Source organism: Topomyia yanbarensis, chromosome 2 (genome assembly GCF_030247195.1).
Source record: "Topomyia yanbarensis strain Yona2022 chromosome 2, ASM3024719v1, whole genome shotgun sequence".
NCBI lineage: Eukaryota > Metazoa > Arthropoda > Insecta > Diptera > Culicidae > Topomyia > Topomyia yanbarensis.
In genome coordinates this window covers 459,800,366-459,911,261 of record NC_080671.1, presented here as the reverse complement: position 1 = coordinate 459,911,261, position 110,896 = coordinate 459,800,366, and the positions used below count along the sequence as shown (strand labels likewise).

At 42.3% G+C, this 110,896-nt stretch overlaps 7 protein-coding genes across 8 annotated transcripts; 3 read left to right on the top strand and 4 right to left on the bottom strand.

Annotated features, from left to right (window-relative positions):
* Window positions 1–6,303: 6,303 nt before the first annotated feature.
* On the bottom strand, window positions 6,304–34,294 carry LOC131685968 (transcriptional regulator ATRX homolog). Of its 2 annotated transcripts, none has more exons than XM_058970010.1 (15): window positions 33,883–34,294; window positions 21,891–23,066; window positions 21,419–21,726; window positions 20,768–21,364; window positions 20,411–20,712; window positions 20,080–20,351; window positions 19,862–20,014; window positions 8,251–8,509; window positions 8,032–8,188; window positions 7,745–7,972; window positions 7,518–7,689; window positions 7,057–7,453; window positions 6,816–6,991; window positions 6,526–6,741; window positions 6,304–6,465 (listed from the first exon to the last, which is right to left on the bottom strand). In XM_058970010.1, exons 2-15 carry the CDS (start codon window positions 22,989–22,991, stop codon window positions 6,370–6,372), a joined length of 4,434 nt encoding a protein of 1,477 aa, XP_058825993.1. In that variant the 5' UTR covers window positions 22,992–23,066; window positions 33,883–34,294; the 3' UTR covers window positions 6,304–6,369. The 2 variants fall into 2 exon arrangements, with proteins under 2 accessions (XP_058825993.1, XP_058825992.1); XM_058970009.1 differs by having other exon boundaries at window positions 21,419–21,729; window positions 33,883–34,293.
* Window positions 34,295–40,873: 6,579 nt separating this feature from the next.
* On the top strand, window positions 40,874–43,082 carry LOC131685966 (probable methylcrotonoyl-CoA carboxylase beta chain, mitochondrial). The gene is made up of 3 exons (XM_058970008.1): window positions 40,874–41,124; window positions 41,208–42,011; window positions 42,071–43,082. Exons 1-3 carry the CDS (start codon window positions 40,987–40,989, stop codon window positions 42,875–42,877), a joined length of 1,749 nt encoding a protein of 582 aa, XP_058825991.1. The 5' UTR covers window positions 40,874–40,986; the 3' UTR covers window positions 42,878–43,082.
* A 5,309-nt stretch (window positions 43,083–48,391) lies between these two features.
* Window positions 48,392–55,516, bottom strand: LOC131685965 (large ribosomal subunit protein bL20m). Its single transcript, XM_058970007.1, has 4 exons — window positions 55,312–55,516; window positions 54,889–55,097; window positions 54,745–54,833; window positions 48,392–48,449 (listed from the first exon to the last, which is right to left on the bottom strand). Exons 1-4 carry the CDS (start codon window positions 55,396–55,398, stop codon window positions 48,430–48,432), a joined length of 405 nt encoding a protein of 134 aa, XP_058825990.1. The 5' UTR covers window positions 55,399–55,516; the 3' UTR covers window positions 48,392–48,429.
* Window positions 55,517–55,613: 97 nt separating this feature from the next.
* LOC131685964 (tRNA (cytosine(34)-C(5))-methyltransferase) lies at window positions 55,614–58,106 on the top strand. The gene is made up of 5 exons (XM_058970006.1): window positions 55,614–55,783; window positions 55,845–57,264; window positions 57,329–57,673; window positions 57,735–57,887; window positions 57,954–58,106. The coding sequence occupies exons 1-5, from the start codon at window positions 55,712–55,714 to the stop codon at window positions 58,004–58,006; spliced, it is 2,043 nt and encodes a 680-aa protein (XP_058825989.1). The 5' UTR covers window positions 55,614–55,711; the 3' UTR covers window positions 58,007–58,106.
* A 4,857-nt stretch (window positions 58,107–62,963) lies between these two features.
* LOC131685963 (DNA topoisomerase 2-binding protein 1) lies at window positions 62,964–68,071 on the bottom strand. Its single transcript, XM_058970005.1, has 6 exons — window positions 67,839–68,071; window positions 66,705–67,781; window positions 65,625–66,648; window positions 64,134–65,564; window positions 63,748–64,070; window positions 62,964–63,684 (listed from the first exon to the last, which is right to left on the bottom strand). The coding sequence occupies exons 1-6, from the start codon at window positions 67,941–67,943 to the stop codon at window positions 63,265–63,267; spliced, it is 4,380 nt and encodes a 1,459-aa protein (XP_058825988.1). The 5' UTR covers window positions 67,944–68,071; the 3' UTR covers window positions 62,964–63,264.
* Window positions 68,072–76,205: 8,134 nt separating this feature from the next.
* Window positions 76,206–78,455, top strand: LOC131685962 (T-complex protein 1 subunit gamma). The gene is made up of 3 exons (XM_058970004.1): window positions 76,206–76,342; window positions 76,405–76,466; window positions 76,535–78,455. Exons 1-3 carry the CDS (start codon window positions 76,309–76,311, stop codon window positions 78,077–78,079), a joined length of 1,641 nt encoding a protein of 546 aa, XP_058825987.1. The 5' UTR covers window positions 76,206–76,308; the 3' UTR covers window positions 78,080–78,455.
* A 27,758-nt stretch (window positions 78,456–106,213) lies between these two features.
* LOC131685961 (E3 ubiquitin-protein ligase Iruka) lies at window positions 106,214–108,705 on the bottom strand. Its single transcript, XM_058970003.1, has 5 exons — window positions 108,217–108,705; window positions 108,025–108,156; window positions 107,424–107,960; window positions 107,223–107,367; window positions 106,214–107,156 (listed from the first exon to the last, which is right to left on the bottom strand). Exons 1-5 carry the CDS (start codon window positions 108,301–108,303, stop codon window positions 106,810–106,812), a joined length of 1,248 nt encoding a protein of 415 aa, XP_058825986.1. The 5' UTR covers window positions 108,304–108,705; the 3' UTR covers window positions 106,214–106,809.
* Between the last annotated feature and the right edge of the window lie 2,191 nt (window positions 108,706–110,896).

The following is a 110,896-nucleotide window of genomic DNA, read 5'->3' as shown; positions in this document are numbered from 1 at the left end:
GACGCAATTTCCGACGCCCTAGAGCAAGACTCACCATACACCCCCGACCAGTGAATGAATCGCCCTTGCAGCCGAAAATAATACACCTCGAACTAGTGGCAAGCCTTCTCCTCGACCCATACATTGGTGTAATTCAGAGGTCAAAGCGTTTATCAGAGATCGCTGCACGGCCCTAAGAACTCTGAAAAGGACACCTTTAAATCACCCACTGAGAGAACAGAGAGCAATAAATTTCCGTATCGCCAGAAACGCAGCTAGAAAGTCCATCAAAGAAGCAAAAGAGAAGAGCTGGAACGCCTTTCTCAAAGGCATCTCACCCGAATCGACTACATCCGAATTGTGGAGGAGATTCAATGCTCTCAGTGGCACTATGACTGACCCGCAGGAAATTGCTGGCGAACTCGGTAGACACTTCTGCACTATGTCTGCCGACACTGCTCTCCCGCCAATCTTCCTGGTACGACTACAGAAACGAGGTAGAACACAGATGAGGTCGGGTACCCCTTACTGCGACACGCTCCACCCGCCGGAAAAAGAGTTTTACTGGAATGTCTGAACCGTATCTGGGATGGCCAACCTATTCCATCATCTTGGAAAATGGCCTTGATAATTCCTATACCTAAAGGAGGGGGAGGACCCCGAACCCTGAACGACTTCCGCCCCATAAGCCTACTTCCTTGCCTCGGGAAGGTTATGAAACTGATGGTCAATAAACGCTTTATGACCTTCTTGGAGGAGAATCACCCCCTAGACCAGCGCCAGTTTGCCTTCCGCAAAGGAGCGGGGACCAGATCCCATCTTGGTGCTTTTGGAGAGATACTTCGTCAAGCTCTAGCCAACGACCAACACGCAGACATCGCTATTTTAGATATCGCCAAATTATACAACACGGTTAGCCGAGAGGAAGTTATTAGACAGCTGGCCAACTGGGGAGTTACCGGAAACTTAGGTAGCTTTATAAAGGACTATCTCCACGATCGCACATTCCGTGCAGGAATCGGTGGTCAGCAATCTAGAATCTTCACTGAAGAAAACAGGGTCCCCCAAGGATCCGTGCTTGCTGTTTTACTGTTTTTGGTCAGCATGAACTCGCTCTTCGCCACCCTCCCAGAGGGTGTCCATATTTTTGTCTACGCCGATGATATCATTATCGTAGCAGTAGGGAAGTCAACGACCCGAGTGAGAATAAAGCTGCAGGCTGCAGTGAACGCTGTTAGTCGGTGGACCGAAACAGTGGGGTTTAACCTGGCAGCTGCTAAGCGCTCCATCACCCACTGCTGTAATTCGCATCACGTTGCCACTAGTCGACCAGTCAAACTAAATGGCACTCTGATTCCCTTCCGTCGGGAACCGAAGGTCCTCGGCATCACACTGGATCGGCGCCTCACATTCATGCCGCATTTTCGATCTCTCAAACGAGATAGCGAAAGCAGGAAACGGTTAATCCGGACCATCAGTTACCGGCATCCGACCTGGAATAGGAAGACCGCCCTCAGCGTTGAAGGGGCTCTGATTCATAGCAAGATCTACTATGGACTCGAGATTACAAGCCACAACTGGGACGGTTTCATGACTGTATTGGCTCCTCTGTACAACAGCACGATACAATTTGCTTCCAATCTACTCCCAAGCACATCAGCGGAAGCCGCTTGTGTCGAGGCCGGTCTGCTCCCCTTCCGGTGGGTAGCTGCCAACATTATGTTCCGATGTGGCCTAAGATATCTGGAGAGGACATCGGGCAACGACTGCACCTTACTACAGTCCGCCCAAAACATATTTCGCGAGTATACCGGTACGGAACTTCCCCAACTTGCACGTCTTCATAGAATCCGGGACCGCTCCTGGTATGAAAGCTGCAACCTTCGACAAGGTTCCACCTTAAAGTAATGACTGGGTGTCAGTATTGCTATAAAAGTTACGAAAAAACATTGTCGTTAAAAGTAAAATACACGTAAGAAAAAGATATTTTTATATAAAAATAATGGCACAATTAAATTAATTGGTCGGTGTTAAGTCAGACCGGACTAAGCGACAAAATATTGATTTCGAGAAAAACGAGTTTAAAGTTTGAATCGCAGCATCCTTTACATTATGATTGGAAATTAATTTTTGCCATAATTCTTGTATATTGTTACATATTTCAACTCTGGCAAAAGTCGAATGTAGCTGACGATATTCTTTATCCAGTGCCATCATTATCTCGTTTTTTGATGTTTTGCGACTTGGTCCGGTCTGACTTAACACCGACCAATTACGAGTCCCAACGATTGTATGTCGTTTACCGGAATACCATTTCCCGAAAAACCATTTCCCGGAATGTCATTTCCCGGAAAACCATTTCCCGGAATGTACTATTCCCCGGAATATCATTTCCCGGAATGTCCCATTTCCCGTAATATCGTTTCCCAGAATATACCATTTCCCGGAATGTACCATTTCCCGGAATACCATTTCCCGGAACGTACTTTTTCTCGGCAATTTGTTTTACTATTTTTTATTGATGGTCCCGAAATTACTCCCTCCCCTGATTCTTCCAATACTCCTCGCAAAAAAAATATACAGAAACTTCAAATGGACCATGGGTGATCTACTTTCGGCCCAACTCGAAATCATTGAACTTTTTTGGAAGTCACGGGAGCTGACTGCTCACTACCCAACCGTAACACAGAAAACACGTGTTCGAGCTCGACCAAGCAAACCAGATTGCTTGCTGCGAACGTCTAACGAAACTATTTAGGGTATACGTACCTGCTATGACAGTGGAGATCGACGGGGTCGTCACCGAACCGGATTAAGGACCCCTTACTTCAACATGTAAAGATACTGAAATGCATGCAACTGTATTCAGCAAAAACCTGTTTTAATCCTCCTAGTGGTGCAATTGTGACTTTCTCATTTCTCCGAACTATGATTCCATGGCTAGTTATGGGTTGGCAAACCTGTATTATCGTGCAACATGTCCCCATTCACCTCTGATACAGAACTCCTATCCCTTACCTCCCCGCGGTGCCAACCGGGGTGCAATCCACCTTATGCCGTTGTCGCTTAAACTCGTGACTGGGTAGGGTTCTATTCCCAGCCTATTCCCCACTGTCAGTTCATCCACTTCGACAGGTTGACGGATTAGAGCCTGTCTGAGTTTCGTTTCGAGCAGGAGTGGCATTAGTAAAGATCGGCTGGGATCTGCGGTCGTATGCTGGCAGGGAAGGAAGAAAAAACGACGCTCGCGTAAAATTGCTAGTGTATCCGTCACGCAGAGTGAATCTTTCGGTACAGTTAATGGTTATTTTAGGCAGCTCAAAATTATTTCTTGCATGTTAATATTTTTTTCTCTTTTGCTAGTTTTCCTACCGCATATATATATTTGAAAAAAGAAATCATTTAAGGCATTTTCTCGTTACTTTCCGTGACGGTTTCAGTAACAAATCCAGATCAATAACAAAATTGCACCCAAGGGCGGTCGCACGAGTTAAGTATAAATTAGCAACAACACCCCCATTATAAATAAGAAGCAAACACTCGGCCTCGTTGGCCTTTTTTATCCTTTCCGCTGTTGTTCCCTTTCGTGTCAAGCTGCTCGTTACGAATGCACCAAGGTAACCTAATTTTGTGACTACTTTCAACTCGAATGGCCCGAATTTTCTCATGGAGTCTGGTTCGACGTTGTTAATGTCGTAGGGATTTCTGTAGAGGACGCAGGTTTTACTCGTGTTTATTTCTAGACCAACCGAGGCCAGCAGTGGAATTAATAGACCATTTATCCTTTCAACGTCTTCATCCGTGTCACATACGACCAGTGGATCATCCGCATAGGCCAGAATGCACGGTATAATGATGTGTCCATAGTGTTCCAGGTTGATTTCCGGCATCAGTTCCCGCAGCGTTATAAGCACGTGGTGTAGCAGTAAAATAAACGATCTCGGGCTCAGTGGACATCCTTGATTAATTCCCCTAGCCTTGTTATTTACTGGAGTTCTTTCACTGAACCATTGGAGCGATGTTCTTTCCGCAATGTACGCAGTGTTGATACGATTAACTAATCCCGGTGACACTCCCATGTCTATCAGAATCGCCTGTTAGTTTTGAAACGTCCGCTCTATCAAACGCCTGTTTTAGGTCAATCGATACCAGTATTGAATGTTTACCCTTCCTCCATCTTTCGTCTAATATCCTGCGTAGCGTGAAGATTTGATCGCATGCGCCTCTTCTGCTTTGGAACGCCATTTGGTAGGATAACATTGGCGAGATTTGTTGATCGAGTCGGTTTAGCAGCATTCTAGTGTAGATTTTATAGGCATGTGGGTTTTGTTTTTTGGCTATTGGGGCTAGATTGGAATACCTGTCGTAACAAGGTAACTAGCTCATCTATCAAGGCGTCTGACCCGTACTTTAGAAGTTCTATAGCTATACCATCTAGACCCGGAGCAGTGTTGTTTTTCATTTTCCTTACAATGTATTCAATCTCCTCTCTTGTTTGATCTGATCCGCTCTCATCCGGGGATTCTTCGAGTAACTGAACGATTTCCAAATTTCCTTCATTTTTGCATTCCACTGCTGAATGTTTAGGTACTTTCTCCGCCGTGTATCCTTTCTCCTCCTGTGACTATTGGTAAAACGGAATGTCATTGTCATTCGATCCAGCGAGTTATCATTTTCAGTTAGTTTTAAGAAATTTTCGACTTTCTCCTGAAAATGTTGATTTTCTGCCTCTTCTTTAGCTTTCCATGTCAGTTTCCGTTCTGTCTTCCTTTCTCCATCGCTCCTGTTTGCCAATAACCGTTGTCTTGCCAAAAAGTAACGCTTAGAGGCTGCGGCTCTCCTTGGCGTTTGTTTATCTAGTTCGTTTCGATATTTTTTGCGGCTTTTCTCATCAACCCTTAACGGACCAGTTTCCAATCGCACTCTTTTATTCGTTGTTTTCTTGTGAAGTTTTTCGTTTTAAAGTCGGTAGTTTGTTTTTTGCTCTTTTTAAATAGCATACTACCACTTTATGATCGCTCTGAGTCTGTGGATGGAAGAAGCATTTCACTTCAGGGAAGCTGAAATCGTCCATTTTGTGCATCAAGATATGATCTATTTGCGAATGGGATCTTCTATTCGACCAGGTGAAGTTAGCTGAACGTGAGTTGCTCAAAGTGACATAATCTTTTAGTTTTAACCCGTGGAGCAGATTCTTCAGCTTAATGCCATTGTCATTGGACATATCGTGGTGTAAGTTTTTACCGATCCACTGCCGCTCTTTCTCCACTAGATCATTACGACCCAATCGTGCATTAAGGTCGCCCAAAATCATTACTCTCTCCCTTATGTTGTGTGGTAACTTGATTATGAAGTGGTCCAGTGCGTCGAATTCTCCGTTCGTTCCTACTTCTGTGCTACGGATATACGCCGATATGATCAAAAATGGTTTTAAGAAGACATCACATTTGTATGCGCAGGCATTGGCACTTAACCTCTTGAAGCAGTCTCCCTTGAATATGGCCTTGCGAATCAATATCGCTGTTCGTCCGCCCATACGATCCCGTTCTTCAAATTCGTTTACATTGAGCCAATGACAGTTTGCCGTGTCCAACGTGCAGTTTGCTAGCCTCGTCTCCTGCAATGCCACAATCGTGTATTCCGCTTTCGCAAAGAAATCATCTAGCCTTTCTTGTTTTTCCCGATCGGAACATCCTCTAACATTCCAGCTCGCTAGTATAAAGCAATCCCAGTCTTTGGTACTGCCTGCGACTTCCAATGATGGAAAGATTGATCGTGTGCTTATTTGAGATGCATTGATCGGATTCCGGGTCTGCCATTCCGCCAGCATAGGTATATTCTTCCTTTTTGTTCAAGTTATTCTGTGTTCTGAGATTCAGACGTTGCACCACTGAGTCATTATGATTTCTCTCAGCGTGTCTCGATCCTCTTCCACATACACGGTACGCTATTCTTACCGTTTTATTATCTTGTCATTTTCGTTATATACGTTCACTCTACAGTTGTAAATCGCTGCTACTGCCGCTATGGTTTCCTCACTGGCACTATTTGAGTATGTAAATAAGAATTCAGGCCAGACGTCAGGGTATTTCTTAGCATCAATCCGCTACCAGATGCACGCGTCGTTGGGCTACCAGAAAGCGGGGTCTACCGCAATCCTAGATCCATAATCTACCAATTCCTCAGCATAAAAATTTGTAGATTAAACTCACCGACAAGCCCACGGAACTGTCATCCGTATCTTCAATTACAATAAAACCATTCCCTTCAAGCTCGATGATCCCGATTCTTATGGAAATACACACATTGAAAAAAAAGCTGAAATTTAAATTGGGACTCTGAGCCGAGCGTATATTAATTTTCTAGAATAAGTTATGCCTGTTGAAATTCCTAATCTAGTTCAACTATCTCCACTGGGTTATCCATAAATCGTTTTTGTGCTTCGCTGATAATGGTACCTCGATTGATACCACTGCCGCCGGGTTCCTGTATGAAATGCATGAAAGCATTAAAACACCCATTGAAGAAAACAAATGCAAAACTTACCGCGAGCTGCGCATATTGCAGCTGCTCTTGCTCACGCAGGTATCTCACCTGTGCCATATCGTAGACGGGAGCATTTCCACCCATCATGACTTGCCTCGGCATTTGCTGCTGCATCTGGGGCTGCGGTTGCATCATCATTTGATTATACATACCCATCGCAGGCGCGAAGGATGGTGCCTCAAGCTGGTAGTACAACTCTAAAAGGCTTTTGTACATCTACAAGAGAACGAATGTTAAATAGACGATTTCTCCGTAAAAGACTAACGCGCGAAGCTGTTCAATTGTTATACCGACAAATCACCATCTTTCATCTGCCGGCAAAGCTCCTGCATTAAGAATGGAATCATCGCACCAATGTTCACATCATTGAAGGTTGGATTATCCTGACGGGCCTTCATGTTGAGTAGTTTAAGCAGGACGTCATTCCTAAAGCCGAATATATTACTCGAAGTCACAGGACCATTTGCTGAAATGATACATTATTGAATTAAATTGGTTTGCATGTAGAAAATTTCCCCATTTGCAATTCACCTCGCATTCCCATGCCCATACCCATACTGAGTCCGCCAAACGCACTAGTACCGTAGTTTATCACCGGAGGCCGATTCTTCTCCTGTTCAAATTCTTCCCAAGCAGCCTTACGTTCCTCCTCATTCAGCGTTTCTTCCTCTTTGTTCTCGAGCAAAGAATCATGCTCGTGATATTTGTAGAGAAGTGTGTCAAACTTTTTCAGCAACTCAGCAAATAACCGATCCTTAGGCAAATTCGGCATCGGTCGAGGCTCTTGCGGGTCGATATTATCGTACCGGTACAGCTCCTGCAGATCATTTTCCTTGTAGTGCCGATCGATCTGCTGCTCGTCGATCACACGTTTTGAGATCGCTTGCTTGGTCACCTGTCGCTCGTAGATCTTCTCCTCCATCGTACCCTGGAATAGTGACACAGACCGGTAATGTTAAACAATCTAAGACTGGTTGGTTTTAATGTTTTACCATGGCTAGGAATCGATAAACGTAGCACGGTTTGTTCTGACCGAATCGATAGACACGGAATATACTTTGAATATCGTGCGAAGGATTCCAAGAGACATCAAAGATTATAACACGATTAGCTGCTACCAGATTAATACCCAGACCACCGGCACGGGTGGAAATAAGGAACAAACTGTCGAGTAAAAATATTAATTTATTAACTCATTCGAAAATAACAAAATTCTTACCGAGCTCTTGGATTTTTTTCATCATTGAATATCTTACACGCTGAATTGCGATTTTCGATGGTTGTAGATCCATCTAATCGGAAATAGTCCAATCCCAGAGTCCACGAACCTCGGAACTTGTCCAGTATAGCGTCCCGTTCGTCTTCATCCTTTTGCGTGTTATCATCCACCAGAGCGAGGAAATGTTCAATCACATCCAATGAATAGAGAGATTGCGAGAAAACGAGCCTTATGTAAAAGAAAAAAACATGTATTATATCGCCGCGAGAAATAGTGACAGTACGTACAATTTATCTCCAATATTTTCACACTCCCGCAGAATTTCAAATAGCACCTGCAGTTTGCCCGAATGCTCCAAATTGTCTAGCTCTTCCTCTGGACACATGGACATCCACCATTCTGTGGGATTGTCGACTTTTTCTTCTACCTCTTCGACGGAGTCACCTGGAAGAATACAACATTTACGTCAGAAACTGTTAATAAATAATAAAAATTAGGGTAACCACCTTCTGCATCAGGATTGTTCCTTGTGCGTCGCATCGATGCAGCTGCTGCTGCCGTGGCATCCGAATTAGCACTGTTTTTATCGTTTTTCTTATTTTTCTTACTCTTCTTCTTCTTATGACTGGCATCACTGCCACTTCCATCGCTATCGGATTCCGACGATGACGTTTCCGATGGAGTGGTTTCCGCCTCGCTATCCCCGTCATCGAGGAAATCTTTGATGGAACCTTCCGATTCTTCGGCTTCTGATTCCATATCACGCTGAAACGAAAACAGTTGAAAAAAGCGTTATTTAATAAATGCTAAGGTGACTATCACTTCTGTAGAAGGACTACTGGTTACTGGTAGATAAAATGACGAATTGAAATTATTTCATGAAGAGATAACAGAGCATCAGCGTTCAGTAGGGAATCAACAGCCTCTTGCTCCTAGTTTTGCCAGCAACGACCCGTACCATCGCCATTTTCAGGATCACAAGAATCAAATTGCTTTTCGAAGTCGATTTCGCTTCTACCACCCAGGATGTGGGACTGGTGAACAGATACGCAGTAGTTTACTAAGATTTCGGTGAACCGTCGACCTGATCACAACGGATGCAGAGGAGCTACTACCTTTTGAATCAGATGGCATACTCGGCTGATACTTAGCCCATTCCCCGCGTAAATTTGTAAATCAGTCAAACATTGTATTGTTATTATTATTATTGTTATTTATCAGTGTACAATCGGGCTGTCTTAAGGCCATGCAGAATAGAGCCACAAGGTGACAGCTAAAATGGCCGCCGTCGTTTCTGCTTCTTCTTTTTATTTCATCGTCAAAATCAGAACATTGCATTGGCGCGCAAGACAAAATCTTTTGTAACTTGAATGTCTTATATCAGATTGCTTAGAAATTGTATCACTGTATGCAGGCATGTTAGCACAAGCTGATGAATAGATTCTCTTCACGGAATTTTGATTCGTTTGGGAAATTTGTACCTTTTTATTTTTCAAAACAAATGAAACACGTGGTGCAAAAATCAGTCAGCTGATTGCTGAACGATACACTTGTGTGCGTGCCATCTCATATCGGTATAGTACTTTCTAACCGCACACAGATGCTGCACGTAACCCGAACATAGCCGAACATAACCGAACCTTTGTTGTGATTTTGGCATCGCTTCACCTTAATAATCTATTCCTGCAACCTATATGCATTACCTGTACACCTACCGTCTCACCGTTGCACCTGTTGGTATGTACAGCGATATATGATATGATCGCATACCCGGTTTCCCAGGAGCGTTTTGGTGGCTCAAAAACTTTCCTTCCATGTTGCTCAGAGAAACATTGCTTTTATATACAACCATACATACAGGCATAGGTATGTATGTAGGAATGTATTCCTACATACATACCTATGGGGCGATTGTACGTCGATTCCCGGTTTACCATTTCCCGGAAAACCATTTTCCGGAATGTCATTTCCCAGAAAACCATTTCCCGGAATGTACCATTTCCCAGAAAACCATTTCCCGGAATGTACCATCTCCCAGAATATCATTTCCCGGTATGTACCATTTCCCGGAATACTATTTCCCGGAATGTACTATTTCCCGGAATACCATTACCCGGAATGTACTTTTTCTCGGTAATTATTTATACTATTGAAATCTAAAGTAAACATGTAATTTGAACTTTAAGAACAAATCCAGAGCTATGTTGACTTACATATATGGTATTCTATAGCATTCAAAATCTTATCATTTTATAGAAGCAATATCATGAACAATCCACTAGAGATTTTGAGCCGAGTTTACAGAAACAGCCCAACGAATCGTGTGTTTTTTACCTTCCAAGATGTTTGTGGACCTGCATACACGTGGCCTGGTTACATAGAGAGAATTCTGGTTTCTAAAAACTTTAATTATCACGAGCGTTTACAATTAACCACTGTTTTTCGTGAATGGTCTTCGAGATCCAGAGGAATGGGTTAAATTTATCGTCGAAATCAAAGGATTTCATTTTCGCCGTTACAGAAGAGTAATCTTGGATTTGTTCAATTATTTTAACAAGGAATCCGTGAAAAAGAAATATTTTTTCTTTTGTAGGAGTCATTCCATTTACGTATATTTAGATGGAACACTGAGAGAGCTACCAACTTTTAAACTAAACTAACCTATTCTCCTCTATTCTTTATTTCACATTATTCCGCGACAAATAAAATTTACAATCAAGATATGATAAGCTTTATAGATATTGATTGACTGTGCTGGAATAAAACATGATGACATTCTTCTACATTCCAAGTTTTTGTTTGGTTCGCTTGACACCTTATCTTTGCTCTCTGATCATATTAATAAAAAAACAAGCTCTCATACACCAATAAAGTACCAGAAAACAGATTATGCTTAAAAAGGGCAAAGTCTCAAATCAGATTGTTATGAAATAATAATTTCCAAAAAAAAGTACTCAAATTTTAAAGAAGACAAATTCAAAAATATTTTTCATGATTTGCTCATCTCCAAAAGAAGGCGAATAAGCTCATAGAATAACAATTATAATTCAAAAAGTTTTAACCCCATAGAAAATCCTCCCGATTTTCCCACCGACTAAATCGGCTTGCGTCGGCACAATCGGCCGACTATGCCACCAATTAATCGGTCGATTGTTGCACCGACTCTTATGGGGGTTTAACATGAACGTCAGCCGACTCAACAACCGATTAAATATGACAGACGAAATCTGTTGAAATCGGTCTATTTCAACCAATTAAATCGATCGATTAGTTGATAGTTTAAAACTGGAACCAGATTCACACAGATTAAATCTGGCGATTAATATGGTGACGAAAATTGTCCACTGACGAAACCCAACTGGCTCGTTTAATTAATCTGTCGACCTCGATGCACCCGTTTTCGTCGGTCGACTGTGAAATTTATGAACTGTCAACTTTTCTATGGGGAAGGTATGTTAGGACCACTAATACTTAAATGCAATAAAACACCAAGAATATTTTGAAAGAGTACTTAAAAGAATGTGAAACTACATAGAAATAGAAAGTACATATAAATCAAAAACATGCCAAAAATAACGACAAGGAAGCATGCATGTATAAGAAAGAAAAACCGCAGATTTTTTAGATGCATAATCCATAAAAATCCCAAAATAAATATATCTGAAGCATTGTTTATATGTTATTCAAACTTACCATTAATATCAATAAAATTCCAAACATATTTCCAAACTACTTTTTATGTTCTAAAGTAGAGAGAATTTCGTAGTTTGTTTGACATTTGTTGCGTAGCAAGTGTAATCAAAATGAGTGGTGGCAAGGTACGCAAGGTTTAATTTATTTTCCGGGAAATGGTATTCCGCGAAATGGTTTTCCGGGAAATGGAACATTCTGGGAAATGGTTTTTCCGGGAAATGGTACATTCCGAGAAATGGTTTTCTGGGAAATGGTACATTCCGGGAAATGGTTTTCCGGGAAATAGTACATTCTGGGATATGGTTTTCCGGAATATGGTATACCGGGAAATGGTATTCCGCGAAATGACGTACAACCCTATGGGGCAGCACTCCGCTAGCGAATGACGGATCTCAATAGTAGCATGTCTGTAATAATATACGTACATGGAACTATTGAGAACCAGAGCTACAGGTCCAAAGCCCTGGTAAAGGAGGATGGTGATGATGATCTGCGCCGCGGTCATCACGTAAAGCAAAATAGGTCATAACCCCAATTCCAAGGCGTGAAGCGACACGTGCCGAGGGATGAGTGATCGAGGGGGTGAAAAAGATGCTCGATCGTTGACGGAGCCTGTGGGGTACCTGGACAACCCCCACAGTAAGCGTCCCTTACCACGTTACTGCGGAGCTCTGGCTTGGCGGACCTTTCCTTCTCGTGCAACTCGTGGGAATCAACATGAATGAAGTGAATAAAAATAAAAATAACAAACAAACGGAGGTGCCGAACCCCTTTGCTAGAGGTGGTTTGGCGAGGTCTCCCCCCGTGGGGAGAGTAGTGGAGCGACGAGTGCTGTATCCGATAGCACCGGTGACCCCCAGCAGTGGTAGAAAATAGCCCTACCAACGCGCTGGACGGGCCGCTATCCGCGATGCGCAAAGTGGTGGAGCAGCTCGATGCAATAATCGAGTTCACTAGCGCGAAACAAAATATTAGCAAGGAGCTGAAACAGAGCCTGCTGATGCTCCGGAAGGCTGCTCGTGTCGCAAGACAGGAACAGCAGGCTTACGCCAAGAGGGTAGAATGTCGGAAGAAGTCCGACAGAGGAACCCAGACAGTGGCCTCCAAGAGGGAGGGAAGAGAGAAGGCCGACATAGGTACCCAGACAGGGGCCTCCCCTTCCCCTTCTACGGAGCAGCCATGTCGCTCGAAGCGGCGGCTGAGTTCCCCTCGAAGGACAAAGGCAAGGGCAAGCGCAAGACGGCGTCGAACGCTAAGCGCCCTAGGAGGTCACCAGGTGAGGGTGAAAAAACCAACACCACACGGCGTGTAACCGTCACGGCCAAACGCCGTTTGGTCGAGGTAAACCGGAACGAGAACGCCCCCGCTGGGCAGAGAGAAGGTACCAGCAACTCAGTGCAACCGGGGCAGGGGGGCGTAAACCCCTGGACGCTAGTTACCAAGAAGAAGCCGGCACCGACACCGGATGTACCGCGGCCCGCGAAAAAGGCCAAGGACAGAGGCGAGGCCTTGTTGTTAAAAACCGACAAGGACAAATACGCCGACGTCCTAAAGTCGATGAGGGCGGCCGAAAGCCTCTCGGCCCTCGGGCAAGACGTGCGCAGCGTGAGACGCACCAACACAGGAGAAATGCTTCTGGTGCTGAAGTGAGGCGCATAATATAGTGCGGTGTATAAGGCCTTGGCCCAAGAGGTCCTGGGTTAAGGCGCCCAGGTCAGGTCGTTAGGGGCGGAAATGACTCTCCAGTGCAAGCATCTGGACGAGTTCACGACCGCAGACGATGTCGTCGCAGCCGTTAAGGAGCAATACGACGTGACAATCGAGCGGGCCTTTGTGCGTTTTAGAGGTGGACCCTCCGGCACCCAAGTAGCCTACCTCAGGCTACTGAAGGCGGATGCCAAAAAGGTTACCGTGAAAGGTAAACTGAAGATCGGTTGGTCGGTATGCCCAATTAGCATACCCCAGCCGCCTTCACTGGATAGGTGCTATCGGTGCCTTGAGTCCGGCCATAAATCTTACGAGTGTAAGGGCACAGACAGGAGCAAACTATGTCGTCGCTGCGGCGAGGAGGGGCATAAGGAGCGGGGTTGCACTAAGGCGCACAAGTGCCTTACCTGCACCGCTAAGAAGCAAGCCCGTAATCATGCTATGGGCGGACCTTCGTGTCCCTTCGGTGAGGCAAATAAGAAGAAGCCGTGAACGTCACACAGCTAAATCTTAACCATTGTGCAGCAGCCGAACAGCTGCTGTGGCAGTCGATCTCGGAGTCGAGGACAGATGTCGCCCTCCTATCAGACCCGTACAACATCCCTGCCGGCAACGGCAATTGGGTGTCGGACGGGTCTGGAATGGTGGCAATCTGTACAACAGGACGGTTCCCGGTTCAAGAGGTAGTACACCCCTCCGCCGAGGGTGTGGCAATTGCCAAGATCAATGGTGTGTTCTATTGCAGCTGCTACGCTCCACGAAGGTGGCCAATAGAACAGTTCAACCAGATGATCGACAGGCTCTCGTCAGACCTAGTGGGCCGGAAACCGGTAGTCATAACGGGAGACTTTAACGCTTGGGCAGTGAAGTGGGGCAGCCGCTGTACAAATAGCAGGGGTCAAGCGCTAATGGAGGCGCTTGCGAAACTCGATACTGTGGTAGCCAATAAGTGCTCCGCTAGCACATTCCGTAGAAATGGAGTGGAGGCATGGATTGACGTAACATTTGCCAGCCCGAGTCTGGTTCCAGGCATGGAATGGAGGGTAGACGAAGGCTACACCCATAGCGATCATTTAGCAATCCACTTTAGGATCAACTATGGTGTGCAGCATCCGAGGGCGGGAGCATCCGAGACAGTGCGGGCACGGCCGAAATGGTGGCTCCAGTGACGAATGAAGAACTACTCGCAGTGGCTAAATCCCTAGCAATGAACAAAGCTCCAGGGCCGGATGGAGTTCCAAACAACGCTCTGAAGACAGCGATCATAGCGAACCCGAACATGTTCAGGCTAGCTATGCAGAGATGCCTTGACGAGTGCCGTTTCCCCGATAGATGGAAAAGGCAGAAATTGTTGCCGCTTTCCTGCTGTTGCCGAAGCCCGGGAAGCCGCCAGGCGACCCATCGGCGTACAGACCAATCTGTCTGATCGACACGACTGGCAAACTGCTTGAGAGGATCATCCTCAACATGCTAACCCCGTACGCGGAAGGTACGGACGGCCTGTCAAGCAACCAGTTTGGCTTTCGGAAGGGTAAGTCCACAGTGGACGCTCTCAACTCAGTGATTAATACTGCCGAGATAGCGATCCAACGGAAAAGGCGAGGTATTCGATACTGTGCGTTAGTGACACTTGACGTGAAGAACGCATTCAACAGCGCAAGCTGGGATGCCATCGCGCTCTCGTTACACCGGCTTAGCCTACCAGTGGGTCTGTACCGAATACTGGAAAGTTACTTCCAGAACCGCGTACTGCTATACGAGACCGATGCCGGTCAGAAAAGGGTTCCGATTACCGCCGGAGTCCCACAGGCCTCGATCCTAGGCCCGGTGCTATGGAACCTCATGTATGACGGGGTTCTAAGACTGAAGTTCCCTCCTGGGGTCAAGATCGTCGGCTTTGCTGACGACGTAACCTTGGAGGTCTACGGGGAGTCAATCCCTGAGGTAAAACTAACCGCAGAACACGTGATCAACACGGTGGAGGAATGGATGAGCGCTGGAGGAATGGATGACTGAGGAGCCTGGAGCTCGCTCACCATAAGACGGAGGTAGTTATCGTCAACAACCGCAAGTCGGCACAACATGCAGTTATCCATGTGGGAGAAGTCGCGATCACTTCACAGCGAAGTCTGAAGTCTCTCGGAGTCATTATAGACGACAAGCTGACCTTCGGCAGCCATGTCGACTATACATGCAAGAGAGCGTCGACTGCTGTTGCGGCTCTATCGAGAATGATGTCCAAAGGTGTGCGCCAGTAGACGTAGGTTACTGGCAGGCGTTGCCGTATCTATCCACAGGTACGGCGGCCCGTCATGGTCAAGAGCACTGAGGGTAACCAGTTACCTACAGAAACTGGAGAGCACCTACCGCGTGATGTGCCTCAGAGTGATATCTGCCTACCGCACGGTATCACACGATGCATCCTGCGTGATAGCGAGCATGATACCAGTCTGGCTGGTCATTCGGGAAGATGAGGAGTGTTTCGAGCTACGTGGAAATAGAGGAGCCCGCGAGCGCACCAGGGTGACCTCGGTCGCCAGATGGCAGCGTGAGTGGGATAACTCCTCGAAAGATAGGTGGACCCACCGGCTGATACCTAACATATCGAGCTGGGTGGGAAGACCCCATGGGGAAGTTCACTTCCACCTGACACAATTCCTGTCAGGCCATGGCTGTTTCCGACAGTACCTCCACAGGTTCGCGCACGCGGAGGTCCCAGCCTGCCCGGACTGCCCAGATATAGACGAAACTGCCGAACACATACTGTTCGTATGTCCTCGGTTCGACGTCGAAAGAAGAGCAATGCTTGACGTCTGTGGTTGGGACACAACCCCTGATACCCTTATTCAGCGGATGTGTCAATCGGTGGAGAAGTGGAACGCAGTCTCGACTGCAACCACCCAGATTGCCTGTAGGCTACAGGGAATTTGGGGCACCGAGCAACAGATGACGGGCACGGCTAACTAGTGATTGGTTAGTTGGAGCGAAAAAGGCCGAGCGCAGAAAAGTGAGTGAATGGTCTGTTCATGCTGAGGCAGGTTTGGCGCAGCGACTGGCAACCGCGTAAGGGGTAAACCCAGCCACCCCGAAGCAAGGCAGAAGAGCGAGTGTATAGGCGTATAAGTGGACTGCCTCATGCCAAGATGGGAGGGTCGTAGCGTAGTATGTTGGGACTCAGCTATCGATGCCTCGTGGCGTGGCAGAGGGGTGAAAGGGTGAGCATCCAAGCCAGTCTCACACGGTATGTTAAGGGTGAGCACAAAAGTCAGCCTCACATGACATGATAGAGGCTAGCACAAAAGTAAGCCTAGCAAGGAATGAAAAAGGTGAGCACACAAGTCAGCCTCGCATGGTATGTCAGAAGTGAGGCCTAGGAAAAATGTCCCACATGGGATGCCAGGGGGAGTGACAGGGGTATAATAGAGTGGCACGATCGAGAGTGAACCAAGTGATAGGGTGAGCATCCAAGTCAGCCTCACATGGTATGTTAGAGGCTAGCACAAAAGTAAGCCTAGCAAGGAATGAAAAAGGTGAGCACAAAAGTCAGCCTCATGTGGAGTGTTAGAGAGTGAATCAAGGTGCGATAGAGAGAGCACCCAAGTAAGCCTCATACAGGCCGTATGAACGCGTGAGCGAGAGTGAATGAATACATCAAGTACAGCCACCCCCCCAGAAGTAATACCGAGAGGTAGTTCCTGGGGGGAACGATGGCGGAGCCCAATGGAGTTTATTCGGTATTAATGGCCGCGTCACCATTCGAGCCCGACACGCCCCCAGTACACCCCGTGTGGTACCTTGGACACCTACCAATAGCACGTGTACTGGGTTAGGACGTAAACGTCTTCTCCATTGTAAAAAAACCTATGGGGCAGCAGGGACAGTAGTTCAGGACAGAAGCTCAGGGGATTGAAAGTAAGGTTAACCAAATACACGCATTTGATAGTACCATATTACTAAAGCATCGAGCCTTTATCGTTGGTTGCAAGGGGTGAAATTTTCTCTTTCGTGAACAAACAGGAATGATATGCCTACTATGGAAGAAAAAGATGAACAATAAACTGCCTGTCGACAATTTCAAACTCCTATTGGCGATTCTCGCAATGGATTCGTCCGCCTGCAGTGCTCCGAGCCGGTAACCACTTTGAATCAGCTGAAATGCCAGGGATTCTGCGACAGAATCATGCATCTATCGTGTTCAACGCTCACTTATCCAAAATTGGACATGATTAACGACTCAGCGAATATATTCTGGCTTTGCGACAGCTGTGTGAATTTGATGAAATCCTCCGCAGTGAATGCAGCTTTTACAGCATTGAGCGAAGCGTTCCGTTTGCTGATCGACACACATGAAACAGCCCTTGAATCATTAAAGGCTGAAATGGAGAAAACCAGAAAATCAGTGGAATCCGCAACGACATTGCCTGCAACTCCCATATCATGGCCCGTTCCAAAAAGATCTGGAGCCAAACGTGCTCGCAAGACGGAGGATGATAAATTTCTTTCTAAATCCGATGTCCCCAGTCTAACGTGCGGCAAGAAAAAGGGTGTGATCGGTTAAATTACAACAGCCACGTCGATTATGTATGTGCATTGGCAGGGTTCATGCCGAACAACAGAGGAACAAATTGCTGTGCTGAACCGGACGAAGTTGACAAGCACGTTTCGGCTAATGGCTGTTCGTATCGCGAGCGTGTACAGAACGATATCGTCAGATGCCGAGGACGTGAAAAGGTAGCAACCTTCTGAAGAATACACGAAATGCAAGGACTGGTCAGAGCGGAGTTGGCTAAGTGGTAGCAAGAGCGGGACAACGCAAAGAAAGGAAGATGGACCCACTGACTCATCCTAAATGTGTCGGCGTGGGTGCATAAGACGCATGGCAAGGTAAACTTCCATTTGCCGCGATTTTTGTCCAACACCGTATGCTTCCGGAAGTACCTGCATCAGTTTGGACATGCTTCGTTAACCCATTGTCCGGGTATGCCTGGTTGGACATGTGACAATATCATCGAAGAGATGTGCCACGAAGAATATATCTGGGATGCTGTCAACAGGGTGCTTACGAGTATACTATCCGAGCTGCAGAGGAAGTGGCGAAGGGGCTAACAAAGTAGCACCGACAGCTAGAATTCCGCCATGGAACCACAAAATGGTTTTCGGGAAGAATTTCCGCCGTCAGGGAACTCCGTTAGTATAGACTAGGTCCACTGCCAACGACTAGTTGAGTAGTATGAACCGGACGTCAAGTTTCATCGAAATCGCCAGACAGACATCGACACCCTGTCGGGTTGCTCGTGAGTAGGCTAGCTCCATCACCAGGGGTTGGAGCGAGTAGATCGCGTCGAATAGCTAGCAGTGAATCGTTGGGGCGCCAGTGGATCGGAAGCTACGCTTCACCCGCAATCACTAGACAGACCCGCTGGCTGACCCGTTGAGTTGGCTAGGTCCGGCGCCGCGGGCTATCCGACTATATCGTGACAAAAATTAGATCTAATTGTCTCATGAAACATACATCGTTACCGAGAGAAATTCCGCTGCCAGGGAATTCTTAGTCGGAGTAGGGTAGTTTACCCGCCAGATAATATTCGAGTAGATCTCGATAAAGCTGGGAGCTAAACTGCCGTGATCCGCATAACAGTCCCATTTGCTATGGGTTTTCTATGCAGGTGGGCCTGTTATGCGTATCACGGCAGTAATTGGCTCAAGGAAGCGAATACCGGTGTCGGGAGAAATTCCTCCTTCGGGAACTCTCAGTCGGAGTAGGGTGAGTTCACCGCCGGGGCCTATCCGAGCAGAAGGCCGGGGGCTGAATGACTCGCGGCAACAGGAGCGTGCTCACTAGGACGAGAGCTAAATGGCGACGTAATAGATGGAGACAAGAAGATAGAATCGAGAGTTAAATTAAAGCTCAAAGGTCGAGCCATTTCATGGACCAAGTGAGGTTCCGAGATAAAACAAAAGAAAGAGGTGCGACGAAAGTACAACAATCCACCAAGGTCATAAGACACGATAAGGCAGACGGAGAGGCACTACGAGTTACCCAGGGGCTCCACACAAACTTCGAAAACTCGAGAAATCTGAAACCTGGGAAATCTGGAAATCAGAATACAAACTAAGGTCGGAAGAGAAAGGCACCGGAAAATAATGAAAACTCCAGACTAAAAACTTTGGTTTCATGATCTAAACCTTAGCAGGGAAGAAAGATTAATTATGTGGTCGCATCCGTACACGTCACACAAACACTAAAGACAGATAATACAAGCGGGGTTGGAAAACCAACGACAATTGTGACCTATGCGACGAAAAAGAGGATCTGCAACACCTAGTCTACTACTGTACCAAATATAACAACGAAAGGTCTGAGTATACGGTTTGGAATATCGCAAGTCTATTACAAGAATCCAAAAAGAAAATGACAAGGCGAATCTGAAATCAAAATTAAGATATAACGCCTAAACGACCACGCAACCTCCAGCAATCCATACCCAAGGACAAGACAACCCTGGGCTGAGATGAGCTGTGAGCGGTGTTAGCCGTCCATATAACACCGCAAAGAAAGAGGGAAGTTGAGTTTGACCAGTTTTTAACGTAACACCCCTTAGTATCCTTCCAATCGGTCCTGTTCCATACCATATGTAAGTTTTCGCGCTCAGTTCTCAATATCGAATCCCCTACGTTTTCAATATTCTAACTAATCGAGTAGAATGTGTAGCTTACCTTCTTCTTTTGCATGTACTCGTAACGATCACTGTTGTACCGAAGTACCCTCGGGTGCGTCCAGATTCGCTGAAGATTCTGAAAATCTGCAAACAACATCGAAGACCGTTTGCAGTCTTCGCCCTGCCGCCGTGCCAGATTTTCCATGTAATGCTGCATCAGAGAGAACGTGTTATTCAGGCAAGCTTAAAATAATCAATTTCGAAGGGATCCATTACCTTGTACAAAGTAGTCTGCAGAGGCGTAAGCTTGATCGAAACCACAAACTCCAGCTTGTGGGGCAAAAATGGTGCCAGCACCGAATAGTCCCTCCGTTGAACGCATCCATCCAAAAGCTTGTGGAGTACGTGGGCTCGCCTTCGCATCAGCTGAATGTCGTAAGGGGTGGAATCCGTGTATTGACCGTTCGTTATGGGATTGACGAACCGATTCATGTACTCATTGTACGTACCGAGTAGTTTCGGTTTCACAAATTGCACCATGCAATAATCTGATGAAGATAGACGAAGGTAACATTAACAATCTAACATATTATAGGTGGGTACTTACACTCTTTCATATTATTCTGAATCGGTGTACCGGTTAGTACAATTCGTCGCAAAGTGTTGATTCGATTGACGGCTTTGGACAATGAAGTTTTTTCATTCTTCAACAGATGACCCTCGTCGCATATGATCATCTCCGGGCCCGGACTGATCAGCGATGTTTGTAATGATTCCCGTACCTTTTTCTTGATCCGACCCGTGGTTTGATTGGAGAGGTTCCTAAACATATCATAGCCGAGAATCATCACGCCTCCCTCGTTGTGCCATTCCATCAGTTGATTGGCACGGATAATGTTGTTTTTGTATCTGTAAGCAAAACCGATGTTACGAGATAGCAAAGCAAAGCTGTTTCGCTACTCACTTTGAGATTTCGTAAACTTCTACAGCGGTTCCTTTCTTGACGTGCTTCATCCAAATTCGGAACTCGTTTACCCAATTCAGGACAGTGGACAGCGGGCACACGACTAAAACACGTTCCACGCCAGTTGTTTCCGAGTTCGAAAGCAGGGTATGAACAAGAGTTACAACCTGCAAAGTTTTACCGAGACCCATGCAGTGGGCCAAAATGCAACCGGATCCTTTGCTATTCCGTGCACGTTCCAAGCTTTCGAAGCAAGCGTCAAACATAAACTTTATACCGTTTGCTTGGTGAGGTTTGAGCTTTTTCACCAGTAACTTGTCCACTTCCAGCAGTGGTTCCTTGGTCTCCTCGTCAAAGTCCAACACCAATTGGGTAAGCTCTTTCACTTCCTCTGGTTTCTCATCGTATACCTGGTTGTACAGTTTCTGCCTCTCGGCGATACGCTGCTTGCGTTCCCTTTCCTCTTGTTCAGCCTCTTTCGTCGTTTGCTCGAGAGCAGACTTCTTCAACACCTTGCGAATGTTTTTGCGTCCTTTATTGGGAGATTCGTCCTCGTCGTCAGTGTCGGAATTTTTCTTGATCCGCTTACGACGTTTTCTGAGAGAAAATAGTGATTAGATAGAATCAAACAAAATCATTCTGTTTACTTACTTGTCCTTTCCACTACCATCATCCGAAGAGGAGGATGAATTCCGCTTGATACGAGAACGTTTCTTCTTCGGTTGTGGTTCCTCTTCCTCAAAGTCGTCCGAATCATCCTTTTTATCACTATTACCACCGCCACCATCGTCGTCATCAGACGAATCCTTTGCCACCTTAGCCTTCCGGTTTGCAAGCCGCTGTTGTCTGCTGTTGGTAGCTTTAGTCTTCGGACTAGCATCGAAGTCGTCGTCGCTATTTTCATCGTCATCGCTCTCACTGAGTTGACGTTTCGCACGAGTAGGTCGCTTGGACATAGTCTTCTGTGGATGATAAACAGTGAAGCAAAAAAAACACAAAGGCGTGCTTCCACTCATAAAAAAATGCTCCCAAAACATCCGACCAGGAATTGTATGCACAAAAAAACAATTCCTGGTCGGAAAATAATTAAAAAAATAATAACGATGAAAAAAACGACTTTTACATTTTTGGGAATGTTGTCTGATTTTGAAATGATACTGGCGATCGGTTCATCCGAATCGCTTTCACTTGACACCAGAGTTTTACTGTTGTTACTCTTTTTGTTACGATCATTCGCCTTCGACTTGCTTGCTTCTGCCCCTTTCGCGCGCCCTCTATTACCCAAAACCCCGAAAAAGTTCGAATTCGATTTGTATTCAACAATTTCCCGATTCCTCCGATCCAGAATCGTCTCGATGTTATGTTCCTTCATCAACGATTTGAGATCAGATGGTAACTTGTTGACCTTAACATATACTTCCTTGCATCCATGTGGAATCTTCTTCGAAGGAAGCTGCTTATCTTTAGTCACAGGCTTTTTCTTCGTTTTGGCAACTGGTTCATCGTCGTCAATGTCTTCGAGCAGTACTTTAGCAACAACTGCCTTCGCTTGACGGGTAGGCTTTCGTTTGATTTTTATAATCTCGTCCTCGCTGTCATCGCTGGAGATATGCTGAACTGATGAATTCTGACTCTTGGATTTCTTAGCCGACGGCTGATTTTCTTCATCACTATCACTTATTTCGATTACGCTCGTATCCTTCGAACGTTTGGTGGGTTTCTCTGTCTGTCTCTGTTGATTAGTAGGTTTGGCCAATTCGCTGCTCAACAGACTTGGTCGCATCAGCTTTTCAATAGATACCAACCGAAGCATTTTCTTGGGCTCGGGAGGTTTCTCCGAAGCTTTTTCCGTGGCGGCATCATCCTCATCGCCAGTACCCTTGTCACCGTTCTGTGCTTCAGTTTTCACGATACCATTAGTTGCGGGTACATCTTTGCTGCTCGGTTCATCGGGCTTCGCACTGTCAGAATCATTTTTGTCCGTTTTCGAACTTATAGCAGCTTTGTCATTGGATGGTTCTTCCGGTTTCGTACTGCTAGAGTCATCTTGCTTTGTTTTGGAACGAGTTTCAGTTTCTTCACTACACGGTTCCTCGGGCTTCGTACTGGGAGAATCATCGCTGCCCGATTGATCTTTGTCCGTTTTCGAAGGGGATTTATCATCCACCTCGGAGGAAGACGAAGAAGAAGAAGGTGGTGGTCGAGTTGTCCTTTTTGTTCTCATCGTGACCAGCTTAATCTAAAACATCCCAAAATTAATAAGGAAAAAGCAAAACCTGGGAAGGCCAGAGTGAAGAATCTGAAATCAAAAGAGAAAAAAAGTTAGACTAGTTTCAAAATGCTTAAATCGTCAGAATGAGGAATGCTTTCCTAATGCTCTTTGTGGATTTTTAGGGTCTTGGGCATGGATGAAGCGTTAGAAAGACAGGCAGTTTATGACATATGTGGCTTCCAGCAAGGTGCGAAAGAACCATTGGGTTGATTATACTAGACTGTGAATGTATCGTTTTCGTTGCTCTTTTCTTATGTTTCAAATTCCTTGCCAAATCAACACTATTCATCAAATATGCTAACGAGAATATTGAAAGAACATGCAAATCAAACCTATACAAGTTTGCTGAATGCTTACTGAACATCAACGAAGCTGTCTCTTAGACTTCAAGAGGAACAAATATAAAGGGTGTTTTTTCGGGAACACGTCGTTTGGTGTAAGTTCATTTGGCATAAGTTCGTTTGGCATAATGTTCATTTGACATAACAGCAAGTGACACTTGCTATCGGTTGGCATAATGTTCATTTCGCATAGTAGTCATTTGAGATAATGTTCATTTGGCATAATGGTTGTTTGGCATAATTGTGGATACGTGTGTAATACACTGTGTATATTACCATTCGGCATGGCATTTGTGTGTAATAATAATAGAGCTCTATAAAATTCATCCGAATCTCATTCGCCCGAAAGTCATTTACCCGAATGACATTCGACCGAAAACCATTTACCCGAATATCATTAACCTAAACCGCATTCACTCAAACATAGTATAAAATCAAATACAACCGAAGGTAACCCTATGCATACAATTTACTTTTATTACAATTCCAATAAAGATTCCACAATGCACCGTCATAGAGTCGGGGAATTGAACACATCATTATCATCGTCATCATCATCATCATGGTCTGTTGGCATTTCCCGGTTGCTGTCGACTGAGAGCAAAAGACCATCGGCTCCGTTGGCTCTACAACAACTTTTGCTCGTGGCATCGACATCAACAGCACTTTGCCAGACATATAACCGTTGATTCCTTCTTTCAAATATGAGCAGTTCTATGAATCTGCATACCAAATAAGTTCGCAAGCTGATCTGCTCGTTTGTCCGGTTTACGTAAACACGTAGCCCTTGGCTTTGTCGCATAACCGAGACCAAGGATCCCAAGCGGCGCTAAGTCACTGAAGATTCGCCGAGTAAGGTGGCCGCTGACCCGCAGTCCACTGTGATTCACTCATTTGCTCGGATTACTCAAACATAGAGGCTTCAATCAGGAATTAGGAATCAGAATATATTGGCTAAAAAGGCACGTTCCCCGTATGTAGTCGGAGATTTGTGCCTTGCCGTGTGTTTTCATCATTTCCTGAGCGGAAGGAAAGGACAAGGAGGTGTAGGGAAATAGAATTGGAGGGGTGGAAAAAAAAAACAGCACAAAAACATCAGGTAAGTTAAACTCACAAGTAGTTCAACTTGCCTGCGAATAAGCCTAAAGCTCTTTACCACATTGGATAAGAAACTTTAGTATGTCTCTGAGTTTCAGTCGTCCAAACATGGTTTCGTCTATATAAGGACGGCCGAAGACTCGAAATCGCAATTGCGCTACCGCTGGACAGTTGCATATCAGATGATATGAGGTTCCGTAGTCGGATTCACAAAGATCACATGAAAAAGACTCAGCGCGCTGAATAGTTGCCATGTGATAATTGAGTTGGCAGTGGCCGGTTAAAGCCCTGGTCAGCATGCCGCTGTGGAGCTTCGAAAAATGTAGGAGATTTTTCGAAATCACTGGGCACGGTTGTTCTAGAAACGCCTTTGTTTGGCGACACGTTTGTAGATTTCTCCAATAATTGCGATGCTCGGACGAAGCCCAGGACCGTATTTTTCACTTATCCAACTTGTCGAAATTGGCAGCGCGGGCTCAGGACCAACGAAGTCAATCGCTGAACCTGCCCTGGCCTATTCGTCAGCGCATTCATTTCCTGTAATACCGTAATGTCCGGGCACCCAGACAAGGTAGATAGTGTTGACAATGCTTAGTTCTTCGATTTGGGTTCGGCACGCGATCACTAGCTTGGACCGGGATTTGTCTGAGCTAAGGGCCTTGATTGCAGCCTGGCTATCGGAGCAGAAGTTTATAACTCTGCCGAACAAACTCAGTTGAAGGGCCGATTGTACCCCGCACATAATCGGAAAGATTTCTGCTTGGAATACAGTACAGTATCTACCTAGTGAGTGAGATTGTTCCAATCTCATTTCACGACATTAGACACCAGCACCAGCACGTCCCTCCATCAGAGAACCGTCAGTGTAACAGACCACTTGCGTTTGTTGTTGTCTTTCCATAAAGCCAGACAACCACTCCTCTCGAAAGGGAATCTTCACATGGAATGTCCTGTAAGGAAAACTACAAGTGAGTGTAATATCGCAGGGAGCAAGAATATCTTCACCCCATGTAACCATTTGTGACCACAATCGTGCATGCAAGATCAACATGGTTACTGTTCCAAAGCCCAGAAACCTGCAGTCTGTATGCACATTATAGTGCTTCATGTTTGAGGTGTATGTGTAATGGTTTGATATTTAGAAGTGCCTCAAGAGCAGCAGTCGGGTCGTGGTGAAAGCACCAGTCAACGCCATGAGCGCCATTCTTTGCAGATGGTTTAGCTTTGACTGGACTGTCACCACCTCTCCCCTCTGCCACCACACAAGGCATCCGTATGACAGTATTGGACGTACAATTGTCGTGCAAAATCCAATAGATTTATTTAGGTTTGAGGCCCCAGGTCTTTCCAAAAGTTCGTCCGCACTGCCCGAAGGCCATGCACGCTTTCTTCACTCTGAACTCAATGTGAGCAGACCAATTCAGCTTGGAATCCAATATGACGAACCCCGGTTGTTATTCGCTTCTTCGTGAAAAGAACCATTGAAGTTTTGCTTGGGTTAACTGATAGTTTAACTTGTCGACACCACTGTTCGACAGCTCTTAATACCTGTTGCATTAAGTCAAAGATTGTTCCGATGCAAAATCCAGTAATTAGTATTCGGTAATCGTCAGCAAAACCCGTAGGTTGGAAATCCAAGTTCATTGAGTTTCTTCAACAAGCCGTCGGCTACCAAGTTCCATAACAAAGGTGACAGAACGCCGCCCTGAGGACAACCGCAAATACGCAACTTCCGTATCTCAGCCTGCCGCAGTGACGAGCAAAGTATGCGGTTACTAAGCATTGCGTTTATCCAACCCGAGATACGTGCAGATATCCCATGACCACGCGTCGCTTCCAGAATAGACTGGAAGGACACATTGTCAAAAGCACCCTCAATATCTAGGAATACACCCAAGCTAGATTGCCACACTGATATGCATGTTGCATTTTGTGCAGTGGATATTCAACTAAACTAACGTTCCTGATGTGATGATCGATTATCCGTTCCAAATCTTTCAGAAGAAAAGAACTTAAGCTGATAGGCCTAAAACTCTTGGCTTCTTCATAGCTTGAGCGCCCCCCCCTTGGGAATAAATCTAACAGTTATTTCTCGCCATGCTTTCGGAATATATCCGGTAGCAAGACTGGAAAGCAAAATCTTTTTCAAGACATGTTTAAGAATATCAAATCCCTTTTGCAGTAGCACGGGAAGTATTCCATCTTTTCTGGGTGATTTGTATGGAGCAAAGCTGTCAACTGCCCACTTGACCGATTCAGTGGAAACCAATGTGCGTGCTAACGCCCACGAGTCCGAATCACCAGAATGAGATCTGTGGACATTGTTCAACTCCGGATCGATACAGCTTGAGCTTGAGCTTGTGCGACCACCCCTGGCTGCTACTCCGTTATCGATCGGGACTAGCTGAAGTTGCACAGGGAATCAGTAGATAATTATGCTTGAGATTAGCGAAACATCTTTCAATGTGTAACTCCTGGTAATCCTAAAGTGTTTCTGATCAATACCGGCGCCGGCCAGGCCCGAACGTAGATCGCGGAAGGAAAGAGAAGGAATTGTTAGTCCGATACTTGCTTTTGCTAGAGGCCGTATATACTACTGCGCGCTCCACAAGTATCACGGGAGGAGGATATTTTTGTTAGTAGAGTATATAAGTTGGATATACTTCTTCTTTACCGACGCCAGAGAGGTGATTCCACTACCTGGACTAGAATATCGATCCACCAATTTCATGGACCGGGGACCAACGGCTTCACTTCCCTTCCGAAGGAAGACGTGACCACAGATTTTTTCACCTCAGAAAAATCTCAACGACCTCGGCTGGAATTGAACCCAGGCCAACCTGAATGAGTGGCGGTCACGCTTACCACTCAACCACCGGCGCCGTCAATTGTTCAACTCCGGATCGATACAACCTGGAAAGTGTGTGTGTCGAAGAGACAATCAAGAACATCTTTTTCGTCCATCACATAAACACCATCTCTGGTTTTTTAAGGAGTTTATCTGAAAATCATTCGATTTGGAGAGAATTTTATTTAACCTGCTAGCCTTGTTCAGACTAGAGACATTAGTGCATAGGTTTTGCCAGCCAGCCCGTTCTGCAGATCTAAGACATTTCTTATATGCACTACGAGCTGACCTGAAAGCCCTGGAGTCATCAGACTGACGCCGGTTCCAAGCTCTTCTCATATCTTTCTTCATTCTTTCAAGTTCAGCCCTCCATCAAGGTGTTCCCCTAGTAGATTTAACAGTACGAAGTGGACAAGCTTCTTTGTAGGATGCTAATATGAATGAGTTTGTCGTATCCACGACGCCATCTAAGTCGTCTAGTTGACTAATTGGTAGAAAATATCCATGAAATTTATAGTCGCCAAGTTTTACAAAAAGAGGTCCCAGTTTGTAGATTTAGGATTACGATATGTTAGCACACTGGAGGTGACAAAATGATCGAAAAATATATATTTATGATCGGATAGAGACGGTTCAGTTTCATTTGGAACCTGCCAATTTCCCAGCTCATGCAAAATTCTATCAGAGCAAAGTGTTATGTCTAACACCTCCTCCCTCCCATACCTCGCAAAAGTTGGTCGGTTTTCAACATTCAGAACCTGCCAATTTCCCAGCTCATGCAAAATTCTATCAGAGCAAAGTGTTATGTCTAACACCTCCTCCCTCCCATACCTCGCAAAAGTTGGTCGGTTTTCAACATTCAGAATATGGAGATTTGTACTACTTATGTACTCCATCAGTTCAAAGCCTCTCAGCACAAGAGTTTAGAAGTTTCTGTGGTGAAATATATGGAAAATCAGAAATTAAAAATCAAATTCCAATAAAAAATTCCACAGTAATTCTGCATACCTCAAAACTTACGGTGGCGTAGCTTATTTTATAACGAACAGCTTTGTTGAAGAATGCATATTGATTGGAGATTCCCCGACAAAGTTATTTAATTTTGAAGACAAATGGATTTTTTTGAAATTTCCTATTCTAAGCATGTGCGAGAAAGAGAGGCAACACATAACTTTATATGAGAATATCTTTTTACTGCAAAATAGGATCAATTGGCAGTCTTCGGCAATGTTGATCCTTACACCTTAAGCTATATGTTTACAGATTTTGGGATGCACAAGATGATAGTCATTTTTCACTGAATTTGTTGTTTCTATTGCCAATTTTTCATATATTTCCACATACAAACTTGAAAACTCTTGTGAGTAAACTAGAGTTATCGGAAAAAGCTTATATTTGACAATTGGTATGTGAAGCCAATTACCGTTTGATTTAACAGTGTTCCGAAAAAAGTCAAAATTGTTGCCGGTCTAATACGTATTCATTACATTATGGACCAGGCAAACCCTTAATTTTTCTATTATTATTATCCTGAGTAGCTATACCAGTGAAGGTATTTTAGGATTTCGCAAAAAGAATCTCTGCCAATAAAGGCGTAAGAAATATTTATCCACTATTCCCCATAAAGTTTGCTCGAACCGAATGTCCGCCTGGTTCGACTCGAATAGACCACACCGACCCGAAAGGGTTGCTTATCATTTCTGAGAGCTGGTGTGCTTGGTCGAGTTTAATAATCATAAGAACAAGTCCTGAATAGTTAACTATCTCTTAGGTGCCAGTCCCGCACTCCTTTCCTGAACTAGCCTTATACCCACGATCAAAAGAGTCGACAACTAGTAGGATCCACATGTCCCCCACCCAAGCGAATTGATCAACTTGCAAGTAGGAGCACATATCTACCAACCAGCCAAGAAGACTTCCGGATCAATGAGAATGGACCATGCCAGTCGAAGGCCACAGGCCCAGCGCCATCTCGTACAGTGTCGTTGTCATTGTCATTTCCCAGCCCACACCCTGGCAGACGTTCATCCGCCCATCTAGACTCTGTCAAGATGAGAACCTACAAAGCCTAACTGTTCGTATGTGCTAGTCCGTATAGATTTTGGATTGCTGAAACGAAACAAGAAAAGCAAAATAATTGTGATTAGTATCGTAGTTCCTGTTCCTTATCTGTTTGGGCTATTGGCTTTCCGTTTCCTTGGCCGTCACGTCCTCTTGCAACGAGTTGCATATATTGTATTGTAGCAAGAGAAACAAATGAAAAGACAAAAAAAAATGAAAATAAATGGACGTCTGCTATCTTTGCCTAAATTGATGTTGCTTCTCAGTTTTGCACGACCCAGGGAGAACTAGGCCTTGGCTCCAAAGCTCTGTCGCCGATGTTACGTGATATTCGTTATGGAATATTCTTTGTTTGGGGTCCATTCATAAATAATGCTGCTCGTTCGTTTTTATCCCTGATCCGCTGATACGTCTAAAATTCATTTTTAGTTTTTTATCTCGTTACGTGACGCTCTTCCCCTATTGACAAAATCCGATATCAGTTATAAATGGTCCCCTGGTGATATATTTAGAGCAGACAATCCAACGAAAAATAGTATTGACAGGATTTTAGTGCGCTCTTGGCGCCTTGTGTCACATCTTCATGTTTGTTATACATACTAAGAATACCAAAGCATGTGATGTGATGACCGGAAGATTAGAGAAGCAACTCCTCCCCTTCCCCCCATTGTCCAACTAAAAAGGATCTTACTGTAAAAATCCCATGTCAAAATCTCCTTGACAATCAAACTGAAAATAATCAGAGATGTGAACAGAAGCATTTACACTACTAACGTCTCCTTTGGATAGTTTTGGACGTCTGTCCGTCGGTCCAATTAACGAATCAACAGGTGGCTCCTCGCAAGCAAGCCAGTAATCCATTCGCTTACCCGATTTACTCAAACATACGGATTGATTCCTTCTTTCAAACATGAGCAGTTCATTGAAGCTTCATGCCAAATGACTCTTGCACGCAAACTTGTGATCTTTACATCTGCCCAGTTTACACTTGAAGAATTGCCCCAACTTCAGAGCAGGACTATCCTGTTCAGCATAAAGTCTTTTGGCACAACATAAAACATTATATGGTAATTGGCCATTTGACCTAATAGTCGTGTAGCATAAGCACAGACAAGCAGGCATAACACTGTGATTAATTCCTTAAAAATATCGATCCGCCAAACACCATACACGGTTGTAATCACTCATTCACAAATTAGTTAACCCTCAGACCCAGGAACTTTTTTTACTAATGGTCTATCCCGTATACTTGCGCATATATCAGTGGCGCCATATATGGATTATAATCGTAAATGCAATCACTGTCCCAACTAAAAATATATTCAAAATGACCGCTACCATTGGCGAAGAATTGTTGTCGAGTATTATATCTATTAGTCTGTGGTATAAGTACCATTTGGCTTAAGGTATGAAAATATTCTCGACTGTATTTAGTGCCACGTGTTCGAGTAACCCGAGCAATCGGGTACATCGTACATTTGCGTATAAAACATTTCCAATGCAAAAAAAAAAGATAAATGCTATAAAAACACCAAACCGTTTGTCCAAATGAGCATTCATTTCGAATTTAATATAGATTCAAGGAAAGTTCAAAAGAAGGAATCAACACCTATGTTTGAACATGCCGGTCAGACGAAAATATCACAAATTTGCGTGCAAGTTATTTGGCATACAAAATTACAAAAACGGCTCATGATTGAAAGAAGGAATGATCGACTAAACCGGTTATCCGAGTAGATAACAGTTTTGCTTGCGAGGGGCGGCCACATTCGCCGGCTAGTACTCAGCAGCTTTACACCGCATCAGTTCCTTGAATTAGGTAATGCGCAAACCATAGGTTTCACCATAAAAAATTAAATTAAAAGCATTTACTTTTCTGGGGAATGGGGCATTCTGGGGTATGACTTTCTGGGAAATGGAGCATTCTGGATAATGGCTTTCTGGTGAATGGTAACGTTCTGGGCAATATCTTTCTGGGGAATGGTACATTTTGGGGGATGGAATTCTGGCGATTGGCTTTCTGGGAAATGGCTTTCTGAAGAATGGTATACAACCATGCAACTCCTCTTTCTGCACCAACATTGTACTGGTAAGTAAAGTATCTGCCATTTCCTGCGTGAGGGAGCTCAGAAGTGATACGAGATTTCTAGCAGACGTTGAATATATTCTTGTTAAATCAATCGACTTCATTTACAACGCATCTTTTTTCTGCATCTTTTTAACCATTGGGAGCTGCGTACAGCAGTCGATCCACATTTTCATTTGCTCACCTGGTAAAATATCATTCCACATCAATTTCAGCAACCACTAATGCTGCATCAGCCCTTTCGCTGCCCTGCCGTTTGTACCTGGATAATTGCACAGATCGGAAAGGACCAATAGCAGAATCTCCAAAGTTGGCTTGCGTTTCCTGGTTGGAACGATCTCAGTGTTGGAACAGAACTTGTGAACTCCAAATCCACCACGCCACAGCCGCTCGGACAACTGTCTTTATATTTCCATCACTTTTCGTCAGTGTCGTCCGGTGATAAAATCATCGATGCAGCTGTTCTCTTCGATCACCTTCACTGCAATAGGCCGTTTTTATGTTTCGTCCTTTACCAGCTGCATACAAGAGCGTGTAGCCAGATAGGGGTCACTGGCACAACGGTATGTAATAGGTGTCAGCTCGAAAGTTCCTTTATGTCATTCATTGAATTGACCCAAAGGATCCGTTGATATTTACGGTCGTCCTTGTGTAACATCTTCGGTATATCTTCATGATCAGGTCTCGTTGCATTGTCGGCCCTACACCTAGAGCATTGTTCAACTAGAGATCAGACGTGGTCATCACCGAAGCCTCAAGAACTACGCAAACTTACATAGCTGTGCTCGGCTCTTTGTATACAGCGTGGTGAGGTAAAAAATAGCAGTCGTCGGGTTTATCGAAGACTTCGACCATATGACCAAGAGCCTGATATTCTGCCATAAAATCGGTATAGCCAGTCTGCTTCATTTTGTTTGCAAATTATCGTAGTAGTCGATTTATTCGACTTGAGCGATTTTCAATGAGTCACCAAACAGGCCCTTGTTACCCTTGAAAAGTTCTTCCCCGATGGTCATTGAGATTTGATTAGGAACATGAAACAATGAATCAGTCAAGGCAGCACTATCGGGAATTAGCTAAGGACGGGTAATTGTTGGAATCACCAAAATATCTATAAATTGAAAAAATTAATGCGTGAGCGAATCCTTGTGCAAAGATTGTTTTAGACAATTGAAGCATAAGACCTGCCCGATTTACCTTGGCATATCGGCTGCCGACGATAAGTTCTATGCTATATTTCACCCTAAGGAGGAAAATTTGGTAAAAACCAAAAGTTGTTAAGTTGTTTGAATTGGTCACACTTCTAGATGAGATGGTCACTATTACAGCATTACACCATTAAGCAGTGCTTCGTAATGCTCAATGTTTCCCCTCCTGTACAGCCGGTCATTTTCTGTAAAATTCGAACTTGTTCGTGTAAGTACGAAGGCAGCTTGTCCAGTCGTTCGGTGGTCACTCAAAAAAATTCACGGTTCTTTGGAGCATCGACATTCTTAGCGCATCTGTCGATTAGGATGCGTAATTCATTACTATTTCAGTCATCATATTTGGCAGGCTCAGCAATACGTTGATATGCGTATCGAGTATAAGTCGTTCGTCTTCGTATGCATTCTGTAGCACTTTCGAGACGGCCTAATAGTCATTATTATTAATGACATCCTGATCGATCTCACCAGCAGCACTTGTAACTAAGGCGTTCTCTAATGGTGCAACTTGATAGTCGGAAACTCATTCGGTTACCTGCTCATGATGGTCTGGAACATGCACCTTAAGGAGTACCAGTTTTTCAAGCTGCAATCGAAGGTTGGCATTGGAGCACGCAGTTGAGGTGTCCCATTCCACGCGAGAGACAAACGAAAAGAGTATGATTGTTCAAACAAACATTTTTAGCTCTGGAGATGGAAGGCGATAGCTCTATTGTACATCCAATGACCCATTACAACAATACCATGTACATTAGCAACAATACCATGTACATTAGCACAGAATGTTTTAAGTTGTCGCATTGTAACTTAAACAATAAGCCGTTGATAATCACACCATCTATCAAACAGGTATGTTCCTACAACACTAAAGATTAAAGCATTCCTTTGAAAGAAAAGGTTTCAAGTAGTAGGAAGTGGATGTAAAAAGTAACGCTGAATACGAAAACATTATTCTTAATATTTTATCTTAGTTCTCTCTCCAGAAATATATTTTCATGAGCGTTAAAATGTTCCATTGATTTAAACTAAATTGCACTCGTAGGTACTTATAAATTATGAACGATAGATGTTTCAAAGTGCAAACATAGATGTTTTAAAGAGCAAACAGGAAAGAAATTTGATGCATCTTACTGCAATAACCATGGAAAATCACAAGCGGGAGGAGCTTACACATAGGATACATGAGATGCTATTTAGTGCTTACCTGAAAACGACAATCCCAATTTCCGCTCGCTAAATCACAGGATAAAACACTCTTACTGTTTCACCGGAGGGATTCTCTCGGCCAGGTTAAAACCGCGATTACGGTCGATATGGACACCCGCGCTTCCGGACCGTAGGCACAAATCACCATACACAAGTATATCGACACACAAGAAAAGCTCTTTTTCCTCCTGCTGTTCCGAGGGAGCAGGAATGCACTTGGCGTATCGAATTCCCGCTGGATCACGGCACTTGCAGACAGTTTCAGTGCTGGCTGCTTGTAATGGCGGAGATTCCGTTTTTTTGTTCGCTAGCCCCTATACCTAGTGATATTAATTTCAATTTCGATTGAAAGCAGAAAGAAGCAAGTCTGGCGAAAGTTTTTCTAAATACAAATTGACAGCTTGAAAAAAGCGGCGTTCGGAGGGTGACAGTGCTGCCGGATCTGTTGCTGATGAGGTTGAGAATAATAAAAAATTCAAGTCCAATGGATTAAGTGAGGGCGTTCATTCTCCGTGATGTACAATTATGGATTTTTCTAGCGTTTTTATTTGTATCTAAAATTTAAATTAAAGAAGAAATAACTAAGAGAAAAGTAGCGTTGAGATCAAATTTAATAATGTTATTATTAAAAAAATCTTCAGAGATGGCTGCCCGGAAAAGGAGAGGCTTTTGAAGTGTTCGTGTTTTATTCGATTACAGTGGCGTGACGATCGTACCGCTGTGATTGAAAATGTACACTCATAAAAATTTATGATTGAAACTACCAACCCTCAAAGATTATGTCAAATACATATATGTAATATAATTTCTATTTGATTATGTTTTAAGAATATTGTGAATCTTATATAACATTCACATGGCCACTTTTCAACCATTCGCCACCACACTGAAAAAACTTAACACGTTAACATAATGTGGAAATCTATTGAATTATTTCAATCCACAATCACATGAAATGCACACGGTTGCCCCTTGAATATCCCTTCGAGTGTGGGAAATATGGTTTTAAAATGAAATTCATGCGAACATGGTGTGAAAAGCACATCAACATCATAAGAAATACCATCGACTAAAATTTCCAAATGAATTACACGTGAATATCACATTTTTTTACTTATAGATTTCATTGGCAGAAGAATCTGTGAAATCAATTGTTTTACATGTAGAAATGCACTACATGTTTTTCATGCGAAAATCATGTGTGTAGTTCATACTTTACGACTCAATAGAATGGCAATGAACATTCATTGGAGAAATATGTTGTATTCACGTGGAATTTGTTTGAATTTAATTTGAAACACCACATGAAATGCTTTTTAATGGATTTTCATGTGAAATTCAAAGGGAAATCATTTCTTTTACTTTTTAACATGAGAGCGCACATGAAAGTGATGTTTAATTGCATATGGTTTTATCGTGTCGATTATTTTCAGTGTAGAGCCCTCTACACGCAAAAGTAAAACAACCGACAGAATAAGTTCTTTTAACTTAAATTTAGGTACTTTTGAGTTGACCGTCACTTTCGCACTTATTAGTGTTGTCTAAAACAAAACGAGAAATTCGACTCAGTCGAGGTCTTCCGTGCAGTAAGTTACTTTTGAGTTGGTTGGGGTATACTCAAAAATACCATTCAACTTAAATTTAAGTAAATTATACTCAAGGTTTTTGCCGCAGTTAAATGGAAACTACCTTCAACACGGTTTACCTAATTTTACCTTCCTGCACGATACCACGAGATTGAGTCAAAAGTACTCAATTTTAGGTAGTTTTTCGGTGGCGTGTAGGCAGAGTCTGAACAAATGAAAATCAGGTGAAATTGCAACCAGTGCCCACAACATATTATTTTGATGAAAGTTTGGCAATGCTTGAAAATGTTCAAACACTCAAGTGTACCCGTGAAAATTAAAAGGAGTTCTGACCACCCCTACATTTTTCTTATCTATATCTTTTTGAAAACTTTTAATGTTAAAGTTTAGTACATTTTCTCTTCTCTCATTCACAGTAGAACCCCCTCAACCTTTCCCTGTAACCACAAAATGGCACTGCTTCACGAGTCTACGATGCATACCACCCTTTGGTAACCACACACATAGAAAAAATCGTTTAAATTTTCGTCTCCTGACCATGACATATACGAGTATCAAAAATGACGTAGTTTTACGTTTGATTTTAACTTTACTAGTCGTTGAATTTAGCGAGTCGCGTAATTTTACTCCACATATTGCGTTTGTTTAAAATATTGAAGGGGGTAATTTTATGGCACTGCATATGGAAAGTGCATATTTCATATAGAATTAAACAGAACACATTTCGTATTTCGTCATTTCGTAAATTACGGTTTGTTAGATTGTGGCTAGTTTGGAATCACGTCAACGATTAAAATTCAGATTTTTTGGTGTGCATCCCAGAACATCATGACATACCTCACAGGCAGATGCTGTAGAGTACCTCATGACAGCATCATAGTGCCAAAATTAATCCAAAATATTGACCCTCCCGTCTCCCCTGCGATTACAGGCTGGAAACCACTACAATAAAGTGTGCATATATCCGTCACAATGATCAACCAGCCAACGACAATGCCAATTATACAATATGTATTCCTGCTTTTTCGCTTATTAACATAAGAGAGGAGCAAGCCGCCCTACGGCTTTCCCTTCCCCTACTAACACATGCCATGCACTTAAAAATGAATAATCGGCCTCGTTAATCAACCGCATTTGGGCCTAAATAAACAATTTTAAAAAAGAGAGATTTTGATCATCACCAAATATTTTGCGACTTCCACTTATAAAAATTCAACCTTCTAAATCGGAACATCGGAAAGGTAGAAAGCCAATGGTGTGTTCTATTGTAGCTGCTACACTCCACCAAGGTGGCCCATAGAACAGTTCAACCAGATGATCGACAGGCCCTCGACCGACCTAGTGGGCCGGAAACCGATAGTCATAGCGGGAGACTTCAACGCTTGGGCAGTAGAGTGGGGCAGCCGCTGTACAAATAGAAGCGACAAAGCGCTACTGGAGGCGCTTGCGAAACTCGACGCTGTGTTATCCAATAATGGCTCCGCTAGCACATTACGTAGAAACGGGGTGGAGGCAATTAGCAATTCGCTTTAGGATCAACTATGGTGTGCAGCATCGAAGGGCGGGTTATCACTGTCAGGTACGCGGGTGGAAGTCCAATCACTTCGACATCGAAGCCAACACCGACAGTCTAAGCGGAGATGCGCTGGTAACCGTCCTATCACGCGCGTGCGACGCCACTATGCCGAGGAAAATCCTGTCAATAAACGGCAGACGCCCGGTATACTGGTGGAGTACCGAGATTGCAGCCCTACGATCAGCCTGCCTCAGAGCTAGACGTAGGATGCAAAGAGCCCGCACCGAGGATGCAAGAGAGAACCGCCGTGAAGTGTTTCGAGCTGCGAAATTGGCCCTTAACAAGGCCATTAAAAGCAGCAAGAGAGCGTGTTTCGACAACCTGTGTGATAGTGCCAACGCGAATCCGTGGGGGTGACGCCTACAGAATCGTAATGGCCAAGACCAAAGGGGGATCTCCACTAGGGCATTGCAAAAAAAATTTTTTTTTGTATTCTCAAAGGCCCCCCCTCTCATATTGTGACAAATGTCAAAGTAAGCTCAGATGCCAAATTTCACATCATTTGGACAATTCTAGACCCCCGCCCACATCGCTTGAAATTTTTGAAATTGGTGCTATGGGAAAATGTAAAGGAAAAATATATTAAATGCAATAACTTTTGAAGTAGCAATCAGAAAATTACAGTTTATACCTCTTTTTAAAGGAAATTACCTTAGTATTGGAATGGAGCTATTCCTGTTTCTATAAAAATACGGGAAAGTGGGGTACTGGATTATTTTGACCCCAAAATCCCCTATTTTTTGAATTTTTCTGCTCCGTTGTGCAAACCATACATATTTTGCATTTTTTCTAATGTGAAAAAAATTCAGAAATCGAATGGAACCTTTTAGACCTTTGTCCGAATACGCGAAGTTGGGTTTATAGGGCCTTTTGTCATTTATATTAAATTTTATCATTTTCTTGTGCATATATTTCTATTATTCTTCATTCAATTTTTATAAATTGTACCTTGTTCAACGTGGAAAATCTTTAGGAACAAAATAAAAATAGATTCGTTACCGGTAAAATTCAGAAACATCAAATTATCTGACATATAGTCTCGATTTTACATTTTTATCATAAAATCGCACATATTAACTCCATTTAACAACAAAATTCTTTTTTAATTTACTATTTATAGTGAAAAACGCGCTTAGAAATCACATGAGAAAAGTTTCATACCTGGAAAAATAGGTGAAGTTGATGTATTAAACGTCTAAAAGGTTCCGTTCGATTTTTGAGATTTTTTCACATTAGAAAAACTGCAAAATATGTATGGTTTGCACCACGGAGCAGAAAAATTTAAAAAATTGGGGATTTTGGGGCCAAAATGACCCATTACCCCACCATCCCGTATTTTTCTAGGAACAGGAATATTTCTATTCTAATACCAAGGTTATTTCCTTTAAAAAAAGGTATAAATTGTAATTTTCTGATTGCTACTTCAAAAGTTATAGCATTTAATATATTTTTCCTCCATATTTTCCCATAGCACCAATTTCAAAAATTTCAAGCGAAGTGGGCGGGGGTCTAGAATTGTCCAAATGATGTGAAATTTGGCATCTGAGCTTACTTTGACATTTGTCACAATATGAGAGGGGGGCCTTTAAGAATTCAAAAAAAAAAATTTTTGCGATGCCCTATTGCTGACTATACGTGCAAGAGAGCTTCGACTGCTGCTGCGGCATTATCGAGGATGATGTCCAACAGCTCAAAGGCTACTACAGAAGAATCAAATGGGCCAAATAAAAAAGCACAAAATAATCCTCTATCGCTGTTTCATAGCGACTAATCATTTTTGTTTCTTTTAGCCAGCAAAACAATGGCCATTCTTGGTTGATGTATTTTCACTAATTAGAATGTACAAATTGTCTAAATCTGTACTGAATTTTAATGAATTTTCATTTCCTTGTGCGGTATATACAAACTCTTCCATTTCATAACAATAACAGTCGAAAATGTACACCGAGAAAATTCGTTATATTGAATATATTGATTTCACACATATTTTTTTGCAACTTGTAGTAGCACATAAAAAATTTCTGTCACACGCATAGATATCATGTGAAAACTAATGAAATTATAATAGTATGCCACATAGAAATTTGTTTCATAGCAGATATCACGTAATTTTTCTGTTTGCTTCTTGTTTATTCTGCTGTAAATTTTATGCATTGGACGTTTTCGATCTTGAATGTATAAAAATCACAGCAGAATAAACGAGACTGAATTGAAGAAAGGCAAACTCTGCATTTTATTAATTCGAAGTTCAACTACAAGCAGGCCATATTTTTCTGCGTGTACCAAAAGTGCGGACCAAAGACTTTTACTAGAGAGACTTTCGATAACTTGACAGATATATACCGAAAGCAAAACAAACATGTTCCGATGCGAAAACAATGGGAACACCACACAGAAAACTTGCATTGCCTAGCAGTAGGTAATTTTAAATCTGTGCATCCTACTTCCTCCAATGAAAAACGAAAGAGAGGGAGTCCAAATTTACCCAAAAATAATGAGATATTCCCCAAAGTCGACTAAACTTCATCCCATTAATTTTGACTAAAAAAATCATTCCCTCTCGCTTGTTTTCCGGCGGTGAAATAAGGACAGCAAATTAAAATTACCTACTGGTAGGTAATGGATTTTAAGTGTGCAGCGACGATCCTTATCTAGTGTTTTGTATCTACTTTTTGTTACTCACTGATAAAATCAAGTACCCATTAATGCGTAGAAAACTACTCATTTTCAATAAAAGTGGAATAACCCATTAACTGGGTAAAGCGTTTGTACCCATAAATAAGTACAGACCTTGTACGTCAACCTGGGTATGTTTCACCCATTATTTTTCGCAGAACTGTTACAGCAAAATGCGTAAAAAATACCCATTCATGAAATTCGCGCCAGAATCAAAAATACTGTCAATAGAATTATTTCTGAATTAAAAAAAAACAAAATAACATTCATTTCACATTATTGTTTCCTCATAAAAGTATAGGAATCTAGATAGAAATCCTATTCTAAAACTACTTAACATAATAAAACCGCCAACTGGATATATTTTTGATGGCTGGATCTTTTGGCTGCTCTAAAAATGCCGAACTGGCGCATATTTTCAACATCCTCAGTAGTCTAAACAGACGTTGTTTTCGGAGCATTGCCGAAATGTTCCGTTTCCGCCACGGGCTCCGATGCAGGGCGATAATTTGCAGGTTCCACTACGATCCTTAGTTTGCAGGTTAACTCGCTTGAAATAATGCTTAAGGATTTTTCACCCATTATCAAGATCAATATACCCATTGACATTGCCTCATCGAGTAGTTGTGAAATGGATAAAAAGTAGTCATTGTTAGAAACAAAAAATACCCATTTTTTTGACAGCTCGAATAACTTCCGAAAATGGGCAATTTGAATACATAAAATGGGTAAAGTTTTTTTTACCGTGCTGTACATTTCTATTCGGGCAAGCTTTATGTCGTTTTCGATTGAGAACCAAGAAACTAACCCAGGTTAGTTGCTTCAAACGAACGTTTTTAATGAAACTGAGTTGGGTTCTCGCCAAACAGCAATGGTGTGAGCGAACCCGAAATATATTTCAGGTTGGAACCCAACCCGGTTTTCAGTTCAGTGGCGCATAACCTAGGTTGGAAACTGGCTTCAAACAAACGGTTTGACAGCAGTTAGGTCCGAAACTGAGTTAGTTTCTACTTCAAGCGAAAACGACATTAGATGTGTCGGACTCACCATCGCGCCACCTATGTGTCGACACATACCCGAATCTTTCAATTGGCTTTAGACAGCTGTCACGTCTGAAGCGGACTGCTCCGTGCGCTGCGCAATGACTGATAAGAAGATACGCAAGTACACAAAAACAAAACGTGCTGCGCTGCTGCGAGTGAAAGTTACTCGATATATTTCTGGAGGCTCGTGTTTATGTAATCAGTCGGTTTTGGCGATTAATATGCTTTCGAAATCACGCTTTCTTGTGGCCAACTTGAGCCCATTCCGGCAGCTGCTACAACAGCGATGCAGGGCCCTACACATTTCCGAGGCAAACGTGCTAACTTCGGAAGTTAATCGACAATCCGCAGAGTACAAGGTGAGTTTTTATCTGAATTAATGCAGGCTTAGTACTGCTTGGCAACAATTAGATAATTTAAAGATACATTACTACTTACGTAGGAAAATCACTCCCAAATGAGTGAGCTGGTTAAAGAGCTGAAATCTATCACCGAAAACGTACTGAATGGAGGAGGGCCGGATGCAATCAAACGACACACCAGCAAAGGTAAATTGCTGGTCAGGGATCGTATCAACAGGCTGATTGATCCGGGTTCACCTTTTCTGGAGTTGAGCACGTTGGCCGCGTATGATATGTACGGAAAGGACGTGGTCAATTCTGCTGGAATCGTTACCGGTGTCGGTCGGGTACAAGGCGTAGACTGTGTTATCGTGGCTAACGATGCCACCGTCAAAGGCGGTTCGTATTACCCTGTCACGGTGAAAAAACATCTACGTGCTCAGGAGATAGCTCAAGAGAACAATCTACCGTGTATTTATCTTGTTGATTCCGGTGGTGCCAACCTGCCACGACAAGCCGAAGTGTTTCCAGACAAAAACCACTTTGGACGCATTTTTTACAATCAGGCAAACATGTCGGCGTTGAACATTCCACAGATTGCCGTTGTGATGGGATCGTGTACTGCCGGCGGAGCTTATGTTCCAGCAATGTCCGATGAAAGCATTATCGTTAAAAAACAGGGAACCATTTTTCTGGCTGGTCCGCCACTAGTAAAAGCAGCTACGGGTGAGGTTGTATCTGCTGAAGAGCTGGGAGGTGCCGACATGCACTGCCGGACGTCCGGTGTGACTGACCATTATGCCGTAGATGACGAACATGCACTTTATCTAGCACGCCAGATCGTACAAAATTTGAACCGACAAAGTGAGTTTGATGAAAGTGCTGGATATTCCTCGAAGGCGATGGTAAGATTAAAAATAATTTTCGGATGATCGAATAATTTAAAATTGTATTATTTCGTCAGATGAATCACGACGGTCTCAGTTTCCTATCGGAACCAGAGCCTCCCCGGTACGATGCGGAGGAGCTGTACGGGATTGTAGGAGCAAACCTGACGAAATCGTTTGATGTGCGGGAGGTGATAGCTCGTATATTCGATGGTAGCCGTTTTACTGAATTCAAGAAATTTTACGGTGAAACGGTGGTTTGTGGCTATGCAAGATTATACGGTCAGCTGGTTGGGGTGATTGGCAACAATGGTGTCTTGTTTTCGGAGAGTGCCCTTAAGGGATCTCACTTTATTCAGCTTTGTGCGCAGAAGAAGATTCCTTTGATATTCTTACAGAACATTACCGGATTTATGGTTGGTCGTGACGCAGAGGCTGGTGGAATTGCAAAGAATGGAGCAAAAATGGTGACAGCGGTTGCTTGTGCCAACGTTCCGAAGTTGACCTTGATCATCGGTGGATCGTACGGTGCCGGTAATTACGGAATGTGCGGTCGTGCATATTCTCCACGCTTTTTGTATATGTGGCCGAACAGTCGTATCTCGGTGATGGGTGGTTCACAAGCGGCCGGTGTTTTGGCGCAAATCACCGAGGAACAGTACAAGCGATCCGGGAAAGAATGGACCGAAGCCACTGGCGATAAGATAAAAGCTCCCATTATCAAGCAGTTTGAAGCGGAAGGGTCGCCCTATTATAGCACCGCTCGGTTGTGGGATGACGGTATCATCGATCCAGTCGATACCAGGAAGGTGCTGGGTTTAAGCTTGCAAGCTGCACTCAATAAACCGATCCAGGAGAGCAAGTTCGGCATTTTCCGCATGTAATTGATCCGATAGGGGCATTTCCGTCTTCCAATCGCAAGAACTAAAGTGCATTTAATAAACGTTTACAGGTTTTATATCAGGTGATGTCTCATAGAGCGAACATATTATGTATGTATTTGTTAAATTGTAATACAGAATTTGCATTTAGTGCTTGGCACACATTTTGTAATAAGAAGAATAAAGTTTACACAATTTTTAATTGGAAGAATGATCAGCTATTTTTCGGTTTTCCTTATAGTACATTTTTGGTGTAGATCCGGTCTAATCGACATTTCTGCCCTAGGCTAAAAATGCATGCCCCCCTTAACCAAATTCAAACTAGGAGGAATTAGCGCAAAGGCGCCATTTAAACGCCTTTTTCAACATTTATGAAAAAGAATCACTTAGTATCATTGTTATTATTATTGATTTTAATGCATTCTTGCCATACCATTAAACTCAATTTTTGACCAAGAGCACTTTTTATGGATTTGAGAGGCTGGTTACTCACTTTTGAGTTATTTTCATTAAGCGTGCGGAGTTACTTTTCGGTTTTCGCCACGACATTTGTTCGAATAGATCCTACACTCTAGTTTGCCCAGAAACATTCAATTGGACGCAGTCGGGGCACATTCTTGGGGACTACTGGGAAATTCAAACGCTCCATCTCCTTCAGTGACCGCGTCGCGTAATGTGCCGTTGCAGATCCGGCTAGAACACGATCTTGTCCTTCGAGTGGTGAATGAAGGCCGCAAACTTTCAACGGGTACTTCATACAGTAACGGATGTTCAATAAAAAATGAGAATAATTTCAATACCTTTCAGTAATTAAAGAGCGTATTTTTTTCTCTCCAAGAGAATTGCTCTCTGGACTCCATAGAAATGGATGGTATGTTTGCTTGGGTGCTGTCAGTTCATTTGAAGATGGCGTCGAATCAGCAAGCACTCCGCGAGCGTGTTGTACGGTTTTACGAAACGCATGGTCATCGTGGAAAAAAAGTTTACGGTAAACCACTTTGGAGACGAAAACGTGCCCGTGAGTACAGTTTACCGGATCCTGGCATCTCTGAGCGTGGAGCGGCAGGCCGGTAGCGGCCGTCCGGCGAAGATAATGATGAAGAAGGTTGCGTTGGAAAAGCTGTTCGACAACAAGGACGGAACGAGTTTGCGAGACGCCGGTCGAAAATATCACTGCTCCCATACCTCGATTCACCGAACCCTCAAGATGGAGGACATCATCTATCGGAAGAAGACTCGGTTCCCCGAGTACACGGACGAGCAGATAGCGATCGTAAAATCGCAGTGCCGGTGGGTGACGAAGAACTACCGCGGGACGTCGTTCGTGCTGGACGACGAATGTTACTTTCCGCTATCGAAGACCAGGAAATGACAGCTACTATTCAAGCGACAAGTCGGCCACATCCCTCGAAGTAAAATATAAGTTTAAGCATAAATTTTAAGAAAAAAAGTAATGCTGTACATCGTCATATCGAATAGGGATTTCAAAGTCGTGGTTCATGCCGAGCAGTCTGGCCATCAATCAACAAGTGTAACAGGAGGAGTGTCTAGAGAAAATTCTTCTGCCGTTCTTGAAGGAGCATCATGCGGATGGTAAGTACGTCTTCTGGCCGGAAGCCGCTGGAGTATCCTGAGCAGAAAAAGATACCCGACCAACTTGCCACAGTGCCATCCCCTTTAAGATTTCTTTGGCTCCCTCAGTGCTTTAGTGTATAAAAAAATGATTGGCGGGCTAAGGATACGAAGCAGTTGATCATCAGGATCCGGAAAATGGATGTCAGTGCCGTCCAGCACTCTAGTAAGAGCATAGCGACTAAGTTGAGTCGTACGGGCCCCTTCTCCAATATTCATTGACGTTTTTTTGAAGAATAAACATTACGTTTTTAATAAAAAATACTGAATCCGTTGAATTTTTTTTTTTTTTTGCGCTTCCGACACGGCCGACCTCGACTTTCGCTTTCTCAAGTTCGCCAAATACTTCTTGGCCGTCAGTCCGATTGCACCGACTAACCGTCTCAAACTAGGGAAGGATTTCCCCACCTTGGCTTCCGTTTTCGCTTCAGCGCTTGCTGCACGCCACAAAACCGTCAGGCGGCCAGAACCAGGAGCGACAGCATCTTGTGAGTGCTCCGGCCGACACAAACTTTTCCACGATGACGAACTTTTACGCGTGTAGAACGAGCAGGCGTTAATTACAAACAATCGAACGTAGTTGCTTTACTTCTTTCGCTATGGCTAACGACGCTGAATCCCTCTGGACTCGACACATCAATCGTTTGTTTACCTGTCAGTGTCATTCCAATCGAGCACGAAACCTGTCAATGGCCCCGGTTCCAGACGGACTTGAAGCGATTTTCTTCCGATTGAGAGCTTTTGACAGGTCTCGCGCTCGATTGGAATTACACTTGCTGATAAAAAATAAGAATAAGATAGAGATGGCGAGTCTTTATCCATAGGAATTCAGCGTCTTTAGCCATGGCTGCCGAAACCGAATTCATAGATCTGTCAAATTGTTTAGACTATATCCATAAATGAAGTAGCATTTTTTGAGTGATTTTTAACATCCCGCTCCCATCGTAGCATTTCGTCACAAACCTCTGAATACCCCCTGGTAATTATGTAGCTTGACGGGAAACCTCTCCCTTGTCTCCGTGAAAAATAAAAAAATGTTAGTGGGGAGTGGGCGTAGCGTATTGGTAAATCGATTGCCTTGTACGCAGCGCACCTGGGTTCGAGTCCCGACCCCGCACATAGGGTTAGAAATTTTTCCTAAGAGATTTTTCTAACCCGAAGAGGCGAATGACCTAAAGGTTAAAACCTCTATAATTGAAATAAAAAAAATGTTAGATGAAACGATTGTCGTGACATCAGGTCAACTTCAATTCCCCTTTAAAAAAGCTACGTAGCATGACATGAGCCCACCGCCCTGTCGTCACACATTGTCATTGTCATTTCTCAGCCCACACCCTGGCAGACGTTCATCCGCCCATCTAGACTCTGTCAAGATGAGGACCTACAAAGCCTAACTGTTCGTATGTGCTAGTCCGTATAGCACACCAGTTTCTTCCACAAGCAGGCGCCGGTTGTTAACCAGTCCCACAAGTTTCAGATACATTACATAGAGGATAGTTGGAGACAGAAAATGAAGAGATAGTAAAGAGATTTTGGTTTGCTGAAACGAGACAAGAAAAGCAAAATAATTGTGATTAGTTTTTTTTTTTTTTATCGGGCAGATGGGACTGCAGCTTAACGTAACGTCAAGTTCTCTATTTTGTCTGGTCCAATGTATCCTGCTCCTAACAACGCGTGCTAAGTCGTCAGTGATGCAATTAAAACTTCGCACTGATTCCGCTTCTATTTTCTTCCTGATCTCCTCATGGGTCCCCTAGGTCAGAAGCGGATCAATCGACTGTTAAGTAAATTAGAGATCGCAGTCAGCCGTGATGTCCGCGAATTTCATACATACATACAATCTATTTGGCGCAAGTTCAGAGCGTGTAACGTCGTGTCATCTAGTCTGTCATCCTATGGAAAATAATCCTACCATCGCCTTGGGGTCAACGTCATATTGGCAAATTTCGCATTGAATCCGCTTCTGTCTCTTCCTAATCTCCTTTTTGTCTGCTAGGGCCGAAGCAGATCAATCGACTATTAATTGAAACGGTAAACATACTAGCAGTATTAGTCCTTACTCGCGAATACTTTTCCTTCAACTGTGCTGTTTCTTCTCTATCTTATAAAATAACTCGATTATCCCTGTTCTAGTCAATATACATATTCATTACATTATGGACCAGGCAAAATCATAATTTTTCTATTATTATTATCCTGAGTAGCTATACCAGTGAAGGTATTTTAGGATTTCGCAAAAGAATCTCTGCCAATAAAGGCATAAGAAATATTTATCCACTATTAACCATAAAGTTTGCTCGAACCGAATGTCCGCCTGGTTCGACTCGAATAGACCACACCGACCCGAAAGGGTTGCTTATCATTTCTGAGAGTCGGTGTGCTTGGTCGAGTTTAGTAATCATAAGAACAAGTCCTGAATAATTAACTATCTCTTAGGTGCCAGTCCTGCACTCCTTTCCTGAACTAGCCTCATACTCACGATCAAAAGAGTCGACAACTAGTAGGATCCACATGTCCCCCACCCAAGCGAATTGATCAACTTGCAAGTAGGAGGACATATCTACCAACCAGCCAAAAAGACTTCCGAATCAATGAGAATGGACCATGCCAGTCGAAGGCCACAGGCCCAGCGCCACCTCGTACAGTGTCATTGTCATTTCTCAAGATGAGAACCTACAAAGCCTAACTGTTCGTATGTGCTAGTCCGTATAGATTTTGGTTTGCTGAAACGAAACAAGAAAAGCAAAACAATTGTGATTAGTATCGTAGCTATAATAAATAAATAAACGATTTCTCCTCTGTTGTCGGTTTCCCTGTTCGCAGTGCTCCCTCCTGTTCCTGATCTGTTTGGGCCACTGGCTTTCCGTTTCGTTGGCCGTCCCGCTCTCCCGCACACATCGTAGCAGGAAACAAAAAAAAAAAAAATAAAACAATGAAAATAAATGGAAGTGTGTTATCTGTGCCTAAATTGATGTTGCTTCTCAGTTTTGCACGACCCAGGGGGGACTTGGCCTTGATCCCAATGCTCTGTCACCGATGTTACGTGATATTCGTTATGGAATATTCTTTGTTTGGGAGCCATTCATAAACAATGTTGTACTTTTTTTTTATCCCTGATCCGCTGATACGTCTAAAATTCATTTTTAGTTTTTTTTTATCTCGTTACGTGACGCTCTTCCCTATTGTCAATATCCAACATCATTTATGAATGATCCCCTGGTGATATATTTAGAGCAGACAATCCAATGAGAAATAGGATTGACAGGATTTTAGTGCGCTCTTGGGCACCTTGTGTCACATCTTCATGTTTGTTATACATATTAAGTATACCAAAGCATGCGATGTGATGACCGGAAGATTAGAGAAGCAACTCCTCCCCTTCCCCCCCCCCCCTTTAAAAAAGCTACGTAGCATGACATGAGCCCACCCTCCTGTCGTCACACATTATCACAAAATGCAAAACTCCCCCCTTCCCCATATAATGATACGCCATTTATGAATGAGCCCTTACTTATATTTATTAACGATTCACCGATGTACCATGTGGCAGTACAATCGCATAAAAAGGTCGGTGTACTGTGTCTCTTCACGCAACCCTCGCAACACGTCTCGGACGAGACACTCGGTAATGACCTTTACTGGAATCGACAGGTCTAGTAAATATTGGGCGCTTGCTGGTGAACATCAATAGGGAGTGTGATAATAGCGCATATTTTCGGAAAAAATGCATTTCTGGCTCAGGCAGCGGAGGTCGAAGCGACCTCCAAGAAAGCCCGTCGGTTGGTCTCCTACAACACAGGCATACTGTTGTTGAACAAATCCATGATTATCCGATTTTTGACGAACAACAAATTTTTTCTTTCGCAATAATGGAATTCTCAGAAATGATTGTTTTAACTACTCTTTAATGACATGTTATTTAATTATTTATTTGATGAGGCATCTGAAAAAAGAGAAAAAAGTTCTAATGGATTATTTTGGATTAACTTTAAAAAATATTCTTATATGTTTAATTAACTTTATTTTGCAGCACAAGAACTGCTTACTAGCCTTTAACAAAAAGGAATAATGGTATTCATGAAAATTGAAAGAAAATGAAACAAAGACATTGGACACAAAAAATCAATAGTGGTCTTAAAATCGAAATCCCCCACTCGCAACTGAACAAGACACTGGGCATCGTTTATGACATAAAAAACTCCCGTTCCTCCAAAGGAGAAATAACCCTATTCAACTGAACCATCATATAACTCCTGGTACCAAAGAGCCTTCTGAACAAAATCAATTAACTGCTATTCAAGACCAGCTTACCCTACCTTCACCATCGAGTCTCAACCGTCAACAGCGAACACCAAACGCAGAAGTGTTAGGAAAAACTACAAGGGGCAGCCCTATGGGGTTGCACGAGCTGTAGACGTAGGACTATACTACTTAATGTAAAAGATTTATTTTCTTAGTACATTTATAGTAATAATAAATCAAATATATTTCTTACGTTTGGTTTAATCACAACCAATCAACATCGAATAAACTGTGACCGAACTAATATCTGGAGCTAAATGTTTATAGCATAAGATAAGCTTGTAAAAACATTTCGATTGTGTGTGGTAAAAAACCCGGACCAGTGAAGAAAAATCTAATTTTAGACAATATAATAACATTTCATGTATAGACCAAGCATTCTAGTTATATTTTGCCATCATTGTAACTTTCCTAAAGTACGCATATAAATATAGCGAATGCAGTGGTCTTAATCATATATCGAAACTATAATTATACAAGAATCGAAAATAATTTTATATAGGAACTTTTTTGCAGGGATGCATTTTTGCAACGGTTTTCGAGTGGTAGTGTATTCATTCTAGATTCATTCAGAAACAGGCATTTTAGTATGATCTATTAGCAGAATCAAAATAGGATAGGCTGAGTGAAAATGAATTACGTGAAGTGGAAATAAATCAATGAATTGAACGAACATAAATAATTAACTTTTGTAGTGCAATTTAGAATCAAATTAGATCTACCTACCTACAGATTCGCCTCAAACATTAAACTCGAGCGCACAAAGCAAAATGAATCAACGCTGATGATGATGGGTAGAGCGAAAGAGACAACTAATACCACGACACTATGTTAACCGTGTTTGCAAATGGAGCTCGCATGTACAAACTATTTTGTGTACGAATAATTATACATAAAAGTGTGCTAGAAACGAGCACAACACAAAAGATAGCATAGTGTTTGAATGGACAAGCTCAGTCGCATTCTCTGGGTACCTCCACAGGCAGTGTAACGGACTTCTAACTCAGCTACACTGGCTGTGAAAACGCACAGCGCGGTGATCTGCTTCGCCTGCCGATCAACAGGCAAGTGAGCTGGCTAGGCGAAATCCGTCCGTTTAAATAGTCGATGATGACGTCATTCATAGAAGCGTAGCGCGCTAGGTACACAACTCTGGACTAGGGAAGCGCTATCTTCTGTGTGTAAATGCGCGATATTTTGACTAGGTTGCTCATTATTTAAATTTTTAATGCCATGATATCAAAAATCTTTGGGTTTATCTGTTGGAATCTATTCTTAGAAGTTTTTCGGGGCGATATGCGCAAAAAATTTGAAAATTTATCGTGAGATGGCTGAATTATATGCGTTTAAAATTAAACCACTTTTCGTTACGTACCATTTTTGTAAAATTTGCAACGTGCACCCCTATATCGAAAACAAAAACGTAGTCCTACGTCAAAAACCTCTTCCCTTGCTCTAGCCCTGACAGCGAATGTACCGGACTCCACCGAAGAGCCTTAGGCAACTGCGGGCTGGAAAAGTCGTACGACTCCGAATCCATTCTAGGTTGTCATCGGCACAGCCTCTCCAATATCTCGACAACTAGCAACCCTGCCGCAGGACAATCCATACTTGCAATTCAGTGAAACATTAAGGCTCAAGTTACCTCAAGGCTTGGTAGTATGCGTAAGAAAAATTGTGTTCAGCTTTGCCACCAGATTATCCATTTAAACCTTTTCAAAACTCTAAAAGAAGAATATCAGTCGATTTATTAGATCATCACGATTCAATTCATGCAAAATACCTGCTGGAAAAACCATCGGCTTAGCTGGATGGTGCTTTTGAAAAAGTGGCTGTGATTTTTTATCACACTACCACACCGAGCTGGGGCACGCAACACAACTGCGCAATGAAAAAACCACAGCCACTTTTTCAAAAGCACCATCCAGCTAAGCCGATGGTTTTTCCAGCAGGTATTTTGCACGAATTGAATCGTGATGATCTAATAAATCGACTGATATTCTTCTTTTTGAGATTTAAAAAGGTTTAAATGGATAATCCGGTGGCAACGCTGAACACAAATTTTCCTACGCACACTACCAAGCGTTCAATTCTAACACATGCTTAAAAAAGGTAACTTGAACCTTAATGGTCTTAAGAACAACCTCGGAGATCCACAGCATATAATTGCCCGCACAGAGCCACTCCGCCTCTTCATCCAAGAAACACGCCTATGCACCGGTGTCGACCCCTTTCCATGATTCGGAAATAGATACAAGTGGGAGATGGCGGGAGACCAAAATAACGATCAATTCATTGGTTTGGGGATAAAGGTGGAGCTGCTATCACAAGATACCTCCCCTTGATCGCGGTCAAAAACGAATCTCAACCCCCAACATCGTCTGTCTCTACATCAGGAAGCAACTCATCAACCTGATCAAACAGATACCCGCCCCGTTCATCGTCATGGGGGACCTCAATGCTCATAGCACGGCATGGGGTTCGGACAATTGCTGCCACCGGGACAACGAGATTATTCGATTCATGCAAGAAATCGATGGAGTTTTACTAAACGATGGCAGCACTACATTTATCGACGTCATTTTCGCCTCCAGTTCTATCGTTGGGACATGAGGCTGGTCCAAGGCCAACAACATCGCTGGGAGCGACCATTTCCCCATTAAAATACACATAAACCAACCTTCCCCCACCCAGCACTACCCGGCGCAGATACTAGCTGTACAACAACAGCGACTAGGACGCCTACGACGTCTCAATACAAAATCTACTCAACCGAGACTGCACATACTCGCCGATCAAACTGTCGGGCACACCGACTCGCACACCGGTGGAACCCGGAAGTCGCCGCCGCCATCAAAGCGCGTCGAAAAGCCCTTTGCCCAACTATCCCCATCGGAACCAAAGGCTGGACAACTTCAGGACGTTGATGAATGCCGCATGAAAAAAGAATCCTAATAGCCAAGAAAAATAGATTGACCAATTTCATTGACGGCTTCCACCCGGGCTCCTCAACCGCCGAACCCTTCTCAGAGGAATCACAGACAAACAGACGTAACACGAGATGAATTTTCATCGCCCACAGAAAAAACGGTCGATTTGAATTATGAAAAATGCGCCACCTCGCCGAGCGTGGCGCTTGTGAAGCGATTCTGACACATAGCCATAATGCGTCACTTCGTTACCGCAAGCACCCGAAAACCAAGATGAAGGGTAAGAAAGGTGGGAGAATTCGTCACTATTGAATGCATTAGTTTTATCACATCAAATTGAACGTGGCGTCCGCGAAAACTATTTTGGTGTTGCCTAATTTCCCGTAACAATAAATGGTTGAGTTGGATCTAAAAAATCAGACGTAGCTCTGCATTCTTTAAATTTGTCAATTGTAATTATTATGCTATGGAAATTAAGTACGAGACATAGGCGATTCTTCTCTTTCGCTCTTCAAATTTAACAACTGCAACAATCCTCCTACCTTTCATCTACTATCTTGCAGTTGACAAGCGGTGTGGGCATTGTTGCCAGGACTTCGGTTGAAAAATATTATTTCCCATGGTTGCCAGAATCACATTTTGTGCAATGTGTTCAACAGATGTCGCTAGTATAACGTGGGCGATGATTTTTTTAGAATTTTCTTCGAGCTGTTACGTCTGTTTGTCTGTGGAGGAATGTTGTACCCATCCCCAAAAATGCCAGAGCACCCGTTCCCCTAGCGACTTCCGACCAATCACCTTGCTGCCACGCACCGCGATAACTCTGGAAAGGATGATCAATGGACTGGTTCAATTTTTGACTTTTAGCTCCACCAGGCTTTATTGATTACTTTTATGACCCTTAGTAATTGTGCAAATTTTGGTACCGATCGGTTGTGTCTACGGACCCTCCAAAAATTTCAAAGTTTATATGGAAATTAGTATGGAAAATCGGTTAAGATTCAAAATAAATTCTTAAAACAATCACCTCATCAATCAGTTCATGAGAACACTATATATTTCTAAAGGTATTCTTCAACTGAACACATTCGTGGAACATTTTAAGTTTGTGAAAATTCGCTGAGAAAAGTTATCAACTAAAGAAGCACCATGACATCAAAACAAGTGGATTTTATTATTAATCATAGCAACCCTGTTTTAATAGCTTCATTGTTATACAAGTGTAAACTAGGCTTACCACCAACCGCTCCCGTATGGCAGATGCAGTTATTCATTGACCAACCGGCGACTGACCACGTGGCTGGAGATCCCAAAATTCTCAGCTCTCGACAATGCGCCATCCGAAAGGGCTAGGCTCCCTCGGAGAAGTGCTGGGCAACACCTTCACGCCGACATCGCCGTCCTCGATGTGGTAAAAGCCGACAACACAGTGTGGCGCGAAGGCGTACTTCAACACCACAAACTATCTCACCAACAGCCGCTTCCGGGTCTGCATAGGCGGTACATTATCCCAGAAGTTCTGCGAGACGAAGCACCGCGAGATTCAGTAATACCCGTGATATTATTCCTTGTTAGGATGAACACGCTTTTCACTGCGCTACCCAGAGGCGTCTACATATTCGTCTACGCGGACGACATCATTCTGATGACCCTGGGAGGAACGATCCCACGGACCCGGATATCACTCGATGTGGCCATTAATGTGATTGGCCTATGGGCACCCAACTCCAGCTTCGACGTCTCTGCCGAAAATGCGCTATCACACACTGCTCCGGCACCCACCACCTAGCAAACTCCCATCCAATCCGTCTCCATGACATTTACGCGCTTTTAACATAGGAACCAGTCGTCCTCGGAATCACCATCGAAAGAAAACTAGCGATGACGCCCCACTTCCAACGTCTTAGAAAGGACTATGAAAGCGGCACTATCTGCTCCCGCCAAAACAATAGCAGAATAGCACTGAATGTCGGGCGATCTCTAGTACACAGTAAAATCTTCTGTGGGATCTAACTGGCGTGCCGAAACCTAGAACTCTCCAATATTCTGGGGCCATTATACTACGGAGCGGTGAGAATAGCCTCCGGGCTACTACCAAGCAGCCTACGTGGGGGCCGGAATATTACCCTACACTTCGGAAGCAGCTAGAATAGCTTTCAAACGGGCACTGAACCTCCTCGAGAAGACTTCGGGCACGAATGCCCCCTACTTAAGTTCGCAGCCAACATACATCAGTAATTCGTCAACAATCCTCTCCCAACCATCGATCGGCGTGTGAGAGCACAAGCGTGGCACGAGTACGGACCGAACATTGACGATAGTTTCACCCACACATTAAAGGTCAAGGCTTTCGAGACCCCCTTGTCAAGCTATGCTTGGTCCCTGGCAACAAATATCAAAGGAAACACGGACGCCGACCATCTAGCGGCAGACGAGCCCGAAACCAAATTCCCAGACGAGACCCCAGCCTCCGACATTCACAGGGGCTACCACGGATACCACTGATTCATCCACCACTGTCAGAGATCCCAAGGCCACACAGAAAATATCAAGAAATCAATCATCAGTTGGACGGACTGGGACAACCAAAAGGAGCAAAAGATACTCTCCCGATTCTGAATGGGGCACGCCAGGGTGACCCACGCACACCCCATCTTCAGCGTCCCAATAACAGAATGCAAATCCTGCAACACCCGCCTCTTCGTCGAGCACCTCCTCTGTAACTCCCGGGAGCTCTTTCAAACCAGGGTTCACCAGTACGTTTAAACGTGACTTTAGCGTTAAGCTAGGGTGAAGAAATCGGCACTTAATGTGCAAATTGATTGAACTGTTTGGATTTTTTGTGTCTAATTAGTGCTAATTTGGGTACTAGTTTAGATACATCGTCTAACTAGATACCAAGTCGGTGCTACTTACTGACGAGATGAATTCGAAACCAAAATGGTCAAACTAAACAAAAATGGGTTCATGTCCGCCAAAGTTTGCAGCAGAGATCCTATCACTTACCTCCATCCCCTTCTGGAACCGTCTGACTAATGAGGGCAAGTGCTTCGAAAGTTCTCGGTTCCCAAATGGCCAGATCTGCCAGGACTTTCCTACAAAAACGTATTAATTAAAATAATTGTTGTGCACGAACACTCGCCAGGTTACCGATTTAATAAGACGTCATTTCGGTATAGTCCCTCCTGGAAGATCGGATACTGCATGCCATGCTGTTCACAACCGGCGTTTATGCGTTGCGTCCACAGTTCTCGCATATCCTGTTTTTTCAACTTTCTCCCCTTGGTTGCGTACGCGAGGGCTCTATGCACGCTTCGGATGGTTATCGAGTAGCAGTTCCGTGGTCGCCCAATGTAATGCTTAAATGGACAATTTTACTTGAAGTCCCTTACACGTTCAATACTTTTGTCAATACACAGTATTGACGATAGTGCTTCAATACGTCAATCCCACCTTCCACCATTACACTTCAATACTTTTGTCGATATTCTCGAATATTGACAAAAATGCTGATCGTGTAAGGGCACCTGATTTCAGCTGTTGGTTACGATTCTGCTGGAAGTTGAAACTTACCGCAGCTAGCTTGAAGATTTTTCGTTTTCTCCAAAACTCATCCGGTCCCCGGGCTCGCACTAGGTTGATCACGGTCGTGAACACCATTTAGATCGATATTTCCGGAGTTCTTCCGGATAAACGACTAATCAAAAAACTACAATCGAACGCGGTTCCGAATATTTTAACAAAAACACTGATCCATTCGATTATGTCACATGTATCCCAGGTGGCAATATTCGATGATATTGGTTTCCTATCCCTGCGGTGTACTAAAAAATTAATGCTGTCATATGCATTTAAAATGCATTATTCGCTGATCAATTTGTGTTTATGTTTCACTGCGTGGTGGAAATAGCGATATAGCGTGGAAAAGCGAACTTTTTTCCTGTTCATTGCGATAGCTAATATTACTCGAATTATGGGAAAGAAACGTGGTTACTCCAATAAGCAGAATCCGTTCGCTAAGAAGAAACGGGAGTTAAAAGAGAAGGTAAATATAACAACGACCCGAATCAGGTTATGTGCTAACATTATTTCCCCGGTTGATACAGGATCAATCAGAACCAGTACGAAGAGACAAGCCGTATGAAGGTATAATACGCGAAAATGCAAGTTTCGAAGTTTACTACAAACATCAGAATATTTGCATTGCGGAGCAATGGGATAAATTCATGGACCAGCTGCGCTCCAATTTACCCACCACATTCCGGATAACTGGTTCGAAGAATCAAGCACACGCCCTGCTGAAAATTATCAAGGATCAGTTCTTTACCGAATACTATCGAGCAGCCGCTGAGTTGAAAGAAACTGGTGAGCAGATACAGGAACCAATATGCTTATCGTGGTACCCAAATGAGTTCGCATGGCAGCTAGAACTTTCAAGAAAAGATATTCGACGATCGGAGCCTCTGTACAAATTGCACAATTTCCTAATAGCCGAAACCAGTTCCGGTAACATTAGCCGGCAAGAGGCTGTATCGATGATCCCTCCTCTGGTGCTGGGAGTAGAACCACATCACAAAGTTCTGGATATGTGCGCTGCGCCTGGCTCAAAAACTGCCCAACTGATCGAGGCCCTGCACGCTGGTGGTGAGAACCTGCCGACAGGTTTTGTCCTGGCCAACGATATCGACAACAACCGTTGTTACATGTTGGTCCATCAAGCGAAACGGTTAAGTTCGCCGTGCTGTTTGGTAACAAACGCCGACAGTTCTCAGTTTCCCGAACTGAAGCTGAAGAACGCAGCGGGCGAACTGGAGACGCTCCGGTATGATCGGATACTGTGTGACGTTCCCTGTTCGGGTGATGGGACTCTGCGCAAGAATGCGGACATTTGGACAAAGTGGAACTTGGGACAAGCGAATAATCTTCACGGGTTACAGTATCGTATCGTGAAACGTGGTGCTGAGTTGTTGGAGGTAGGCGGGAAGTTAGTATATTCTACTTGCTCCCTGAATCCCATTGAAAACGAAGCAGTTTTACACCACCTGTTACTGGAGGCTGGAGATTCTTTAGAGATTGTCGAAGCGAGTCATTTGTTGCCATCGCTGAAGCACAATCCGGGTTTAACCTATTGGGAACCGGCCACTTCCAAGGATTTGCGATTCTTTAAATCATACGAAGAAGTGCCTGAAATATACCGTTCAACGCTACGTCCGTATATGTTCCCTCCTACTCCAGACGAGGTGGAGAAGTTCAATCTAACGCGGTGCATTCGAGTTTTACCCCATCAGCAGAACACGGGAGGATTTTTCATCGCACTGCTTGAGAAGAAGAAGAAACTTCCTTGGGAATCGGATCAACAGATAACGGCAGAGGCACCAGTTGAGCCGTCTAGTGTGCAATCGGCAGAACAGCCGCCGAAAAAGAAACAGAAATATAACAGAGGTTTTAAGGAGGACCCATTTGTGTTTTTCGATGGAACTGAGGAAATATACGAGTCGATAAAGAAATTTTTCCAGCTTTCGGATGGTAAGATGAATTGTTTTTGTAGCCAAATAGAAGACGGAAGATGTTAATCCTTTTCCCATCGCAGATTTCAATCCAATTAACCTGCTAACGCGCTGCCGAGAAGGTAAGAAGAAAAACGTCTACTTCTGCGCAGATATTCTGCGTAATATAGTCAGCACAAACGAGGAACGGATTAAATTCATCAATCTTGGGGTGAAGACGTTCGTTCGGTGTGACAATCGGAACCGATTGTGCGATTTTCGGTTGGCCCAGGAAGGTCTCGGAAGTATAATCAGCTTCATTGGGAAGGACAGACGACTGTCCATCGGGAAGAACGACCTGATCAAGCTGTTGTCCAATAGTGACCCGACGAAACCACCGGTGCTAGATGCGTTAAGCGAAACCATTCAGAAGGAGGTTGAAAATCTAGGTAAACTGAATAGTTGAGAACGCGCATTTTGTTCACAATTTTAAATTTGAGCTTATTTCAGAACCAGGTAGCTGTGTGCTGCAGTACAAAGCGGAGGATGGTTTGAAGATGAACCTGGTCGGGTGGCGTGGTGCCAAAAGTCTGCGGGCGTACGTTGATCAACACGACACGGTCCACATGCTGCGGTTGTTGGGAGCGGACGTGTCCAAATACGGTAACTATGAAATACGGAATGGCAGAGAGTGGACAAAAAAACTAAGATAGTGTATTCTATTTTCAGAGAAAAATAAGTTTGAGGAACGAAAGGAAGCTGTCGTGGATCAGCCAGCTTAACGATTCCGTTCTATACATTTTGGAGATCGCCCAACCTATTTAATGTTGATGTTCTTTATACAATATTAGTTTCTAGATTCAAAAAATATTTTAAAAATCATTCGGAATACTGTTTAATATGGGTGCGGGCTATCTGGAATAAACTGGTGGGTGAATGGACATTAATGAGTCTAGCAGGAGTCAATCAAGGTTGTCCAACTTATTGACTCCGAGACAGAAGACCTAAACCAAGTGACAGTAGGAAAACACTAGAATTGCACTACGATAGTCCGGGATTGTTGTTAGGGAGGTACCGCTGAGAATCGTTAGTTTTATAAGAATGTCACCAAACTTGTTATTTGTAAATCGAAATGTAAATGTAATTGGGTCATATGGTCTATATTTGAAACGCTTACAACAGCGTATTCAACTTCATCATACCGTCTACCTTCTCATTTCCTAACAGTAGAAGTAGTTTCACTGCTACTAGCAGGAAACAAAAATTGGATTCGGGCGACTGATGGAGTATGTACATAAATAGTACAAATCAACATATTCTGAATGTAGGAAACCGACCAACTTTTGCGAGGTCTGGAAGAAAGGAGGTGTTAGACATAACGCTTAGCTCAGAAAGAGTTTCGCATGCGCTGGAACATTGACCGGTTACAAATGAAACTGTACTGTATTTATCCGATCGTAAATGTTTTTCGATCATCTTGATGTCACCCTCAATGTAAATCCTAAATCTACAAACTGGGACCTCTTTTTGGAAAACTTGGCGACTACATTTTATGGAAATTATATATTCCAACAATTAATCAACTAGGCGACATGGACGACGTCGTGGGTACGATAAACTCATTCATAGTAGCATCCTGCGAAGATGCTTCTCCATTTCGTACTGTTAAATCGACTAAGGGAACCTGAGCTTGAAAGAATAATAAGAAAGATCTGCAGTGCGGGTTGGCTGGCAATACCTATGCACTAAGGTATAGTCTGAATGCGAGGCTAACAGGTTCAATACATTTTTTTCAAAATCGAAAGATTTTCAAATGAACTTTTTAAAAACCAGATATGATGTTTACGTGACGGACGAAAAAACTGTTCTCAATTGATTCTTCGACGCGCACTTTCCAGGTTGTATCGATCTGGAGCTGAACAATGCTCACAAATCTCATTCTGGTGATTCGGATTCGTGGCCGTTAGCACACTACGTCTTGCTCCCGAAAGCATGGCGAGAAATAACCTTTAGATTTATTCATAAAGGACCCTCCCCCTCAAGCTATATAAAGAAGCCATGAGTTTTAGGCCTATCAGCTTAATTTTTTTTTTCTAAAATCCAAGCAGTCTAGGTTGGGTGCATTCGTAGATATTGAGGGTGCTTCTGACAATGTGTCCTTCCAGTCTATTCTGGAAGCGACGCGCAGTCATGTATCTCGCGTTGGATAAACGCAATGCTTAGTAACCGCATTCTTTGCTCGTCTCTGCGACAGGCTGAGATACGGAAGTTGAGTATGTTATTTTGGTATGCTGTACGAAATATCATTGGTACACCGGCAGTATTGGCAAAAAAAGATTTTTGGCATTTAATTCGAACTTTGAACAGCTATAACTTGTTTTAGAGACATTCTAACACCATACATCCTTCGGCAAAGCTGTTCAGCATATCCTATACTATACTTCTATCTACTTGTTGGCATACTTCAGGAAGAATTGTAGTCTGTAGAATTGAAAATGCAAAAAGTAGGTTTTCACATACTATTTTCAAACGCAATGCGCTAACCCGGTTCAAAACCAATCGGCCCCAAAATTTGCAGTTATTTGGGACCCCAAATAGAACCAAAAAAGTGCTGTACTGAAAAAAACGATCATTCTGCCCTACCCCAATATGCAAGTGTGTACGAACACGTGCGTTCCTGTCTCTGTTTCCTCCTGTTGTTGCTTTGGTGTCAATAGCGGCGATTTATTCGGTTGGGGCAAAGGCTGGCGTTATACCAAATTGTATTGTGGTTTTGATTGTTTTTTTTTCTGGTAACCAAAACTACGCGTTTACCTTAAAATCTTCTTAGGTGCGCACACAAGAATCGCCAAGCCAATTGGGTTACACTATCAATTGCTATTCTGTTGGGGATGGGAAACTGATTATAGAACTTGGTAAAACTTTTAAGGCCGAATTTGATTACCACGCTGAACACATCACGGCGCAAAAAATGACGAACCACTCTTGCCTCTTCAACTGATTAGTTCAAAGTGGTTTATTGGGCTTTGGAAATCCTCAGATTAACCGCGGTTTGAAGACCTTCGTTAGCGGATCTGACGTATTTTCCACGCAGTGGATGATAGCGACATTCTCGAATTCGCATTAACAGTCCCGAGTTTCCCCAGCTACATAACAGCATCTCATTTCAACGGGTGGCTTCAATTGTGCCAGCCTGTCGCTTACCAGTCATCAGAGTGAAACAGACTTCACCGAAGGGTGCAAAGGGTTCGTAAACTCTTGATAAGGTCGATAACCTCTTTTGGTAGCCAAATTAAACTGCCATCTAACTCAAGTGGATTATAGCTAGTCCATTTTAAATGAGACTCTCGCGCTACTGTACCAACTAATTTTATGAACGTGGTAAATATGATTAACGAACAATTAAATATTAATTAGATTAAACGAAACAAAATTAACTAATAATTACAGAACTATTTACATTTATATATTTACAACAATCATTACTTCCTTCCGCTTAGGAAATGATGAGAAGACACAGCAAGGCACAAATCCCTGACTACATACATGGAACGTGCCATTTGAGCCAATATAAAATAACAAACTGAGTCAGGAAAGTTGATGTTCATTAGAAAATCCAACGTCTCATTATTGACAATGGTGAGAGAAACCTCGCCTTTTTTCCCTTTCCATAGGCCACTTGTGCGATCCTTTGATAAGGTTTTTTGAAGACGAACTGCCTCTGGAAAGTTTCCGATGTTTTCACAAATAGTTTAGTTTTTTAGCTTTTCTCAACTCACCTCAGCGTTGTATTTGGTTGGCAGCCCTGTGGTCTGACCAGTTACCAATAATTTTTGGTTTATAGAACGGGTAGATTTTATGTTGATTTACCGAATTATCCGGATCTGCTGGAAATTGGATCTTACTCTTCATTCTTTTCAACTGTCCCAGGTGTGAGTGGAATACACACCAGTTTCTTTTCCTCATTTCCCTGTATTTTCGCACTGTGAGTTTATTGGCTTCAAATTGCGAACATTATGTGTCTCTGGTTTGACAGCCTAGGTTCGCGTTGGCACTCTATCTTTTCCTTTATTTTTTTGCTGCAAAACGTGAGGTCCAGCACTTCACTTCTAACTGCGTTCATAAATGTAGGTACAACTCCTTTGTTACATACATCGACATCATTTGACGAAAGGTAAACTAGTATAGGTACTCACCTCTGGTATTTATATTAATTATTTCGTTGAATGTTTTTTTAATATTTGGAAATAATTTTATTGCTCCGTTTATCAGAACTGCAGCCCTTGGAGTTGGCCGCCTTTAGAATATACTAATTTGTGAGCTGAGGAATTTAAACCAAAGATTTTGTATTTATTTGCCCGCGGCTCCTGTATAAGAGCGATGTCTCGGTGCTCTTAGGTGAATCTCGGGGCAAACACGCTTGTGGCACCGTTTGCGTGATGAAGGTTTACTTGTATGCAGCGAATGTTTTGGTGTTTTTCGTCCGTCGATTTTTGGGACCAATACTTCGTTATTTTGCCGACAGTTAGTCGCAGGCTGTATGCTACTCGATGTTTCAGTGGGCTTCTTCGGCCCAGTATTGGCTTCGGCTATTGCCGTTTGCGCACCTTCGCCTACAAGAGGTTTTTCGATACTCTCCTTACGTATCAGCTCGTGAACTGCATACGGTGTTGGAAAAGAATACTTTGCTGTGATGCACGAACGCAATATTCTTTGTATGTAAACAATTTGCCATTCACAGTACGGCACTTCACAGTACTGTCATACGGAACGTGCTATAAAAAGTTCTGAAACGTCATCTGTCAGAACGTCATGTGACAAAAGCTTCACGTGGGCAACTTAAGCTTTGGCATATAGAGGTCGCGTATGGAAGTGTGTTGTTTACTAGAGCACTCTAGTTAGAGTGTGGCCAAGAAGCCATGACGTATCCAAACGAACATGGAATTTGACGTATACACAATAGAAATACGTCAAATTTCATGTTCGTTTGGATACACGGTTAAATAAAACAACCTGCAGAATAAGTTCTTTTAACTTACTTTTGAGTTGTGCGTCGCTTTCGCACTTATTAGTGTTGTCAAAAACAAAAAGAGAGATTCGACTCAGCCGAGGTCTTCCGTGGAGGAAGGTACTTTTGAGTTGTTTGGGGTGAACTCAAAATTAGGTAAATTCAACTTAAATTTGAGTATAAAAAACCTATGAATGAGTTGTAATTTTTGCCGTGGTTAAATGGAAACTACCTTCAACACGGTTTACCTAATTTTAAGTTCCCCCACGATACCACGAGATTGAGTCAAAGGAACTCAATTTTAGGTAGTTTTTCGTTTCCGTGTACGTCATGGCCTCTTGGCCACACTCTAACTAGAGTGCTCTATTGTTTACTATAGGCATAGGGGACGACAGTCAACAGGGGACTATTATCTACCGATATTGTACTACGTCAGCATCATACAACATGAACATGACGAACTAGAACCAAATAAAGTTATCCCCTTCACCTTTACCTACAGAATTTTCTGACGGTAATAACAGACTGGAGATTATCAATTCCGCTGAAGCCTTATCTACCGCCAACAACGATCCTCCGGCGTTCTGTGCAGAAATTGTCGTTCTGATTCTGCACCATGCGGAGTATATTTCCCTAGGACCTGCCGATACTGTCGGGAAGAACGCTGAAAAGTGCAAAATGAATGAAAGCTCTACTCATGCTTAGAGTGATAATAAAGTAGAAAACTGTGATACGTGGGAAAGGTTTATTAGACAATTCACAATTGTTTGGACTGCATCGTTAGGAACTGCAGAATATTTCAACACGCGGCTTAGTTGCACTATCGGCAGTAATAGGAGACTTTTCGACATTTGCCTCTCGGAATCAGGCTCTAATCAGGAATCAATCTTCAATTAGGAGCTTGATTTGTAGTCTAACAATGTCCTGAAATTTGTAATTTTTTAATTATCATCGCGCAAACCTCATCAAAACATGTATGTAATCGATCCGTAACTAACATTAACAAAACCAAAGAAAAACAATCCCATCAATTCAAATCTCCAACCGATACTTGGCCGGTTCCGGGAGCGTCTCCGATGTGAGATATGCATTGAGATACATAATAGACATAACGACGATACCGGCTTCGGCCAGTGCCTTGTGATCGCGTGCGTTGATCTTAACCTTTTTGTCCACGAAGCAATGCGTTGCGGTCATTGCCTGCTGCGAGTTGACGAACGGTGGCTCCACATTGATAACGAGCCCACCACCAGACTGCAACAGCCGAACAAACTGTTCCTTTTTCGGTGCCAGCAGCAGTACACGAAAGCCGGTGAACACCCCGTCGTGTTTGCCGGCTTCGCGGGCAATCTTCTGGCGCCAGTTGTACGCCGCTTTGGAGACCAGCTTTTCCTGTTGTTCCAACAGGGGCAGATCGGTTGCCTTCGGGTTACCCCATTCATACGGTTCTTCCTGTAAAATGGGGAAAGTTTAAGTTCTAGGATTCAATTAGGAGAAAAAATATATGAAATTTACGTTTAAAAAGTAGCCGGCCTTGCAGCTATCGTGTAGATATTTTGTACACAGCAACCACTTGCCAGCAGCGATTCCGGACAAAATCTTCTCTCCTCTGTTTGGTTTACCACAGACGATGTGCGTACAGGCTGGATCGTATTCCGTCGGTTTGGTCGACAATTCCCCACCCAACTGCTTGACCATCTCCATCAATTCCGGTCGCTGTTGGTCGTTCACACCGGATATAACAATCACGGGTGTACCCTTATAGCTCATGCGGTTAGGTTCAACATAATCCGTCGGATCACGCCAGCCAACGCCGACAGCGTCTTCGGAAACCACTTCTGCAAATGTGGAAGCATTCGTTAGAATATTTGTACAATTTTTGTTTTTTAAACCAAAACTACCAGAATCAAACCTTTGCAGTTCCGAATATTGAGGTTCCTTAAGTTCTTCATGTAGTTTTTTCGTTGTTTTTTTCGCTGCATTTCTGTTCGTACTGATCAGGTCACTTAACCGTTTCAGATTATCGGAATCGGTGACTTTCAATAGTTTTGCAGCCGGTCCAGCATCAGACCGCTTCCCATCTTCTATTTCCTCGTCTTCGTCCTCATGGCGGGATCTCTTCTCACTAACAGTGCTTTCATTGTTTCGTTCCTCATTGTTCCCTACAATGTCCTTAAACACTTCCTTACTTCTGCTAGGTGCACCTTTGGAAGTGCTAGGCTGACACTCGGCGGCCGGATCTTTCTGTGTTTCCGTTTCATCGGTTTTATTTTCATCATCCTGAGGATAGGGCTGAAACTGCGTCGATGCGTACTTGGACTCGATATAATCGACGTATTCATCGCCTAGATTCTCCCGCCAGAAGCGCCGTTTGATTTCGCTCAATGGAGTACTCTTGCGGCGCTCCTTTTGCTCCCGTGGCCGATAGTACTGGTCCCACACCTGAAGTTTGCGTTTGTGGTATAGATGATTTTCCGGGCTGGCATCCGGACGAAAGCCGTACGGTGTGACCGGTTTGGTCATACACTCCGGCAGCGTTGGTGTTTTGATGTGTCCATCTTGTCCGGTACTGGGAGTGGCCAGCAGTTCGTTCTTTCGTCTCGTACGAGGAGTAATATTTTTCTCTTTCTCCTCCGCTTCCTTCAGTACTTTGTACAATGTCTCACGCACTGGTGTGTCAAATTCCATTACCCGTTGCGTCACGCTAAGCTGTTCGTATTCGGTCGGACCTGCAGATGAGACCGGTGTAGCAGGAGAATTCGAACTTGCCAGTGTAGAGAGACGGCGATGTTTCAGCACAAGCGGAGATTCCACTGGGTGGCCCACCGGATCGAAAGGTTTCCGCTGGTCGCGCTGTGACTGAAGCAGATCGTCGTACTGATCGAGCTCCTGTGAGTATACCTGTCGTTCCTGGTCTGTGATTTTCCACAGTTCCGAGGTGGACAATCGTTTGAACCCGTACTCAACTTCATTGGGGTTTTTCGATTTCTGCACGGAAATGTACTTATAGCTTTCTGGGTTGTTCTGTTCTTTGGGAAGTTCAGTGGACTTGCGCTGTTGGACGGTGGAAGCGATTTTTGCTGACGATTCGGCTGCTGCTGGCGCAGGGGGTAAGAACACTGAATCGATGTCCACGTCGTCGGTAGATGTTGTAGGCAGGCAGGCATTTTTAGAGAACGTTGGCAAATCGGACAAGCGACCACTAACCTCGGGAACTTCGGTGATGTTCTTAGGAGAGCAAATTGATTTTCCTACCAGATAAGGTTGCTCATTTACACGACGTTTGTGTTTCAGGCACTCGCGTAACCATTCGGCACTTAACACGGCAAGATCTAAAAAAGGTTCAATGTTTTATAGATGTCCCAACGTTACATTTAACACGCATGACTTACCCCATTTGATAGCAGCCTCATACTTGGCCCCAGCCGGTTCCTTGCAAACCACAATCGGTGAAGACTTCCGCACCAGACGATCCTCAACATTTGCACCGAGAATCCCACCCAAAGCAATCAGATAGTTTCGCTCCGCCCCGGAATATGTACTGATAACAAGAACCTCACCTTCCAACGGTTTTGGATCGTGTTCACCGTAGAAAATTGGTTCAAAGTAGTACTCCATGGGATGGCAGATACCGTCCTGTATGGTCGTCTCCAACCAAATACAGTTAACCGTTTCTTTACCCTTCACGGTGAAATCAATCTCCCCGATGCTGTTCGTCGGAAGTACAATGTAATCCGCCACATCGGTGTAAGTTTCGTCCACAATCGTCCCGCCGCAGTTCTCACAGTCCGAAACTATCTGCATGGCATCTTCTTCGGAAAATCCGTACACGAACAGCGTTTTACCGCACATAAACTCCGAGTATTGCGAATCTAGATCGGAACTCTGCGATTCTGAATCACCTGTCGGCGGTGCAACCGCCGCATTGGGAGTTTTCTTCGGTTCCACCGCTGGCAGCTGAACGGAAGTATTTTTCTGCATATACTGCTGCAGAACATCGTCTTCTACGCGACTAACCCTACTCGGTTCCGGTTTTTGCTCGTCCAACCTAAACTTGGGAGGAGCGTCCGGCCGCTTGAAGGTACTATTCATCGTCTCCAAGTTTTTCTTACTAGCCGGAGAGGGAGGTTCTGGAACTTGACCTACAACAGCATCCTTCAAATTTGGTCGAAAAATATACTTTTCATCCTCCGGCGCGGGTGCCTTCAGTTCAAGGGAACGAAGTAACCAATCCAGTGTCAAAACGTGCGGATCAATTCGCTGCTCACGGATTTCCTTAAAATCTGCCGCCACCTGATCACCTACGATAACGTGACTTACATGTTCACTAATCTCATCGTACCGAATAGCACCGCCACTGTTGAGGATTTTATTCAGTTTCTCCTTCTCGTCCCCGGTAAACCCACTCAAGTAAATCTGCAAAAAGAAAAATAATTCAATATCGTAGATGTAGATTCTACTAGAGCTCTCACATTACACCCATCCAAAAAGGGACCAGCCTTTTTGGCGTGTTGTAAATTTATTTTGTCCAACACATCGCGATACTTTTGATTCTGACCTTCCCCCGATGTCGTCGTCGTTGACGACGGTCTGGACGGTTTGGAAGCAACGTGCGCCAGCGAAGCCATACTCATCACGCTCTCGTTGATGGTCATGTTGCGACTATTCTGGTGACTGATCATCGACAGTTGCGTACAGTCCGGATTAAAATCTCTGCTCGAAAGCAACCCCGGATCATCCTTTGTCGGCGTCGAAGATTTAATGCTGCGAACTTCATACCTTGAAACGGGCAAGGCGTATCCTTTCTCCACACTGTCCACAATCCATGCGGGCGTCAAACATTCCTTTTTGCAGCGCACTGCACCCTGAAACTTTGCCGAACCAACGCAATCCCGCTCCAGAATCAAAATATCCGTTAACTCCGATTTAAACGCCCCAATGTACTTCCCTCCATTTTCCTCAATCAACTGCTTAATTTGATTGCGCTTTTGCGTGGTCAACCCAGTAGACGTGATGGTCAGTGAGTAGAACACCGGAAGCGCATGTTTGGCAAAAACTGGATCAGTCGCCTTTATCATCAACCGCTGGCTCTGGTCCCAGACATCAGTCACCCAATCCGGATGCATTATTTTTATCTTAATCTCGGCTGCCTTTTCGTACTTGATCGATTTAACTGTCGATGCCACCAGATGCGTACAGCTGCTGTTCAAAACATCCCAATAGTATCCGCCCATTTGAAAAACCAACTGGCTCAGTCGACTTTTTTCATCGGGTTTCAATCCGGACATACAAACGACGAGACTCCGCATGGCCGTTGTTTTCACCGGTAGCTTTCCCACCGGGATCTTTTCGTTATCCTGAAAACAGCTGATCAGACATCGGGGTCCAATTAAAACAGCATTCGACTGTCGGATGTGTTCGAATGCTGCCCCGGAGAACTCCTCAAACACGTACACCTGATCTTTCGACAGTTCGTCCGACCGATAACCGAGACAGTCGCTTTCGTTCAACCAACTGATAAGAGTTTCTCTAATCTGATCACGGGCGGTCTAGAAAATAACAGCTTTCAAAGTATAATCGTGGTTTTTAATATTGATTTCACTTACTGCGTACGCCATTTGCATATCCTTGGTAGCTTCGACGATTTCTTTTCCATCTTTCAGCACAAAGTTTAGATTTACAAATCGTTGTTCGGAGATTGAAGTGCTCATCCTTTTATCGGCAAGAAGCAATAAACCTTTGGGCTTTATTTACTATATTTTAAGGATTTTTAAACACTCGAATATGATTATCATTCCGCGAAAAAGAGAGCTAACGAACGACAGAAAAACCGGCAAGTATTTTAGTACGTCTTTTGATTTTTTTATTTGTACTAAATTAATCGATCCTTTTGTGAATAGATCGATATTGCTTGGCATATTCAAACCGAAGCGATACATACACTGAGAAAAAAGTTATGGTATGTATGACCCGACTTTTCTGGTTGATTTAACTATTCAACAAAATAGTAGTAATGACCATGAGATCGATGATACTAAACTTCTGTATCGTCTGTAATACTAGAAAAAATGATTACTGCTTGACTATGCTTCTAGTATTTATGATGTTTCGAATATAGTTACTCCAACAATATTTACCATCTCAAAAATAACAATGGAATAGTATAAATCACCTTATGAACTATTTCAACGTCAGTTTTGAGATGACAATTTTTATTGACGTGACTATGTAATAGTGAAAATGAAAATACGAAAATGCTAGATGTAACCAGTATTAATGTCATGATTACTTTTCGTTTGATTGTTCTCTTTACAATATTGTAATAAGTCACAAAGACAAATTATATAATAGTTATGGGAATGCAAATGTTATAACAACTAAATACATTGTTCATGTGAACATGACTCTTGTCGGAAACACCATTGGTATATAGTGTTTTTCAGCCCACTATGCTTTGTAGTACTACTAACTATGCATCTTGTCAATATTTGCGTTTTCATTTTCGTATTTCTACATGACGCCGCCATTACAGCGAAAAGATTCATGCGTGACGTACGTGCGCAGTGTGGGTAATATTAGATTTTTCACGGACTAATTTGATCAATATTGCATCAGGTAAGTAAATACTTCAAAATCCTTTTTATAGAGAAATCGGGATGTTTCAAAATGTTTTTTGTTTAGATGTTCTGTAGATTTAGGGTTATGCCCGAGAAAGATGAAGCTGAGGGTCATAATTTCTGATTTACTTGAGGACCCTCAATACTTGATTGGTAATAAATAGTTGGTACTTGGATGTGTATACACCATTTAGTTTTATTCGAAGTGAGTGATAGTGGACTAAAACCTGCGACTCACAAGGCAGAACAAAACGCTGACCCTCATATACACATTCATTAAATTGGCAACATGTAATTGACCGGGTAACGATTCAAATATTGTATCATTAAGTTAAGAGAAAATATATCAAAAAATGAAAAGGAAATGATGTAAAGATATTAAATTCATAAATTTTCCGAAATTCGTTCTAATTATATAATCCTTCGGCTCTCTTTAGGCTGCGTCATTTTCAATTCAACCAGATGGTCCATTTTAAAATAACCAGTCAGCAAATGTGAAAATCACGATATTTTAGTTATTACAAACAGTCCCAGGTTAGAATGACTAGATTTATTGTTATTTCAAGCACCCGCATACAATGGTGATTCAAACAATGTCAAGTTCAGTTTTACTACGATGGTTCAACTCTTCTGGTTTTGTTTTTACAAACATTTCCAGGTAAACATTACTATGCATATTGGTTATTCGTTATACTTACAATGGAGTGTTCAATAGTACTATTATCGTACAGATCACCTGTATAGTACACTTGAGCATGTATATAGTTAAAGTCAGCTAATGCTGTACTCGGCTAATAATTACTATACCCGCAAAGTCGAATTTACGTCCTCATATGGTAACTGTTACCATACTATTTTTCTTAGTGTAGGTAGCGCTCAAAGTCCCTACGAACAAAATTTGCATTTAAGGGGCCGTACACTAATTATGTAAGGCTTTTTTAGAGCTTTTCAACCTCCCCCTCACCCCCCCCCCCCCCCCCAGATAAGAGTTCGTAAGATTTTGGTGAACTCCCCCTCCCCCTACATAAGATCTTATCATGATTATCGTAATTAAAAAATTAAATTGTTAATTCATCAAATAATAAAATAGCGAAAACGATATGTATAGAATTATTACAAGAAAACTCATGGCAAAATTTAACTGTAATCATCTGCAGAATTTTAATTGCAAGCCAATCTCGCCCAGTAGAAAGAATAACTGTTGTCAGATATTCAATAACTCCAATTTGGCCCGCATGATCTGCTTTACTATATTCCACTTCCTTTGAATCTATTTTCTTGTGATGTAGAATTTAAAAGAGTTTATAACCTCTTCTGGCATGAATTTATTCTGAGTTCCAGCTGTGACGCTTATCGTACGCATAGTTCCAAGGATGCAAAATGCCTACCTTTCTGCGGCTGTAATTTTTCTGCCTACATTCTCATTTCTCTCTCGATGCTGCTGTCATTTGCTAGTGCAGGACGCCCAGCGCTGTACGGCTGCCTGTATGCAAAGCAGTAACATGACAAAAAACTACTGTCCCCAGTACAGCTACCAGACGCGAGCGGTACAGTTTCTCTTTCCTTATTTTACATTTTTTAATATTTTCAATCTTTTTAATCTTTTTATTCAAAAATGACGACAATGAATGCCAATCATTTACGCCACGGCCGGCATCAACGCTTTCGTGTGCGGGCCTCTCCCTTTAACTATGGAGAGAAAAATGTACAAAGCGAGAGAACAAACTTTACTACGCCACACTCTCACCGAGCAGTCGGAGTACAGCAGCAAAACAAAAATGTATTCTACTGCTGTACGGGAAAATGTACTCGGCTTGGCTACCGTTCTGGCAAGAGCTGTAGTGATGCGTCGCTGTAGCGGGCTGTACGGCTTGTGCAAATGTAAATATACCGAAAAAAATGTAGTTTATCGGTACCGTTGGCATCCCTGGTTCCGAGTTAACCATCTTCGAATTTTCTTGAATTAAAATACAGTTCACACTCTAGAAATATCCTACACTCAAGATCTTTGACAATCGTATGTTGGAACATTTTCCAGATACCTTGCGGGTTTGAATCGAACGTTTGAAAAGAACAAAATCGGTCTAACAACGCGAAGGGTATCAACATTTCTTAACTTGTAAGGCATATTGTGACTCCAGTTCCCGAGCAGAACAATGTACAACCAAGAGCCAAAAAATTACTTATTACTTTTCTTATTAAAAATTACTTATTACTTTTCTTATTAAAAAGAATATTTTCCTTATGGATTTAATTTTTTAAACTTGCTTTATGATATTACGTAAGAAAGGACAAACCCTCCCTCCCCCTCAGATAAGAACTTGTAAGATATTTTTAAACTCCCCCTCCCCCTATATGCCCTTACGTAATTAGTGTATGGCCCCTAATGCAATTTGCGAATGCGATTTAAGGGCAATTTCAATACATAGACAAATTTGCTGGCGGCTGAAATGGACTTTGTTGTTTTTGTGGTTGGCTACCATGACGCTTCATGTTTGGCTTTAGCTTAAAATTATTTTTTAAGCAATTCGCGTGTTCTCGCTAGTACTTTGTTTGTCTAGTGCAGCGGTTTTCAACCTTTTTAGTACCACGGACCCCTTAGAAATCACCCTGGGTTGCTGCGAACCCCCACGGATAAACAGCGATTTTGTATCAATATGTTATTTTCAGTTTGTTAGGAAACAAGATTTGAAATTTCAATATGCGCTCGAAAAATATATTTTTCTTCGCGGAGCCCAGCAGCGACCCTACGGCCCCCTAGGGGTCCGTGGACCCCAGGTTGAGAATCACTGGTCTAGTGCATTTCATTTGGCCAACGAATATAGGAAATCGTGGAATTGTTTTTATCACATTCACCCGAATGTCATTCGCCCGAAAGCCATTCACCCGAATAACGTTCGCCCGAATAACATTCGCCCGAAAGCTATTTACCTGAACGAACCACTTACACGTTGTCGTTAACCAAAATGGACCGTTTACCCGAATGCCATAAACCCGAATAGACCACTTGCCCGAATGTCATTAACCCGAATACCGCATTCGCTGAAGCATAATATAAAATCAAATACATCCTGCTTATAAGATCATTTACTATTGTTTCAATTCCAACAAAAGAAAAAAAAATACTACACAATACTAGTGTCCAACAAGCAAGCAGGTGTCTATGGGCATCCCTTATTAAAAAGAATTATATACGAACTTTAATCCAACGATTCCACATATTGTTTGGATTATACTCTGAATAGGTCGTTATGCTCTTGGATCACAAGGGCATGTTCAGGAGCGTTTTATTTTGTATAGGAGTTTCAAAGTAGAACTGGAACTGAAACATTCACATCCCCAGCAGAGCGTTTTGTTTTATAATTTCGAACAGTTTTGTTTCAAAATTTAAAACTGTTATACGACTCCATTCTATTTGTTGCTGATTTTAAAACACGTTTAGAACTGTATTTTAGATACATGCAAATCGACAGACACTTAGACCCGATAGACTGGGGAAAAATAAATTTGAATGCAGTAACGCAGAAGGAATGGCGAGACATGAATTTTAAACTGAATAGAACATTCGCTAAAACTGCTGCAGGGGACAGCAAGTTCTAGTTTTAAAATTTTCAGTTTTATATAATAGAACTGTCAAAATTATGAATCTAGAACTGAAACACTCCTGAACATGCTCTAAGATGTTTATTAGGGATACTCTCAGCTTTCGTTGCTTTGGTCAGTTCCTAAAACGTCGGATATTGAATCGATTTTTCGGGGTTATGCAAACGAAGAAATGCATACCGCACTGTTTTACTCATATCAATGCCATTCAAAATCAAACATCACCATCCGCCTATCTTTATCATACTCTATATCAGCGGTATTCAACCTTTTTTGTACCACGGACCCCTTAGAAATTACCTTGAGTTGCGGACCCCCTCGGATAAACATCGATTTTGTATGTTATCAATATGTTATTTTCAGTTTGTTAGGAAACAAGACTTGAAATTTCAATATGCACTCGGAAAATATATTCGCGGACCCCAGCAACGACTCCACGGCCCCCTAAGGGTCCATGGACCCCAGGTTGAGAATCACTGCTCTATATCAATACCGCCATTGCAGGTTCAGAAACCACGTGGGATCAGAAAACTATTAGCGACATCATCATCATCTCCGTCGTTTAAACCACTGCCAGCTAAATCTCAAAAGGAGTTTAATGCCCAGAAAAGTTTTGAGCATATCTTCGTCATAATCATTGAATTGCTATGATTTCCCGATTACTGTCGGTTGAAAGCAAAATAGTCGCTTGCCAGAAACATTGATTCCTTCTTTTAAACATGAGCATGTTCTTTCAATTTGTATACCAAATAGTCCTCGCAAGCAAACTCGTTTGCCCGGTTTACTCATACTTCGGAGTTGATTTCTGCTTTCAAACATGAGCAGTTATTTGAATCAGTGTACCAAACAACTTGTAAGCAAACTAGTAATCCACTCGGTTGCCCGGTTTACTCAAAAATAAGGGTTGTCCTTTTTTTAATTTGAATATAGGAACAGTTATTGAAATCTATATACCAAATAGCTCTCGCAAGTAAACAAGTGATCCACTTGTTTGTGTGGTTGACTGAAACTTAGCGATTGATTCCTTCTTTCAAATACGAGCAGTTCTTTTAATGTGTATACCGAATAGCCCTCACAAGTAACCTGTTGATCCACTCGTTTGCCCGGCTTACTCTAAGTTGGGGCACAGACTAACAGACATAACACTCGAAAATAATGCTTCGCCCACTTTAACGGTCATTTTAAATATATTTGTAGTTGGGACTGTGGCCGCTTTTGAAATTATGGCGCCACTGACATATGAACAAGCATATGGGGGATAGACCACTAGCGAAAAATTGTTCCCAAGTCTGAGGGGTAACCCACCAGCAAATGAGTGTTTGGGACTGTGAATAAAAGGTGGAGCTAGCGTACTGGAAAAATTGCCGGATCGATATTTTTTAAGGAAATTCCCTCATAGTGTTATGTCTGTTAGTCTGTGGTTGGGGGTTGTTTTCTTCTTTCAAACATTTCTATGAGTCTAATGAAAGCGAAATGAATGCACATTGTGACAAGCTTTTTTCGTACTATAAACCCATTGAGCCTTATTCGAAACAACCGTTATGCCAAATGTCTTTCAAAGCATAGAACATACAGTTAGGTCACAGATAATAGACATTTAGGCTCGATTTGAATCGTGTGTAAATACCCGCTACTGAAATTCCGAATAAATCAGACGTCTGAAGCACGTTTGGCAAACGTTTGTAGATGGCGCAGTGATCGATACAATGCAGTTAGAGTGCAGCTGTCAAACACGTGTAGCAAACAGTTGCGCAGATGGCAATAGTTAAATACAGATTTCCAACGTTTATCAATTTGAAAGTTTACACAGGTTTTTGAAGAAATTTTGTTATAGCCTAAACGTTTGTTATCTGTTATTTGATCAATGGTCTTATTCCAAATTACCAACATCCCTATAATTTCTTATACCAAACTGATTATATGTTTAGTAAACAATCAGTAAACATGCACAACGCCATATTATTTAACATCGGCGACGTCGCTATGTTCCACCACAGGAATGTAATGATTTGGATCACATCGATGAACCTTACAGCACAGATAACAGACGTTTAGGCTAGAACAAAATTTCTGTGCTTACAGTAAAACATTGGACGGAGGACCTTTTTTAAAAGTCAAAATTGACTCTGATTATGGTATTTGTCGTGAATTTCCTTTATTCCCCACAGTATTATTCTGATTTTAACATCGACAGACGGTAATAGAAAGGTTGCTGTGATAAACGTTGCTAGAAGATTTTGGCCCGGTGCTGCTCTTAACGGATGCATCGAAACCAAAGTTTTTTTTCGGAAAACTAAAACAATTTGGTCATCAGACAAAATATTCGAAAGCTCACCGAATAAAACTCATTTGCAAACAAGTTGTTGTCTTGACCTTTTGCCTCATAAAGATGTTCCAATAACATTCGAAGAATTGCGAAAAAGTTATTCTCTACGATTTTTTGGATTGCATTAGTGAAAATTATATTTTCAATAGGGATCTTTAGGGGTGTGCGGGTTAAGGCATATTCTGATGCAGATTAGTACCGTGAGTTAATATCTCAGTCCTTTTTCAATTTTTTGGCCCGAAACTATTGAAAAAAACATTTTTTAGTTTGTTTCCTTTTAGGACAATAACACATCCAAACCCATGCGACTTGCACGACCCTATAGGTTGCCTTATCAGATCTACCATAGTTTGCAGATGAAACTTGAGATGGCAGGTTGCTAGCGGATTGACAAAGTACCAGATCATGCTGTGTGGGGTGCTGTCCCGGTTAACAATGAGGCGAACGTGATATTTGCAGATGCGTCATTTAGTAGGACAACTGTCAGTTTGCTGGTTGAGTTTAATTTGGTTTTTTTAAATTTAAAAATCATAAAAGAATAATTAAGGTTTAAGAATGATATGAGTGTACTCGTAAGGACAACCGCTACCAATACATATGAAAAACTGGCACAATTTTTCCAAATTAAAGATCCCTATAGGAAGAAAGCTAACCAAAAAATTTCTTTCCTCCCGCTATGTGGTCAGTTTTCGAAAATGTGTCGAAAAAGATTCCTAGGACCTCCAATAATGTGAAATGCCGAATTTCATCTTAATAAATTCAATTTTTCAATTTACAATTCGATGTTTTTCGGTTATATGGAATTCTAGCGAATGTTTTTCGGGTGATCGTGGCATTCGGGTGAATGACATTCGGGTTTATGTGACGTTCGGGCAAATCTCATTCGGGTAAATGGCTTTCGGGCGCATGTCATTCGGGTAGAATCTGGTGTGCAATACTAATTTCACCATTGATTCTTCCAATAGTTTGGCGGTGATTACTTAGTATGCTGATTAGTTTGTGTTATAATGAAACCGAAAATGAGTATTGTTTATAATTTTCACATTAGGCTATTAAGGATGATTAACGGGCGCGTTCCGGGGGCGATGTAAGGGCGTGGATGGGCGGCCAAAAAATGACGGCGGCAAATCGCTCAAATGTTGTATTTGAGATAGCTTCCTATATGCCCTCAATTTGCCGGCACCTATTCAAAAAGGGCAATTTGCTGACTAACGGGGGACTATTTGCTAACTTGGATGCGCTATTTTGCCTTCAATTTACCGGGAAATCAACTCAGAAATCATCAAAGATTCCAAGCAGACATTTTCTGCTGACTTCAACATTATTTATTTAATTGACGTGTAGGTAGCGCTCCACCTACTAAATTATTTTTTTCCTGTTAATTTGACCGAAGTGCGCGAACTCCGACAGTCAGTACCAACGTAAAATGTCATAGCTGTCAAACCCCACAGCAGTCTTGTTTTTCGTGCTCTCGTGTTTCTTGTGTGAAAATTTCTAGCGTGATCTGCTGTTCTGCAAATTTATTCCAAAATGTACGGCCCTCAGCAGCCTATTCTCGTTCTAAGTAAGTACTTTCGAAAACTATTTTATAGAAACAAGCAATGCACGTTTTGTGATAAATTTTAGGTCAGAACACAAAGCGAGACAGCGGTCGAAAGGTGCAGCTGGAGAACATCAATGCCGGCAAGGTGAGTCAGAAGAGCGTACGCCTCCGCACTTAGAGGTTAATTTATTACATTTTTCTTATTTCCAATAGACCATCGCCGATCTGATTCGTACCTGCTTGGGACCACAGGCCATGTTGAAGATGCTTATGGATCCGATGGGCGGCATTGTCATGACTAATGACGGAAATGCAATCCTACGGGAAATTACTGTTCAACATCCGGCTGCAAAGAGTATGATTGAAATAGCCAGAACACAAGACGAAGAGGTAGGAGATGGAACTACCTCGGTTATTGTGTTGGCCGGAGAAATGCTTGCGGTTGCTGAACAATTCCTCCAGCAACAGATTCATCCTACTGTAATTATACGTGCCTACCGGGAAGCCTTAGAGGATATGATCAAGCTGCTGACGAACGAAGTAAGCATTCCGCTGGATAAGACCGATAAGGCAAAATTGGCCGATGTTATCAAATCGTGTGTCGGTACCAAATTCATTGGACGTTGGTCGGATCTGGCTGTTAAAATTGCGCTGGATGCAGTTGAAACTGTCATGCTTACTGAAAATGGTCGTACGGAGATTGACATCAAGAAGTATGCCAAAGTGGAGAAAATCCCTGGTGGGTCCATCGATGAGTCCTGTGTTTTAAAAGGAGTTATGTTGAATAAGGACGTCACTCATCCCAAGATGAGAAGATACATTGAGAAACCACGTATTGTGCTGTTGGATTGTCCTTTGGAGTACAAGAAGGGTGAAAGTCAGACTAATGTAGAAATTGTTGGCGATCAAGACTTCACGAAGCTGTTGCAGATCGAGGAAGAGCATGTGGCGAAGGTTTGTGCAGACATAATTGCTGTAAAGCCAGATGTTGTGTTCACCGAAAAGGGAGTTTCTGATCTAGCTCAGCATTTCCTTCTGAAGGCCGGAATAACCGCGATTCGTCGTTTGCGAAAAACAGACAATAACCGAATCGCCCGTGCTTGTGGCGCTACGATTGTTAACCGTACGGAGGAACTGACCGAAAAAGACGTTGGAACTGGTGCTGGTCTTTTTGAAATTAAAAAGTTAGGAGATGAGTACTTCTGCTTCGTAACGGAATGCGATGATCCCAAAGCTTGTACTATTCTGCTGCGAGGCGCTTCAAAAGATATTCTAAGTGAAACAGAGCGTAATCTTCAGGATGCTCTGCATGTCGCTCGTAATCTTATGCTAGAACCGCGTCTGCTTCCGGGAGGCGGTGCAGTTGAAATGGCCGTTTCGCAAGCACTGACAAACAAGCAGATCCAAGGTCCGTATCGCGCCGTAGCACAAGCACTGGAAATCATCCCACGTACGTTGGCTCAAAACTGTGGTGCTAACACGATTCGCGCTTTGACGGCACTGCGAGCGAAACACGCCTCACACCCGGCGGGATCTGGTCCATGCACCTGGGGAATAGACGGCGAAAGTGGTGAAATCGTTGACATGAAGGAAAAGGGTATCTGGGAACCGCTTTCGGTGAAGCTGCAGGTCTACAAGACCGCCGTCGAGACAGCTATCCTATTGCTGCGCATTGACGATATCGTTTCCGGATCAAAGAAAAAGAACAACGACGGCACCGGAGCAACTCCGGCGCAAGCAGCTCAGGGAATGGAATAATTTGTTTTCCGGTGGCCCGCAAGCTTTAACTTTAACACATTCACTAACACATTACTACTCAATACATGATTTTGCAAGTGCTAGCCTGTATGTTTAAGTAACATCCTCACCGAAGATCGATCATAGTTTAGGTAGTTGAAAAAGACGTCTACGCTTTTTTTCGGTTTTACAAAATCATTCTTTGGAACATTGCTCTTTACTTCTCCGACTTCAGCTTTGAACGTCTTTTTCAAATATGGATTTTGTCATCGCACCGGTTACGTTTTTTCTCTCGCCAATATCTCACATGTCGGTTTTCCCAATGGACCACAAAATATTAGCCCTGGGTGGCACGCAAACAAACAATTTAAATAAAAAGGCTTAATAATTTAATAAATCTTATCAATGAGCAGTAGTGACGATCACATGGCTGATAAAAATGGATTTAGTAAGTAATAATTGAGAATTCATTTAATTTTTCATTTCATGCTTTATCACTGTGAGTTCTAGTAATGACAAGCGTCAAGTCAAACGGCAAAGATGTTTATACCAAAATCCAGCAGCAGCACACCTAAAGAAACACTACAGTTTCAGAGGACCATCCATGTCCACACCTGAATAAGACAGTGACGGGTATCAAGTCCGCAATGAACGCCTGAGCATCTCGTCAGAATGGACCTGGACCCTACGGCACTAGCGCCATTGTATTTTGTGCAACACCTTCCGAAGCTCTAGCGAAATCTTCTTTCAGTACCAGCGGCTGCTCATTCGGGGAGCCATTCTCGCGAGTGCCAGAGGGTGAAGGAGTCTTCGAGCCCTGCTCGAAGTTCCTCCACTCCAATATCGACCGCATTGGTGCAGTACACTAAACGGAGACAGAGAGGGTCGTTAAATTCCAACATGAATCCCATCTTGCGGTTTTCCTAGCTAATAATGTCAAAATGAGGTTGGAAAGTGAGTGCAGAATCCAAGACTTGTAGACGCTCAAGATGTTGATGTGCAATACAGCAGTAGTATGAAATTGGCTTATGCACTGCAATCATCGGGGGTGATTTCAACTCTGTAGTGAATCAAAAAGACGCCACCGGTTCAAATACACACAGTACAATGCTTAAAAGATTCATGGTTGCCTCAGGAGTTGACGACAGCTGGGAGCTTATACATCGTCAACATGTCGAATTTTCATTGATCAGATCTGACTGCCTCCAGGATAGACCGGATTCTTCTCACTCCCAACATACGCAAGTGGATAAGAACAGCACATTTTGCTGCAACCGCCTTCTCGGACCATAAAGCATACATTATCCGCACAGTGCTCCCCACACTCGGGAATCCACCAGGTCGGGGTGTATGGCGCATGCACCCAAGTCTAGTAAACGATCCAGCAGTTATAGATGAACTTCACGTCAAATGGGTTTATTTTTTTCCCCCTTTGTGGGCAGCTAAGGCCGAGGGTGGTGGCCAGCGGGTTTCATACATCCTTGACCTGACGGACAAAGCTATGGTGCCTTAAACACAGGCAACGCAGAACCAGGCCATCATTAAAATGATAAGTTCTGCGTTTGAGATGTATTTCCCCCGGTTGCCATGCGGTTGCCTGTAATTTTTGTGTGGGTGGTATTCTAATTGCGAGTCTTGGGTGTCATTAATTGCGCACTATTGTGGGTATGTCTTTTTCGTGTTTGTAATTGTGTTTGAAATGGGTTTTATATTTTTCATTAGTTTTTGTATTGTGGTGTGTGCGTATACGTTTTGTATAATTTTTATTATCCTATTTGCCAGTGCATTTGTATTATTGCGTGTTTTTGTATGTTCATGCGTGTGCATATGTGTAGATTTTTGATAATAGTGTTAATAGTAAGTCTTGATATGTGATTAAGTTTATTAGGAGGGTGTTGCACAGAATACGTGTAATATTTCAGTAAATGTGGTTTCAAATATAGTGGTTATTTTATAGATATGTTGTTCTTACCTTTTATTGGCTCGTAGTCATCTTACCCATATATCGATAATGTCGCTTGTCTCTGCGTTGTTTTGTTGATGAATTATTCGTATTTTGTTGTAATATCCACGTTTTCCTCATGATATCGTCTTAAAATTATTCGTTAGTTCTAGAACATAAGGTGTTAAGAAACGCTAAGAGGCGATCAAGGGGGATAAAGAATAAGAATAAGTTGTATATTAGTATTTGGTAGTTAATCTATCAGTGGTTTTGGATCGGATATTTGCTGGGATATAATTAATAAATTAATAATAGGACAAGTTTAGATTATATGAGCACATATATTATATAAACGCACATACACATATGCAAGCACTTACATACAACGGGGAGACATACATACACACAGATATACATACATATACATATATGCATACGCACATACACATGCATATGCTCACACATACACAAAAGAAATTTGCCCATATACATACAATCATATACCTGATTATCTACATATATTAGTATATAATCACTCACGTAGTCTTTCAGTAGTCTTCTTCGTTTAGCCCAAAGCTTAGCGAGTTGTCACTATCCGAGTAACCCAGGCATTCGGTGGGGATTAGGGAGCTCCCGTTGCTGTCTAGATCGGAGTCACTGCTTAGCTCATATTCCGATTGAATCCATGTATCGAACAGTTTTTTGGTTTTTTGTTTGTACTGTTCCTTATCTTCGGCTGTTTCCTGCCATTCCGTTATGTGCACGTTGCTTCGTTCGATGTCCTGTCTGATACATGTTCGCCAGGAGAAAGCTGGCCTTCCACGTTTCTTTTGCGTTTGTATTTTATGTTCCAGTGCTGTTTTAATATACCATCTCTGTCACTCCTGAGTATATGCGCATAATAGTTGAGACGGTTGATTCTTATTTTATTGTTTATGGTGTGTCCTTCCAGCCAGTTTTGAGCAATGTGTGGGTTCTCCTCATGGTCTTTTTCTAGCTGGTTTATGCGATTTTCAATATCCCGTGATCCTTTGTGAAGCGTTTTCTGATCATATCGGGGCTCATCATTTTCGATTTCTTTTTCGACTCTACTATTTTCATTTGATGTGCTGTTTCTGGTATCCTCACTGCTGTGTCTGTTGTCCACCTGCTCATTTCCTTTCTTTCTTGCTTTGTTTTTATCTGTTTTTTTTCTGTGGACTCGACACACAATCCACGCAGGGTTAAAAGCATTTCCGTCTTCATTCTCCTCAGAGCATTTCTATTACTTTTTAGCAGTGTTGCTACCTCCATTGAGTACGTTACTATTGGGGTGATGAGACCAGGCACGTAGCCAGAGGGGGGGCTAGGGGGCTAAAGCCCCCCCCCGAAATTTTTCAAAAATAAATTTAAAAAACCGGTGACTTTTAACAAAACTTGTTGCTTATTTGGTTTGAACAAATTATTGAGAAAAAGTTAAAGAAGGCTATTTCTAACCACCGAAGGCAATGGTCACGAAATTCAGTGTGCTTTATGCTTTTGCTCGAGCCAGTGCGAAGCGAACAACAAAAAAGTAACTTTTATATTGTGTGCCTTGTCTGAAGAATATAAGAGACTGTTACTTTAATTGTAGCTGTAATAATCTGTCGAGATTAGTGATTAGCAGAAGCAAGAATTGGTGCTCCAGCCAAATGCGGTGATTATAAAATTATTGATCATTCGCATCCTGAAGGTGTAAATAGAGATTAGACTTTCGGAAACCGGCTCTATCCAGTTCTACCATGGCAGGCATTTAGCGCTCAACAAATTAGTGCAGACGAAACCATTCATTTCGCACAACTTAAAGCACAAGGTTGTGTGTGACAATGCTATAATTAAGATCCTTCTGTATATGGACTATGAGAAAATGAATGTTCCGCTACAAGATCGGATACCGCTTACTCGCAGATTAATGTCACATTTGGGAGAAATGGAATCTATTTGGAAGGGCAATTATTGAGGGCGAAAAGCAAGGAAGATATTCGCGAACATAAAGGCAGCAACTACGATGATGACACGGAAATGTACAATAGCGAGATAGAAATGAACTACTCCCCCCCAAGACATAGTTGGTGAGGAAAAAAATATTTCCTCGCCTCGTAAACAGGTTTCCACGTGCAATGGCTAAGCGCTTGCGCGAGATCTGTAGGACAACCACATAAACTCGTTATATTATTTTTATTGTTTACATAAGGAAATATATAAAAGACCCACGACCCAGTTTGTTATTTTTAAATGATAAGTTTTTGAATTGCACACAATTTTGAATTTCTGTATTAGGTCAGTGCACACTGTACACTCTGTTCTCTGTACACTACTCTGCGCTACACAAAAAGTATTTCAATTTATCTGAGAACGATTGAGCCGAGAATAGAATTTTCATTTCGCGTCATTTTAACGCAATACCATTTTTATTAACGCTTCATTTCATTGTTACGAGTAATTCGTTCCGTACTAATACACTGTTAATCCGTAAATCCGTGATATCTTCGACAAACGTGCAAAAAAATTCTTTTAAAAGTGGACCGGGCAAAAAGTGGTAAAATAATAGGCAATCACGAAGAGGGACTAAAATGTTGGGACTGATTGAATCTATAAGTCAATAAGTTGGGATAACAGTTTCGATTTCATGTCTTAAGTATGTGACAGTCTTTCGTTCCGTTTTTGCTCGTCATGGAATAAAATGAGAGAGATAATCTTAAATAAGAGAGCAAAGAGAGGAAAAAATCAACCAATCTAAATCGACTCAAGATCACTCTTCTATCTTTACTATACACTCAACACGAGTTCTTTCCGAATTGCGCTCTGATCTTCTCATTTCGTCTTCGTTGCGTTAGGTGCAACAACTTTAATTGAAACTTTTTCCCAAATAGTGATAAAACAAACATGTAATCAGACAAACATTACAACTTTCTTCAAGAAATCATACATCTCTTCCAATCTTGATGATGATTGAAAAAAATCAAGAGCTAATTATTTTTATTCACAAACAAACCTATTACTAAACAGATTAGTGTTCATATTTGTTTAATGAATTGGCAAAGAGTTTTGCAAAAGTTTTACAGGAAACGGATAATTTGCTGTAATTTAAAACAGACAACTCTAAAAGAAAGCTTCGGCAAATTAGGTGCAAGTGCGATGTGTTCTCTTCCATGTGTCGGAAGCAAGTGATGCTGAAATTATTATCTATGTTTATAGTCTCTAGTTATTTTGGTGGTGTCATCAATGTTATATTTACCAAATTTTATGTAAATTAGAAGCATTGAGTAATCAGTGCTAAGTAATTTTCTTTCGATTTGTGAATAGATTCTGAGCAGTTTCGCTCAGTAGATTAAATTCTGGGTAGTTTCCATTAGTAGATTAAATCATTGAAATATATATTTGACATTGTCCAAAACCCCGCGAATTCCGAAATAAAACCTTCAAATAAATAAATAAAACCAAAATGTTCAAATATAATATTTACTTAATCTAGGTAATCTTCTCAAGTTACAACGGTTTTGCAAGATTGTCAAAAGTCAATAGAGCTAAGGCATTCTTGCTTTGTAGTGAAATCAGTAGTTTTTGCACTCACTTTACATTTTGACTTTTACTATAGTTTTAGGGATCTAGGAAAATCAGTCTACGATATTTTTAATTCATAAGTACATTGATATAAAAAGTACCTAAAAAGAATCAACTTAAATAGATAAAAAGATAGTTATTCTGAGTTGCCTGATAATGTTGTCGAAGATAGTCTTTAACCCATTACCTATGAGAGTCAAATGAAAAAAACATGTGTTTTTTTCAGGATTGTTTTGATTACGACATGATCAGTATCATTTAAATTGAAAATTTCATAAAGTCGAGTTAACGCAAACTTCGGATGAAGCCAAAGAGCTAGTAATAGTAGAAAGAAACCTGATCATGAAAATAGGAGTTGAACCTATTTTCTGCATCTACAAATCGCCTGCCTTATCAGAAGATTTGAAGCAAATTTCGACATTCACTTTGTTCGGACATTCTTTGCAACGGTAAACTTTGATTTCACACTGATATATTCCTATTCATGGGGACAACCTTGACGTTGGTTTCGTTCTTCTGATTAGCAAATGCGTGTAAAGTTTCATGAGACGGGTTTTTGGATATTTTTCTACTCATTCCAATTTAGCGTCTTCTACAAATTGGTGTATCGAATGTGTAGCATTTTCAAGCAGCGTAGCATGCAGCGTAGCATTTTCAAGCAGCCCTTAATACTTTGAGCTCTTGACTATTCATTTTTGTAACTAGAGAAATTTCTAACTTGTAAATCAAAAATAATCAAATTTAATTCGTCGATGCACTATAGCCTTTCTTGTAACAGGCAACATATTATTAGAGTTTTTAGTGTCTATTGTCTTATTTTTGGAATTGTTTTCACTAAGAACTTTTCATAATTACGTTCAGTTTCCAGTGATTGTTTCAAGTCATCAGAATTAATACATTTATGCAATAATTTTTAAGCCCCTCCCGAAACAAAATCCTGGCTACGGGCCTGGATGAGACAGTGGTATAGTCTCCGTACCATTTCCCATTTCAGCGGGTGTTGCTTAAGAAACGAGCATAGGTGAAAGAATGCTTTGTAAGCTTTCTTTATTCGCTCTGCTGTTGTTTTATTTCGTGTATGGCTACTTGTTATATAGGCTCCGAGGTACCTTAACTTCGTAACAACCTGCAACGTGTATTTTCCAAATTTCCCGTTACTTGGTGGAGCAGTGTTATCTATGATGTATGGATCTCTGATTAGGACTTGTGTTTTTGATTTGTTCAGCTCTAAGCCAATTGACTCCATCAGGGGTTCCAGTATATCAGTTATTCTTTCAATGTCTGTTTCGCCTTCACATATGAACAATAGATCGTCGGCGTACCCTAGTAAGCATGGCAGTTTGATCTCATTCCTGTGCTCTAACCTCACCTCCGGCATGAATTCATTAATTGTTTGCAGTGCGTGGTGCAGCATTAATATGAATAGTTGCGGGCTTAGAGGACATCCTTGCTTTATTCCTCGTTTTTTAAATATACTGTCCGTTCGTTGTCCATACCACTGGATAGAGGTTGTGAGCATGCGTTTATTATGCGGTTTATCAGTGCCTTGGCCACTCCCAGTTTCGACCAGATGGCGGCAGCTTTTGTGATATCCAATCTGTCAAAAGCATGCTTGAGATCGAAGGGGACCTTTTCGCCATCTTTCATCTAATATTCTTCGAAGCACGAATGTGGATCGGATGCACTTCTCTTTGCTTGAAATGCCATCTGATATCCAGGTAGTGGTTCTAGCTGATCTTTTAGTCTATTTAGTGCGAGCCTCGCATAGATATTGTATGGGTTCGAGCATAGGGTGATACATCGATAATCATCTGTGTCATGGGGTTTATCTTTTTGGGAATCGGGATCTGTATTGTTTCTGTCCAGCTTTTAGGTACTACGTTTGATCTGAATGCTTTTTTCATAACGTCCGTGATTTCTTCGATGAAACTTTCTGATCCATATTTGATCATTTCGTTAGGTAAGTTATCCGTCCTCGGGGCGCTGTTGTTTCGTATTGACCATATGATGTTGCGTATTTCACCTATCGTTGGCTCAAGTCCTGCTTTTCTGTCGTCATTGACTTCTATGTTTTGCACTGGAGATCCATGTGATTCCTATAGCATAGTCTTTTGTTTCCACTTTGCTATGCTGATGTATTTTCGATTCCTTGTTTCTTTCTGCCTCTTGTGCTGTTTCAGGAATCTAAACGTTTTAGTCATTTGCGACAGTCCGTTTTCGTCCTTTATAGTATCAAGGAATATGTTCACTTTTTCTTCGAAGTGCTCCTGGAATGGTTTCTGGTTTTCCTTTCGGGCTCTCTTCGCTAGTCTCTTCAGGATTGGATTCTGTCTCTCAGCTAGTTCATCCCTATGGGCTTTGAAATATTTGTCACTGGCTCGTTGCCTCTTTGGGGTAATTGGAGAATTGGTTCATCGAGAGTTGCTTTTGCTGCTTCTTTTATGGAGGAATCTATTCTTTTCCACTCATCGTTGATGTTCTCTGTGTTCCGCGGTATTTTCTTCAGGTTATAATAGATTCGATCTTGGTAGCGTTTTCGTTGTTTTTCGTCCTGTCGTGGTTTCTCCAGATCGAATTTCATTCTTTTCTGTTGTGGGTTATTTGCGTGTTCGTATGCTCTTTTGTTTGCCGATTTGAATCTTGGTTTCATTTTTAGGGTACATTCAATCATTTTGTGGTCACTGATAAGCTGGTGGTGGAAGTATGCTTTTACATGCGGGATTTTTAGTAATTCCATTCGGGTCATTAGTATATGATCAATTTAGGAGCAGCTTTTTCCATTGGACCATGTTATTTGTGCCGATTGTGATTTGCTAAACGTTAGATAGTTTTTAATTCTCATACCATGCAATAGATTTTTTAGTCCTTGTCCATTTATATTGCAGAAATCATGTAGTAAGTTTCTGCCTATGCATTCTTTGTCATTCGCCGCTAAATCTTCGATTCCAATTCGGGCATTCAGATCACCAATTAGTATTACGTTATTCCTGACACTTGATGGAAGATTTAATATGTACCGCTCTACTATTCCGAATTCTTCGTTTACTATACATGGTTCCGATCGTATGTATGTGGAGATTATTATAACCTTGTTGTTGAATATTTCGCATATGTATGAGCATGAGTTTGCACTGATTCGTTTGAAGCTGTTTTCTTTGTATATGCTTTTACTGATCATTATGGCTGTGCCTCCTCCTATGCGGTCTTCTGTTCGACAGGTGTTATTTGTGTTAAACCATAGATAGTTTGGTGTGTCTATCGAGCATTGAGCTATTCTGGTTTCTTGTAGTCCTATGATGAGATATCCACGATCCGGAAGGAAAAAAGGAGTCCATGTTTAGTCGTTTTTCTTCATTTGAGCATCCTCGTGCATTCCACGAGAGTATTTTAAAGGTGTGGTTCGTGAGGATGCTAACGGTCAGAGTGCAGGATAATGGGTTAGAGTTGTTACTGAGCTGAGATGCGTTCACTCGATTGTTCAGTGATTTTGCATGGTCGAGTGGAGGTTGAATTGTGTGTTGATCGGTGTTGTTCTGGGTGTTTTGCAGCGTGTTCGATCTGTTTGAGTGCGTTAGTCTTTGAACGACACTATCGTAGTGCATGCGCGTGATGTTCCTTATTCGTCTTTCCCCTAATCTGTATGCTATTCTCAGGATACCGCTCGCCGCACCACTTCGGTTCAATGAGATCATTGGTCCGTTTTCATTTAATATGTCAATTTGTCTGCTTAAAATGCTCGCTGCTGCCGCAATTGACTCCTCTCCACCCCATTCGTTAGTAGTTTCAAGTCGTGTCAGAAATTCCTCAATACGGTTATCTGCCTTGCCTTTGAGATGATGCATTCCAAGGACAGTGTTTTCCAAAAACGGCTGAAACTCGTCTCGATTGTTCCTGATGTGATTCACAACTTTCCTCCGTAATTCCATTACTCGGTTGTTATGATTTTCGTCTCCTGGATTCGTGTTGTAGTATTGGCAGATTATCGCTGAAAATAGTGTCCATCTGGCGGCATTTTTCAAACCAGCACTACACCATTTTCGTATCTGACGTGTTCCATTGTCCGAAATTTTCACTTGCTACTTTATGCGTTTCAAACTATTTGTGACCTTTGTTTCCTCCTATAAAAGTTTATATTATTATTTAGTCTGAGTGTGCATCTGTGTTGGTGCCTTTTGTGATCTGTGGGTTTCATTGAGATCCACTATAAAAGTACTATGAAGTATGGTCAGGTTGACTTTTGTGATGCTGCTCGCTATGTATTTCTCTCTCTCTCTCTCTCACACACACACACACACACACACACACACTATTTCTTTCTCTATCTATCTATCTATCTCTCTCTTTATCTATCTATCTATCTCTCTCTACCCTCTCCATCCATGATGGGTTGTCATTCCTATCTCTGAGAACGGCGGCTCCAAGTCCGATCCGTTATAGACGAGTGTTATTCGCCTTCTTCAGGAGTTACAGCGGCGGTTCGAATGGGTTAAGAGGTACAAAAACCCACCCGAAGTTTGGTAATCTTTTTCAGATGATAGTCCATTGATCTCCCACATTCACGAATTGGTCACCGCACCCCGGATCAGATGAATCCTCTACGCTGAGTGCGTTTGTCATTTCTCGTTCGGAAGTGGAAGCATCCATACCGGCCGGTATCCGACTATCGTGAAGTTAAAAGATCGAAGAATTGGTGCTCGCTCGCATCTCCCACTCTCATTTGCCAACCGAGAGCTCGTTGCTTATTATTGGGCCTTAGCCACTTTGTTTGACGGTTTGGTCCGCGTGGATGATAGTTCTTCAAAATAACTAGGTTAGTTTTGGAAATTTTAATTTATGTATTGATGTCAAAATAATTTTGATAATCTACTTGAATCTTCGTTATATAAAGTGAATGATAATTAATTTTAATCATGAGTAGTGAACTACCATCCATAGCATACTGCATCGGTCTGGGTCTAGTTAAATATTGAAAACAAAATAAATCAATCTGCCAGACGTCATGGTATCCCTTAGTGTTATATCCGCTAACTGAAGCACGCGCCGTTGGGCTACTCGATTCTAGGGACTGCCAGAATCATGGAGATCGCTATACAAATCTCTAAGCATAAAGATTTCTAGACTGAGTCTCACCGTCAAGCCCACGGGAACTTCACGTCAAATGGGCTTATTGAACAAGAAACCGAAGGAATTTCCGCACCTGGATCGATTGGTGGATCAAATACGTCAAACCAAAACCTATTTCCTTCCTCAAATGGAAAACTTCGATAAAAAGACGTTTCTTCTGCGACACAATGGAATTGTATTATGCTCTGCTTCGATCATCCTATGACCGCTATTATGGCGATTCCATCCAGCTAAGTGCTATCAATCACATTAAAGGGAAAATGCTGTCGCTTCAACGAAACTATGCCCAACAAACAAGGAGTTGGAACGAAGCATACATCGGAGGCGAAAGCACATCAATATTTCACGTAGCATATCAAAAGACTCGACGAGCTGAAACTTCGATCAAAATGCTTCAGATTGACGGTGATACCATAAGGGAACCTAATGAGATACGCCGAAGCGTACAGGAATATTTCACGAATCTGTACTCCTCCACGCATACTACAGTAAACGAAAATTTCAACCCAACACAACGCATCGCAAACGACAATGAGGACAACCAGCGTATAATTAGTGAAATTTCATCCAACGAGATTTTACAAGCAATTAAAGCAAGCTGCTCACGCAAATCTCCTGGCATTGACGGTCTACCATTGTGCTAGTCAAAAAGAAGAAAAGCGACGACAGCTTAAAATTGTACAGGCCGATTTCACTTCTGTAGGCTGACTACAAAATCTTCACTAGGATACTGAAAAACAGAATAAGCCCCCTCCTTCCACTGGGGTAATCCAAAAATCAAAAATGCTGCAACGGAAATGAAACACGCTGGACCGCATTTGCGAGCTAAAACAACAGCATGGAAACACAATCATGGTAGCATTTGACCACGATCATGCCTTCGATAGATTGAAGTACAACTTTCTCGCAAGAACCATGGAACAAATGAATTTCAATCCGGAACTGATAAACCTCCTCATGTTCTGTATGAGTAAAAGTTTCTCAAGAGTTCTGGTCAACGGTAAATTGGGAAGTGCGATCAAAATTCAAAGGTCAGTGCACCAAGGTGATCCACTCTCAATGATTCTGTTTGTCATCTACCTACAGCCATTGCTTGAGAAGCTGCGGAGATAATTCCCTCGCGCAGTATTGAATGCATATGCGGATGATATCTCTATGTTCATCGGAACTGAATCTCAGTTACTCGCAATCATAAACATGATTGCTGACTTCACCGCTGTTTCAGCAGTAAAACTCAACACCCAGAAAACAAAAGCCTTGAGGATCGGTTTATTGGATATGACACCACAAAGTGAGAGGTTGCAAATGCAGACTTCAGTGAAAATTCTCGGAATACACTTCGCTGAAAACTAAAGCTAAGCAATTCCCGATCCACTTGACGATCATGTATAATTTAACGTCATCAGCATAAAATATACGAAACCCCGGTGGCAATACTGTAGCTAGATCATCGATAAAGAGTGTGAATAAGTTCGGGCCCAAATTCCTTCCTTGAGAAACAAGCGAGTTGCTCGAAAATGGGGCAGAGAATACGCATCAATTTTTTACCACAAGTGTGCGATCTCTCAGATAGGAATTGCGCAGTCAACTCTGTCAAATGCTGCTTTGATATCGGTATACATCGCGTCGATAAGAGCGCCAGTCAGTGTCCATATGTGTATGTAAGCAGAATGAAACGAACTGAATGAGATTTGTGGAGGTTGATCTTTTCGGGATAAATCCATGTTGATCAGGAGAAATGTAGCTTTGACAGAATGCAGAGAACACATCGTTCTCAAACACTTTTCCCAAGAAATCAGTTCGGAGAAAGCCAAGACCAAGAATGTACGGGATATCCTGAAAAATAACAGGTTTAGACGGACAGATAATAACGTTCTATGGGCTAGTGCTGTCTCGTTCTACAAGACAAAGTCCAGGATATGACCGAAATGATTTTCAATACTATTCATTAATGTGAGACAGTTAAAGCTGAATTCATCCAATAGCGCAGCGCAAGCGGTAGCAATGTAAGCGCGAAGCACGATGACTGGAGCGACATTGTTGTGTGTGTCCCAAATGAGACCAGACTAATTATAGTCTCTAAACAATAATGCGCAATCATTACTTCCAAGACAAGAAAAAACAGCATCAATCGTTCGGATACGGTTGTTTACACTGACTAGACCACATTTACGATCTGGTGATAAATAAATTACCCCGATGCTGACAAAATGTAGCCATGTAGCTTCAGTAACTCCGCGTGATTTACGGCTGTTCACAAAACTGCGATTGTTTTTATATGTTGGAGTATAGGAAAATTAAATCTTAAATATAATTAATTCTAAGCTACGAGTAAAACTTGAAGTTGACGTTTGAGGTAAATAATCATTGTTGATTGTGTTACATACTCGTTTTTAATCATTGTTTTTCTGTGTTTCAAACGCGTTCCACTACGTTAAACGTTTCTACAATATTCAACCTGTGCCGCGCCCGTAACATCTGGAGTTTTCCCGACCCGAGCATTAGCTTCAATGATTTCAACAAATAATATTTTCCGACATTCCTACGTAAGTCGAACAAAGGATGCTGCCTCGATTTGTTTTGCTTGCACTGGTGAATTGGTTAAAGCAGAGAAAATTGGTTGCAGTAGATTTTTCAGATCTTTATTTCATCTGAAATGCGTAAAACAATCCGCTGCAATACGTGATTCAATCACTAACTGCTCTAACCTTTTCTGGATGTGCAACGCCTGTACAAAAATGATGTCAAAGGCTTGTTTTCGCCAAACGATTCGGTCAATCAACAATGCCATGGATGTCGTTAATACCGAACACAGCAAGGCATTGATGGAGCTCAGAAACGAGATGGAGCAAAATAGCGCAAAAATAAAAATTTTGCAGCACATCCCTGCCGTGCTAAACGAGCAAGCCAGCAGCTCCCGAAAACGTCCCCGGTTAGACGGAAATTCTGATCAGTCCGCTCCAATTGTATCTGAAGGCACCAAACACTTGGATTCCAACGTAATAATACCACTAGCAACACGAAAATCAAATGAAGAAATGTTCTGGCTCTACCTATCCGGTTTTGACCCGAAAGCAACAGAGGAAGACATACAAAATTTAGTGCAGCAAAACCTCAACACCAGCGAGACTATTGACGTCCGTAAGTTAGTTCCCAAGGGTAAAAATCTTACCTTACCTTTGTGTCGTTCAAAGTCGGAGTTGGATTACAGCTGAAAACCGTCTCCCTGCTAAAATCCACCTGGCAGACGCGATCTTCATTTCGTTTTCAATCATCACAGCAGGATTGAATACACAACATTACCTCGGATAACCCCGCTCACTGTATGTATCTCACCCATTGATAGCACTATCCAGACGTTTGACACTGAGTTGAAATCACATAACACTATTTCCCATAATACGACCGTAACCTAACTGATAACTTCTATCAGAATGTCCGCGGTCTTAGGACAAAGACTACTCAATTGTTCGCAGCATTATCTGCTTCTGACTATGACGTAGTAGTACTAACTGAAACATGGCTTAAAGATGATATTCTCAATGAGCTGAGCTGAGCGATGAGTATGTGATATACCGATGCGATCGAAATAGCTCCACTAGCCGTGCTCTTCGTGGTGGTGGTGTAATGATATGTGTCAAAAAGGGAATGCGAATTAATATCGTAACTGTCGATGGTGCCGACCATCTGGAGCAGGTAGCCGATCGTATATACTATGGGGCAACGTCTCTCTTCGTCTGTGCGATTTACCTACCACCGAATTCGGATCTCGCTTTGTATGAACAGCATGCTGTCTGTGTTAATCAACTGTATGTATTTATGTAAATATGCTAAACATTATTTTCAATGGTTCCAATCAAATTCTTTCAAAGGTTCCAATCAAATTGTTGAAAGCTGATCATTCGTTCAAATCTTGTTTTCAGTTCCAAAGACTATTTCTCACCCTATTTGGTGCATTCGACCTAGTGTGCCTCGCCCTAATGACTATTCGGCTATATATCCTTCCGCCAGATAACACTTTGACTAATGACCCCCAGCATCGTTCTAATCTACTACAAAATTCACGAAAAGACCTTATCAGAAAATATGTAATGCGGATAGTGCATATTTTAACGAAAAATGGTCAATCAATGTTGAACAGATTTTTAGAAATTCTGCCATGTTGATTATTTCTTTTCGGGTATTTTTCCTTCTTTTTAACATGAGCTGTTCTTTTGAATTTAATTTAATTAAATCAAAAATCAATTAAAGCAGTTTTCAGCTATCAATTCATGATATGATATGCACCAGCTCATAAATAACGCCATGGGCTATTACAACGACCTTAGCGATTTGATCTTGTGCTTCGGCCTTTTGTAGTTCGGCCTTTTGTGATTCGGCCTTATGTGATTTGGCCTTTTGTGATTCGGCCTTTTATGGTTTTCGGCCTTTGGTGATTTCAGCCTTTTGTGATTCGGCCTTTTGTGCTTCGGCCTTATGTGATTCGGCCTTTCGTAGTACTCCCGATCAAATCGATACCAGGCGACAACAATTTACCGTTACTACGTTGGAGCTACGATGACGAAGTTGGGAGTTTTATTCCAATTAATGCCTCTACGGAACACGAAATTTTGTTAGTTGAAACCTTGATCGCTTCTGGTTTACAATAAGTGAACTATTTGATGAACGTGCATGGAAGGATTCTCGATCTAGTGTTTATTAGTAACACAAGCGGGTGTGAAATTTTGGAACCACTAGTGCCATTAACCCTGGGTTATAACCCAGGGGTTTCAAAAAGTGAGCCAAATGCAGTGATATCTTCAATTCCAACAAAAAATGTACCAAAGATTATGGGAAAAATAAAATCACTGCTTAAAATGGTTTTGAGAATGAAAATATCTCGTGCAAAAAATTTCGTACACTTAAATAAAAACAGCAAATTTTCGGTTGTTTGACATATTTCTTCGGATTTTCTGATAGACAACACTTCTTTTACATCTTGTGATAGACGAACACATACACGCATGCGATGAATTGCCATACCTTTGGGCAGTTGTATATACGCTGGGCAAGACGCGATCGTCAAGCAGTCAATATCCAACTAGCGACGTGAACAGTGCGTTACCGTTAGACTACTTTGCGAGCTCTGGTAAGTTCCCACATAATGGCGACGAGGATGGGATCTAAATCATCCTAATAGAAGAAACGTTAACATTATGAATTATTTTCTCGGGAAAAGAATTATTTAAAGCAAATTTTGTTTATTGTTGTGTTGACTACGATTATAAATATTGCTGTTTCTGGGAAACAATGTGTGAAAAAAAAAATCAAAATGAAAGACGTCCATTTTGTAGAAAATGAGTTCGGTTCGATTTCGGAAAAAAAAGAAAATATTTTAGAAAAAGATGAATATGTCGCTCATGAATGATTAATTTATCAGAAAATACCGATTCAATTTCGGTTGTTTGCTCTTGGATGTTGCGATTTGATCAAATGTGCCTTGAGTTACAAATGTAGTTGTGACGAGAAAGAAAAAAGTTAGATTTTCCAGAAAATGCCGATTCAATTTCGGTTGTTCGCTCTTGGATGTTGCGATAGAAGTAAATGTGCATTGAGCTACAAATGTAGTTGTGACAAGAAAAAAAATGAATGGTATATATACATAATGCGATGTTTTTTTGACGAAGGTAAATAGCGAAATAAGCAACATACGTGAGATTAACTATACTTAAGAAAATTTATGTTTTGTATTGCCTAACGATATTGTGAACAATTGTATTCGACAGTATTCAACATGGAGAGCAATCAGGATCAAGGGCAAAGTGCAGATGAACAAAATGTATCGGTGGTTCATCAAAGTGTTTCGTTCTTCAGTCCGGCATCCTACAATTTACCACACTTCAAATTTAAGCATTTGCCACCACCTGAAATTCGAAATGCTTGGAATTCTTGGATCCGTTGGTTTGAAAGTGTTATGGCAGCAGCCAATATTGTTGACGGTTCCAACAGAAAAATGCAGCTGCTAGCGATGGGTGGCCTTGAGCTACAAAGTGCATTTTATGGAATACCTGGTGCAGAGAATGATTTAAATCCTAGCGTTGATCCCTATTTAGATGCGAGACAAAAACTTACCCAACACTTTTCACCGAAACATCACGACAGCTTCGAAAGGTTTCTTTTTTGGACAATGGTCCCAGAGGAAGGCGAGCCTATTGAAAAGTTTATTTTGAAAGTTCAACAGAAGGCAGATAAGTGTTTCTTCGGGAAAACAGAACTGCAGAGCCGACACATCGCTATCATGGACAAAATTATACAATATACATCGGAAGACTTGCGGCAAAGATTGTTGGAGAGAGAAACGCTGACACTAGATGATGCAATCAACATTATTAACGCGCACCAATCTGTTAAATACCAGTCTGCGAAAATGGCACCCCGAGTTCCCGGAAGCATCGTTAATCGTCTATATGAGTCTAGCACACCGCCTTTGACAAAATCGCGTTATTTACGCTGTGGATTTAGCAATAATAATAAGCAAAATAATAACAGTTACATAAATTCTAGGGTTTTAATGATCGAAAGCGGCAACCAGTGTTTGTTACTGATGATGATACACCACGTCCTGCTAAACGGTTCAGGACTGTTTATAATATCGAGGAAAGTAAACAGGATGAAGATCCGGCATCCGACGAAGAGAACTTGCCAGTATACCCAAGTAACCATAAGCATTAAGCCATTGCACTATATTGGCTATACATTTGCACTAATGTTGCATTGAAACTCCATTACAGCATTAACAACGCAATAAAGCTCTTTATTAGCATCAATAATGCATAACTGCACTGCCGACATATAGCATCATAGCTTGCTCTATATGCGTATATAAAGCTGATATAACGCGTACATGCTTCAAGGATCTTTAAAGCATGTAAGCTTTACAAGTGCATTTAATGTCATTATAGAGCATATAAAAAGCTGATATAATGCTATTGTAATGCTGTGGGTTTATTTGTTATGCAACTCTTCTTGAAGATTATATTCGGCATATTTCATTTCAATCGAACATATGCAATATAGTCCAGGAAGCAAACGCAGCGCACTTACCATGAAGGACGAGGCAAGGTACCTCTGTTCGAGACTTACTAAAGGTAATTTTCGTAAACATTCATATCATGTGAGAACGAAAACCCATTAAGGATATTCATTACAATGCATTAGAACAGTCAATTACGGTTTTAAACAGAATATTTTATTTTAAAAATTTTCCTTTTTGCTCATCATACCGAAAGGAAACATAAGAAATGGTTTTAAAACCATGGCGGACAATGACAACCAACTGAAGCTTTTTAATAGCATTAGTAGTGCCAATATAAGGCTTTCAAATTTGACATTTGTACGCTTTTGCTATATAATAGCATTAGTACTGCAGAAACGAGCTGTCAATCTCCGCACAGTAATAGCACTATATTTCGCCTTTTCTGGCATAATATCAGCATTAAATAAGTATTTAGGGCTTCACGGCTTTTTGGGACAGCTTTATATGTGGATCTAAAGCACATATTAGGCTATGTTATAATGCTTATTGGTTACTTGGGTATAATGTAGGAGAAACCGACGACGAATTAATAACCTGTAGAATAGGTGGAGTTGATGTGGTTATGCTGATAGACTCTGGATCTAAACATAATTTGATTGATGATACTACTTGGGAACTCATGAAGTTACGTGACGTAAGAATTAGCAATGAATGATACGATAAGGCAAAACGGTTTTTGGCTTACGGGCGAATTCCATTGAAATTGGTCACGGCTTTTGATGCGGAATTAGAAATTAATGACGGAGGAAATTCTTTAAAAACATGTACATCATTCTACGTCATTGAGAAAGGTCAACAGCCATTACTTGGCAAAATAACCGCTCAGCAAATCGGAGTATTAAGAATCGGTTTACCCAGTCTTCAACAAAGCATCGTTAATCATATCGAGGATAATCGAAAGGCGTTCCCAAAAATAAAAGGAATCAAGCTAGGACTACCCATCGATAGGAATGTCCATCCAATTATACAACCTCTGCGCAGGTGTCCAATACCGCTTTTAGAAAAGGTGAAATTAAAGCTAGACGAGTTGTTGGATGCGGACATCATCGAAAGAGTAAAACATCCAACATCTTGGGTTTCTCCACTTGTGCCAATACTTAAGGAAAATGGAGAACTTCGACTATGTGTGGATATGAGAAGGGCAAATCAAGCCATTCAGAGATTAAACCATCCTTTGCCCATCTTCGACGATTTACTCCCCAGATTTCGAAATGCCCGTTTTTTCACTACTTTAGACATTAAACAAGCATTTCCCCAAGTGGAGCTGATAGAAGATTGTCGTGATATTACAAAGTTTATTACGAACTGGGGCCTCTTCCGTTACAAGAGATTATTATTTGGAGTCCAGAACTTGATGGAAAGCATTCTAGCGGAATGTGCCAATACCGTAATTTTCATCGATGATATTGTGGTGTTCGGATCGACGGAAGTAGAACACGATGCAGCTGTTAAGAAAACATTAATCGTTATGAAGCAATACGACATTCTATTAAACGATCATAAATGCAAATTTAAACAACAGGAAACTATTTTTTTGGGACACTGCCTTTCCGGTAAAGGAGTGCTGCCAGCAAACGGAAAAGTTGAATCGATTTTACAGTGTAGAGCGCCTCGAAATAAGGAAGAATTAAGAAGTTTCCTAGGTCTAGTGACCTATGTTTCGAGATTTATTCCTAATTTGGCCACCGTTAGTCAACCGATGAGAGATGTTCTGAAACATAATGAATTATTTGCGTGGACAAATGAACATCAACAATCTTTTGATCGGATCAAAAGACTGATTGGCTCTGTACAGTACTTAGGGTACTACGATCCCAAGATCGAACATTGGTGGTGACTGATGCTTCCGGGATGGGCCTAGGAGCGGTATTGATACAATTTAAAGGAAATAAGCCACGTATAATTAGTTATGCGTCGAAAAGTCTATACGATACAGAGAAAACGTATCCGCCTATTGAGAAAGAAGCGCTCGGCATCGTTTGGGCCGTTGAAAGATTCAAAATATATCTGCTGGGTATAACGATCGAACTCGAAACAGACCATCGCCCCCTGGAAACTCTATTTACCGCCACTTCACGACCGACAGCCAGAATTGAACGGTGGCTCTTGCGAATTCAAGCATTCAAGTTTAAGGTAGTTTACCGAAAAGGCTCAGCCAATCTGGCCGACTCGCTGTCGAGGCTAGCTTCACACGTAGATGATCAGGGGTGGTCAGAGGAATCGGAGGTGTTTATTAGACATGCAGCAGTTGAAGCATTATCCTCGCTCATCATCGAAAATGATTGTCAGCAGTTTGATTCAGACACCGAGGTGGTCATACGAGTTGTTCAAGAGTGCGTCGCAATTGATATCTCTGAGGTAATAAAAGCCACCTCCGAAGATATTGAATTGCAAAAGTTAAAAGAGGCCATCATGGCCGATAATTGGACCCGCGATGATCTGAAGCAATATTCAGTGTTTAAATCAGAATATACATACGCAAACAACCTTATTATGAGAGGCTCAAAATTAGTCATACCAAAGATCTTACGCCACCGAATGTGTCAACTTGCTCATGAAGGTCATCCGGGTCAATCGATGATGAAACGAAGACTACGAGAACGATGCTGGTGGCCAGGTATGGACCAAGATGCCATATCAACCTGTGAATCGTGTGAAGGTTGCCGTTTGGTGCAGATCCCGGACCCCCCTGAGCCTATGATACGCAGACGATTACCTGAGAAGCCTTGAATTGATATAGCCATCGATTTCTTAGGACCAATGCCTACTGGGGAATACATTTTGGTAGTCATAGACTACTATAGTCGTTACATGCAGCTGGAAATCATGACGAGAATAACTGCGGAAAAAACAATAAAACGCCTGAAACGAATTTTCAGAATTTGGGGACCACTTAGAACAATTACGCTGGATAACGCGAAACAATTCCGTTGAGTTCGAGAAATACTGCAAAACAAACGGCATTCATCTTAACCATAGCTCTCCCTACTGGCCTCAGGCAAACGGCGAGGTTGAGAGGCAGAACAGATCTCTTTTGAAGAGGATGAAAATTGCCAATGCGCTGTATGACGATTGGAAAGCGGAACTTGATCATTATGTGGAGCTATACAACGGTACCCCGCATAGTATCACGGGTAAAGCGCCTTGTGAACTTCTACAAAGCCGAAAACTGCGCTCAAAACTTCCACAGATAGACGATGTGGAAACGATTCCTCCGAGCTCCGACTTTCGAGACCGGGATCACGAAAAAAAGATGCTGGGAAAAGAGAGAGAGGATGTAAGACGTAGAGCGAAGGTGTGTGATATGTCCGTGGGTGATACAGTCCTCATGCGAAATTTATTACCGACAAACAAACTGTCAACAAATTTCTTGAGAGAGAAATTTACAGTCACAGACAGACAAGGACCAAACATAACTGTTCAGTCTAATGACACAGGCCGCAAATACGATCGGAATAGTTCACATTTGAAGGTTATTCCTGCAGTACCTCCGGTAGAAGTAGATAGTCTACTTAACCGTGAAGGTCAAAGTGAAGGGCTAACTGTGTCTCCGTCAACCAACGTTGAGTTAGCCGATGCCTCGGGACCTAGTGAGATCAACCCGGATATAGGATCAGCCTCATTCGCTAATACATCGGAGCCAGCAGCTGTTCGACGTTCAAAAAGAACTCCAAAACCTATACGATTAAATTTAGTCCGTTGAGATAAGTACCTGAAAATTGTTGATGTTTTAATGGGAAAACAAAATATAAAATAATAAGTGGCCACAATGAGAAAAAAACTATTTCTTGAGGGAAAACGGGATGTGATAGACGAACACATACACGCATGCGATGAATTGCCATACCTTTGGGCAGTTGTATATACGCTGGGCAAGACGCGATCGTCAAGCAGTCAATATCCAACTAGCGACGTGAACAGTGCGTTACCGTTAGACTACTTTGCGAGCTCTGGTAAGTTCCCACACATCTGTAGGAACGTTTTGTCACATAATGGAATTATTAGCACGAATTCCAACAATAAAATTCAATTAAATGTATTGCTTACTTTTCAGTCGCCATTTGCCCCAACTATACACGGTTCAAAAATGTAAACAAAATTATAAAAAATGGCAGTTGTCTTGTTTCACAATAAAATATGAGGTGCAATGATCCCATTAGTGCAATAATAAAACAGTTAGATGCCAAAATTCTGCAGTAAATACGCGTTAAACGATAGATAGTTCTGCGTATGAAATTTCATACGCTAGAATATAATAGGTTAATGAAATTGGATCGTCATCACAATCCACTTGTATTTAAAATCGACTTTGTGTTCGCCGTGGCTGTGAATGACGATGGCGATTTATTTGACGATTTCAATCTATGCGTTCATGATGAATTGAATGCGGAAATTTCACGCGTCAATTGGGCTGAGATATTAGCGACGGGCAGTTTGGATGAATCTGTGAACAGTTTTTATCGTGAACTAGATTCAATTTTCCAACAACTTGTGCCTAGGAGGAAACGTATGCGCCGTCCGAATAAAAAACGACCTTGGTGGACTGGAGAGCTACGGAATCTTCGGAATAGACTGAGAAAAGCTCGAAAACGTTTCTTCAGAACAAGAAGCGAAGCCGACAAATTGTTCGTGCGGGATTTGGAACGCGAATTCGAACGTATGAACGCCGCTCACTTTCGCTCGTATGTCTCCCGAATTGAGTGCAGCATGAAGGATGACGCTAATGGTCTTTTTGGTCTTATCTGCGTAACAAAACGTCCTCCGGAGGAATCCCTACAAACGTCAGCTATCGAGACAGGACATCTACAACAGCTGCAGAATCAGCAAATCTATTCTCGTCATTCTTTCAAAGCGCGCTAAGTAATAACTCACCACTTTTGTCTGAATCATACTTGAGTAGTTTGCCGATGTTCACGTTGAATTTGCCTGCAACATCATTCTCCGAACAAGAGGTATATATCAAGCTACGCGGTATTGATAGTTCGAAAGGACCGGGGTCGGACGGACTTAAACCATCGCTTATCAAGGAATGCTCTTAATCGCTTGCTCTACCGGTATCTATACTTTTCAATCGTTCCCTCGCTGAAAATAGTTTTCCCACTAAGTGGAAAGAGGCAGTGATTAGCCCTATCCACAAAACCGGTAATGTACACGATGTCACAAATAACAGAGGGATTTCAATTCTAAGCTGCCTCCCAAAAATCTTCGAGAGCATGTTGTTAGATGTTATCTATCCCGCCGTAAAACACATCATCAGTTCCAATCAGCATGGTTTTGTGAGAAAACGCTCTACAACTACTAAACTCATGAGCTATGTGTCGTCGCTGATTGACAAGATGGAAAAACGACAACAGATCGATGCGGTGTATGTTGATTTTTCGAAAGCTTTCGATCGTGTTCCTCATCAACTTGCTGTAGAGAAACTAAGGCGCAATGGATTTCCGGACTGGCTGACAAATTGGATCTCATCGTACCTTTCAAATCGCAGTGCTTCTGTGCGACTTGGAACTACACTCTCAGATCCATTCCATATTACATCGGGCGTTCCTCAAGGAAGTCATCTTAGACCTCTTCTTTTTGTACTCTTCGTGAACGACCTCTGCAGTGAATTGTCGTCATCTAAAGTCATGTTTGCAGATGATTTGAAAATGTATCGTGTTATAACAACTACGGTGGACTGTTGCGCATTGCAAATGGACCTCGAAAGGGTTATGGATTGGTGTGACAGAAATTAGGCATGAGTGTGAACATTCAGAAATGCAGCATAATTACTTTCGCACGAGTTCGATCGGCCATTGTTTTCTAATACCTGATGTGTTCTGCTCCTGTACAACGAGTCGCATCAGTCAAAGATCTAGGTATCACTCTCGACTGTAAACTACGGTTCATTGCACATGTTTCTTCTGGCATAGCTAAATCCTATGCTGTACTCGGACTCATCAAGCGCAATACTCGTGATTTCAATGATGTTTACTGTCTTAAATCTCTATACATCGCACTGGTACGCAGTGTTCTGGAATACGGAGTTACCATATGGGCCCCGTATCACATCGTCCACATTAATCGTCTCGAACGGGTACAGAAGAATTTCATCAGGTTTGCCCTTCGTCGGCTGCCCTGGCAAAATCGATTACTGCTACCTCGATACGAAGATCGCTGCGCTCTCATAAATCTCCCTACGCTGCGAAATAGGCGAATTTTACTGCAACGACTCTTCATCTTCGACTTGCTTACTGGCAACATAGATTCCCCTACGCTGCTAGCAAAGCTTGATTTCAACGTTCCGGAAAGGTCTTTCCGGAGAAATGATTTTTTTCCGGCGCTCAACACATCGAACGCTATACGGCCAGAATAATCCGCTAGATGTTTGCTGCCAGCTTTTCAACAATGTTTATCATCTCTTTGATTTTAGTATAAGCAAAGAATCATTAAAATTAAAAATAGTTAGTTTATAGTTAGATTATAGTTATTTAGTCTGTGCGATGTAATATTTTTAGACGAAGACAATATACAATACAATACAATCTTTATGTGCGAATGTCATCTAACCTGTTATACTCTTAGAGTAAATTTTGAGCATCTCTATTTCCTTATCACTAAAACACTTGCAGCCCGATAGCGCAATAGTAGGTAAAAAGTAGAACGATAGAGAAGAGGAGATGTAGGATTCAACATTACTGGACAGTTAGTAGCCACCACACCGCTGTGCGGCAATTTAAATCGGCAGATTTACTACTTTTTTGGATCGACTACTGGAATAGGTGAAGGTTAGTAAAGGTCACCCTTGCTATCCGTGCGAACTGGTAGTGCAGTCAGCATTACTTTGGTGGATCGGTTGTGTAAAGGCTCAACCCACGAATCGCCAACCAACACTATAAACAGCATATGTATCGCTAAAAAGCTGACGAGAATGAATCCTACCATCTAACCAGGTTTCAGTGAGGACAATTATGTCGTAATGGGTAGAAGAGGTTGCTTGGAAAATGCCATCGATTTTTGTGCGTAGGCCTCGGACGTTCCGGTAATAAATCATCAGTTTACCGTTCAAGTCTGCGTCAAGAGTCAATTCCTCAAGTTCTTCCACATCATTCCAAAGATGATCGTCTGATTAGCCGTACGCTTGGAAGTTGTCATTATTTGAGAGACGAGCAGTACCATGCGAGGCTTCAGGAGGACCTTATATTACCTGAGCGCACACAAACGATGCGATCAAAATTTTTCATTTTAGCATTAAAGATTCACAGCGGCGGTAGAGTTGTGTTCACCAGCAGTCTGTAAGTGAAATTTACATTGAGGGCGTAAATCGTCTTATATTGCGTCAGAAGGACATACACCCATCTTGGCTTTACCTGATACAAAAGAAGACGCCGACTCGTTAGGTAGTCCGAGGTTGCTCGCCGAGAAACATAAAGTTGCACAGACGAGTTTATCCGGGATAGTGCTACTATCCACAACCAGATGGATTTTGTCAGCAGCAATCTTGAAGATCGGTCGTTGGATTCTTGAATTCACGGAAGTAGATGTTCTCCGGCCAAGTGTCTTTGGACAGAGCCTTATCCCTGAATGATTTGCTAACACTTTGAAGGTAATGAAGTTCAGAGATGAGAGATCCTTGCCCTTAGGAACTAAACGAACTATTCTCGGTTTGCAGGTCCTACCCCAAACAATCTTTCACAAATGTAGAATTCTCGCCGCGCCCATGATCGATTGAACCTCCATTGCAGCGAGAGCGGTTTTCGCCGACGACACAAGACGCTCCCATGCGCCACCCATGTGAGGTGCTCCAGGTAGGTTGAAAACCCATTCCGTATTCGCCTTTGTGAACGTTTCTGCAAGCTGGCGCTCGATTTCGCCTATCTCCTGCTTAAGATGGTTGCTCGATCCCACAAAATTTGTGCCCCTGTCTGCTGTGAATCTCCACAGGTGCTCCTCTGCGGCCGATGAAATGCCTGATCGCAATCTTGCAAGACTCCGTTGAAAGTGTTAGCGACTTCGAGATCGATGCACGTGATCAGAGCTATCCATCGTTTTGCAATAGTTCAGTTAACCCGCATGCCAATCGGCCCGAAATGATCGACGCCTACGTAGGAAAATGGACGTACGTACGCCTGCAACCTGGCCGCAGAGGATGGAACCATTTGAGGTGTCGCCAAACCTGGCTTCTTAACTTTACACACGAACGGATGCAGCTGGGATATGTTAAAACGCTGTCACAACTCGTTCACGAAAGTCTCGACATTGACGTGAAGAAATCGTTTAGGTGTATCATTTAACCAGCAGTCTATTCACTGGATGGTCCTTCAGCAATATTATTGGGAGCTTCGTGTCAAACGCAGCTGATATCCTGAAAGTATAACACTTGCTTCGTCCAAGTACGGAGATAGTTTGTATCATTTGCTGGTTTTCTCCAGTGGCGCCTGTTGCCCTGGTTGCTTGTCTAGTATTACTGACAAAGTCGCCTCTTCGTCCGAATACTGCCCACATTGCACCCAACGAAAGATTGTTGTCTCGGCCTTTGGGAATTCTCATTAAGTGCGTGGTCCGTCCAGTAGTCTCTTTTTGCACCGTTGGATTTAAACATAGCGATGAATATGTGCTACCCATCGATACAAATGCATCAGTTTCGAGAATCGCTCCCACCACACAAGTTGCGGTATGATAATCACCTTATGCACCCAGCTCTTCATCGGTCATCGCGCCGACTGAATCTACGCACCTACGGTCCACTGATCTTCAGGCAAATATGAATCGTTGTCACCATGGAATCAACGGCCGCCTGAGGACAAACACGACCTTTTCCGCACATTGTCACATCTTCGGTGACGTTCTTTCTGGATGATATCCAACGCCATGACTTCGCTTCTGACTTGAACAAAATCTCACCAACTCGGCAAGGAACGAACTGACGATACCTTCGATTATCCGAATTTATCCAAGCCAGCACCGCCGTAGTGTTACACCATAACACTGTTTTCTCGACTACCAGCAAGTACCCAGTGAGAATAGTCTTCATCAAGCGTACTCCGATTACTGCTGCAATCAACTCCAGCCATGGGATGGAATGCGCTCTCAGCGGAGCTACCTTGGATTTTCCACCGACTGATGCCACAGAAATTCCATCCGGAAATATCGCCCGAAAATAAGCGACACATGCATAAGCTTCTTCGCTCCTTGCCGTAGATGAGGAAAAAACAACAATCCTGCCCGATCGAATGGGCTCATTACCCCTCGTAGTGCCTGGCGCTTTGTTGGATGCTCCGCACCCACCGCTAGAGTCGTTGTAAACGTGAAGACATCGTCGACCGGCTTACAGTACATCCCAAACACGCGTTCAGTTAGGCTGTTCTTGTCTAGCTGGAGACACTTTTTCGTGACTGGGTCGCTCTCCCCGACTCGTGCAAGAACCTCGATGGAGTTCGGAAAATCCGCGGATGGAATCCGCCAAAAGAGTGAACCAGTTTGACATCGTGTGTCAGCTTCACCGTTTCGTCAACGTTGTCATCCACGTAATGCTTCCGCCGGACAATTGCGTCGGCTTAGCGTTCAAATTCTTCACGAATTGTGCTGAACACGGTGAACACGTCGCACCAAACGAAACAACGTCCATCAAATACACATCGGTTCGGATCATCACGCCAAAGCAGCCTCTGCGCATGTCGATCTTCTCACCGAATCCGAATCTGGTGGTACATCTCCGGTCCACACAAAGAGCGACCTGTTTCTCCCGGAATCCATATATAACATTGAGCAACGTATTTAGCAGATCCGGCCCTTTCAACAGCATCGTGTTGAGTGCGACTCCATCCACTTTAGACGCAGCACTTTGGTGGACGGCTTCTTGGGATTGATGACCACTCCTAAAAGGCAAGTACCGCGTACGCCATGGATATGAACCATCGAGCTCCTTCGCTTTGTGTATGTACTCTTTCGCTTGATACTCAGAAAGCTGTTTCCTTACACTTTCGCCGAAGAGCAAACGCCTTTCTAAGCACTGCAGTCGCCAAACCACCATCTGTGAGCTGTTCGGTAACTTCGAAGCAATCGTACTTCCAAAGAAGCCCAGTCTCGAATCGCTGTACGACCCGCTTAGTGCGACTTCCATTGTACCCAGGCTCTCGACTGAGAAAAACTTCTCTACGAGCTCATGTAGTATCTGCTCAGCCTCCTGGCACTCGCATATGTAGAAACTATGAATTATATCCACTGACTTGTCCTGGCTAGATCCGTAAATCTTGTTAATTCAACCAAATACACACACCTAGAATACATAAAATGAAAAAAATCATACTTGTGACGGTTCAAATTAACAATAGGATAAGAATCCACCAAGGTATAGACGTACGTTGAAAAAGGTTCAATCTACTTGCAACCCGACACATGAATATTACAGGGGAATACCTAATTGTTTTCTGGATTTCACATTTTACAAAATTGAAAATGGTTTCTGTAGCGTTTAATTTTTTATTTTTGGGTCATTACCTTTCTATCAACTTTGTTTGCATGCAGGATCACTTTGCATCTTTTCAACTTGTAGATGTTCGATTAGTGAATAATTTAAACGACTTTCTTCAATGCTGTATCCTGCGTGTAGCGCAGTATTTTTTTTCGAATATAAGAATTCTTTTGTAATGGCAGAAATCATACTGAAAATTACTCGCGCTCATCTAGAATGGTGCGTAAATCAATTGTAGGCAGGTGGATGTACATCGAAATAAATTTAATTTCATATTTGAATGTTTGAGTGTGGCTACTACAATGTCACAAATCAGTAGTGCGCACAAAATCACCCCCGTAATAGCGCTTTACCCTATTTATACAAGCGTAATGATGACCATACACTAGAAGCGCCATAATATACAAAAAGAATAATAAATCTATACACAAGCTCAATTCATTGTTCCGATCTGTTTAAATGCTAATCCGATCGAAGAAAAAAATGAAACGGAAATTAAGGGCAAAGTTTTGGTAGAAAGCGTTCCTCGTATCTATATAATTCTCCAGGGGAGGCTACGAGGGACAAACCCCTCATTAATCAAACTCGTAGTCAATATTACCGTCATCATCGCGATACCTGTTGTTGCTGCTACTGCTGGCCTCGCCTGTGCTTCCATTTGAGGAGGCTGTGGGTCCAGTCTCATGGGTGGAACTGTTTTGCTGCTGTTGCGCGCTTGACAAAGTCGACGATCGGGATCCCGACGGTCTTGACTGTATTGGATTTCCTCCGATTCCTCGGTTGGCCGAACTTCCACCGGTTCCGAATGAAAACAGCGGTTGACCTAGATCGACCAGTAGACTAGATGTTGACGGTCCATCTCCGTCAGCAGCCGATGACAATTGACCAGCTGCACCGGGGAACGCATCCGAGGTTAGAGAACCTACAAAATATGTCACATGCAGGATAAATAGATTCCATCAACCATCTATTAGAGTAAGTAGCTTACGTAACGTATGGGCAACTGCATTGGCAGCCGCTGCTAGGCCTCGCTGCTCGTCTGGTTGCTGCTCCGGCGCTAAACTCTTCCGGCAGATGGGACACGTTCCGTGCAATTCCAGCCAGGGAATTATACAGGATTCATGATATACGTGCTGCAAACATATCTTGGTAAAGTTAATTCTCGTTGATTAAATCTAGATCTACTTACAGCACATGTCAATCTTCGTACAACCTCATCAATCTGAAAATCTTCCCAACAGACTGAGCACTGCAGTTTCATCTCGACCTGTTCAGCACTAATCGTAACCTTCGGAATTTCGGCAATCTTTTCCTTCTCCAACGGTGGCGGTCCCGTGTTGTCCATTTGGTTGAGCAACTGCGTTACGATGGTATCCAGTCCTTCCCGACCCCAAGCATAGTCACCCGGATTACCCATAAAGAACATTGGTGTCCCACCAGCACCACCATTAGCTCCATCCGCAACGGAGATCAGAATCTCTCGCAAAATGTTGTCCAGATTGTTGATGTTCTGCATTCCACGGCGTCGATTGCGATGTCTTCCAAGTACTCGCATCGCATATGGACCTCCTCCGCCACCAGTAGCCCCCGCAGCTCCCGGCTCCCCAGTATCATCACCCAGCGAACCTGTTCCATCGGAATCTGACCCACGAGGTCCGTTCCCGGTCGATAGCAATAGCGGCGACAAAATGCTGTTACTAAAAATTTCACTAGCTAGTCTTATCGCCTGAAACAATGATCAATTTCGTCACGTCGATACAATGTTGCTAATCATAATCACTACTCCTCACCTGTGGGTTGATTAAATCATTCGGATTTGCATCCGTTTCTGATGGAACCGGTGGCGTCGCAGGATTGTTACTTCGATCAGCAGCCGGCAGTTCCTCGATAAACCCTTCCAGACAGTAAGGGCAGGTGAAATCCTACAAGAAAACGTAAGTTGTTAAGCCTAATTAAGCAAAAACAACCACTAGCTAGCCTACCGATGAAACTCGATCAATTTCCACTGAGCAAGAGTGACAATAAAAACGGGATGGTGGGTTCGTCGAATTTTCCACTAACGCTTCCATACCTAGGATGTTATAATCCGGACAAAGTGACTAAGAATAATCGCACTGTAAAATGGGCTCAACCCACGAGTACGAGGAATCGGGACCGAAGCACCTCCCGGTCGAAACAGGCGAAGGCAATTTTTCACTTTACCAGAACACACGCACACGCACGAACCCCGAAAGGAACAAATTTTCGCCGTGTTTTTCCTTCAGAGATGCCGGCCTTTGGATCCGCTAGACTACCATTCTGCTGCGGAAGAATCTCCGTTCGCTGGTCACCGATGCTTGTTCTGCGCTCTGATTTTTCGCAACTCCCGAAACAGATGCTATGTGTCGATTTTTTCGCAGATTCTCTCCGGAAAGAAGACAGGACGTGAAAAAACTGAAAAGATGAATATTGAGCTGTCAAACTGGTAGACTTTTGCTTGCCTGCAACCAGGCACTAAATTCCTAAATATCTGGTGGATGAATTAAGCGATTACGGCGCCGCCTATAAGATCAGGGAGCAAACTGAAATTAAGAAATATGCACCCAAATATAAGAGCATGTTCAGGAGTGTTTCAGTTTTAGATTCATAATTTTGACAGTTCTATTATATAAAACTGAAAATTTTAAAACTAGAACTTGTGTCCCCAGCAGCAGTTTTAGCGGATGTTCTATTCAGTTTAAAATTCATGTCACGCCGTGCTTTCAGCGTCACTGCATTCAAATTTATTTTTCCCCAGTCTATCGGGTCTAAGTGTCTGTGCTGAAAACTTTGCACGTATTAAAAACACAGTTCTAAACGTGTTTTAAAATCAGCAACAAATAGAACGGCGTCGTATAACAGTTTTAAATTTTGAAACAAAACTGTTCGAAATTATAAAACAAAACGCTCTGCTGGGGATGTGAATGTTTCAGTTCCAGTTCTACTTTGAAACTCCTATACAAAATAAAACGCTCCTGAACATACCCTAAATCACTTAAATTTTACGCATGATTATTCATTTATGGCATTTTCGTTTTTGACATTACATAATACATTACATATACTTCTTGTGTCCTTATTTCGCAAATTAGGTATCTAGCTATTATCTAACTAGACACCCATTTGGTGCTAGTTACTGACGAGATGAATTCGCAACACAAAAGTCAAACTTATCCCTTTCATGCCCTACTTTTTTCTAGTGCATGTAGGGTTTCAAAACTGTTTTTCCTTGATAACGATGGGGTCAAGAAACACGAAAAGCCTATTTTCATAAAGATACGTGCTTCCATGGCAGTGCTAGAAGCTGGTCAATTTTTACCTTCTAATGCTCAATACAATTCTCCTAGAATAATTAAAATAGTCAAATTATGTGGAAAACGTAACCAACGACAGACTAAATTGATAAGGTTTATCAGTTTTCAATAATATTGGACCATAACGAAGATATCTTAAAAAATCATTTTCCGTCGTCAACGTAAACTGTTCCTGGCAGCACTGCTCCATCATAATCCAATTAGACTAATTGCAATAACTTCCGTTCTAGAGCTGATCATTGTAACTGTTAATACTCAAATGAAAGGCAATACTCACATTAATGAGCATTACTTGTTTTTGTGAGTAAATCTCGTCCCAATCAAAAGTTACATCTGTTTAAAAACGTTGTTGTCCACAAACAACATGGGCATGAATGGGTTAATATGCGTGATTTTTGCGCGTAGAAAAATTTAGGATGTTTGAATAAAAAATATGTGTTATCTACAGTCGTGATTCGCTGGTTAGGCCACACCCTCTGTCCAACTAACGAATTTGATTCGCTAGAGCAACCGAAAATGCATCTGCTCACATCTCTAATTATCGTCAGTTTGATTGTCAAAGTGAATTTGACACGAGATTTTGACATTCAGATGCTCTTTAGTTGGACTATGGTCCAACTAGCAGAGGTCCAACTAAAAAGCAGTCCAGTTAAAAGTGACCAACCAGAGGATCACGACTGTAGTGTGTTGATGAATCCGATTATGTATTGTTAATTGCTTCAAACTCTACACACAGAAAAAAAATTGGTAAAAGTAAGAGTGTTCCGCTCTTAGCCAAAAAACAACCAACGCCAACTATTAGGTTGAAAGTAAAACTTTTAAATTAATCAAGGATAATAATCAAAGTAAAAAATTTCCTTTTAAGCAAATGAAGAATAGTACTCAAAACAAAAGTTTTATTTCTGAAATATGAATATGCGTTTGGTTGTTTTCTGCTAAGAGTGAAAAACTCTTATTTTAACCAACATTTTTTTCTGTGTGTAGGGGTAGATCACTCCAAGAATGAATATCAAATTTGCATCCAATTAGAAAAAATGCATTTAATTTCCATTTTTGCATTTACTTTGCACTCCATCGCAGAAAAGCTTGTTTAACAAACGTCCTACGCTGATCCTCTTTGTTCGAAGTTTTGTTGAATGTAGGGCTAGTTTTTTGTGGGGTTTTGACGTCTTACACGCAACGCAAAATACATTACACGCAACACAAAATACATTAGAATCTCCATTTTAATTTCGCTGATATTTTAAAATGCCTCACACACTTAAAATCCATTACCTACCAGTAGGTAATTTTAATTTGCTGTCCTTATTTCACTGCCGGAAAACGAGGG

What these genes read in the sequence shown, in the direction of transcription:
- LOC131685963 (XM_058970005.1), bottom strand. Translation starts at nt 67,943, where the DNA reads ATGAGCACTTCAATCTCCGAACAACGATTTGTAAATCTAAACTTTGTG. An exon ending in CCTTTTTGGATGGGTGTAAT is followed by an intron (nt 66,649 to 66,704) that starts GTGAGAGCTCTA and finishes TTCTTTTTGCAG; the next exon opens with ATTTACTTGAGTGGGTTTAC. An exon ending in AGGCCGGCTACTTTTTAAAC is followed by an intron (nt 63,685 to 63,747) that starts GTAAATTTCATA and finishes CCCATTTTACAG; the next exon opens with GAAGAACCGTATGAATGGGG.
- LOC131685968 (XM_058970009.1), bottom strand. Translation starts at nt 22,991, where the DNA reads ATGAGAACAAAAAGGACAACTCGACCACCACCTTCTTCTTCTTCGTCT. An exon ending in AGTACATGCAAAAGAAGAAG is followed by an intron (nt 8,510 to 19,861) that starts GTAAGCTACACA and finishes TTTTCGTTTCAG; the next exon opens with CGTGATATGGAATCAGAAGC. An exon ending in TTTATCGATTCCTAGCCATG is followed by an intron (nt 7,454 to 7,517) that starts GTAAAACATTAA and finishes TCACTATTCCAG; the next exon opens with GGTACGATGGAGGAGAAGAT.
- LOC131685964 (XM_058970006.1), top strand. Translation starts at nt 55,712, where the DNA reads ATGGGAAAGAAACGTGGTTACTCCAATAAGCAGAATCCGTTCGCTAAG. An exon ending in GAAGGAGGTTGAAAATCTAG is followed by an intron (nt 57,674 to 57,734) that starts GTAAACTGAATA and finishes AGCTTATTTCAG; the next exon opens with AACCAGGTAGCTGTGTGCTG. An exon ending in AGCGGACGTGTCCAAATACG is followed by an intron (nt 57,888 to 57,953) that starts GTAACTATGAAA and finishes TTCTATTTTCAG; the next exon opens with AGAAAAATAAGTTTGAGGAA.
- LOC131685962 (XM_058970004.1), top strand. Translation starts at nt 76,309, where the DNA reads ATGTACGGCCCTCAGCAGCCTATTCTCGTTCTAA. An exon ending in GCAGCCTATTCTCGTTCTAA is followed by an intron (nt 76,343 to 76,404) that starts GTAAGTACTTTC and finishes GATAAATTTTAG; the next exon opens with GTCAGAACACAAAGCGAGAC. An exon ending in AGAACATCAATGCCGGCAAG is followed by an intron (nt 76,467 to 76,534) that starts GTGAGTCAGAAG and finishes TATTTCCAATAG; the next exon opens with ACCATCGCCGATCTGATTCG.
- LOC131685966 (XM_058970008.1), top strand. Translation starts at nt 40,987, where the DNA reads ATGCTTTCGAAATCACGCTTTCTTGTGGCCAACTTGAGCCCATTCCGG. An exon ending in GACAATCCGCAGAGTACAAG is followed by an intron (nt 41,125 to 41,207) that starts GTGAGTTTTTAT and finishes CTACTTACGTAG; the next exon opens with GAAAATCACTCCCAAATGAG. An exon ending in GATATTCCTCGAAGGCGATG is followed by an intron (nt 42,012 to 42,070) that starts GTAAGATTAAAA and finishes TTATTTCGTCAG; the next exon opens with ATGAATCACGACGGTCTCAG.
- LOC131685965 (XM_058970007.1), bottom strand. Translation starts at nt 55,398, where the DNA reads ATGGTGTTCACGACCGTGATCAACCTAGTGCGAGCCCGGGGACCGGAT. An exon ending in AAATCTTCAAGCTAGCTGCG is followed by an intron (nt 55,098 to 55,311) that starts GTAAGTTTCAAC and finishes TGTCCATTTAAG; the next exon opens with CATTACATTGGGCGACCACG. An exon ending in AATGACGTCTTATTAAATCG is followed by an intron (nt 54,834 to 54,888) that starts GTAACCTGGCGA and finishes ACGTTTTTGTAG; the next exon opens with GAAAGTCCTGGCAGATCTGG.
- LOC131685961 (XM_058970003.1), bottom strand. Translation starts at nt 108,303, where the DNA reads ATGGAAGCGTTAGTGGAAAATTCGACGAACCCACCATCCCGTTTTTAT. An exon ending in TACGAAGATTGACATGTGCT is followed by an intron (nt 107,368 to 107,423) that starts GTAAGTAGATCT and finishes ATATGTTTGCAG; the next exon opens with CACGTATATCATGAATCCTG. An exon ending in TGCAGTTGCCCATACGTTAC is followed by an intron (nt 107,157 to 107,222) that starts GTAAGCTACTTA and finishes CATATTTTGTAG; the next exon opens with GTTCTCTAACCTCGGATGCG.